The 125,230-nt window shown below is 38.9% G+C and overlaps 3 protein-coding genes across 44 annotated transcripts; 2 read left to right on the top strand and 1 right to left on the bottom strand.

Moving 5' to 3' along the window:
• Positions 1-3,703: 3,703 nt before the first annotated feature.
• On the top strand, positions 3,704-88,967 carry RUFY2 (RUN and FYVE domain containing 2). Of its 22 annotated transcripts, none has more exons than XR_011523902.1 (19): positions 3,727-3,888; positions 5,841-6,014; positions 10,201-10,318; positions 12,490-12,591; positions 14,163-14,286; positions 14,478-14,539; positions 15,310-15,375; positions 19,411-19,480; positions 21,212-21,313; positions 21,450-21,566; positions 22,427-22,594; positions 24,082-24,179; positions 26,604-26,723; positions 34,399-34,528; positions 34,837-34,931; positions 38,113-38,291; positions 39,815-39,863; positions 44,951-45,028; positions 45,120-47,682. XR_011523902.1 is itself a non-coding variant. In XM_070564010.1 (18 exons), the coding sequence occupies exons 1-18, from the start codon at positions 3,885-3,887 to the stop codon at positions 45,261-45,263; spliced, it is 1,821 nt and encodes a 606-aa protein (XP_070420111.1). In that variant the 5' UTR covers positions 3,704-3,884; the 3' UTR covers positions 45,264-47,682. The 22 variants fall into 22 exon arrangements, 9 of the variants coding, with proteins under 9 accessions (XP_070420111.1, XP_070420088.1, XP_008505144.1 ...); XR_011523915.1 differs by having other exon boundaries at positions 24,941-26,723; XR_011523904.1 differs by lacking the exon at positions 3,727-3,888 and adding an exon at positions 3,953-4,324 and having other exon boundaries at positions 24,941-26,723.
• HNRNPH3 (heterogeneous nuclear ribonucleoprotein H3) lies at positions 48,031-60,400 on the bottom strand. Of its 20 annotated transcripts, none has more exons than XM_070564075.1 (11): positions 59,686-60,295; positions 59,262-59,435; positions 54,213-54,347; positions 53,546-53,684; positions 52,893-53,032; positions 52,303-52,389; positions 51,895-52,010; positions 50,651-50,786; positions 49,594-49,689; positions 49,417-49,509; positions 48,031-49,285 (listed from the first exon to the last, which is right to left on the bottom strand). In XM_070564075.1, the coding sequence occupies exons 3-11, from the start codon at positions 54,322-54,324 to the stop codon at positions 49,209-49,211; spliced, it is 996 nt and encodes a 331-aa protein (XP_070420176.1). In that variant the 5' UTR covers positions 54,325-54,347; positions 59,262-59,435; positions 59,686-60,295; the 3' UTR covers positions 48,031-49,208. The 20 variants fall into 20 exon arrangements, with proteins under 20 accessions (XP_070420176.1, XP_070420142.1, XP_008505150.1 ...); XM_070564041.1 differs by having other exon boundaries at positions 52,848-53,032; positions 59,281-59,435; XM_008506928.2 differs by having other exon boundaries at positions 52,848-53,032; positions 59,686-60,272.
• Positions 58,600-107,997, top strand: PBLD (phenazine biosynthesis like protein domain containing). 2 transcript variants are annotated; one of them, XM_070564216.1, is made up of 9 exons: positions 58,600-58,734; positions 97,815-97,914; positions 98,271-98,369; positions 100,870-100,979; positions 101,067-101,096; positions 103,368-103,456; positions 103,721-103,899; positions 105,799-105,861; positions 106,954-107,997. In XM_070564216.1, the coding sequence occupies exons 2-9, from the start codon at positions 97,830-97,832 to the stop codon at positions 107,064-107,066; spliced, it is 768 nt and encodes a 255-aa protein (XP_070420317.1). In that variant the 5' UTR covers positions 58,600-58,734; positions 97,815-97,829; the 3' UTR covers positions 107,067-107,997. The 2 variants fall into 2 exon arrangements, with proteins under 2 accessions (XP_070420317.1, XP_008535403.1); XM_008537181.2 differs by lacking the exon at positions 58,600-58,734 and adding an exon at positions 88,846-88,986.
• Positions 107,998-125,230: the final 17,233 nt, after the last annotated feature.

Genomic DNA, 125,230 nt, shown 5'->3' with positions numbered 1-125,230 from the left:
CAAGTCCTGTGGATGAAGAACGTGAGGAGGAGTTCTCTGTTTCTTGTCATTTGGGAATCTGTCTTGATTACAAGATTCTAGTCACTTAATCATTTGAGAGTTAGGACTCATATGTCTAAGGTGCTGTAAGTTGGAGGCTTGGGGTGAGCTGTAAGTTAAACCAAGACTGGGCGCTCAAAGAGCTAACGGTGCGGGATAAGTAAGATATCGATGCCAAGGACTAAGACAGCAATAGTTTCCAATCACTGATGTTACTGGGCACTCACATTGTGCAGTTCCACATCAAAAGTACCATTAGCCTAGACAAGGTTTTCCTTATGCTGTAAAGCCAGGATGTGATGACACTAGCCATTCCAGTGGCCCCATTCCTGAATCAGTTCAGAGTTGCTGCCTCCTGACCTTTGCCTCTTGCTGCTTCTCCTGATTCCTTTCTTTTCCTCCTCACCTCTCATTCTCTAAAGGCAGGTCTTCCCCAAAGCTTTATGTTTGGTCTGGCCCTCTTTCTCCTTGGACAGTCACTGGCTTTAACCATCACCTGTGTGGCTGTTTACCAAATCTATACCCCATCCCATATGTCTGCTAGGTTCCAGTTCTAACTGTGTTCTACCTCATACCTTTAGAATCTTCTATGACGGACCCGGGGGATGAAGTCTTGTCTTTCCTGTCTGTCAGCTCTTGTATGGATATTAATTTGGCACATAATGAAAGATTTTTACATTGATTTTTTTTTGAACGTTAGTTTACTTTTATGATGAGCTTTAAAAAAATTATAAAAATTTTCAAATATACACAAAAGTAGAATAGTACAATGAACTCCTATATACCCATCACCATATTCAATAGAAGATTTTGCTGCAATTGTTTTCAACATCCTTTCTTTTTTTGCTTTGCTGAGATGTTTTAAAGCAAATTCTAGACATCATTTAATTTCACCCATACTTCAGTATGTGGTGAGCTTTTAAAAAATAGTATTTTGTTACATAATGATATTTGTAAAGTTAAAAACCTAGATTGTTAGCATTAGTAGATCAGAGTCAAAACAGATTAATCGTCTACTTTATTAATTGTAGTTTAAATATACATACTAAATTCCAATTCTGTTCAACACAAGGGGGCTAGAGTATTCAGCAAATATATACTTTGGAGCTTAAGAATATCTGCCTTGGGGCTGGCCCCGTGGCCAAGTAGTTAAGTTTGTGCGCTCCACTTTGGCGGCCCAGGGTTTCGCCACTTCTGACCCTGGGTGTGGACATGCCACCACTCATCAGGCCATGCTGAGGCAGCATCCCACGTAGTACAACCAGAAGGACCTACAACTACATATACACCTATCTGCTGGGGGCCTTCAGGGAGAAGAAGAAGAAGGAAAAAAAGGAAGATTGGCAACAGATGTTGGTTCAGGTGCCAATCTTTAAAAAAAAAAAAACAAAACTCCCTCAAAGGGAGAAATGTTTTTTGCTTTAGATAAAGTTGGTCTGTTGCTGAATTAAATTTCTTTCCTACTTGTTCCCCATAAAGCCCCTGGGGGAAAAGCTATCTAGGAAATAAAAACTCTTTTCCTTTGTTCTTATGGTTCTATAAAATAATTAAATATATACTTAATTTTATTTGCTTTTCTAAATGCACTTACACTACAAACTCTTCCTTTTTCACCCATCATATGCAGAGAAGAAAAATGAACAAGTCAGTTGTATTTCAACTGATTTGTCATGAGTTTTAGACTCCTTGAAACACTGTAAAAACTTCAGATATATTTGGAGATTATGAAAATGGAGGCTACTTTTGTACTGGTTCAAATTCTGCCTCTGTCACTTATTAGTTCTGTGACTTTGGGCAAGTTATTTAACCTTTCTGAGGTTATTTTCATCTGAAAAATGAAGATAATTCCTTCCTCATGGGGTGGTTTTGAAAATCAAATGAGACCTTGGCCCAGGAACTGACCTGCACATACATGCTCATGGATACAAGAGGGGTCATGGAAGATCAATGGTGAAAGGATAATGGGATAGTTGGCTATACATATGGGAAAAATGAAATTTGACCCCACCTCAAGCCAGTCACTAAAATCAATTCTGGGCGCAATAATAGGCCTAAATATGAAAGGCAAACCTATGTAACTCTCAAGAGAGTGTTTTCGTGACCTTGGGGTAGAGAGGAATTCTTAAGACACTAAAACATAAACCATAAATTCAACTACAAGAAAATTAAGAACTTATATTTAAAGTTCTCCATAAAGAGAAAATATTAGCCAGAAGATATTGGCAACACATAACCAACACGAAACTAGTATGCAGGATACTAAGTAAATTGTGCAAGCCAATAAGAGAAAGATAAGTCAACAGGAAAATAGGCTAAAAACTTGAACAGTTTCTTTGCAAAAGAAATTCCAAATAGTAAACATGGGGAAAGTGCTCAATGTCATTAGCAATGAGATAAATGCAAAATAAACCCACCATACAATCGCCTACTGACAAGATTGGCAAAAAAGGGAGAAATTCTCACAATTCCAAGGATCAGAATGGACATGGAGCAACAGGAAAACTATGCTGTTGACAGGAGTGTAAATTTTAAGAAGAGTTTTGAAAACAGCGTGGCATTATCTAATAAATTTAAAGAAAGGCACACTTGATTTCCAGTAATTCTAGTCTTAGTTATATGCCCTCCGGACTCTTCCATGTAGGCACCAGGATATATGTACAACTTGGAAACACCTCAACCTGGAAACTCCTCGTGGACATGGATGATGTTGAGCGAAGGAAACAAGGAACAAAATTGATAGTGTTATTTCATTTGTGAAAAGTTTATAAACAGGCAAGAATAAACTACACTGTTGAGGGGCACACACTTGTGTGGTAACAACACACAGAGAAGCAAGGAAATAATTCTTATTAAAGTCGGCACAGTATTTACCCGAGAGGACTGTGAGCGGTGGATGGGGCACGTCCTGGGGAGGATGGCTGTCCTGTGCCCTCCTGATCTGGTGCTAGTTACCCAGCTGTTCATTATGATTCTTTAAACTGTATATATTTTACACATTTTTATCCATATATGATTATCTCACAATTAGGAAAATTAAAAACCAAGAGACAAAACGTTATACTGGCCAAAGTGATGAAGTGAAAAACATCGCCCCATTTTCACGAAGTATCTTGGTCTATTTCCAGCCCCGTCACCGTCTTAACAATTGCTGATCTAATTAGGTAATAGCTCACTTTCCCAAACTGATTTAACTGAAAAACCTAGTATCATCTGACCATGAGGGGCTTTTTCCTCCCTGAAATGAGAAAACGCTAGCTTTACTGGTTAGTGAGACCGTTCCTCATTGCTTTTTATAAACCCAGTGTATTTATTTACCGGTTTAAAGGTCGTGATTTGGGCTGTCTAAATAGTTTCAGCAGATGTCTGCCCACTGTTAACTGTTTCAGATTTTCTAAACTCCTCGGTCCCCTACGAGTTGTGAAGACGAAAGGAAAGCGGTCAGGCGTGTGGGATCACATCCAGCCGGGTGTGTGGACGCAGACGTTCGCCCGGGCTCGCGTCCGCCTGGAAAGGCAGCTTTGGCGCTCAGGCGAAGCCCCCGGGGTCGCGCAGGGTCCGGCCGTCCGGCTCCTCACCCCCGAGGTCTCCTTCACGAGCCTGTCCTCCTTCCGGGCCGGCCGGACGCGGAGGGCTTGGGCAGGGCGGCTTTTTCTCCGGCCAGCAGAAGGCGCCGCGGCCCCCGCCCCACCCGCGGCGCCGCGGGACCGCCGGGCGCCCTCCCGCCGCCGGGAGCGCTGTGGGCCGCAGCGGGCCTCGTCGCTGACGCCGTGGCGGCCGCCGCGCGCCTGAAGGGAGCTGCTGGCGGGACCCAGGGCGTCCCCACCCGAGACCGCGCCGCCGCCGCCATGGGTAAGGGGAGCGGGCCGAGAGCGGACGCTGGGCCCCCGTCCTGGGCCGGAGGCCGCGGCCGGCCGAGGAGGACCGGTGGTGGTGGGCGCCGAGGCCGCCGGCTCGGAACTAGGGCCTGGGGCTGGGCCTGGGGCTGGGCGGGGGCAGTCCGGGACGCCAGGGCGCAGGGGGTCGCCATGGTAACGCGCGGCCGCCCCTCGTTCCCTCCCCCCGGCTCGGGTTCTGGGCCTGATGGCCGAGGGCTCGGGGTCCGACGGCTTCCAGGGAGCGAGGACAGGGCCGGCCGGGGTGCCGGCCCCGGGTCGGGGGAGCAGTCGGGGACGGGCGATGACTTTTCAGGTTTGGGGATGGCGGAGGGAAGACGCGCCTCAGGGTTTGGCCTGGGTGCCCGACGCCCAGGGCGGGAGAGGGGCCGCGATGTCGCGCAGGACCCCGGGTGAGCCCTTCGCGAGGGTCCTGGGGGCCCCCCGAGCCCTTTGGGCAGGCTTGCTGCGGGGAGGAAGGGAGGCCGGGAAGGGGTTCTGGGCCCCGGGAAGATGCGGGGCCTGGCCCTTGGCGTGGTGTGGGGGCCGCGATCCGGCAGAACACAGGCGCGAGCCGGGCGGGGCGCGGCCGGGGTGGAAAGGCCCCTGTGGGGGGCGGCTGCGGGTGCCCGGCGCTGCCCGGCCTCGGAGCGGCTGCAGACGCGCCCTTTGTCTCGTTGTCGCATCGCACGTTACGGATTGTGATGGGCACTGTTAAGAAAAATGAGAATTGCCGCAGGCTAAGAAATATCAAGTGGTTTCACCCCCCGAAAAAAGAGGGAGTCACTCCACGATGCAGATTTGAAGGAATGATGTGTGTGATTTTTCCCCCGGCCGGCTTGGTCATGGCAGCTGCGGTTGTTTGCGTTGTAAGTTGCTTAGGATTCAGTGTCAGGCTTCACGCCTAGCTGTCTGAGATCACAGCCGGAATACTAGATCATTGGGAACCCTGGACTTTTGTTCAGTGAAAGAAAAACAGACTCTGGGCTTACTTGGGCTAGTAAATTTGTCAGAGATTATGAAACGTTATACTAAGCGCTTCATTTTTCTGCACTTCATGTTGTCATCTGTGTTTGCTGAAAATATTCCTGCCAGTCACAATGACGAGAGTATGGGGAAGCATCTGAATTTTTAAGTAAACAGAGTAAAATTTGTGGGAAAGAAGAAAATATTTTTGTGAATTGAAAATGTAATTAAAAATCAGCTTTAAAAAAGGCATCTATTAACTTGGTATTCAGCTGAGTCAGGTGTGTGGAAGGACAGGGAACTTTAACATCAAACTGGATCTTGCTTTTATTTCCTCTGAGAAAATAAAGGCGTCATGCAATACAGAAGCACAGTTGGGATGAAAAAACAAGATAGGAAGAGGGTTAAAATGAATGAAAGAATTGAATGGCTTCTCCCGTTTCCCCCTATTTGTCAGTGTGTTTTTATTTACCTGTCATGTTTGTTATGGGTGATACTAGAATCTTAGAATTTTAACTACCTTTTATTTTATTGCCAGTTTATTCTGAACATTTTTTGCCTCGAAATTCCTCTCTGGACCGTCCCTGCTATCCATCTTTTGCATGAGACCCTTAAACATGTTGTCTGTTACTGCAAACTTATCTCCACAGAAGGTCATTAAAAAAAACTAAGCCTCCCTGAAGAGGTACCACGAAAGTAAAGCAAATACCAGAGAATAGCAGATTTGAGGGGTCTTGAGAATAACTCCAGAACTTTGGCTGGAGTGGGCATTCTCACGTTCTGTGGTGTGTGTGAGAGAGGCATAGAGAGAAGTTAGCTAGGGGCGTAGGTTAGTTAGGAAGTCCAGTTTGTCCACAAAGGAAAAACAAACCACTGTTGGCTTTCTAGGGGAGGGAAAGGGTTTGTATATTTTTCAGTGTCATGTCTTGCAAATGATGTCGGACTCCTTTCTTGTGCTTTCAGCTACAAAAGACCCCACAGCGGTAGAGAGAGCAAACTTGTTAAACATGGCGAAGCTGAGCATCAAAGGGCTCATTGAGTCTGCCCTCAGCTTTGGCCGCACTTTGGACTCTGACTACCCGCCCTTGCAGCAGTTCTTCGTTGTTATGGAGCATTGTCTGAAACACGGGCTTAAAGGTATCAGGAGACTGTTAACCCTTAACTTTAGAATTCTTCCCCTTCTGTCTGAAACAGCCTTAAAAATGTATTTTTTGAGGCCATAATTACTTTACATTTAAAAATACTGAGTAGCTTGGTTTTGGGAGAAAATATCCTACTTTATGTTTTCTAATGGATCATCTTCAGAAAATGCGAAGTTGTTAGTGTTTTGTGTAAAAAGCATATTTGACTTTAAAATTTTTTCAACATACTCTGAACAATTACAGAGTTATTTTAAAAATTTTAAGTTTTGTAATTCTGATATGAACTCTTGTTACTAGTTTGAGCCCTTTTAAACAAATACATTAAAATGGTTGATTGTTGAAATATAAACCTCCTTAGCACACAGGAATGGATCTAGAAAAATTGTCTTCTGGATTGAGTTGTAGAAATGTGAGCACTCCCTGAAAATGATGATAATGGTGGATATTGTATTCTATATAGTTCATATTGAATTATTATGTGCACATGTTCGTATCATATTTAGTTATTCAGTATACATTGTGTAACAACTGTTGTTTTACATATAATAACTACTTATAATAATAGTTGTTGGCAGTTTTCTTTCTAGTTCCTATGATCAGCAGCTGTGTAGAGGGCTGTGTGAGTAAGAGGTGTATACTAAGGTGACTATTATGAAGCAAAAGAAGCTTGGTTTCTTGTTGGTATACTAGGAGCCCACGTAAATTGGGAAGGCCTAGAGGTTCTGATTATGTTGTATGAAAGTGTGGGGGTAAATGCAAAAAGCAAAAGAAGAGATTTACCTAAACATGGTTTTCACAAAATGTACTTCAAACTGACAAGGAGCATCAAAATTTCAGAAACCCTATGTGATGTTCTTAATATACTCCTTTCTTTTTCTTTTTCTTTCTTTCTTTTTTTTTTTTGAGGAAGATCAGCCCTGAGCTAACTACTGCCAATCCTCCTCTTTTTGCTGAGGAAGACTGGCCCTGAGATAACATCCGTGCCCATCTTCCTCTACTTTATACGTGAGACGCCTACCACAGCATGGCTTTTTGCCAAGTGGTGCCATGTCCGCACCCGGGATCCAAACCAGCGAACCCTGGGCTGCCGAGAAGCAGAACGTGCACACTTAACCGCTGCGCCACCAGGCCGGCCCCTTCATTTAAAACGTTTCATTTATTTATTTTTATTGAGAAATAATTGACATACAACATTATATTAGTTTCAAGTGTACAACATAATGATGCGATATTTTTATATATTGCAAAATGATCACCACCAGTTTAGTTAACATCTATCACTTATATATTTACATTTTTTTTCTAATGATGAGAACTTTTAAGATCTCTCTTAGCAACTTTCAAATATACAATACAATATTAACTATAGTCATCATGCTGTACATTATATCCACCATGACTTATTTATGACTAGAAGTTTGTACAAAACTTTTGACCACCTTCACCCGTTTCATCCACCTCCACCCTCCACCTCTGGCAACCACCAATCTGTTCTCTGTATCTATGAATTCGGTTTTGTTTTGGTTTTTAGATTCCACTTTTTCTTTAATGACAAAATAATTTTTTCAAGTTATATAAATAGTAGTGAAATATACTCTTTTGGTATATGAATCAAACAACATGGAATCACATAGAGCAAAATATAAAGAGTTTCCCTTCATTCTCTTCCATTCATCTCCCTCAAGGAAATCCTTGTCATTCTTCTAGCTCTTTCCTGTTTCTTTTTTTCCTGTTACTCTAAATAGAATTTTGCCGTACGTATTATTCTGTGACTTTATTTTTTTTTTCAAAAAAACTTGATGGTATGGTTTGGAGATCTTTCCAGTTACATACTTTTTTTTTAACTTTTTATTAAGATTACGATAGTTTACAACCTTGTGAAATTTCAGTTGTACGTTATTGTTAGTCATGTTGTAGGTGCACCACTTCACCCTTTGTGCCCTCCCCCCACCCCCCTTTCCCCTGGCAACCACCAATCAATTCTCTTTGTCTCTAGGTTTAACTTCCACCTATGAGTGGAGTCATACAGAGTTCATCTTTCTCTGTCTGGCTTATTTCACTTAACATAATATCTTCAAGGTCCGTCAATGTTGTTGTGAATGGGACAATTTTGTCTTTTTTTACAGCTGAGTAGTATGCCATTGTATATATATATATATATACCATATCTTCTTTAGCCAATCATCAGTTGATGGGCATTTAGGTTGCTTCCACCTCTTGGCTATTGTAAATAATGCTGCAATGAACATAGGGGTACATAGGACTATTGGAATTGCTGATTTCAAGTTCTTTGGATAGATACCCAGTAGTGGGATGGTTGGGTCATAAGGTATTTCTATTTTTAATTTTTTGAGAAATCTCCATACTGTTTTCCATAATGGCTGCACCAGTTTGCATTCCCACCAACAGTGTATGAGGGTTCCTTTTTCTCCACAACTTCTCCAACATTTGTCACTTTTTGTTTTGGTTATTTTTGCCATTCTAACAGGTGTAAGGTGGTATCTTAGTGTAGTTTTGATTTGCATTTCCCTGATGATTAGTGATGATGAGCATCTTTTCATGTGCCTATTGGCCATCCATATATCTTCTTTGGAGAAATGTCTCTTCATGTCCCCTGCCCATTTTTCGATCGGGTTGTTTGATTTTTTGTTGTTGAGCTGTGTGAGTTCTTTATATATTATGGAGATTAACCCTTTGTCGGATAAATAACTTGTAAATATTTTTTCCCAATTAGTGGGTTGTTTTTTTGTTTCAATCCTGTTTTCCCTTGCCTTGAAGAAGCTCCTTAGTCTGATGAAGTCCCATTTGTTTATTCTTTCTATCATTTACATACTTTTTTTTTTAAAGATTTTATTTTTTTCCTTTTTTCTCCCCAAAGCCCCGTGGTACATAGTTGTATATTCTTCGTTGTGAGTCCTTCTAGTTGTGGTATGTGGGACGCTGCCTCAGCATGGTTCAATGAGCAGTGCCATGTCCCCACCCAGGATTCGAACCAACGAAACACTGGGCCGCCTGCAGCGGAGCGTGCGAACTTAACCACTTGGCCACAGGGCCAGCCCCTCATTTACATACATTTTTAATGGCTATATAATATTTCATGGTATATGTATACCATAACTATTCTCTTAATGTACTCTTAGGTTGTTTCTAACTTTTCACTATTTAATTGTCCTGTAAGAACATCTTTGGGTATATATATTTCTGGACACATGCTAGAAGTTCTTTAGGACTTTTAGGAGTAGAATTCCTGGGTCAAAGGATATAGGCAACTGGCTTCTATGAAGGCTTCACTGATTTATCAAACAACAGCGAATGTGAGTGTTTCCCAGATTTTTGCCTACTCTTGATGTTATCAGTGTATAAATACTTCTTTTAATACATCAGGAAGTCACCACTCTGAGCTCAGGCCTTGAGTTTTAATTTGATTTTTGAAAAACTTCCTTTTTATTTTTTAAAAATAGCAGTGACATAGATCTTTATTTTCCCCCACCCTGCTGAAATGGAATTTGTCAAATGATGGCCAAAATAGTTAAATTTTAAATTCTTTTCTGAATTTATTTTCCTTTACTTCACAGAATATCATGAAGCATGTCCTAATAGTCGTTGCTTATCTTGATGAATCATTATAAAGCTGCTTTTTGCTGACTGATTTTCTCCCCCAAGGAAAAATTGCCAATCTTGCTGGTTGTCCTTGGGTGGTGCATATGATAGGCACGCTGGATCTGCAGGAGATCTGGTCGGTATTAAAAAAGAATTATATAGTGATTTCATGGTTTTATATTACCCAAATCTCAGAATAAAGTAAAAGGAAAAGTAAAGATACAATTTTTCAGGTTTAAAAGTAAAATAACTTTTTATTTGTCCTTGGTTTATGTAATAAACTGATAAAGACCAACATGCTATGGCTGCCAGCCTTTTTATTTTGGTACTGGTAAAGAATGAGCTCAGTTGCTTTTTATTTTAATTACCTGCTGCATATTTCTGATATGGAAGAATGGCCAAGATGCATATTTCCGATGGGAACAATATCACAATCCTGATGAGCAGGGCTGTGTTGTGATAAGACAGCAAAGGTCTCTGAAGAATTGTATATTGTTAGAAATGGTGAAACTAAATATTTAAAAAGAAGTTGCTTCAATTTTATATGTTGAAGTTGTATGCATTACATTTTCTTTTTTCAGTAAGAAAATCATTTTTGAGTTATAACAAAACTATCTGGGGCCCTTTGGAACTGGTGGAGAAGCTGTACCCAGAAGCAGAGGAAATAGGAGCCAGTGTCCGGGATTTACCTGGTCTTAAGTAAGTAACCTTATTACTTGTTCACCCCTAACCACAGAAGTGTGTTTACTTTGTTATCGTGTTTCAGCCTTAAGTAGCCTTCTTCCTTTCTCTCCTGATAAAATTCTGTTTGTTCTTTATGGCTCAGCTCAAATTTCATCTTCTTTGTGAAGTTTTTCTTAGCCTCTTGTAAGAATTAACCGCTCTTTCTTTTATATTCTTTGTGATATATTCACTCCTTTATTATATCACTTACTTCAATTCTGCATTGTATTGTAAGAAATTGCAAGTCCCTTTAAGATAGGATGTATCAATTACGCATTTCCGTTTTCTGAGTGTTAAGCTCCTTTCCAGTAGTAGACACTAGGAGTCAGGAACTATTTATTAATGACTGATGTATGCTAAATCCAGGACAAGGGCTGAAGAGATTTGAGTTCTCAGATAAGCCATTTATATATCATAGGACTTGTGCAGATTACTTTTCTTCCTCTGAAAATTGGGACTTACAGTGTCACCTGCCTGTTTCAATACAAAAATTTACATGAAATGTCCTAAAAGCTGAATATTCTAGCTAATAACTCTTGAAAATTTTTGCAGGTATAAGTGTTGTTAAGGCTAAGTTCTTATGCTCTTCAGGGTACGATTAAGATGTAAGAACTCCCTTTAGTTTATCTTAATTCTTGTGAATGAGATAACTTTTTTGAAATTTTTAATGTTTTTTTCTTTCCTTTTTCTCCCCAAAGCCCCCCGGTACATAGTTGTATATTCTTTGTTGTGGGTCCTTCTAGTTGTGGCATGTGGGACGCTGCCTCTGCGTGGTGTGATGAGCAGTGCCATGTCCCCGCCCAGGATTCGAACCAACGAAACACTGGGCCGCCTGCAGCGGAGCGCGCGAACTTAACCACTCGGCCACGGGGCCAGCCCCGAGATAACTTTTTTTATGCTTTTTTTCTGTTAGATTATCAGTTTGCTTTCTCTTAGATAGCTTTACAATTTAGGATCTTATATGTTGTAGGGAATATGGTAGTGTTTTCCGGCTGTTATCACAACATCCAAATGTTTGCAAGTTGTACTTTATTGAGTGATAAGTAAATGGCTACTATTTGTTGAGCACTGTATCAGGGTAATAATTCTTTTACATGAATTATCTCATTTTGTGCTTAAATCAATCTTATAGGGTAGAGATTATTATAATAATTGTATAGATTTGAAAAATAAAGATCAGAGAAGTTATGGTTAATAAGTGGCAGAGCCAGGATTCAAATCCAGTTTTTAAAGTTAAATAGCAAGTGATATTCACACTTGATGTTTCTTATAATGGTATATGAGGTGTAGTGATTTTTAGGAAATACAGAGAAAAAAGGGAATTTCAATACTTAAAAAGAGAAATATAAGATTTAGTTTCATTTTAATATGAAAATACATGCTCCTAATGTTTTTAAAAAGCCAAACTCTACAAAAGTAAAAAATGTTTTCTGAAGAATGGTATCCATTAAAAAGCTAAGCCATGAGAAATTCATTAGCTGTTAGAAGTGAAGATTAAGTTTCCTCGCATACCACCTGCGAAAATGTTCTCTGCATAAGAAAATGTAAAAGTCTGAATGATATCTTTCTCTTTAAAAAATCACACATATTCTTTAAAACTGCTTTTATTTTTATGAAATGAGAGGACTTGGATGAGAACGGTATGAGATTTAATTTTTTAAGGACAACTGGATAAAAGAAACATTTGAAAAATAGCAAGCAGCCCTGTGGTTTCTCTCTAATTAATCATCAGCTTGGTACCTTCTTAGCTTTGTTATGATTTTTAAAATTCAGATATAATGTCAGTTACCTTTTGAAGGCGTTATACTACCTTATTGATGCGCTTTGCATATTCATTTTTAGAGGGCTAAGCCCATTCTGACAAAATGTTTCTGTAGAAATATCCTCACTATTCAGAGAGTCGTTTCTTCAAGGCCTGAAATGATATCTGGATGTCCTACAGGTGCAGATTTACCTTAGAGACTCAAATAGCTCCCAGGGATTAGTTTTGCATGCTCAAAGAGCTGGCCTAACACTGTGGAAACGAAGACAAAACCATGATTAATGGCCTTTTTTCTTTATTAATATGTACCTCAACAGAGATAGAACATGTAGTCTATAATCTTTGGGCTGGAGCTGTTTTCTCACCAATTTATTTTGCTTTTTAGGACCCCCCTGGGTCGTGCAAGAGCATGGCTTCGATTAGCCCTCATGCAAAAAAAAATGGCTGATTACCTGCGTTGCTTAATTATTCAAAGAGATCTCTTGAGGTTTGTACCACTAAATCATGTTCCTTTTCACTTTTTATTTCTTTTACATCCTGTCTTCCAAAAAGGATTGAAGATGTGGTACAAAAGCATGCATGAAATACAATAAGATGGCAAAAATACAAGGAGGAGCAAAATTAGAGAGAAAAGCATGATGGGGACAACATGGATCAGGAACTAGCCTACAAATGAATACCATAAGCTTTTTGTTGGCCGATAAGGGAGAAATTTGTATGTTGTATTTCTAAGTTAGTTTCTTCTTTTTCTAAATTAAAGTTAATTCTGTGAATAAAAATTTGTTTTGGAATTTGGGGTTTTAATTCAAGAGGTTTCTTTTTAGATCTTGAATGCCCAAACTACTACTTCGAATGTATTGTGGGCACTTTTTAATCTGTCAGTTTAAATTGAAGGACGAATGTTTTAAGACAGACTTTCAAAGCAAGGTGATCAGTCCTCAAAGGGAGTGGACCTATGGCAGCCCCTCCATCTGCCCTTGTTCTCTTAGCGGGCCTCTCTGATGGTCTGCAGAATTTAGTCATTTTTGTTTTACTTGTGACTCTGGTTGTACATCTTGGTTTTTCTGTCTTTCAATGAGAATGACCATAATTTAAGCACCTGCAATTTCTCAATATTCTGAAGATAATTAAAGTGATTAAATAATATACATGGGACTTCTTGAGGAAGGCATGAGACAGTGATAACTAGGTCTCTGAATGTATCTCTGACAATATAAATTGTCAAGTTTTAGTTTTTAGACCATCCTGTTTCTTTCACAAGTCTTGTTTGAACATTTTTTAGAATATAGATATCCACATGTATCTTTAATTGATGGTTATCTATTAAGAACACTTGCAATACACATATCAAATACATTGAATTGAACATGGGTTTTGAAATCTTTAATATGTTCATTTCCCCACCTTAGTCTTTATTTCAAGGGTCTTAAAGCCTGGGATTAAAAATTCAACTCTAATAAAAATATTGTAATCAGAACAGCGACAGGACAGTCACTACGTCTTCTGAAAGTCACAAACATTCCAGGCCTCAGTAATCGTCTTTTTCTTTTGATCTCTCTTTGCCTCTCTTTTCTGTCTCTCAAAATTCCTTTTTCTCTTTTATCTCCTTCAGTCCCTTTCTTTTTACATTTTCTGTATAGACATCTAAATTTCAAAAAAAATTTTTTTTTTGAGGAAGATTAGCCCTGAGCTAACATCTGCTGTCAATCCTCCTCTTTTTGCTGAGGAAGACTGGCCCTGAGCTAACACCCGTGCCCATCTTCCTCTACTTTATATGTGGGACGCCTGCCACAGCATGGCTTGCCAAGCGGTGCCTTGTCCGCACCCAGGATCCGAACCAGTGAACCCTGGGCTGCCGAAGCGGAACGTGTGCACTTAACCACTGCGCCACTGGGCCAGCCCCTAAATTTCAAAGTTTTTAAGGTATTCACATATAGAAGGCTAGTTTGAAGATAGCTAATTTATATTGGTTCCATGTTTATTATAAGGTGCTGAGATTTTAAAATTTAGATTTTGAAGTAAATTTGTAATTTAAGGTTTTTATTTTCATTTTCACAGTGAATTCTATGAGTATCATGCACTAATGATGGAAGAAGAAGGAGCAGTAATTGTTGGGCTGCTGGTTGGCCTGAATGTGATAGATGCTAATCTGTGTGTAAAGGGAGAGGATTTAGACTCACAAGTAAGTGGAAGTGACTAGTACCAACTGCGGAGTATTTTCAGTTTGCACTGTTCCTCCTTGATCCAGGTATTGCTCTAAGTTGTAAACAGTGCGGTTACACAGTAAAGAAAAGTTAAGAATGAAATTCAGTTGCACGTTAAAGCTACTTCTAATATTTCTCCCCTTTAAATAAAAGTAACTGTTTCTTTCAGGTTGGAGTGATTGATTTTTCCATGTATTTAAAGAATGAAGAAGATATTGGAAATAAAGAAAGGTGTGATTTCATAAGTTATTTCATATGTTGTATTTTTTATGTAGCTCTTTACAAATCAGTATGAGGTCCATCTATTTACATGGTTTTATTTCCTTTTCTTGTGTGTAGTTCCTACTTTGTTTTATTGTCACCTCCATTTACAAGCTTTTCAAAGCAAACATCAATTAGAAGAAGAAAGCTTAAGTGTGAATATTACTTTTGGTCATACCTTTAGTTCCTGAGACCTGTTTTAATATAGTCAGCTGTGTTTTGTGATAAAAGGAATGAAAGCTTATTATTCACAAGCTTAGAAATGCTGATTTATTTCTAGATCTCCTTGTGTTTAAATTTAAAATATATTTATTCCAACTACTAAAAAGAAAGGATAAGTATGTGACATGATAGAGGTGCTATTTATTGCTACAATGGCAATCATATCACATTATATAAATGTATCCAGTTAACATGTACACCTTAAATTTACACAATGTTATATGTCAAGTATATTTCAATAAAAATAATCATAGATACAAAAAAAATTTTTAAATATACAAATGATATTGTTAAGTCTAGTATTAGCTAGTAATTTACTTAACAAAGGTTATAGTTATTTAGTACAGAGCTTACTGCTACATGATTATAAAGATTCTTGAATTTTATTTTAAAGGCAAGATAATGTTATTTTACCATTATGATTTTAAAACAATTTTAGATGATTTAGAAGTTTTTTTTATTTTGGCACCCAATAAATGCCTTTCCAACTAACACAAAGCTACTTTCCCCCTCTCTAGGAATGTTCAAATTGCTGCCATATTAGACCAGAAGAATTATGTTGAAGAATTAAATAGACAACTGAAGTAAGTATTATGGACACTTGGATACTTAGTACATTTATGACTGTTGTCTTAGGGTTTTTTTTTTTTCTATTCAGGTCAGCTTAACCTTTTCCTTTTTTCTAAGCATCTTTGAGAAGGGGTTGAGGGGACAGAGAGAGAATAGAAATTAAGAATACAGAGAATTATTGGAGATAATTTATTTTCAGCAGAAAATGAGAGTCAAATTTTTTTTTCTAACTGTTTATTGAACAACTGCTAGGCTCTTAGAACAGAAAGGTGCACAAACCATGATCTTTGCCCTGAATTAGCTCCTAGTCTAGTGAAAAGATAGGTATGTAAAAAATAACTACAGTAGAATTCATAAATGCCATGATTGGGGTTAAGGTGCCACGGGATCACACAGAAGAAAGCATTTTAGAGAGTCAGATTTTTAAATTGAATCTTCAGAGAATTTAAAAATAGTATTTCACACTTATCCTTGTACTCTTGAGAGAAAAGGTTAGATAGGGTGGAAGTTTATATCATTTTGATGATGCAAGAATTCATTTTTCCTACTTCAGAGAGCTTCATGGGTAAATGTGGCTGTCTTCTATGGTGGAAGTTTTCTCCTTACAGTGTCACCCAGTCATTGAAACTGTCAGTGAATACTCTCTCTGGGAAGAATTTCTGAGATCTGTATGTAAAATAGTGTAGTGCAGTTTTGTCTAATAGAAATATGTGATTCACATACGTAATTAAAAATTTCTAGTAACCACATTAAAAAGATAAAAAAGAAACAGATTAAATTAATTAAAAAATATACTTCCTTTAACCCAATATACCCAAAATATTATCAGTTCAACATGTAATCAATGTAAAAATTATGTTTTTCTTTCTTTTCTTTTTTGCTGAGGAAGATTCACCCTGAGCTAACATCCACTGCCAATCTTTTTTTGTTTTTCACTTGAGGAAGATGAGCCCTGAGCTAACATCTGTGCCAATATGCTTCTACTTTGCATGTGGCTTGCCACCACAGCATGGCTGACAAATGCAGTAGGTCTGTGTGTGGGATCTGAACCCTCGAACCCGGGCCACTGAAGCAGAGTGTGTGAAACTTTAACCATTAGGCCATGGGGCCAGACCCTAAATATTAATGAGATATTTTATATTCTTTTTTTTGTACTGTCTTCAAAATTCAATGTGTATTTTACATTTAACAGCACATTTCAGTTTGGACTAGACACATTGTAAGCACTTATTAGTGGCCACATGTGACTTGTGACTACCATACTAGATAGCATAGGTATAATGAGTAATATTTGCTACATAGGTAAGAAATGGACTGTTCTCATTAATTAAAATGAATAGTTAGCAAAAATGGCTATCTCTGGGTGATGGGATAATGAATAATTTTCACTTTCTTTATACTTTTCTGTATTTTCTGAGTTCCACTCAAACACGTATTACAATCAGAAAATACAATTAAACATTTTCCCATTTTAGTAAAAGAAATTAATAAGTCATAACTCCTGCTTTCCCTCTGAAATTGGAGAGATAAGAGAGATCTTGTATCAGTGTCTTTTTTTTTTTTAATGATGGAGTGTTAATAATAGATTTCAGGGCCCAGCCTGGTGATATAGTAGTTAAATTTGCGCACTCTGCTTCGGTGGTCTGGGGTTCGCAGGTGCTGTCGTGGCATCCCATGTACAAAATAGAGGAAGATTGCCACGGATGTTAGCTCAGTGACAGTCTTCCTCAAGCAAAAAGAGGAAGATTGGCAACAGATGTTAGCTATGGGCCAGTCTTCCTCACCAAAAAAAAAAAAAAAACAAAAACTTAGGAAATATGTGTATATATGTATATTTTGTAATTTGTATTCCGAGATTGTATTTCTAAATGCAACCTTATGTTGCTTATTTATTTACTTTTAAACTTTTATTCACTTTTGGGGAACAGATAATATATTCACATGGTTTAAACTTCAAAAGAAACATAAAATAAAAAATCTCCCTCCCAGATCTCCCACCATCTGATTTCCTTCTTCGGGAGTAGTTAATATACTAGGTTCCTGTGTGCCTCCAGAGATACTTTATGCAAATAAACAAGAAGATGCATCATATTCTTATATTTCTCAGCTTCTCCTCAGTCTTGTGCACATAAAGTTTCATACTTCTTTCACTATTCTGAACTTTACTGTTTTTACTGAACAGTTTATCTTAGAGTCTATCCCATTTGGTTCAAAAGAGGTTTTTTATTCTCTTTTGAATTATGTATATTAATCAGTTACAGCAATACTGTGTCTTACTTTTGTATATTTTATGTATTAAAATGTTTCCTTGCTTTTCCTAATTAGAAAGTAGTTCTTGTACATTTAGAATATTTCAAAAGTGGAAAACAGAATTAGAAAAAATAGAACTCCCTTATTGTCTTTTACTCAAAGAAAATCACTGTTGAGGGATTATTGTTTTCAAAAGTGCTTTTTTGATGATTATTTTATTGATTCTTACATGAAGGTAGGGCAAATATTATTGTCTCATTTTATAGATAAGGAAACTGAAGCTCTGAAAGGTTTTACAACTTTCAAGGTGACACAGTTAGGAAGTAGAAAAGCAGGAACTATAACCTTGGTCTTCCATCTCCTAGTCCTGTACTTGTTATGATCTCACCATCAAGGTACCCTGGTGCTGTTTGAAAAACTCAAGTTGTCTACCTAAGAATGATTATATTTAAAAAATGATTTAATATGAATGGAAAACATTTTTCTTGTTTCACCAGTTAAACTAAAATACTAATCCTGTTCCTGAGGCTGGTATAAAATTTGTTGAATCTGTTATAGGTTTTACTATAATGTATACAACATATTACATTTTATTAGATAAAATTTGAAATGGTAGAATCAAGCAGGCCTTGAAAAACAGACTCAGTAAAATGTACAATAATGTCCAGTCTTGATCAATTTAAGCAAAAATGCAAAAAGCAAGTGTGTTTATGTGGTGTAAGCTAACTGTCTTTTTTGGGGGGTGGGGGGTGAGGAAGATTGGCCCTGAGCTAACATCTGTTGCCAATCTTCCTCTTTTTGCTTGAGGAAGATTGTCGCTGAGCTAACATCTATGCCAGTCTTCCTCTATTTTGTATGTGGGACATTGCCACAGTGTGGCTTGATGAGTAATGTGTAGGTCCGCACCCGGGATTGGAACACACGAATCCTGGGCCACTGAAGCAGAGTGTGCAAACTTAACCACTACACCACCAGGCCAGTCCCCTAACTTTTGACTGTATCTTTCAAAGACAGGGTGTTTGTTTAGTTGCAGGCTGACTTGGTACCTGATGTTGGGTATCTCCTATTCACATTTCTCAAACCATGGGTGACTCTGGAGGTTTTTAAGTTTTTTTGAAAGTGGAGGGGGAAACAGGAATGAGGTTGTGTTGAAGACTACTGTTTATAAGCTTCATTAAGCCACTTAATTATAAAGTGGACATTTAAAGTTTATTCTCTAAAAAATAATTTTAAATTTAGTTTTAACAATATTTACTAATCTTTATGTGGAATTTCCATTCCTAAAAGTTAAGTGTAAGAAGGACCGTTAAGAACACAACAAAAAGTAATGAGCAGCATCAAATGGAATTTCAATAGAAATATTCATTCTCTTGCTATGGTCTTTATTTCTCTCCTAGCCAAATCAAGTTATCCAACTAAATAAAATTTCCCACACTCAAAAATTCAGATAGGGGCCAGCCCAGTGGCACAGCGATTAAGTTCACATGTTCCACTTTTCAGCAGCCCGGGGTTTGCTGGTTCAGATCCCGGGTGCGGACATGGCACCACTTGGCAAGCCATGCTGTGGTAGGCGTCCCACATACAAAGTGGAGGAAGATGGGCACGGGTGTTAGCTCAGGGCCAGTCTTCCTCAGCAAAAACAGGTGGATTGGCAGCAGATGTTAGCTCAGGGCTAATCTTCCTTAAAAAAAAAAAAAATTCAGATAGTACAGTCAACATAATGAGTCCAGGATAACATACTTTTTCTTGCCTTTGTGAGTTTGCATGATTTTGAATGAGTTTTTCTTTATTACTTTCAGCAGCACAGTCAGCAGTCTCCATTCAAGAGTTGACTCATTAGAAAAGTCAAATACTAAGCTGATTGAAGAGGTATTGTCACCCAGCCGTGGATAATTGTCTGTTACTTACCTAGTATTTATGATCTTTTTCCATTTTAAGTATGAATGCGTTAAACACACACACATTTTCATCATTATCACGGACACTTGTAATATAGTTGTAAATGATGATTTTAAGTTCTAGAGAAACCATATATCCTCAGGCAAATTCTTAGGTGAGTCTCTGGATCGTTTGAGATAGTCAACTTCTAAATGAGCCCCAAAGATGAAACTCATACAAACTCTTCTATTTATAAGCTGTGATTCTCATTTTTAAATCTGGATGACTTGTATTTAGATAGTGGAATCACCTGTAGTTAGAAATTCCTGTTAAAATGATACTGTCCTTCTTTTTCCACTGTTCAGATTACTTTTCTTTACAGGCATCACTGCATGATTTTGTCTATCCTTTCTCCACATTTCCATGTGTATAACTCATTCCATGTGCTCTGGTTTCCTGCATTGTCAAAGTGGCTATCTGGTGGTCCCAGAACCAGAAATTTATCTCAGCTCTTTTTTTAATAGTATTTGTAAAGTTACTTTTAAGATGAATTTTTCAAAAAATCTGTCAAACCACAGAATCATTGCTTTCTATTTTAAGAATTATTTAGACTAGAAGAAGAAATCTGTTACTAGTGCTATGACCCGTATTTTCCATGTTAGTTAAAATTCTTATTTCTTTTTCTTTCTTTCTTTCTTTTTTTTTTTTGGTGAGGAACTTTGGCCCTGAGCTAACATCTGTTGCCAGTCTTCCTCTACTTTGTTTACGGGATGCTGCCACAGCATGGCTTGACGAGTGGTGTGTAGGTCGGTGCCCAGGACCCAAACCTGCAAACCCTGGGCCACCAAAGCAGAGCACGCAAACTTAACCCCTATGCCACCAGGCTGGCCCTTAAAATTCTTATTTCTTTTAGAATAATTTTGGCCTAATTTTTCCAAACCAGGGAGCACATGATTGTTTACATGATTGCAGTTAAGAATGCATCTTCATTTTGTTAGCTTGGGACCATTTGATAGTTTGATAGATTGGGACCATTTAGAGAGAGCTGCTCACTAGTTTGTGACTCTTCTTTGCCTTAGTTGCCCTGTGAAGTTCAAGTTGTATTCCTGACGAAGTGTTCAGAAATTTATTTGCAAGCCAGCATTGGGGAGCGGTCCCTGCTTTCCTTTCCTAGGATCCTTCTTTTCATTCTGGGCCTCAGAGCCAAGCCACTTAGTCATTTTATATTTAACTCTGATGATGAGAGCTGTTTCATATTGGTGATGGTCTCTCACTGTTCCCAGATTTGACAGGGTATTCTATTTGGTTATCATGGATGTCTGTGTTACATTTTCAATGATAGCACAACCTTCTTTCCTTATAGATGATTTTATCTTTGCATGATTCTTTAGTCTTCTTCTTTAATGCATAATTCTTTGTACATTACTCAGGCATTTAGCATTCAAGACATACTGTAAATCAGATAAGCATCATATGTTTTGACTAACATAATGTGTTGCAACTTACGAAGGGAAATAGTGGAAATAGTATAATTTCTTTAATTGGTATCTTGGGATAATAGAAGCACATTTTTCTTCTGAAAATTTCTGTAGATATGAAAGGCATTTTGCTAGTTTTTGGATTTTATTTTGTATTGTTTGTAGCCGTGAACATAACCGGTAAACCAAGTATAAATAAAAAAGTTTAAAATCTTTTTTCTTGCCCCTCTTTCATAATTTTTAGTTAGCAATAGCAAAGAATAATATCATTAAACTCCAAGAAGAAAATCATCAATTACGAAGTGAAAATAAATTGATTTTAATGAAAACACAGCAGCACCTAGAGGTAGGTATAGACTGGTTGCAAACAGACTGTCTTGTCTCAGAAATTGCCACTTTTGGGGACTTTTGTGTAAACTGGCTATTTCTTTGCTGTATTAAGTAGTGATTATAGAATAAAAAGTTTTATGTTTTCTTCCTAGGTTACCAAAGTGGATGTGGAAGCTGAGCTTCAAACATACAAGCATTCTCGGCAGGGCCTGGATGACATGTACAATGAGGCGAGAAGGCAGCTGCGAGATGAATCTCAGTTACGACAGGTAGATCATATTAAAGTTACATTAGCAAAAATAATAATGATAATTTACCTTTACGCAAGCACCACTTAAAATCTCTTTCGGCCTTATCTTCCTTGGTGGGATAGCAATCCCATCCCCTAATACCCTCAAATTCTTTAAGCTCCCACCATATCAGTGTTTTTTAAACAGTATTCTTGAACAGTGTTAAAATCTATGTTTGTGAAATGAATTGATTGTTACCAGCATTACAAAAGATGAAGTAGCATAGAATGATGTATTCAAATATTAATAAAATCATATTTAAAATTAACATTTTTTTAACCTATTAAATTGTGAAGTATAATACCTTCAGAAGAGTACACACGTGTAGCTTAATGGATTATAACATAAATACCTGTGTAACCACCACCCAGGTCAAGAAGCAAGTACTGCCAGCCTTTCCACCCCTTGTGCTGTTTGTCTTTAATGTTGGGAAACCTTTTTCCCTTCTGATGTAAAAGTCTTTAAGGGAAGAAATTAAAATTGTTTCTGAAATGGGATTTTTGAGTTATCTGTCGCCTTCGCTTGTATGGACTGTTTTTTGTTTAAGGGAAATTAATACTGAGTTTTTGAGGAATAAAAATATTAATTCTTGTACCAAGAGAATAGTGATATTTAGCAGAATCTAGAAAATGCTTTCATTTTAGCAAAATATGCATTTGAAAATATTTAGAATGTTATGTTGTTATAGGACCTGGTTTATTCCCTTTTGTGGGGCCTATAACTCAAAAGGTGTAGTCTACATGTTGAATAGAAACTCTTTCTTGATCTCATTAACTGTTTTGTATCTGATTTTGACATTCTGAAGTGGCGTATGAATTGAGGATGTGTTGAAATTGCAGGATGTGGAGAATGAGCTAGCAGTACAAGTTAGTATGAAACATGAGATTGAACTTGCCATGAAGTTGTTGGAGAAAGACATCCATGAGAAACAAGATACTCTGATAGGCCTTCGACAACAACTAGAGGAAGTTAAAGCAATTAACATAGAGATGTATCAAAAGTTGCAGGTAAGGAATGTTCTTAAACTCTTGGAATTTCTTGTTATATAATTTGTATAAAGAATTTAGTTTTTAAGAGATGAGCCATTTTAACTGTGCCATATTGGTAATAAAAACCAGTGACTTAGGGGGCCGGTCCCCTGACTGAGTGGTTGTTTGTGTGCTCCACTTCGGTGGCCCGGGGTTTTGCTGGTTTGGTTCCTGGGTGTGGTTGTGGACTGCTCATCAGGCCATGCTGAGGTGGCGTCCCACATAGCACAACCAGAAGGACCTACAACTAGAATATATACCTATGTGCTGGGGGGCTTTGGGGAGAAGAAGAAGAAAGAAAAAAAAAGAAGATTGCAACAGATGTTAGCTCAGGTGCCAATATTTGAAAAATAGATAAAGAAATAAAAATAAGTAAAAAACCAGTGACTTTTTTTCGAAATGGAAGCTTAAGAAATGTAGCAATGAAAAAGGTGTCAGGGCTAGCCCCAGTGGCCTAGTGGTTAAGTTTCGGGCACTCCACTTTAGCAACCTGGGTTTGGATCCCAGGTGCAGACCTACACCACTTTTCTGTTAGTGACCTTGTTGTGGCGGTGGCTCACATAAAAGAAAAAAGAGGAAGATTGGCAACAAATATTAGCTCAGAGCAAATCCTCCTCAGCAAAAAAAGAGAGAGAGAGAAGAAAAGAAAAAGGTATCAAAGAGCAAATAAAAAAATCACCAAATTAGTTTTTTTGTTTTTTGGAGGGTTTGTTGGTGAGAAAGATTCACCCTGAGCCAACATCCATTGCCATCTTCCTCTTTTTTTGGCTTGAGGAAGACCAGTGCTGAGCTAACATCTGTGCCAGTCTTCCTCTATTTTGTATGTTGGATGCCTCCACAGCATGGCTGATGAGTTGAGTAGGTCTGCACCTGGGATCCAGATACACGAACCTGGGCCACCAAAGCAGAGCACAAGGACCTCCAAATGCTGGGCCATGGGGCCAGCCCCCAAGTTAGTTTCTTAATGTTTCTTAACATTATTATTATTCTTAATGTTTCTTAATGTATCTTAATATGAAGATAAAATCTTTTGGGAAAAGTCAATCTAAATATGCAAGACATTTTTTGTGAACTTCTTTATACAGTATAATCCTGCGAAAGATTTAATTTCGACTGAAATGCTTTACTGTAATAATTGTTATGAATTTTCTAATAAAGTGACATTGCTGTTAAATAGACTTGTTGCCAAAAGCCCTTTACAGTTTAATTTGAGAAACAGCATATTTTAACAGAGTTTATTCTGTTGTCTTCCAAAAACATTGAGGGCCGAGTGGTTTGTTTTCTTTATTACATTTTAAATGAAGGCTAGTAGTGCTACTGCCTTTATGTCGTATAAGTATTTTAATCTACCCATTAACTCTGCTCACTTTCAAAGTAACAACCCCATAGAAAAATGGTGTAAAAAACTTATAAATATTCAGGCTTGAAAATCAAAACCTCTACAGTTTTTATGTTTTTCTAAATAGGGTTCTGAGGATGGTTTGAAAGAAAAAAATGAAATAATTGCCCGACTAGAGGAAAAAACCAATAAAATTACGGCAGCCATGAGGCAGCTGGAGCAAAGGTACAGCATTTCCAGTCTTAGTTTCTTCTTTTCCTTTCTTTTCTCCTTTTATTTATTCAGCTTTGACACCTGCCACAAAAACCATCAGGAAAATTTAGATTAGGTCATGGTTTGTTTTTTTTAAGCCCAGCAGAATTTTGCCTTTTTTGTTTTGGTTGTTGCATGGAATCAAGTTGCTTTATATTAGGCTGATTCATTTGAACTTACCATTTTGTAGATTTTTGTAAAAGGCCTAATATCAGCAATTTCATGTGGTTCAATATATTACATAAAACAAATACACAAACAAAAACCTCGAGAAAATGAAAAATGAACAAAATCATGGTGGAATTATCCCTGATTGATCTCCATGCATATTGATTGTCATATCCTTTGTCATTCACCATCTCTTTATTTGAAATCAAGCTTTCTGAAGTTGGCAGTTTAGTTGTGTTTCTTTGAGCTAGGATCCTCAACTCAACCCAAGAAATAATTTTGTTTAAATTGAATTGTTTTATATTGGCATTTTTCACTTTTATTGTTGGAAAATGTAATGTATTTCCATTGACCTGTCATGTTGGTGTCAACATATGTCTTATCATTGCTTTCTTTGAATCTACTTATGAAAAACATAACTATTAATGCTTTATTGACATGAATATTCTTTTATTGACATCCTCTTTCTTCTTTTTTCTTTTTTGTTTTCTTTATCCCCATTTTTACATTTTGGACATCTTTATTACCTTTTTCTGTCTTTGATTTCTGTCCATTCCATTATGAAGTGACAACGATTTGTTAACTCAAACCAGGACAATTGCACTGTCATTGGTGAAATGTGCCAGCAGTGACACTCAGGACCAGTACAAGCTGGTCAAAGATATATCTTTCTGAAAACCACTCGTATTTAAACAGACTAAAAGAGAAGCAACAATTTTATAATATATTAAATAGAAAAGAATTTATGCTATTAAGTATTCTAAAAGGGTATTAGGAACCCTATACACTTCTTGATCAACTGCTATGGTGATACACTGCCATAAAGCAGAGTGGGTGCGCTTGGATTTCCAAAAACACATTCCTCCAACCTTGTGCCCAAGGGCTGATTTGAGTATTGACCCTTTGGAGGTCAGGATTTTCAGATGCAGTTTTATCTTTTTAGCTACTTTTTGATGGAAAATATAAAAATTGCTTTAAAATAAGTTCACCTTTGGTTTCACAATGTGTTGGCACAGATGTTTTTTCCTCATTGGCCCACTCTTTGCCTAATGGCTCCTTTACTGATTTTTTAATATGTTAAAATAGTTTACAACCCAGATTGGCCATCGTCTGTGCTTTAGCACCTCAATTTTCCAGTTCCCCGTAGCCTTCTTCTATGATAGCACAACTTCAAGGCCTACCTCACTCTGACTTTTATTTTAGTTTCTGTAACGTTAGAGATAAGCTTGGGGCCCTCGCCACCCCCACCGTAATATTTTTAATTTAAATTTAGAGATAACTTGAATGTTACTCTCTTTTCCTTGGAAGTGGCATTTATACTTCAGAAATGTGTGAGGGTTGCCCCATTTGTATGATTTCAAGGAAGAGAAGAAGAGGCAATTTTTTTGGTTAGTTTAATAGAAATTTCTCTTACGATTCCCTACAAGGAGTTAATGTCCCTTAAATACTTGGGAGATGTTTTCTTATAAATATATTGAAGTTAAATCTAGGAAATCCTAGGTGGCCATAGGAGGTAGGGAGTGGAGCTAAGCACAGGGAGAAGCAAGGACTTACAAATAAAAACAGAAAAAATGAAAGTCACTTTTTTAGCTAATTTTTAAAATTCAATGATGAGGAACAAAAGTGATCTCTAGAAAATGTTGCCAACTAGTACTAAATTCTTTTTAATCTTAAAACACACACACCACACACATTCATACAGCCACATAGCTTTGGCATAATGCATAAAGATCCTATAGGGAGGACTTGGCTGTTATTTGAAGTAATTACAGGTCTTTGCTCCTGGCCTTGTAGCACACTTGATTCCTGGCATACACATCCTAGCATAATATATAACAATGCGGCTTCTTCACCTAGTGTAGACATAAGTACTATGCTTTCATGGTTTTGTAAAAAGGCAGTAACGCACCTAATATACTTTGAAAGTTGATCCATTATGCTCTACATAAGTGGTAAAGGCTGTATTGCTTTGCATTGTTAATTACTAACAAGAAATAAAACAAATTTGAAGATAGTATTCTGGGCATATTATATGTTATATTGAAAAAATCACAAAATTTCTAGACATTGTGTGGCTCTTTCACGTTTGAGTTTGTGAGTTTTCCCCCAAACTTTGTTTTCATTTAGAAATGTTTCTATTTCCCCATTTTTCTTTTATTTGTCTTCTTCACCCTTTTACACCCTAGTTCTAGCCTCAGTTTTACCCAAAGTTGATTTGAATTACACCAGATTGCAGCAAGCTGAGAAGGCGCAAATGGAAGCTGAAGATGAGGACAAGAAATATCTCCAGGAATGTCAGAGTAAATCCGACAGTCTGCAGAAACAGATCTCCCAAAAGGAGAAACAGCTGTGAGTATTCCACTCCCGGAAACAAACACTTGTATTAACATGTTTCCCATCCACCTCCCTGCTTTTGCACATAATGTATTATACCAGTATTTTCATTTATTTAATGATGCCAGCTATATTGTAGAGTTCTACTTAAAAAATAAAAAAATTCGGGGCCGGCCCTGTGGCTGAGTGGTTAAGTTTGCATGCTCTGCTGCAGTGGTCCAGGGTTTTACCAGTTTGGATCCTGGGTGCAGACATGGCATTGCTCATCAAGCCATGCTGAGGCAGCGTCCCACATGCCACAACTGGAAGGACTCACAACTAAAAATATACCACTATGTATGAGGGGGTTTTGGGGAAAAAAAAGGAAAAATAAAATCTTAAAAAAAATTAAAAACTTAAAAAGCATAATTATGATGAAACTTACATTTTTACTCCCTTTGTTGTTTATAGAGCACTTTCAACTGTCTTGCTATCTTCTTGCTCAAGGACAAGGAGACTTTTATTCTTTCTACTGTTTTTTAACATTAATCTCATGGCCATTATGTTTCTAGATACTGAGTATAATAGACTTTTGTAACTCTAAGGGATTTATGTTATCAAAGAACACGATGTTTTCTGAGAACATTTTTATTAGTACTTCATATGATAGATCTATATATAACCAACTAGGAAGGATGTCGCTGTATGTTATTGAGTTGAAAAAAGCAAGTTGCAGACAGTATGCAGGTATGATCCCATTTTTTAGAAAATTGAAACTGTGCATATGTGTATATTTACATATACATAGAGGAGAGTTTAAAGAATACAGATTCTGGGGATGATTATCTCAGGGAGTGATGGCAGATTGCTGGGGTATTTTTTTTTTTTTTAATTTTTTTTTTTTTAATCGAGAGCTTCCTTTTGCCAGGCAGTGTTTGTTTGGTTATTTGTTTTCCTTCTTCTCCCCAAAGCCCCCCAGTACATAGTTGCGTACTCTAGTTGTGAGTGCCTCTGGTTGTGGCATGTGGGAGGCCACCTCAGCCCGGCCTGACGAGCAGTGCCATGTCCAGGATCCGAACTGGTGAAAGCTTGGGCCGCTGAAGCAGAGCATGCAAACTTAACCAATTGGCCACGGGACCGGCCCCTGATAGGGCTATTTTAGTTTTTACTTTTTAATCGTCAGTAATTTTTTCCCCAGTAAATATGTACCACTTTTTTTATTAAAAGGAAACAATAGGGGCTGGTCCTATGGCCTAGTGGTTAAGTTTGGCACACTGCTTTGGCAGCCTGGGTTTGTAGGTCCAGATGCCAGGTGCAGACCTAGGCCACTTGTCAGCGATGCTGTGGTGGCGACCCACATATAAAATAGAGGAAGATCAGCACAGATTTTAGTTCCAGGCTAATCTTCCTCAGCAAAAAAAAAAGAAAGAAAACAATAATAGGAAATAGAGTTATGTATTCTGTTTAACAGATCATTAAACCAGACCACATGCCATGTATGATGTATAACTTGCTAAGCTGCCTGTAGATCCAATGGTTGAGGTGTTAAGTTCCTCTCTATCCTTAGTGATTTTCTGTCTATTAGTTCTTTCAATCATTGAGAGAGGATTTGTTGAAATATTCCAACTGTAATTGTGGATTTGAGTATTTCTACTTTCAGTTCTATCAGTTTTTGCTTTTTATATCTGAAGTTCTGTTGTTTACTGTCTACCCATTTAGGATTGCTATGTGTTCTTGGTAAATTGACCTTTTTATCACTATATAATGTACCTTTTTGATAAGTTTCTTTGTTCTGAAGTCTACTTCATCTGATATTAATATGGCCACTCCTATTTTCTTTTAATGTTTTCATGTACTAAACAAAAGATTAATGTTTCCATTTTTCTAAATTTTTACTTCCAGCCTAATCTTTATCATTATATTTGAAGTGAGTTTCTTATAATTTATGTTTTTTTATCCATTCTGCCAGTCTCTCTTTTAATGATGTATTTAGCCTATTTATGTTTAGTGTAATTATTAATATTAGAGCTTAAGTCTGCTGTTTTATTTTTTCTCTGTTTTTCATTCCTTTATTTCATTTTTCCTCCCTTACCATGGGTTACTTGAACATTATTTAGAATTCCTTTTTTGATTTATCTGAAGTGTTTTGTTTTTTTTTAAGGATTGGCACCTGAACTAACAACTGTTGCCAGTCTTCTTTTTTTTTTTTCTTCTTCTTCTCCCCAAAGCCCCCCAGTACGTAGTTGTATATTCTAGTTGTAAGTGCCTCAGGTTGTGCTATGTGGGACACCACCTCAACATGGCCTGATGAGTGGTGCCATGTCCGCACCCTGGATCCAAACTGGCAAAAATCTGGGCCGCTGAAGCAGAGTGTGCGAACTTAACCACTTGGTCATCAGGCAAGCCCCTAAAGTGTTTTTGAATGTATTTCTTTGTATAGAATTTTTAGTGGTTGCTCTAGATGTTGTATTACATATCTAAAAATTTTCAGTCTCCTAGTTTCAACATTTTATTTCTTTGAGTGAAGTGTGGAAGCCTTACTTCTACTTAGGTCTTTTTACCCCTCTCCATTTTATTATATAACTTGCTTAAATATTTCCTCTACATGACACAGTAGAGGTTGCCACATCAGACAATGTTATAGTTGGTGCTTCAATCATTAACCATAATTTAGAAAAGTCTTTATTGTTCTTTCTTCATTCCTGATGTTCCAAGTTTCCTTCTTTGTGTCTGAAGAACTTCCTTTAGCCATTCTTGAGGGTAGGTCTGTTGCCAACAAGTTCTCTTGGTTTTCTTTTGTCTAAGAAGGTCTTGATTTCACCTTTATTTCTGAAGGATATTTTCAGAATAGCCTTAGAATTCTGAGTTGACAGTTCTTTCAGCACTTGGAAAGTGCCACTTTCTTTTGGTTTTCAGAGTTTCTAATGAAAAATAGACTGTCATTTGAATGATTGATCCTCTAATTACTCACAAGAGTCTTTCTTTGGATTTATCCTCTTTGGGCTTTGGTCAGCTTCTTGAATCTTTAGGTTTATCTTTGCCAAATTTGGAAATTTTTCCACTGTTATTTCTTCAGATATCTTTTCAGTTCCACCTGCTTTCTCCTCTCCTTCTGGGACTCTGATAACATGAATGTTCTTTTTTTAGTACTCCCACAGGTCCCTGACACTCAATTCATTTTTTTTTTCTTTGAGTCTGTTTTCTCTCTGTTGTTCAGACTGGATAACTTCTCTTGTTTTGTTTTGAGGTTCATTCATTCTTTTCTCATCATTTTCATCCTCTTATTGAGCACATCCAGTGAGAGTATTGTATTTTTCAGTTCTGAGATTTGCATTTGACTCTTTATTTCTTATTTATGGACTTTTTTTTGCTGAAGAAGATTCCCCTTGAGCTAACATCTATTGCCAATCTTCCTCTTTTTGCTTGAGGAAGACTTGCCCTGAGCTAACATCTGTGTCACTCTTCCTCTATTTTATGTGTGGGTCACCACCACAGCATGGAGGCTGACAAGTGGTGTAGGTCTACACCTGGGAATTGAACCTGGGCTGCCAAAGTGGAGTGTGCCGAACTTAACCGCTAGGCCACAGGGCTGGCCTCTCCATTTGTCTCTTTATGTTTCCTTCCTTCTTTCCTTTCTCTCTCTCTCTGTTTCTTGCTTGCTTGCTTGCTAGAACTTTCTCTTCTTTTATTTGCTTCTAACATGTTCTTAACTGGTCATGAGAGCATTTTTGTTATAGCTGCTTTAAAATTCTTCTCAGATAATTTGGAATTATCTGACATGTTGGCATCTGTTGATTGTTTTTTCTCATCCAAGTTGAGATTTTTCCTGGGTTTTAGTATGATGAGTGTTTTTCGATTGTATTCTGGAAATTTTGGGAATTATGAGACTGCATTTATTTAAGTCTTATATTTTAGCTGTCCTCCACTGAAACCACACAGGAGAATGTACACACTGGCTGTTTTTACCAAATTGGAGTAGAAGCCCAGGACCATCCTGGATGGGATGGAGAAGGGTGCCTAACTACTGGGCAGGGATTGAAATCTATGCTTTCCACTCAGTCTCTACTGACATTGTGGAGCAGGGGAGTGCTGCCTTGCTCCCATCAAGTGGGAGTGCAAGTCCAGGCTTCCCCCTTGGTCTCTGCTGACACTATCCTGGAGGGGAGAGGGAGAGATACCTCGTTACTACCAGGCGGGGGAAGAAATCTAGGCTCCCTCCTTGCCCTTTGCTGACACTGTGGGGAAGGTGAGAAATGCCTTATTACTGATGCATGGTGATAAAATGGTAGGCTCCCCATGTAGCCTCCACTAATACCAAAGGGGTGGAAGGGGAGAGACACCTCTTTACTGCTGGGTGGTGGTGAAAGTTCAGGCTTCCCATTTGGCCTCGGATACTACCGCGATGGGAATTGAGAAGGACACCTCATTTATTGCCAGGTGAGGGTGGAAACCTGGGCTCCCCACTTAGCCTTTGCTGATAGTGGTTGGAGGCCCTTTGGTTTTTTCCTCTGGTGTTTTGCTGGAATAGGGCATTTATTGTCAGAAGGGTTTCTGTCATAATTACTTTAAATTAAAACAAATGATTTCAACTTAGTAAACTGTGATTTATTTCATAATTACCAAATGTCCCTGCTAGGCTGCCTCTTCCTAGCTGTTGGGTAAGAGAGAGCAGGCTTTTCTTGGGGCTTTTTTCTTCTGTGCCCATTGCCGTTTGTGCGTTATGGGCTTCTCTGCCACCCAGTCTGAGCTGTATAGGAGGCAGAGAAGCCTGAGGGAACCCATCACCATGTTATCCCTTGGAGTTCTGGGGTTCCTAGCTGGTCTGCCTTCTTCTCTCCCCCTTTTAGAATCTTCTTATGTTTGTATTTAATGTCTGGGGTTTTGAACTGTACTTAGGTGGAGGGATAGGTAGAAATGTGTTTACTCCATCTTGTCCAGAACCAGAATTCTAAGTTCCTTTTAAATCTACCACAAAAATAACATTTTGAGAAATTGGTGTGTAGAATAAGGCTTTAGGCCAGGGAATATTACCTTGGTTGATAACATGCATCGTTTGTACATTGTGAAACTAAAACCCACCCCCCAAAACAAAAACACTCAGCAAACACACATTTTCTCTTGATTTTAAGACTTTTACAAAAGGACAGCCAACACTTTCAGGTCTCCCGTGGCAACAAAAATCACAGTGAGCATTTAAGTCATCAAGTTTATTAATGGTGCCAAGAGCTTTGTTGTTTAGGTTCCTGCACCCTGCCAAATGAAAAACGTGAAAAGCAAGACTGGAACACTTTCCCAGGCTCTAGAATACAATCTTGAAACCCTGGTATTCTGTTGTTGAATCACTTTCCTAGAATTTGACTAAAGTTAGGTAAGACATATCTGATATTTTTTGTGCAATGATGCAGCTATTTGATCTCTGCCCAAAGCATGACCCAAATAATGCTTCAGGGACCTGGCTCTTCCCTGCGGGGCTAAGCTACTCAGGAAGATTGGGCACAGCGGCAGAGAGATGTTTGCCCCTGCTGAAAGCATGATAGTAATTTTGTCTCTCAGTTGCCATTTTGGTAGCGCATGAAGATGTTAACAATTTGGAGATCAGGGGAATTCCCAATGGCTCAGAAAAATTGGAACTGTTTCTGTAGAAATGGGCAGATTGGGTCTTTGTCCAAGAAAAACAAATTCCATTTTCCCCCTAAAATGGAAATAACTTTATTGGTTTCTGATTATGAAAATCTTATATACTGTTGGCCAAACATAAGAAAATATGGAACCATGTGAAGAAAATAAAAATTAGAGATCACTTTGTTTTTAATATTTTGATGAATATCCTTTTTTTTGGTATGCATATTTTTTGTATTTTTTAGAAAGAAGATCATGCTACATGCTCTTTAGTATTTTGTTTATTGCGTTTACTACATCTTGGACATTGTAACATATCAATTAATGTAGGTCTACACCATCATATCATAGTTAACCTAAAGGAATCCTTTAGCCTGAAAAATTGTGCTTTGTTGAGTTTGCGTGTCTTTGATTACTAGTGACAGCCTTTTGTTGTATTTCTTTATTTTGTGAATTGCCAGTTCATATCATCTATTTTTTCCTCTGGGGTGTTTAGCTTGTTAATATTTATTTGTAAGAGCTCTTTATGTATTTACTCTGGGTCTTTCACATATAGTGAAAATGTTTTCTAAGTTTATTGTTTATTTCTAAACTTTATTTATAGTGTTTTTTTTCATTTAGACATTTAAAATGTTTATATAGTTATATTTTTCCTTTATAGTCTCTGCCTTTGGTGGTCAACATGTGTTTTGACAATATATTTACAATAACTTAAAAACAAAATTTCTCCTTTGCTTTTTCACTCACTTTTTTCTGATTCTGGATGATGAGGCCACTTGACAAGGCACTCTGTACTTTGGTTACTTGTGTTAGTAGCATAGACTTGTCGCTCTGTATTCCTTTCAAAAATGTAGTGAGATAGTATTTATCAACAATTTGTAAATTCCATTTTGAGGTGTCTCTTCTCTTCAACCTGAATTATAAAATCTAAAATTTAGGTGGGCAGGCCTGTTGGCACAGCTAAGGTTAAATTCACACGTTCCTCTTCTGTGTGGGGTTTGCCAGTTTGGATCCTGGATGCAGCCATGGCACCGCTTGTCAAGCCATGCTGTGGCAGGTGTCCCACATATAAAGTAGAGGAAGATGAGCACGGATGTTCGCTCAGGGCCAGTCTTCCTCAGCAAAAAGAGGAGGATTGGCAGCAGATGTTAGCTCAGGGCTAATCTTCTCAAAAAAAAAATCTAAAATTTACGTGACTGAAAAATATTGTAGCTGTAAATGGCAATGTTAACTTTATAAGGAAACAATTAAAAGTAATCAAAAGATTAACACAAATATTAAAATAATATTGTGATATGTTCAATATTATGATATAATATTGCAATTAAAATATAAAGTAATAGAAACTGTAGCATTATTAGTGTATGCCTCACCTGTTATACCGACTTATGAGCAATAATTATTGAAATGATTATTTTTGGTCATCCTAAAATGTAGGAATTTGACTACTTTTGTTTTGCCAGCTAGCACTTAATGTTAGAATGATGAAATAGTGGTTTCAAATGTGAACTGGCAATTCCAGGCAGTGTGGATTTTCTCCCAGTATCTCCTTGGTCTTAGATTTGTCCTGTAATTGGTCAGCTTCCAACAGTCATCTGGAAAGTAGCACTTTGTGCCGGGGCTGAGTTTTCTGTTACTAACGTTTAATTGATTTAGTGGCTACTGTAATTCTTAAATCAGAATGGTACTTTTCATTAGTTTGTTGTAAAATTTTTCATATGGCACAGAAATATAAATAATTAAAACCCCACATTTCTCTCCTTGGTTCCATTTCCAAGAAGTAACCAGTTTTATTGGCATGGTGTGCCCTTCCAGGCATTTTCTATGCTTACACAGCCTTTATGTATGCAGAATTAATAAATGCCGTAAATTATTCTTTAGCAAGGAGTTTTTGTGGTTGGTAAATAAACTGATACTTTTGGATCACAAAACCCTGTGCTGCTGAACTTGTTTACCAAAAAATATTTATGAAAGAAAATAACTGAAGGAAATGCATTACAAAGATGAAAGTAACTAAAAAGATGCTCTTAAATACTTACAACTGTCCTTTGAGAAATAGCACTGAGCTTCTGTGTATTGTTTGTCATTCAAGGTTGCAATTGGAAACTGATTTGAAGATTGAGAAGGAATGGAGGCAGACTTTGCAGGAAGATCTTCAAAAGGAGAAAGATGCCTTATCTCATCTTAGAAATGAGACCCAACAAATCATTACTCTTAAAAAAGTAAATGGTGGTAAAACTTTAAAAATTACATCTTGATGAAAGTTGTTATTTAAAAAGAGAATTAAACCATAGTTTACATTTATACCAAGGAAAAAGAATATACGAATCATCTTTAAAACTATCAGTAAGGAGATTAAATGAATGGAAAATAGTTGATATTGCTAGAGCGGCTATAAAAGAGCTTTGGACATATAGTTTTGTTTTTTATAGAATGCTAAAGGATATGTGTTCTTAATTAATGGTGTGTATATGATGTGGAGTTTCTTGTTTCTTTCTTTTAAATTGCATTTTCTTTTATTGTTTTGAAGGAGTTCCTTAACCTTCAGGATGAAAATCAGCAGTTGAAAAAAATATATCATGAACAGGAGCAAGCTCTTCAAGAACTTGGGAACAAACTTAGCGAGTAATTTCTCTTTTTTCCTTCGACTAAGTAGTTGTGTTCTGTAAAGGTCTGAGTGTGCCAAACCAAATAGGGAGACAAGTTTAAATGTAGAAAAGAAAGGTATGAACTATTAAAGAAAAACAAAAGCAAACAAAAACTAAAGATTAACAAATAAGACTGTAGATTGGAGAGATTTTGTTTACAGTTATGTTCATTTTAGTAGATCTTGGCTCTAAATGTTTTCCAGGAGATAAAAGCTAAGACTCTTGTTTAATTTCTTCAAATCAGAGAATTCGGAAGCTCATGTAATGTATTTTCCTCAGAACAACAGAAGTCAAATTTTCCAAGTATCTGAAGAGATCTTTTTCATACTGTTTCAGAAGGAGCCACCAATATTGGGAGAAGGGGAGGGTGTTCTATGCCATCTGGAGTTAGGGCTTAACTTCATGCAGTGTGGTCGGTTCTATTGCAATGAAGTGTTGTTGGGTTCCTGTAAAACAAGGAGGAGAAGTGGTGTTCTGTCTTTCTTACATTTTCCTCCTTGTTCTGTGTGGTCTGTGTTTTGGGTTAGCAGCTTCATTTTTGTGCCCTGATTGAACATATTGCTAAGTATCTGGGGTAAGCTCTGGAAGGTTTAATTTAGTGGTGAATGTACTACATCCACATTTAGAAAAAAAACAGTGGCGCTTTTTTTTTTTAAAGATTGGCACCTGAGCTAACAACTGTTGCCAATCTGTTTTTCTTCTTCTTTTTCTCCCCAAACCCCCAAGTACATAGTTGTATATTCTAGCTGTAGGTCCTTCTGGTTGTGCTATGTGGGACACTGCCTCAGCATGGCTTGATGAGTGGTGCTAGGTCCATGCCCAGGATCTGAACCAGTGAAACCCTGGGCTGCCAAAGTGGCACGTGCAAACTTAACCACTCAGTCATGGGACCAGCCCCTAGTGTCCCTTTTTTTTTTTTTTGAGGAAGATTAGCCCTGAGCTAACATCTGCTGCCAATCCTCCTCTTTTTGCTGAGGAAGACTGGCCCTGAGCTAACATCCGTGCCCATCTTCCTCTACTTTATATATGGGATGCCTACCACAGCATGGCTTTGCCAAGCAGTGCCATGTCCACACCTGGGATCCGAATCAGTGAACTCCGGGCTGCTGAAGCGGAACGTGCGAACGTAACCACTGTGCCACCGGGCCGGCCCTAGTGTCACTTTTTTTAATACAGAAGAGTAAAAGCAAGAATGCTACATGTAATGACTATACTCCTATCACCTATATAAATCCCTTTGATATTTTATATGGTTAGCACAAAAAGGTATAAAATTAAAAAAAATTTGCCTCCTTCCTCCCAAGTATCAATCCCTAAGTTAGCTAACCTCAGAACAAATCTATATGTGAGCATCTCATCATAAATATAGATATGATTAGTTATATATATGTGCATATATATCTTTTATAAAAATTAAACTCAGTAGAAATCATACTAGAATGGAGACTTAATTGCTAAAGATGACATTCCATTAAGAAGTCTTGAGACCAATTTCCAAGGGCATAGGAAAGAACAGTTCACTAAAATCACAAAGGGAAATATCAGCTCTCAAAAAGATAAAACTGGGGCTGGCCCAGTGGTATAGTGGTTAAGGTCGTGTGCTCCACTTTGGTGGCCTGGGGTTCGCAGGTTTGGATCCTGGGCATGGACCTACACACCACTCATCATGCCATGCTGTGGTGGTGTCCCATATACAAAATAGAGGAAGACTGGCACAGACGTTAGCTCAGCGACAATCTTCTTCAAGCAAAAAGTGAAAGATTGGCAGCAGATGTTAGCTCAGGGTCAGTCTTCCTCATACACACACACACACACAAAAGATAAAACTGTTTTTGTTTCTACAAATTCAAAGAACAATTTGTATTGTGATTCTGATAAGCAAGATTTCAATTTTCATCTGGCATCCATTTATTGAGTGCTTTGAGCTAGACCCTATGCTAAGTACTTATTACCTTATTTCCTGTTTATTAATTTGACAAATGCCTTTTGAGTCTCTACTATGTGCCAGGCACTAGCCTAAGTGCTAGGGACTCAACAGTGAACAGTCTCACAACAAAAAGTAATATATTTATTAAGATCATAAAGGTTAAATATTAAAACAGATTAGAATAGTAGAACAAGGAATGTGTATTACTTTTCACTCATCTCCCACTCAGTACTAGAGACTTTATAGTTGTATTAAAGGCATGATCATTTGAATGTCCAGAGAGCCGAATTCAGACTTGTTTTTTCCTTTAGTCTGGTTCACTGTGTCTCAGATTTTAGTTTGCGTGAAAATTACTAGTGAAGATTGGATGTACTCCACAGTCCTATACTGAACTCTATGGGCTGTTTAAAGGAATTTTCAGGAGTTATTTTGACTACTAAATTTTCCACTTGTATGCCAACTGCATACCTAAGGAGTATGCATGTGTAGCTCCACTTGTATGCATGTTCTTCTGAAGTTTATGGGGTTTTTTTACTTAAAAATATGTTAGAGGTTTTTCCATATCAGTACATAAAGATATTCCATAGGATGGATGTGCTATAATTTAAACTATTTCTAATTTTTTTCTTTATATTATAAATACTACTGCTGTGAACATCCTTGTATTTGCATCTTGATATATCTTGGTATACTTTAATGAGTATATATCTGAAGAGTAAGTTCCTAGAGGTGATTGCTGGGCCAAAAGGAATGTGCTTTAAAAGTTGTGATAGTGCCAAATTACCCTCCACCTCAATGTTAGACCCCTCCAGTGGTAGGAGAGAGTGCCTGTATTTGCCAGTCTGATGGTTGAAATCTTATTTTGATTTGTTTCTTTAAACATGAGCAGGGCTGAGCATACATATTTATTTGTGTTCCATTTGTTTTAGCAGTTTATTTTCTGTAAACTGCCTGTTCATATCCTTTGCACATTTTTTGGATGGGTTGCTCATCTTTTTCTTACGGGATCTTTGTAAATTAATTATTGTACACAGTGTACACCTTTTTCCCCCAGTTTGTCACTTGTCTTTTTACTTCATTTATGATATGTATGTTTTTTTCATTGCTAATGTTTGAATTTTTGTGGTGCAGACTTACTAGTTTTCCTTTACTGCTTCTGAGACCATAGTCCCTAAGACATGAGTAGTGCCAATTTTGAGACACAACCTATTTTATCCTTTCTCCACTCTAGTTCTCTACTGCAGTGACAAGAATTACCACTTTATCTGCTGAAACACTTTTACTCCTCCTCTTCATCCTCCTACTCCCATGATGATGTTATCAGATGGAAATTAAGTAAAAAGAAATTCCTCCCTAATTCACAGGATGATGAATATCTCTTTAAAAATTTGTTGATGATGAGAGACTGAGGTTGGACCAATACTTCTTAACCTTTGCTCTTAATTTACCAGAACTGGCTTTAAAAGGCTTTAATGTAGACCATTTAGGTGTTATTTAAAATGGGGGGTGGGGGGTGGAGAGGTCATGTAGAATAATATGAAACATTTAATTTTGTTAAAAAGAATAGTATTTAAATTTACCTTTTGAGATCTGCATTTTCAAGTTACAACTAAATTAAAAAATTAGTATTAATATCACTCACGGGAATAAGAGGAATCTGCCATTTACCAGTTGTGTGACTTAGGGTCATTTATTTAACTCCTTTAAGCCCATGTCTCCATTTGTCAATTGGAGAGTTATAAAATCCCCAAAGAGTTCTTTTCCTAATTAACTGAGAATAAATATGGGAGCCTAGCACAGTGCCTTTCCTCACTGCAATCGGAATATCAGTTTTCTTGTCTGTAAGATGAGCAGGTTGGATCTGAAAATTACTCTCCATTCTGAACCTGCGATTTTAAATGTAAATGATTAATTTTAATTAGAAAAATACTTTTAAAAATGAAATATTTTTGCTCTTATTGGTGTCTTATTGAAGGATTCTTATAAAGAGAATTTTTGATAGATTTTGAAGGCCTTTACATGTTGTTTATTTTTCTGAACAAATTCTAATTGTAGATAGAGTATCTAATTTGAGGATTAAAGAACTGAAACTTAAATTACTCATATTTGAAGAAAACATGGAACATATGAAATATTAGGATGGAATATTCAAGAAAGAGAATCTAGACTAATTAATATATATCTGTACTATAATGGCTAACAGTTTAAAATACGTGGAGGATGATACCAGTTTTTCCCTTATCCTCCTTGAGACTTTAATTCCAACAAGAATTTTTAGTTTAGAAAAAGAAATCACCAGGACTCTTCTAAATACAGTATTCTGTAAATGCGATTCTTTCCATATAAAGAAACTTATACATTTTTTTCCCTCAAAAGCAGGGGTTTCATGATTATCAGAGGCTTATATAATTTATGGCTGTTTTCCTATAGTGTCATTGTATCACAGTTATTATATTCTTTTATTTTTATCCTTCTCTGTGCCGTTTTCATGCCATACACAGTCATATATTTCCATACACTTTATTTACAAGTGACTAAACCTCATCAGGCCTCACTTTCTTCATCTTTAAAATAGATTTTTTTGAAGATTAAATGAGATTATGCATGCAAAGCTTTATTATAACATAGTGTCTGGCACACGATAAGCCTCCAATAAATGACAGTGTTGTTAATATTGCCATAACCACATGGAAAGGCCAATATTCTTTCCTTAAAAAAGCAATTTTTAAATTTGAAAAGTTCATTTTTGCTTTAGGACATTTAGAAAATATAGGAAAATATAAAATATAATCCAACTAACCAAAGGTCATTAGAATCATTTAGTAAATACAACTTTTTATTCTGTGAAAAACCAGTACCTTTCTAATGAATTACTAAATGTTCTGTATTTAAATATGTGTACTGAAATTTGGACCTATTTGTAATCTTTTTAGATCAAAACTTAAAATAGAAGATATAAAAGAAGCCAATAAAGCATTGCAGGTGAGTAGAAAGTGTTCTCTTCAAATAGGAAGGTATAGACAGATGTGAAAGTATCCAATAAAGTAAAGCCCTGTATAAATCTAAGGTATTACTGAATCCCAGGGATGTACATTGGCAGAAGCACTGAATGGGGAGCTGGGATGATGGGGCTTCACCTCTTCCTTAGACCTTTAGAGTCACATTATTAATAATTTTCATACTGGAAATAACCTTGGAAATAATTTTGTCCACTTTCCTACAAAGTGTGGCATGATAGAGTGAAATTGCCTTTGAATTAGAATCCTTGAGTTCCTATGCCAGTCTAGTATTAGTTTTTGACCTTTAGCAAGTCACATATCCTCATGGAGTCTGTTTCCTCTTCTGACATAGGTGTATAGTTTTACATAGGGCTGCTTTGAGTATCGAGTAAGTTAATATATGTGAAAGTGATTGGTACAATTTATCAGTATATGGTTCTGAATGTGTCTAGATGCGAGAATGCCTTCTACAACACAGGAGAAAAGTCTCTTTGTGAGTACTTCCGTGACAGAAGGCATTTTGTTTCTTGTCAGAGTGTTACATGAAAATAATTTAAAAAGTCAAATAGTGCTAAGACTTAAAAAAAAAATAACGGTCTCTTGTTCTTCACCCCCTTCTCCCTTATCAACTCCAGCTCCTGCCACTCGAAGGGAGCTACTTTCAGTTCTTTTAGTTGTTTCTTTTGGGATTTATCCCCCTATTTCTAAAGATTTTATTTTTCCTTTTTCTCCCCAAGGCCCCCTGGTACATAGTTGTGTATTTTCAGTTGTGGGTCCTTCTAGTTGTGATACGTGGGATGCCGCCTCAGCATGGCCTGATGAGCAGTGCCATGTCCGAGCCCAGGACCCAAATCGGTGAAACCCTGGGCCACCGAAGTGGAGCGTGCGAACTTAACCACTTAGCCACCGGGCCGGCCCCTATCCCCCTATTTCTAAATAATATGCAGTACATATATACGCTTCGCTCTTGATTCAAGACCTCTCTGGTTTAGACCTGTCTGTTGCCTGCTCAGCACGGCAGATGAGTTGTGTTCTCTCAGCTTGGTCGGTCTTCTCGTCACTGTCCTCCCAGTATAATTAAGTAAAAGTTTCTGTGGAATTCATTTACTGTATGTTCTTTATTATGACTATTTAAATATTGTTCTTTGCTGGGCCAGGTAGTTTACAGTGATTATATTTTCTTTCTTGAACTACTTTTTATTTCCTCTGGAATTAATATGTAACCTTTTTTTTTAAATTTTAGTTGTATTTGACCATCTGAGTTTTCTTATACCTTCAAACACCTCTATAAAATACTTATTGATAGTTTTTCACGTGGTAAAATGAATCAGGTAATTGGTTAGTTCTTTCTTTTTTCCATGGCGTCATCCCTCCTGGAGTTCTCTGCTCTCCTGCTCCTGTCTGTTCTGACCTCTGTCCTGACATTTCTTTCTGCTGCATTCTTAGAATCCCCTATATCTTTCTCCTATGTTAGAGTCCTGTTACCTGAACCACATAACTTCTTTCTTGGTTTACTCTCTTGTTTAGGGCAATGCATCCTTCAGTAGCTTCCTGGAAAATGGTGAATGAAGATAAAGATTTTAAGAATTGGCACATCTGCATATGCCTTTATTCTGCTTTTCCACTTTTTAAGGAGATGGCTAGGGATGTCTGCCCAACTCTCATTATTCAAACTCTGTAAAATATTTTTGTTAAATATATCATGTATACAAGAGTACACATACAGTGCATCTTAAAAACGCTGGCATATTCTCTACTATTGCATATAATAGAACATATGTGCTCCCTGATTGCATTCTTCTCCCTATAGTAACAATCCTCTATTTTGTGTTAATCATTATGTTGTTTTTCTTCATAGTTTTATCATTCATGTCTATTTTTAACAAAATATTATCTATATTTCTTTGTTTTTAAATGTATGAAAATGGATTTATATGTGACTTGAGTTTTTCTTTTCTTTGGTGAGGAAGATTGGTCCTGAGCTAACATCTGTGCCAATCTTCCTCTATTTTTTGTATGTGGGATGCTGCCACTGCATGGCTTGATGAGCGGTGTATAGGTCTGCACCCAGGATCCAAGCCTGCAAACCCTGGGCTGCTGAAGCAGAGTGTGCGGACATTACCACTACACGACTGGGCCAGTCCCATGATTTTCTCTTTTTTTGTCCTTACTGTTGACCAGTTTTGATGGGTCTGGGACAGCTACAGAGTTTCTCACATTCTGGATTTTGATTGCTTGTTCGTAGTATTCTTAAACTTGTTCCTCTATCCCCTTATTGACTGTAAACTGGAAGTTAAATCTAAAGGCTTGGCTAGATTCAGGTGCAACTTTCTGCGAGACTTTTTATTTCTACTCTCATGTTTTTAATATTTAGCAGGCTCTTATTTGCTCACTTTTCCTTTTTAAAATAGTATCCTGTTATTTTATCTCTGAGGATATTCATTATAGTTCCTTTAAAGTTTTCTTTTGCTCCTATGATTCTGTGTTTCTTCTTAATTCCATTCTCAGGGTGTTTCTTAGGCTGAGGTACCTCATACTCAAGTCGTTCCTCAAATGTTGGATAATCCTCCAATTTCAGTAAAAGGCACAAAAATTCTTGGTGGAAGCCATGTGTGTGTTGGTTGGGTCAATGGGGGTGGGTTGTTACAGACTGATAGGCTTTACCATATAGAACAATCTATTAACTAGCAGACTTTTGGGTACCCTCTTCAAATGTTACTATCTACAGCAATTTGCTTTGGGGCAGCTGAGTTTCTCCAGAGGATCCTCTAACATCCTTTCTGGGGGTTATAAGTTGCGTGGCTGATATTCTGGAACTGGGCACAGAGAACAGCCATTTGCAGAGCAATAGCTTGCTCCCTTCTAGTCTTTTTTTTGTTTGTTTTAAAGCTTGGTACCTGAGCTAACATCTGTTGCCAATCTTTTTTTTTTTCCCTCCCAAAGCCCGCCAGTATATAGTTGTATATTCCAGTTGCAAGTCCCTCCAATTCTGCCATGTGGGACGCCACCCCAGGATGGCCCGACGAGTGGTGCTAGGTCCATGACCAGGGTCTGAACCTGCAAAACCCTGGGCTGCCGAAGCGGAGCACGTGAACCCAAGCCCTCGGCCCTGGGGCTGCCCCTCCCTTCTAATCTTGGCCCTGCTCGTAAAACACCTGTTTACTTGAGGAAGCAACTTCAACTCTCTGGACCCCAAGTTTTCTTTTTCTTTTTTTTTTTCAATTGAGTTAATGATAGGTTACAATCTTGTGAAATTTCAGTTGTACATTAATGTTTGTCATTCGTGTTGTAGGTGCACCACTTCACCCTTTGTGCCCACCCCCCCCCCCCCCCACCTTTCCTCTGGTAGCCACTAATCTGTTCTCTTTGTCTCTGGACCCCAAGTTTTCTTATCTGTAAGATGAAACCTGTGGATGCTGATCTCTGAGGTCTCCTCCAGCTGACACACTACACTTACCCTACAGTGTACAGCTTTTCTCTTTGGGAGAGGAGCAGAATAAGTTCAGTCAAATTAAAATAAGTCTGGAAGGCCCAGCACTGATGTCAGAAAGCTTACTTCTGAACCTAATGATGCTGCTTGGAAATCTGCGTCACAGCAGGCTCTCGATGCTTTACAGATAAACCTGGGCAGGAAACAAAGCTGCTTCCACTCGGTGGTTTTGGGACATTTGCCGAATCACTTTACTTTTTTATGGTGTTCATCAAGTTGGATTACTTTTAAGGATCCATCTTGCTTTAAAAAAATTTTCACAGTTCAAGCCATCTGATTCTTTGCTGGTGTCAGTCTAATATGAGCTATCTACTTTTTAAAAAAAATTTGTTAAAGCCTTACTTCTTACAATCCTGTGTTCTAAGGAGGCTTAGACTGCCTCAAGTGCAGTAATCCAACACTATTTGTCTGACCTCTGCTACGTGAGATAATATCTGCTAGTTGTCAAGACTGTGAAACAAAAATACTGAAATGAACCTTATGATCTTGATCTGTGAATGCTTAGTCCTTTTTTCTTCTTTTTTCTTCAAAGAATTCTGCTGTCAGATAGTTTTAAGAAAACTCAGGTTTTTGGGAATGTATCTGTGGGCTTTTTTGCTTGGAGAATTTTTCTTTCATTAGGTGATAAAGGTCCCTATGCCCCAGAGATACTTTATAGGTGGCACTTTCTCCATTACCCAAGTTACATTCAGTTATACTTGGGTCTCTGGAAGGAGCGACAATGTGACTTACTCTTGGCTGTTTTAAAAAGGAACGTATGATGAGATTAATCAGAAATACTGAGGACTCGTCCTTCGCCTGGGTCTTTGCATTATAAAACTGGCAGCATTTAACAAAGTTGCTTTTGTAGGGAAAAAATGTTCTTTCTAGCAAAGATCTTGGTTGGTTAAGAATGGGTCAAATTAGAAACTTTAGGTATCAAGTTAACTCCTGCCTGCGTAAGACTACTTATTCTACTATATTTTACACAGTAGCTATTAAATTTTTGAGTTACATAAACTTGAGGGAAATTAATAGCCGTGTAAAACTAACTTTAAGGTGAAGTCTTCCTTAAAATAATGAACTCAAACATCTGATTTTCAAATTCTCTTAAAATTTTAGGGACTTGCTGCATATAAGGTATAAATAATGCCAAACTCATATGCCTTTCACATCATGAAAATTTATCCCTAAACGTTGCACCAGATAATCTTTAAGGTTCTTTTCTTAAAGAGAATCCCCATCAGTAATAGATTTTTTTATATTTTTAGAAACATTTTATCATGGAAAGTTCAAACATAGACAATTGTACAGAGAAGAGTAAAATGTACTACTACCAGTTTCAATATTTATCAATATATGGTGATCTTGTTTTATTTAAGATTCAACTCATATCCCTTTCTCCATTACAGATTATTTTGAAGCAAATTCTACACTTACTTCCTTTGCAAGTATTTTAGAACACCTCTGTGAGAAAGGGACTCATTTTTATTTCTTCAACTATATATATATTCCTATAAAATGTTCTTGGTCAAAAATGTTTTCACACATAATCTTTAGTGTTATCAATTTATTAATATTCACACTTTTCCTCCTACTAGGGACTGGTTTGGTTGAAAGACAAAGAAGCAACACATTGTAAACTTTGTGAAAAGGAATTCTCACTGTCTAAGAGAAAGGTAAGTGAGGTAGGAAGTGAGTCCAAAAGTTTTGGTACATCTATGGCTTCTAATTTTATTCATAAAGTTTTTTGATTTTTCTATTTAATAGCACCACTGTAGAAACTGTGGGGAAATTTTCTGTAATGCTTGCTCTGACAACGAACTGCCTTTGCCTTCTTCACCAAAGCCAGTACGGGTTTGTGATTCCTGTCATGCATTGCTGATTCAGAGCTGCTCATCTAATTTGCCCTAAGGCTCCAGAATGAAATCCTTATGTATGAAAGCATATGCCTACAGTGAATGTTATGAATGTGTGTATACAACATATCCAGACAGCCCTTCTTAAGCAGCTTTCAGACAGTATTGGTACCAGTTTTATCTTCCACATATTCAACTCATGGGAATTATAAGTTGTATAATTTGATATTTCCTTCCCCATTGTTACTCAAAAAGAATTTTAAATGGGACATGCTTTAAATTAACTTTAGCCTAACTCCTAATTGATGTAATCATCATCTTAAAATGCCATTCAAAGGCCAGAGAGCATAGCTAACACATTTGCCTTATTTTGTAAAGGCCTTCTGAAAAATAGGGCTTCAGATTGTTTTATTCTCCAGATGGTCATGTTGTTATTTGATGGTGCCTGTAACTTTCTTAACGCACTTTAAAGCTTCTCAGTTCTCAGAGAAAGATGAGAAATGCACAGAACTTTTTACAAGTTTTAATATTCCAATTCAACAGATTTTTCATTAGCTTGATAAGATTTCAACAACCTGACTATATTTATTTGCCCTTTCTCCTCCGCTTCCTTTGCCGATTTTTGCATTAGAAAAGGCCAATATTTTATCCTAGAAAATTCCCTTTTGGTCTTCTTCCTCTAAAATCAATGTTGTACTTGCTGATGCAGTCACGCATCACTTAGCAATGGGGCTATATTCTGAGAAATGCGTCACTAGGCAATTTCACTGTCAAGTGAACATCAGGTATACTTACGGCAACCTAGATGGTACAGCCTACTATACACCTAGGCTATCCGGTATTAATCTTATGTGCCAACAAAAGATATGCAGTCTGTCATTGACAGGATGCGAGTCCAAAAGTATTGGTGCATCTGTGGCTTCTAATTTTATTTATGTGCTTTTATGTGGCACATGACTATACCTTTTATATACAGAGGGTTAAAGAGAGATTATTTTGCCTCAACTTTTTCCTTATTATTTTGAAAGGAAGTTAAACCATCATCCTTTTACCTCAAGTTACTTGCGGATCTTTCCATATGCCACGTGATAAATTGCTAAATTTTTTTAGGGAGGGCTCACACCCCTTTTGAAAGCTGAAGACATAAATCCTTCCCCAGAAAAATAGTAGTAACGGGATCACAGGCTCACTGATTCTCCTCTAAGCATTAAAAGAGAAATCTAAAATGCAGTTAAACTTTGCCTTTGATATGACAGACTTAATTTAGGAAATTTTGTATTATATTTCTATTCCAGTAACTTTCAGGAAATATTACATTGTAGTGGTCTACCACTGCAGTGTAAGTAGAGAGTAAAAAACTCACCATATACTGAGCACCTCTAAACCAGGGTCTTGAACAGATGAAGATGGTGGTCTCAGCCCTGCCATGAAAAACATACTTGAACTCTTTCAAGCATGACTCAATATTTAACACTAATCCCGTTAATATTGTTTATAGCATACCAAGAATTTAACCTGTAAAAAGTAAGTTACGTTTGTATAATTAATCATTTGAATAGCATCACTACTTGGGATCCTACAATTGTTTTTGTAATTGTCTAATTTCAGCCATGCACTTTAAAGTCTGTGGAGCTTTCAAACACATCATTATAGGAATTGTACATTTCTCCTAAGAGCATTATATTTAGTGAATTAATCATGGCTATGCCCTTCCCCCTAAAATGGCACTTCTTCTGCAGGATCCTTTCCTCCATTAATGTTTAAAATTATTTAGTTTCCAATTGCCAAAGTATGAAACCAATACTTTACTTGAAGATTTTCTTCATAATCCAGTCAGCTTTTGAGATCTTCAGTTAGAAGTGACATACAGATTTAGATGGTCTTTCTTGAATGCTCTGATAGAAATGTTCTCAAGAGATATGAATTATATTCTTGAACTGTTTTGTATTGTTGGTATGGATTAACATTTTTATGATTGCTGAAAATAATCAAAAATGACAAATTTCGAATACTAGGTGTTTTTTATTACTGTGCTTAGAACAAATTTTAAAATGTGGTTTTGCTTAAATTCCAAGGCTGGTTTCATTCAACAAATCATGATTTCTAGTCATTTAAATTCTTTTCTGTTCAAAACTGATGTATTGCCATTGAGTTGGGCTTTCTGGAGGCAAGCTTTTATGACAGCAATACAACTTCTTCCGTTTAGTTTGGGCTCTTATTTAAAAACTATTTATACTAATTTAGGATTTTATGTTACAAAACTTTCAATTTTCTACCTTGAGATTGCGAACCTATACTCTTACTTTTCAAGGTTTGCCCCCTCACAGAAAGTATTTATCTTAATAAACTTCACATACCATTCCCTCATCTAGCCAGTACTACCACAATAATGCTATCACGGTGCCAAGGAATTGTGATTGTAATTCTTCTACCCTGCAATGTTTTATAAACCAAATAAAAGATTTGAAAAACTAGCCTGCTTTAGAAGGGCTACTTTCATTGATAACATTTTATACTTTTATGGCTTAAAGAATAGGGTTATCCTGGGAAAATAAAAACATGTGTGACCTTTAAAAAAGGTAAGTGTTAGAAGCTCAATATTTAAATGGTAACTAAGGGAGTGGGTACAGGCATTAAGATGAATCACTGAGTTTAAAGGCTCATTTTAGGCTATCACAGCTACCTTCTATAACAGCAGAAATCACTCCTTAGGAGTCTGTTTGTCTAATCTTCAGTTAGACATCATATTTAGTACGTTCTACCAATGTGATAATTATATAATCAGTAACCGACACAAAGCATTCTAGGACAGACGCGTACTATTATCTCCCACATTGATATTTATTACATTAACATTTCTAGCAAAAACAAGTAACAGGTTCAATAACTGAATTCACATTGACAGGTTTCATTTTGATCCATTAGCCAATTTTGGAAAAAGCCATATTGATCAAAGGGATTAAAAGTAAAAAGCACCTTTTCCTTGCTACATATAGTATTTTTTTGTTTTAACACAATGGCTTTAAAACTCCAAACAGATACCAGATGCAAAATCCAACTGCAGGACTCTCATTTTAATTAAGACTATGACATGGACTTCTTACATTTTTTTTAAAGTAGTCATTTATACAGTTATAAAAAACCATATGCTTTAACTATTGGGCAGGAAACTGAAAAACACCTGTGAGAATATACTCCACAGTAAATACCTCTGTACTTGTATTGAATTCTCATGTCACTGAGAACCTTAACCTAGTCTAAGACATTTTGAGATAACTTACAACTATCACTTTTTGGAATAATTTTTTTGGTACTTCAGTCAAGTGCTGAGGGGATTTTATTCTAAAATCTAGGACTAGAATTTCAATCTCCAACACTCCCATCCCCAGGTAACACAATTAGGAATATTCAGAAATTCAGATACTTCTTAGGATCATCATTTCAGAGCTATGCCTGATAAATGACATTTGAAAAAGGAGGACTAATATAGAATTAGCTGAATTTATACTCCTGAAGCCACCTAAACTCATCTTTACGTTTTATATTTACAGTATCGTCCAGCAGAAATTAAAGAAAAAAGTTACACTAATATTTTCCAAGTTCTATTCCAGATGTCTGCTTATTAAGACTTGTAGTTTTTGCAGAAGTGAATCACTGTCCTCTAAAATTACACTATACTACTTCTTGTAGAGCTAATAGTAAAATACATCAACCCAAATCTTATGAAAGCAGCACATCCTTAGGAGTAACTAGTATATATAAAAAGTATCAACATCAGTGGTTTGAATATAAAAATTTATTTTTAAGTCAAAGTATGCAACAAATAAAACCTACAGAAAACAGATTTTCCCATCACAATCTGTTGCTTTACCAAATAATATTTTGAAAACACATTCCTTCAGTCATTATAAAGTTCTTAAAATACAAAAGAAATTAAATCTGTAAGAAAGTCTAGTAGACCAGATGCTGTTGTCAGGACTTTTATGTTGGTGGTTATGCTTTAGTACATCCCACGCCATCCACCTCCACTCATGCCACCTTGCCCATAGTAACCTCCACTGCCACCACCACCGCGGCCTTAGAAAAAAAGACATTAAGAACTGTTTAGTAGGAAGTCTCAGTGTTTAAGATATTAAAAATCATAAACTTAATTGCACCATATATGGGGACTAACACAAACAGAAATAGAGTAACTTAAGGACACTTACCATAACCACCCAAACCGTCAGGAGTACCATAGCCTCCACTGTAATTGTTTCCCATTCCCATTCTTCCAACAGAGCCATAACCTCCTTGATTATCTTTAAAAAAAAAAAAAAAAAAAAAAAAATTTGAGATTGTTTGCTCAAGTGTCTAACTCTGCTTATTTGAAAAACTTTACATACCCATTCCATCTCTGCCGTAGCCTCCCATTCCAGAACCTCCCATTCCAGAGCCACCTCCAGGAGTAGAATTCAAGAAGAGTTCAATGTATCGATGTTCTTTAGGGAAAAAAGGTAAGAATAACAGGAGAGAAAAGAACAATGGATCATATTTATTAATAAAAACATTAAAAAGGTTAACTGGCTAATATTAACCTGAAAGTATTCTTACAAATTCCTCATGGAGTGATAAAATGAATGCCAGATAGAGGTAAAATCTAGGTTTTGTCCAAACTGTATAACTTTCAACAAGTAACAAGTATTTCAGCCCCTAGTTTCCTTATCTATAAAAGGGCTGATTCATTATTTCAGAACCAGCTGGTGTATTTCTTAAAAATATATTCCAGAGGCCGGCCCTGGGTTGAGTGGTTAAGTTCACACACACTGCTTCAGTGGCCCAGGGTTTCACCAGTTCAAATCCTGGGCGCGGACATGGCACTGCTCATCAAACCATGCTGAGGCGGCTTCCCACATGACACAACTAGAAGGACCCACAACTAAAAAATACATAACTATGTACTGGGGGAGCTTTGGGAGAAAAAGGAAAAAAATAGAATCTTAAAAAAAAAAAAAAAATTCCAGGCACAATCATCGAACTGAATTAGAATCCAGGAAAACTTATTAAATACCAAGTGACTGATGTGCAGCCAGATTTAGGAATCACTAGTCAAGGTGAAATTTAACTTAACTGATTTGATGACAGAATTAATCAACATACAGGTGAACAAGTGGTACTAATTTTGCAAAAGGCAAGTGCAAATAACATACCTATTTTCCCTCTTTAATAACTTGAGCTCCAATAATCTGTCAAGTATTAAGAGTCTGAATAAACTCTTCAATAAAAAGCCCCCTAGAAACCCATTAAAATCTAAACTTATTAGAGGCCATATGGTTTCATGTCCTTATGACTACCAGGAGTTACCTAGAATCTCTTACATTTGAGGAATTACAAATGAGAAGGTTCTTATATAAGTAAGCTCACACCTGGGAAACAAAATAGCATGCCAATGATACCACTTACGCATGTTATTCTTATCTTTAGACATGGCAGCTACTGCATCTTCATGTGTCACAAATTCTACATCTGCTTCTCCTGTTGCTCTGCCATCAGCTCCAATATCAATATGCACTCGTATTGGATTTAGTGGTGAGAAGAACTAAATAAAAGAAAATACCTGTTATTTACTTTTCTATTTAGATTATCAAAAGTAAATTACCGCATGCATTGGTTTTCCTTTGTCCATTAAAACCAACCCTTCTACTGCCCTCTGTTGCCAGGCTAACAATCCCATCAACTACAGAGGTTCTGGGAATATAAGACTATACACTTAGGGAAAAATGCAAAGCAATTACTCTTTAAAGTACGCTAGATGATATTAAAAAGAAAATATTTCTAACCTAGACAATAGTTTACCCTAAAGAGATGAAAAAGTGTCATACCCTAGTACTGAGGGAGAAGAGTAAGTCTCCTGCCCCCACTCCCAGGAAAGGTATTTCAGAACTGTTGTTTGAAATACAAATAGGTCACCTGAGACTTAAAAGTATGTGCACAGAAATTGAGTGTTATGAGTTCAGAACAATGGATAGCTCCCCAAATATCATTTAGTTCTAATCACAAGTTAACTAGGTTTAAGCAATTCTCTAAAAGGCACCTCCAACTTAGACCACTTGGTTTCTAAAATCTAGAGCAAAATTTTTCTTTAAGAGCTAGGCAGTAAATACTCTTGGCTCTGTAGGCCACTGGGTCTCTATTGCAACTACTCAATAGGTAAATGAGTATGACTAGAATTGGCCACCAGCTGAAGTTTGCTGATTCTCTAACCAATTTGAAACCAACCAGTTTCAAATCAACAGCAGCATCTACTTCCATTGTTTTCAGCCCCTCAGTTTCTACCCACCATATAGCCAAGGAAGCCAAACCAAACCACCAAAACTTACTGCCTTGTTATATACTTATACTTTCAAAACTTGACACAAGGGAAATAATCTTCTTTCTAGTCATCACCACTCTATGCTGATCAGTCTTTCACTAAATTCTTAATTGGACTTTACGAACTCAACTTTTACTTGCTTGAATCCTATGTAGGTCAGCACACAATAGACACAAAAATATTCATCAACTACTGAAGGATACAGAAATATATCTATTCATGTTGAAGGGACTGATATTAGAATTATAAAGAAAAAGATAAGAACATTAAGAATGCTTCAAAATTCATATACCTGAAGTATAAAACCACTAACAAACTGACTAAAATTACTCACATTAGCAATGTCATTTTCAGTTGCACGAAAAGGCAATCCTCTCATATGTACAAAATGACCACCATGGAAACCTGAACTTGCATCACCGGCTCCACCATAGCCATGTCCTCCCATACCTACAGAATAAAATTTGCAAAGATTATAAACTAACAATACATGTAGAAAAGAAAGCATTGCAACAAAATATTTCTTCCACCCACCTTTTTGACAACCAAGAAATCTCAATACAGTTGTTCTAAACATCAAATGGAGAATTAACCTCAAGTACACATCTGTATAAAACACTATCTAGGCATGCAGTGAAATATGCCTGAGTTGACTTTTTTATACAAGTCAACTATATTATTACTAAGTGGTTGTAAAGCAAATACCAAAAGTCCCCTAAAAATGAATGTCTTTTTATTTTACCTCTTCCATCTCTCATTCTGTCATCAAAGCCATCATTTCCATAGCCATAATTATTATAGCCACCATAGTCATCAAAACCTCCATAACCTGTGTAATTTAAGGGAGAAACACATGAATACACTTTCAAGACATAAATCTTATCATCTAGTTTACACACGCATACTTTGTGGTAAGCAGTCTGGTTAACTTATTATTACAACTTTGCAACTCCCAACTTAATGGATATTAAAAAAAGTTAACACTTGGTGCAAATTAAAAGTCTTTCACAAGGATACATTTAGACATCAAAATTAATTTTCATCCTGATACTAAACAGAAAATGTCAAAATATGCCAGTATCTTCATTTTAATTTCTACATAAGTTATCTAGGTGCCAATATGTGCATCAATCCAATCCCACAGCTGGTCATGGGAACCCGTATTTTCATGAACAGGTTTTAAAACCTAATAGGTACTGAAATTACTGCCATTTCTATATTTCTTGACAAAGTGTCAGGAACATTAAGAAAATGACAACAGAACCTTTGTTCATTAGATACACATACCACCATCATATCCATCACCTCCTCGTCGCATTCTGTCATACATACTTCCACGCCCAGCTCCATAATAACCCCCTCTTCCTCCTATTGGTCTATCATATGGTCCCGGTCGCTGGCCCAGCAATCTTCTTGGTGGATCATAAAATCCTTTGATTTCACTCCTGCTACTTCTGAAGATCTCAATATACCTATTTAAAAATGGTTTAAGGTACAAGTTTCAGCAAAAATGTATTAGAGTAAATAAGATATTGGGCAAAATGCAGTAAGTTTTTCTACATCTAGATACGTAACCCACTTTAAACAGCCTAAATATACCATAAGTTAACTTTTACACCTACAAACTTAAATAATTAATATTTAAGTTTTACATAGACAAATTAGTCATTTGAAAACAATTCATAAAATTAAATATAATTTTAGCTTTTTTTTAGTACATGATAGGTGTTTAGAGAAAATAGCTGATTATACAAAGGCATTATTCAACAATATCCTACAGAGAAATGGAAACAATCTAATTTTAATTTAAGCAAACTATTAGCATCATTCCCCACCCAAATCTGTAGTTTCCAAGTTAAATTTAGATAATTATCAAGTCTTTAAAACTACCCCAGAAAAATGTTGTTACCCCCCCATTTAAGCAATAGTGACCCACAACCCCCAAAAATAAAAATTTAACACCATCCCAAACTCTCCATCCCCACCTGTGCCCTATTCTTTCCTTGTGTTTCCCCAGAGCATTTTCTGCTATCTCCTTTGAAGCAAACTGCACGAAGGCCTCCCCTGTGCTTCTCCCCTGGTAGTCCATCGTCAATGTTATCCCATTTGGCACGATTTCCAACCCTTTAACCCAAGGACAAATAACCCCATCAAGGGGAACAGTGTTAAAGGCTGAAACATTCCCATCTGAATCAAATATTTAAAACAAGTCTAAACAAAACAAAACAAAACAAAAAAGCTTAGTTTCCCATCACCCCAAAATACAAACGGAAGACTTTTTCAAATATTATTGGATTACACAAATTTTTCTTTTGACTAGTCTTTTAAAATTACATACACTCTAAAAAGCCCACCTATATTACATGGAAAAAAAAAAAGCTCAAACCAAATTTAACTATGCTCCATATGCTAATTCATGGTTCATCACACATAATTACTCTCAATTAAGTTTATTGCACATTAGTTAGGTTTTACATATTACACATCCTGTATTGAACATTAACTGGAGCACATTTCATAACTTAATACATTAAACCAAGATATCATATGCAAATCAAAATCCTCAAAACAAATGGATTTTACAAATTAAAAACTGAGTAATATAAATAGAAAATTAAAATACTACTAAACTTTGACTAATACTAGAGGTACCTTGAAAGAACTGAACTATTTCCTCTTTGCTGCAACCAAATGGCAGTCCACGAAGTCGTACTGTCCCATCACTAGCGTCATTTGGACCATTATGTTTCATAACCCAATCCATCTCAATACCGTTTGATTTAAATGCTATAAAAAATAAACAAGCACATAAAGCAGTCAATCAAAATATACTCTTGCCAGAGGTACTGAAGAAACACCTCAGTGGTACACAATAGGAAATGTCACATATGGCTCACACAATGCCACATACAATGGTCCAACACTTTTCTATTTGGAGGGAGGCAAAAAGACTGGGAAAAGGCAGTGAAAGCTGAGCTCTCCCACCAAAAAGCATTCAATTTCCAAGGATCAAACATTACACATTGCCTGATTTTAAGGAAATTTACATAATTCTACTATCAGTCTTCAAACTCTCCCAATTTCTCGATCCTGTCATCTTAATGTCAACTCTAGCCTCTTCATCTCCCAAATTTTCATTCACATTTCTCAGGTTTTATTATTCACTTGAATAGTCATGCAAATTCTTTAAAACTTAATTACTCAAAAGTTGCACACAGTACCACCACCCACTCACAGTAAGAGCCTAAAAGTACAATGAGTACTTTTTTGATGTTGGAAAAATAGTCTAATGTACAAAGTCTAATCTTACTAGATGCACTATAATTCTGAATGCAACAAATTGTTTCTGAAGGGGGAAAAATTCCCACCTCTATTTTAACTCATCTGGTTTAAACACTCCTCAAGAGCAAGTTTTAAAATGACTGAGTTAACTGAGTTTTAAAATTGAGGTAAAAGGCCACTTAAAAGTGAATGCCTGCCAGTAGTTATCAGTGTTTTTTGAAGCCACCTGTTTGGAAGTTAGCGGACATAGCACACTACTCACTGCTTCACTTTTAAACACAAATTTTTTAAAAAAGGTAATACATTCACATTCAAAATATTAAAAAGGGTACAGTGAGAAGCCCTCCTTCCCCTCCAAGAGAACCCATCCAACCAATTCCCTTCCCAAGAGACAATCATCCTTTCTTTTAAAATTCCAGAACATTTTGAAAAGGCTAACGCAGAAGTCCTTCAGCTGCAGAAACTTACCAGACCTTACAAATCTCACTATGCAGCTGTAGGAATCCTACTCACCTGAGTATTTCAAACCTTTCCCTCACCACCTCCTCCCCTGTAAACAAAACAATGCGTTCACTTGATTCCTTTATGCTTGATTATATTTCATATCAACAGCATTCACTAATATTTAATTTCACATGATCTAATTATCAGTGCAGCTGTTAGGGATAGCATCTGCGAAGAGTAAAATTTATTTTTCCTAGAATCCATGAGTTTAAAATAAGCTAATATAGAAATTTTTCAAATGTGGTTATTACAAATACTTCTGCATATGAATCACCTTCAGTATTTGTCTTGTCATTTTTTTAAAAGCAAGAACCCTACTGCCACTCTAGACAGAGATCCAAAATGAGAATACAAATTTTTATTTGACAGTACAACTAATTCTTAGGCACACAAATACCTGGTATGAACTTTTAAGAGGAAAATTCTGAGTCTGAATCCCTAGTCTGCCACTCACTAGCTACTTAATTTAAGCAAACTACTTAATCTCTGTGTTCAACTGTAAAATATAGCAGATGCCAATACCTCATAGGACTGTTTTAAGAATCAGTCACAGTACTTGGTCTACAGCATGGTAATCATTTAATGATGGCCTCTGTTACTGGATTTTAAGGGATCCTGTAAAAACTAATGAAATATACCACAAACAAAATAGCTGAACCTTAAAGGATGGAAAACTATTCTGAGTCTTGAAAGGAAATAAGGACTGTTTAAACAAGTCTTTCCCAAAGTCAACAAATGCTTTCCAGTTTCCTTAGGAATTATAAAGCAGACAGAAGAGTTTTTTGAAATGTTTATTATAATACATGCTAGTTAGACAATTTAAAAAATACTGTTCTAGAGAAGCCCTGAAAGAAGCAGGCCCCAAATCAGTTAGAGAAAAGTCAACATTTTGAAGATCTTTACCATTTTCTTAAAAAAAATTTTTTTAAATGACACCAACCTAAGAAATAACTGTTTCCTATAAACGGTGATTTAAGACCAGAAGAGGGAAAAGAGTGGAGTGGATCTAACATCAAATGTTACTTCCTCATGAAAAAATTTATAGTGCAAAGTCAATCTAATCTGATGTGAAAAGATCTTATAGTGTGGTGCTTTTTATCATTTTAGCACATTTATTTTTTCAATATAAAGATACTGTTTCAGAAACAAATTACAAAAAAGATGGAAATTTATAAACCTCAGCACTTTCTAAGAAATTCCTCACAAGCAAACTAGTTTTGATTCTTGGATCACCCTATACCAATGAGACCTATATAAAAACAACAAATTAAGTCTATAGAAAAACACACTGTTAATTTTAAATTGGGGGAAAAATTAACCAGATTTGGAAGACAAACTATTTTACAGGGTGACTCTCCATCCCATGTGTATGGAGAGTACACAGTAAAAAAAAAAAAAAAGCAACACTCTATCATCTCTTCAAAACTCAAAATTTGAGTCTAGAATTCTACTTACAAAACAAAACCAAGAAGAACTCCAAACGGATACAAATAGACAATCTGCTCTAAAACCTTAATAAAGCTGTCTCAGAAGCTATCACTAATTATTCAGGATAATCCATCTCAACCTTTCTTTGCAACAGTATCATGGCTAACCACAATTCTGCTTTTTAAGAATTCCACGTGTTAGCACCAATTAAAAATAACAGCAGTTGAAGTATTAGGATAGCTTCAGTCAGTTTTATATGAGATTTTAAATATAACTTCCTAAGCATTATGCTAAGTGAAAGAAGCCAGTCACAAAAGACCACACATTGTATGATTTTAAATGAGTGAAGTTTATGGTATGTGAATTATATCTCAAAGCTGTTATGAAAAAGCATCTAAGAGAGGCCCAATGAAATATAAAATTCCCTTATAACAGAAGCACATACTACCTTCCGAAGTATAAATACATAAACTAAGGGTCTGATGCATCAATAAATTTCTAAGTGGTTGCCCACTGGTCCTAAAAAACGAGAATGAACTCCAAATTTTGGCACAAAAGTGATGATATTAATTAAAATGGAAATTTTACATCATTCCCCCTTTCCAATGTGCTTATTCCTTAATTCAAAAAAGTAAAAAAATCACACAGATACACCACTAGTATCTAAAGGAAGTGTGGTCTCCAAAATGATTACGAATGAGTTCTCTTCTACAACAAAGTTACCACCTACTTCAGTTCAGCCACTTGTTTACCAAAATAAGGACACCAAAAAGGAATATGGTTATTAAAAATACAATGGCAATTAGATGGACTTCCAGATTATGATACAGATGAAAAAGAGGGCAAAAAAAAGGGTTTCTAGGGTATTCCAACTAGGAAAGCTGTTATATCATATACTATAGGAAACTCTGGGCTTTTTAAAGTCCACTGAAATCACAGAACGCCTTCAACAACAGGAAGGGTTTTGTTTTCAAAGCTGAAAAAGTAGATAATAGACTCCCTGTAAAGATTCATATGCGTTTTTGGAAACTCTTCTTCTCAGGCCTTGTGTGTCTCTTTTGTACCACCTTCTGTGAAGATTACCGACCCAGTTCTCCAAGGACTAAAATCACAGCACATGACTGGCCTTTCAGTTTGTCTTTCTGTTGAGCAGGCTTATTTTCTTGGTCAAAATATTATCACAGTGCTACACTAAATTAAAAAAATGCCTAGCTACCAAAATAAAATAAATAGTATTTCGAAGTACTTTACTTCTACAGCCTTAATGCCAAAAGAACCTTAACTCAAAATGGAATTCTTGGAGCTTCAATGCTCCAAGTCAATCACAATTCCTACACACACTTTTGCCATCTCTGGTTGTGTTCTAATATCTGTTCTCCTACAGCAAAACTACTTAAATTCTAACCCAGTACGTACCAAACCACACCAAACTATTGCTAAACCACCCCGTCCCCACCCCAAGTTCAAAAAGACGTATCAGAGCTCACTGGGCCCCGAAGACCTGTTTGTAATATGCCCATTTCACATTCCTATTTGATAAGTCACCCGCTTTTCTGCTTACAAAACAATTACCCACAAAGGCTTTAAATACGGTTAAGATAAGCGTGGAAAAAAACCCTTTGGAAAATGAGTACGTACTCTTTTCGAAGTTCCAAATCTGGACTATAAGGGCCGGCTAAGCGTCCTTTATTCCTCCCCGCAGACTTTTCGTTTATCTAGCTGCCCTAGAGACCAGAGAGCTAGGGAGAGGACGCCCCTGCCCCCCTCCGGGTCCGGCAGCCAAGCCTGGCTTAAAAACCTTCGCCACCGGGCGGCGGAATTACAAAGGAGACCGTCCGCCTCCTTTGTCCTGGATTTGGGAGTTGAGCGCCTTCGTCGCCATTGGCCTTCCTCCCCCAGCTCCAGCCTCTCTCATCTTGGGAATCTGCGTCAGAAGTCACTCGCAGTCCCGCCAGCCCAGGTAGCCCAGCCGAGACTGCGGAGGAAGGGAGGCCGCGGGGGGAGGCCAGGCGCATCCGGCGCCATTTCCATCGGGAGCGCGCCCGCCAGCCCAGCACCTCCCCCACCCGCGGGCCCAGCCTCTCCCTGCTCGCTTCCTTCCCACCCTCACCCCGTCCAGGGCGCTCTCACCACCCCCCGGGCCTTCTAACCAGTTCTCGGAGGCTGAGGGGTAAACAGTAGAAAGAGAGGAAGGGCGCGAAGCCGAGGTGGCCACGCCACCGTACCCAAAATGGCGGAGGCCAAACCAGCAGGCAAAGAGGGGAAATGCTGGGTGACTCCCACTTCGGGTCTCGCCTTCGTCCACCGAATTCTGCCCGAGCAAGTCCTCCCGCCGGCAGGCCGCCCTCCTTGAAGTGGGAGATCGGGGGGAGGCGCAGCCTGGCCGCCTCCGAGCGGCGACCTCCACACTTCCCTCCCACCCCACCCCCTCCCCGTCGCTCTCGTCCTTCTCCCGAGTCCGCTCTCGAAACCACCAGCCCAACCTACCCCCTTTTACTTCAGATACCCTGTCGGGCGACAGTAGCGCCGACGCCGGTGCTCACGGGGTCCGGTCGGGAGGAGGGAGAAGTCGCTTGTCTCGTGTAGCGCTCCCCACAACGGTTCTTCCAACCGTCTCCGCCGGCGGCAACCACTAAGGGTGCTGCGCAGCACAGCGACTGGCTGGGGGGGATGGGAGAAAGCGAGCGAGAAGGAGGGGGTGGGGCGAGAGCAACGAAGACCGGCCGGCCCTGCTCTCGCGAGACAAGAGAGTCGGTCCCGCCTTGGCACGGGGGTCAGGAAGTGCGCCTGCGCGCGGGTGGGTTGCCCACTTGGGAGAGGCGGAGAACCCGCGGCCGGCCCGGTTAGAGAAAGAGGTGGCGGACTCAGCCTCTCTTGCTTACCGTAAAACCATCAAATTCTCAGGGCTCACCTTTCTGCCCTCTCGGGGAGAAAGTAAAGTGGCAGCGGTTGTCCTGCCAGCGTGTGTCGAAGGAACCGTGGTGTCGCGGTTTGGGAAAGTTCTCCGGTCCTCTTCCCCCACCAAAAGCAAATTCCGCAAAGGCCCTGCCCTTGCCCCGGCGTCACCTGCGTGGAGAGGGCACCACGTGCTTCGGCCGCCAAACGCGAGGAGGGCTGTTCTGATCCACCATGTTTGTATTATGCAGTGAAAGTAGGCGTGTTTCTGAGCTGCGAAGATAGAGAAGTGTCCGCCAGGCCTGGATTTCAACCTTGGGGCTGGGGCTCTTCCTTCTTCCGTGGCGCTGCCGCCCCCGCCGCCCCCCAGCGAGTCTGATCCGTGGAGCTTCTTGCTTGACCTCTCTACCACGTTTCACTACAGATTGCTCCTCGCTTTCTCGTTTCACTTTAGCGTTCTTTCTTGCCTTTCATCTCCCGCTTTGTAACCGTAGTGACAGATCGGCAGCTCACGGCAGCCGACTTCCGGCTGTTTTCTGAATAGAGCTTTGCATCTTCGAAAACTGCGCGTACAAGTCACACCTAATAGTTTTTGGTTGTGCTGTCATACCACCAAGGTTCCTAGTGACACCTTGTGGCCCTTTTTTTAATTATTAAAAAAAGACGCAAGCCGAATTTCTCTAGAAAGGGTGGAGGGCCGTCTTGGTAAAAAAAAAAAAGCAGTGTAAGTTAAAGTGCAAACGTAGGAACGTACGTGAAGTACGAGGGATAGGAGGAAATGAGTGTGAGCACAGGGATGTTTCTGTAGATTGGAAATGTGGACGAAACTAGGTTGTGGACCTTCAATACCCACCCAAAGACTTTGGACTTTGGACTAGATGTTGGGAGGCCCGGCCCGTCTAGGGTGGCATGAGAGGGCTCATGGTATATTAGAGGTGGAGAAGCTTGAATAATTTTTTCTCCAAAAACTGACAGGGGCCCAGTTACCTTCTTATAAAGGAAACTTCCATTTCATGGCTTTAATTCATCCTAACGTGCTGAAGAAAAGTGTGGGACAGTAAGAATTGGTTAGGTCATAGTGCCCTATTGCCTTTCTTGAGCCTACTCCCTCAAAATACCCCTCAGAGAAAGGGAGAAGGGAACAGTGTCATCATTACAACAGAGGGAAAAACAAAGCCGGGATAATGTAATAAAATAGGTCACATTTATTGAGGGCTTGTTTGAGCTAGGTGCTATGCGCAATTCACTAACTCTCTACAACCCTGAAGGATAGTCGTTATTATTACCCCCATTTTATAGATGAGGTGTTTGAGTTCTAAAGAAGTGAAAAAGTCGCCCAAGGTCACACCTAGTGGTAGAAGCTAGGATTTGAACCCAAGTGGTTTTACTCCAGGGGCCAGGGTTTTAAAGCACTATGGATCTTCCTAGGGTTTCAAATAATTTAACCATGCGCTAAGGGAATGGAAATAATTTTTGGCAAGTTGAAGTTACTTCCCCTACAAACACTGGCGTTACGATGTCAGGAGACCTGAGTTAACCGTTTATTGACCGGAGACTTTTGAACAGGCCTTAAACTTGACGTCTTGGTGTCACTCACCCTGTGAGCCCCCTGCACTCATTTCTTTTAATAATTTCTGTGTTAGTAAGACTCCAAGCTCCCACACTTCAAATGGAATTCTTCCCTGGTTTCAAGTCACATCACTACTTTATGCCTTTAGTCTTCCAATCTGATTTGGTAGATGGAATTCTGTAATCCCTTTCACCCCTTGCCTGAGTTCAAACAATCTATTTACTGCCTGATTGAATTTGGCATTCTTTCCGCATAGTTTGTAAGGTTATGGGCCACACTCATAAAATCATCCTAATGATTTTTCACTACCAAATTGCAATGTTTTCTTTGTGTTTTTTTGGCCACCATTTCTTTGTATTGGGCACTCTGCTGTTTGCCGGTGTTAATGCTTAGGAAGGACTTGAAATTAGTACCTACATTCATTTTGCTTTTTTATTATTACAGTAAGTAAGACGTTTTGAGTTGGAAAAAAGTGAACTATATAGCGGTAAACCTAATTTTTATTTGGATTCCTATTTTACTACTTTTCTAAAAAAACGTCTATCAACTATTCCCATTTGCAAGTTGAATCCTGAAGTAAGGTTTTGGTGAGATTGGCTCACCACTACTCCAGTGATCCCTACAGAATTGTTTCCAGATTGATCTCTGTGGAATTGTTACCATAGAGATGGTTAGAACTAAGGGCTCCCAGCTGTTTTGGGGATTTTTTTTTTCTCTTTGTATTCTTTTGTGTCATTTCAGTGCTTTCCTATTAGCATAGAGATCAGAGGGACCCTGGAAAGGATCTTGTTAGAGGCCATAATGAGAAAAAAGAGGAAAAAGGAGAAGGAAATAGAAATACACATACCACCCGGAGGAAAACAAGACAATGAACATGTGATCATCTATTAACACCATCAGGATGAAGAGGACAGGAAAATTCCATGCAGGGCCAGAGGAGAAAGAGAAAGAGAAATTGAGAGAGATTGCACTCTTCTGAGGGAGGGAAGCACGTTAACTGAAACAGATTAAGAGAGTTGTTCACATCCCACCAGTGGGATTCCAAAATAACATAAAACACTTGAGTATCATAATCTTTTGCCTATTTGAAAGGCAAATAAGCTAAAAATGTAACAAAACCCACAAATAAATTTCTAGGAGCGTGTCTAATGAAGGTAGTTAATGCCTTTTGAAGACTAAATCTGTCTTATTAAGGTTTTGTGAAAGGCTTGTTCTTTGAATTATATCATATGTGCCTACTGTCTTTAGAAGGTAGTGATCTTCCTTGTCATGATTCAAAATTATTTCTCAAGACAAGGCTTAATTACACAGTTTACATTCTTGTTACTTTTGTTTCTTTAAGTCATGTAAGTGTTCTCCTGGGACTAGGGAAACCAAAAGGTCTCATCAAATTTTAATAATTATACACTAAGTTATCCAATGGAAACTTAAAAGGAAGAAAGCACCTAACGCACTCATTCTGAAATGTTTGCAAGTAATTAAAAATATTGAACATTTTTTTCTCTTCCAGTGGATTGCTGGGAAGACAGCTACTTAAGGAATTCAAGTTAAATTATTGTACTGCTTTTAATGTGTCATAAGCACGTTAATAACTTAGAAAACATAGCACAGATGATAGAGTAACAGACTGTTTCCCCCTGCACATGATTTTAAGCTTCTGAGTGGTAGATAAAAGTATAGGTTTCATTATATATGTCCCTATGCCTCTCAGTATACAAACAATGAGTCATTTTGGGGGTGGAGGCACTTTAAATAACTAATTTTCACTACAGTCTAGCAAAGTTACTATGTTATGGACCAAGAAATAGAAGAATCAGGAGATAAAGTAATGCTCCAGAGTTTACAAAAAAAAAATCAATGGCAAAACTTAGAATTGTCTTTCATAGGAAATCAGACAGACCTAGGTTGCAACCCCAGTTTTGATACTTACCTACCAGCTGTTTGATTCTGAGGCAATTAACTTTTCTTTCTTGTTTTTTTTTTTAAGATTGGCACCTGAGCTAACATCTGTTCCCAATCTTTTTTCTTTTTCTTCTCCCAAAAGCCCCCCAGTACACAGTTGTATATGCTAGTTGTAGGTCCTTCTAGTTGTGCTGTGTGGGACACCACCTCAGCATGGCTTGATAAGTGGTGCTAGGTCTGTGTCCAGGATCTGAACTGGCGGAACCCTGGGCCGCCAGAGCTGGAGCACACGAACTTAACCACTTGGCCATGGGGCTGGCCCTGCAATTAGCTTTTCTGAACCTCAGTTTCTTAATCTCTAAACTGGGTTGTTACATTGTTATATAGCATAGAGATTAGTAGTTAAAATAATAATAATTCTAGCCCCATCCTGTTTCATGTGTGTTTGTCATGTCATTGTTAATAAACGTGGTTCATTCCTGTTAAACTCATTTCAACAGTGAATTTAATAGAATTTCTTTGGTGAGTACAGTGTCCGAGCACTGTGTCAGGAGGCAGAAAATTATTCCAGGGAAATCTGTGAATTCATATGAATACCAAGTACTGTCTGTGGACAGAATAAGTAATATTTCACATGTAATATATTGCTGTTTTTCTAATTTGGCTGATGCAGTTGTTATTAATAAAATGGAAATTGAGTTGGGAGCATTCCTGAATTCCTAGTAGGTTAGTATATATGTTTCAGTCCACAAAAAATAAAGGACATAAAGTGAAGCTGTCCCTGACTTTCAGGAGCATATAGATACATTCCATTAAATAGATAAAGTATATTAAACTATAGCAGTGACCAGATAGGGTAAGCACAGGGTGTTTGGGGAGCACAGAATAGGACCATTAGCACAACCTGGGGCTTCAAGGAATGCTTTCTGAAGGAGATAACTCCTGAGCTTGAAGGTAGAGGATAAGTAAAATTTAGCTGGACTGTGAAAGATAGAAAAGGCATTAAAGGCCGAGGACACAGTAAGATCCAAGGCATGGAGGTAGGAAATAACTTGGTAGAAGTGGGAGCTCTAAGCATTTGGAACATTGTAAAATAAATGAAGGGAGGGGCCAGCCTAGTGGCGTACTGGTTAAGTTTGTGTGCTCTGCTTTGATGGCCCAGGGTTCGTGGGTTCAGATCCCTGGCACAGACTTAGCATGGTTCGTCAGGCCACACTGTGGTGGCATCCCACATAAAATAGGGTAAGATTAGCACAGGTGTTAGCTCAGTGACAATCTTCCTCACACACAAAAAACAAATAAATGGAGTGGGTTGTAATCAGATCTTGAAGGAGTTTGTACCTACTCTGTAAAGCTTGGCTTTTGTTTTTCGGTTGATGATCCACCTCAAATTAGATAATTCTGGTTGGAGTATGGAGGGTGGACATTGAAAGGAGAAGAGAGGAGACAAGGAGAAGGTGCAGGAGAGACGATGATCATTTAATCTAGAACAATAATATTAGGGATAGATATCAGAGTAATCTAGAACAATAATATTAGGGATAGATATCAGAGGATGTCTTTGAGAAATACTTAGGAGCTATTAGCAAACTGATTCTGACATAAGTAAAAGTAGAAAGGAAGGAAGGAAGGAAGGGGGTAGGTTGGGAGGAGGGAAGGAAGGAAAAAAAGAAAGAAGGAAGAAAAATCTCTCATATAGAATCATTCAAATTAATTCATCTAGCTACTCTCCCTTCCAGAAAGTGGAGCTGTGATTTATTTAGTGATTGATTAGAAGGGCTGTGGGTGAATGAGTGAAAAGAAGTCAAGGATGAATTATTTTTGGTTCAGGGTTGGATGGTGGGGACAGTAACTGACATAGGAAATAGGAATGTTGGGTATGTTGACTTTGAGATGCCATGTATAATCTAAGTGGATGTGTCTAGTAGAAAATTAATATGTGCTAGGGATATAGATTTGGCATTCGTCAACATATATTTTTCTTCTATATTCTGGAAGTTCTTGGGGATAGGCTCAGGCTAAGTAAATTTGCTGTAGAATCTGTTGTAAAAAACAGAATGAGAATTTATTAACTTATTTTTATTTTTTGCTGAGGAAAATTAGCCCTGAGCTAACGTCTGTGCCAGTCTTCCTCCATTTTTTATATGTGGGACACTGCCACAGCCTGGGTGATGAGTGGCGTAGGTCCGTGCTCAGGATCCCAACCCATGAACATGGGCTGCCCAAGTGGAGCACACTGAACTCAACCACTAGGCCACAGGGCCAACCCCAGAATTTATTAACTTCTAATGAGGATTATAACTATCAAACAGACAGAATACAACTTGTCCCTGAGTTTTGTAGGGGGTGCTTCCAAGTATTATACATAAAAGAAATTGTACTGTGTTAGTCATTATTGCTGTTAAATTACCCTAAAACTTAGCAGCTTAAAACAGAAAACTCTTATTATTTCATAGTTTCTGTGGGTCGGAAGTCTGGGGGCAGCTTAGCTGGGTGCCTCTGGTTCACCGTCACTTATAAAGCTGCAAAGGGTCAGCTGGAGCTGTGGTTATCTCAAGGCTCAACTGACAGAGGATCTGCCTCCAAGCCCTCTTACGTGGTTATTGGCAGGCCTTGGATCCTTTTTTTCTTTTCTTTTCTTTTCTTTTTTTAAAAGTAATTCTTAGATTTTAGGAGCTGGCCCAGTGGCACAGCAGTTAAGTGCACACGTTCCACTTCGGCAGCCCAGGGTTTGCCGGTTCTGTCCCAGGTGCAGACATGGCACTGCTTGGTAAGCCATGCTGTGGCAGGCGTCCCACCTATAAAGTAGAAGAAGATGGGCACGGATGTTAGTTCAGGGCCAGTCTTCCTCAGCAAAAAGAGGAGGATTGGCAGCAGATGTTAGCTGAGGGCTAGTCTTTCTCAAAAACAAACACAAAAACAAAAAAATAATAATTCTTAGATTTTAAAATAGTTGTAGAATTGCAGAAAAGTTGTAAAGATAGTACAGAGAGTTCCTGTATACCCCTCTACTCCATGACAGTAGTCGCCAGGTCTCCTTAGCATCCTCTGGTCAGGTGTTTTGTAGAATATCCTTCAACTGGGATTTTTATGATGTTTTCTTCATGATTAGACAGGGGTCAGCGGTTCTTGGGAAGAAGAGGTAAAGTGCCATTCTCATCATATCATGTCAAGGGTACATGCTACCAATCTGAGTTATCACTGATGATGTTACCCTTGATCACCTGGCTGAGGTAGTGTTTGCCAGATTTTTCCACTGTAGGGTTACTTTTTATCCTCTTCCTATGCACCACTCTTTGGAAACAAATCAGTGAGTTCAGCCCATGCTCAAGGGTGCAGGGGCATTTAAGCTCCCTTTCCTGGGAGGAAGAATAGCTAGATAAATTATTTTGAATTATTCTATAGGGGAGATTTTTCTTCCTTCCTTCCTTTTTTAATTTATGTCAGTAGAGACTCATGGATATTCATTGTATACTCTGGGTTCTAAGCCACTACCACGTTACTTATTTTGTTGTTCAAATTGTTCTTGCTTAAGCCACTGGGAGCCTTTCAGATTGGCTCCTGTGTCCCTTTGACATGCCCCTATCCTTTTTATTTTTTGAGTACTGCCTTACTTTCTGGTACTAGAAGATGCTTTAGGCTCATCTCGTATTTTTTCTGCCCTGGCCCTGGAATTGGCCATTTCTCCAAGGAACCCTAGTTCCTTTTATTATTGGGGAATGTTGTTTAATTTCCACATTTTCCAAATTTCCTTTTCTTTTTGTTATCGATATGTACTTTCATTCCCTTGTGGTCAAAGGACATACTTTGTATGATTCCAAGCTTTTAAATTTATTGAGACTTGTTTTATGGCCTAACATATGGTCTATCCTGGAGAAAGTTCCATGTGTACTTGAGAAGAATGTGGTGTTTACTGTTGTTGTGGAGTGTTCTATAGATGTCTGTTAGGTCTAGTTGGTTTACAGTGTTGTTAAAGTCTTCTGTTTCTTTGTTGATCTTCTGTCCAGTTCTATAATTGGAAGTCTCCAACTATAATTATTGAATTATATATTTCCTCCAATTCTGTCAGTTTTTGCTTCATTTATTTTGGGGTTCTGTTGTTAGGTGCGTATATGTTTATAATTGTCATATCTTCCTAATGGATTGATCCTTTTATCGTTATAAAATGTTCTTCCTTAAAGTCTATTTTGTCTGATATTAGTATAGCGCTCCAGCTCTCTTTTGGTTACTCTTTGCATGCCGTATCTTTTTCCCTTTTTTTTTTTTTTTACTTTCAACCTATTTGTGTCTTTGAATTTAAAGTTTGTCTCTTATAGAAAGCATATAGTTACAACTTAAAAAAAAAAAAATCCATTCTGCTGATCTCTGCCATTTGATTAGAGAGTTTAGTCTACTTACATTTAATGTAATTACTGATAAGGTAGGGTTTAAGTCTACCATTTTGCTATTTGTTTTCTATATGTCTTATGTCTTTATTGCTCCTCTATTTCTCCATTACTGCTTTCTTTTGTGTTAACTAGATATTATATATATATGCATATATATGAATATATATAAAGAATACATATACATCTTGTAAGCATGTATTTGTAAGTGTACTTGAAAAGAACAGAAAGATACATATAAGTAGAGAGGACTAGAAGGTTTTAAAAGTTATTATTTTGTTTACTTATTTATGAGATTGTAATAATTATGGAATTTTCAAAAAACATTATTTCCCACCATTGCTAAAGTTAAATCCAAATAGTATGTATGTAGAGAGATAGGTAGTATTTTTCTCTAAAGACTCTGTAGACCCAGTTTTCCCCATTAATTTCAAGATAGGGCAAGACTCCATCAGTCCTTTACAAAAAGATTAATGTCTCTAACTGTGAGACTGTCCAAAAGTTCAAAATTCAAAATATAAACATGCAGTACAGTTGGATAGTCAAATACGGCTTCTTTGTAGAGCAGTAGAAAGAACTTAGGCAATTTTTGCCATATGCTAAGGGTTTTACCACTGCAAAGTACTGAATCATGTTTTTCTTGCTTACAAAGGATAATCACATCAGTTTATAACCTATTTTCTGGAATTTGCTTCAACCCCTTGAACTTCTAGGGGGCAAGAATATGGGTCTTGTTTTCAAATAGGCAAAATATTTTCTAAAAATTTGGTTGATAAATGGTAAGTCATGATGATAAGATGAGAACTGTAAACTTTAACAGGAAAGTGAAAAATTTCCAAAACAGTGGGTGTTTGAACATAAATGTAGTTGAGGAATTCAGAACTAGCTTATAAATATTTTAAAAAAGGCAGTCTTCCAGAACCTCTATTAAGTCTAGGAAATATGCATAAAAGTAAACACAAAGGAATTGAGTGCTGTATATCTAAAATCTTAGTAACTAGATGAAACTAATTTAAAAATAAATTTTCTTCCAAATTTTGATTTAAAACTTGTTTTACTTATAATTTCTAATTCTTTTTTATACTCCTTTTCTTTTCACCAGCTAGTAAAGTAGACAGTGTTGATGTACACCTTGAATGCCAGTACTCTATTATTAAGTATTTACATTTTTAAAGAACTAAACTGGCATTTATTACTGAGTAGCCTAGTTTTGAGGCAGGAGTCATAAACAAAAGCTAAGTGGGTTCTTTTATGCTAACAGCAACAGAATAACAGGAATCCACTTTCTGTTGTGTGTAGCTACAGGAGAGTGTAAACAAACTAAGACTATTGCAGAGGGGCAAATAAGCATTGGTGTTCCCAGGCACACCCATGGGTAGGTTTAATGACTAAGCTATTTGAACAAGAGAGGTTTATGATTTCCCTACATGTACATTGTAAATGGAACCAAGATTAGAACTCAAGGAAGTGTCTGTTGTGTTCTCAAAAATAAACCTGATAGACCTCTGGGAAAGTTAGTTGGACAGGGAATTATCAAGTGGGATTTTAGTTTTTTCTGTACTATCTTATTGTTTATAAGGAAATTATATCTGTATACTAAATTGGTGATTAAAAACCAACTTAAAAAAAGAGTTAAAAATATGACTAGTTGAGAAATTATATGAATTTAAATTTATGAGCTTGTACCCTCTGGGGGTAATTGATTTCTATTTAAACAGCATATTTGTTTGGCATTATTGAGGGGTATAGAAAGCCACTCTAGGGGTCCAAATGGAATGTGAATGAAACTAGTGAAGGATAATTTAAATTATTTGGGTCATTTAAAAAACACTCTCCCGAGGGGCTGGCCTGGTGGCACAGTGGTTAAGTTCACATGTTCCACTTCAGTGGCCTAGGGTTCGCTGGTTTGGATCCTTGGTGTGGACCTCTGCACTGCTTGTCAAGCCATGCTGTGGTAGACATCCCACATATAAAGTAGAGGAAGATGGGCACAGATGTTAACTCAGGGCCAGTCTTCCTCAGCAAAAAGAGGAGGATTGGCGGCAGATGTTAGCTCAGGGCTAATCTTCCTCTAAATAAATAAATAAAATACTCTGCCTCATAGCTGCACAGAGACCTGCCTGATAGCTGCACCTCAGGACCAGCCATCAGGTTGACCAGGATGTCAGAATTTGTGCAAGCCCACTTGATACTGAACCTCTTAATCATAAGTTCCTGCTGATGTGCACTAAGCCAATCACTGAGACGAGTGCTTAGAGATGGAGAAAGGTTTATTCCAATCAGCCAAAATGACAAGGTAGGAGGATGGGTTCTCTCAAATCTGGCTTCACAGAAGAAGAAAGCAGGGGGTTTTATGGAGCTAAGGGGCTTGACAAAAGTAGTTTTGGAGAAACAAGGGTAATCCGTGTTTCTTTCACTCCAGATAAGCCCTTGGGCAATCTGACTTCTGGGTGTCAAGGGCAGCTGGGGGCTGGTTATCTGGTGATTGTAACTTCCTTGAAGGCATTCTTTTTCTTCTGCAAAACAAGCTCATAAATCCTTGTCACCCTTGAGTTACCCCTCAGGTTAAACAAGAAAACAACAAATTAACAAGAGTAACTTCTTTTCATCTATGTGTGTGTTGGGAACAAAGTTGAAAGGTAATCATTTTCTTAATGAATATTTACAGTAACCCTCAGGTACCCGGCTTCACACTTACTGGGTAAAGAAAGGCAAGTTGCTTAAACTTTACCTGCCTCAAATTTTCTCTCAGCAATTCAGAGGTGGTTAAAGCTGGTTTTTCCTCACAGAAATGAAATAAAAATTAATTTTAAGGAGAGAGAGAAAAAAAGAGAGACATCCTCAGAAATAAATTCTAGATTAGATCCTCAGGGAGAGAGTTATGGCTCATGAGCCTCTCTCCTCTCCCTGGGCACTTAGCATTGGAGCCCAGCACACAGTAGCTGTTGAACTGAACTTTGGATTTCTGAACCCACAAAGATGAAGACCAAATCATGAACATTGGCTCCAGCAGGTCTTTATAGCCTCGTCTTCACCTTCTCGTATCTCCTCCCTGTATTTCCACATCCATTTGCTTGCCTTGTGATCCACCCATGCACTTTGTCAAAGATGCCTGTTCCCATCTACTGGAACTGCCGAACACTTTTTTGTGTTTTTGGACCCACTCCAATGTCACCTCATCTCTGGATTTCCCTCTGACTGTCTCATGGGCAGGAGACAGTCTCTTGCTCTTTCATTGTGTTCCTAAGCATTTTATCTATATCTTTTTCTTTCATATTATAATTTTTACATTGGTGTCCCCACTGGCTGAGAATTCCTTGAGAGAGAGTTAGTGACTTGTTCATCTTTTATCCCCAAAGTATAGTATATGCATGGAATTTAGGAAATACACAGTAATTTTTGAAATTTAGATTGTTAATGTGAGGCCTACCTTAAGCATAATCTGCCAGCATGGAATATAAATAGGGATGTTAACTGATTAAATTAGATGAATTTAAAAATTCCCTTTTCTACCTTTTGACCCAGAATAAAAATTAAAATAAAATCATATAACACATTTTAGAAAAATATTTTTTATACATTTATGGTATTATAAATTTCATGCTGTTTCTATAGTGATTGTCCAAGTGCAGCATCAGCATCACCTGGGAACTTGTTAGAAATGTAAATTCTTGGGCCCCACCTTACACTTACAAAGTCAGAAATTCTGGGCATGGAGTCCAGCAATCTGTTTTAACAAGTCCCGCAGATGATTCTGTTGCATGCTAAAACCTGAGAACTACTGTTCTAGAACAAATAAAATGCTTCATAAACTTATACTTGGCCAACTCTTGTTATTTATTCAGAAATAAATCTTTAGTTTTCATACATAAAATAATACAGCTTTCTAGGGTTTCTTGTTCCAAGGTCCTTTGTATTCTTGAGTGTCTGCAAATTCTAAGAGAATTTTTAAACTCTGAGTTTTTGTTTTAATGATGGTCTAAAAAAATTATTTTAATACTTAAGACAAAATTTCTCTTATGCAGTGATAGTTTACAGTTTCATGGAACTAAGATTTTAGTTCCTTAAGTGGAGGTCTCTCAAATTCTCATCCTTGGATACATTCTAAGGCATAATGGTTAAGAACATGGACTCTGGAGTTAGACTATTTGGGTTCAAATTTAGGCATTGCCTAAATGTATGATCTGGGGCAAGTTACTTAAGTTCTCTAAGCTTCCATTTATTTATCTGTAAAATGGAGATGGAGATTATAATAATATCTATTTCATGGGGGTTCTCTGAGGATTAGATGTTCTTAGAATCATGTCTAACACATAATAAGTGCTCAATAAGTATTAACTATTATTGTTCTTGGAAATTTTTGAAGAAGTTAAGATTGTGTTGGGCTACAAGTAACAGAATATTGGACTATATTAGTTTACTATTGCTGCTCTAACAAATCACCGCAAACTTAGTGGCTGACAACAACACAAATTTATTGTTTTATACTTCTGGAGATCAAAAGTCCAAAATGGGTCTCACTGGACTAAAATCAAGGTGTTGGCAGGGCTGCTGCTATGGACTGAATTGTGTCCCCTCCCCACCAGATTCACATCTTAGAGCTGTAACCCCCAATGTGATCGTATTTGGAGATGGGGCCTTTGGGAGATAATTAGATTTAGAGGAGGTCATGAATGTGGGGCCCTCATGATGGGATTAATGTTCTTATAAGAAGAGGTACAAGACAGTGATGTCAGCATCATGGCAGAGTGAACTTGCCCAGGACTCTTTCCCCTCCAACATACATCAAAGAGGGACATTGATACTCCAACAGAAGACATTCCTACAACACAAAAACCTTGGAGAGACATGCAGTCACATGACGGAGGGCAGAGAGGCTGAAGCCCCCATCGGAGGAGCTGAAATGGGGTAAGAGAGAACTTCGTTGCCTCCCCTAAAGACTGCGATCCATGACCCCAGGAGGATCCATGAGAGAAGGAGCGGGGGAGGGGTCGTTTGTTTGTGGGATCACCAAAAGCCCTCTAATGGGGCAAAAGCTTTCAGGGGGGACCTCATCAGCCAAGACCCCAGGAGACCAGATAGTGAGAGCTGATCGAGAAATCCTGGAGCTCACGCAGGAGAAAGCTCCACTCTCCCAACCTGCCCCAGGCTGCTCCAATGCCTGGGATCTCTGCTGAAGGTGGAGGGCTCAGAATACATGGCTCTCAACCCCCACCCAGTGGCGATAGGCTGTAACTGCAACCGAATAATATCAAAATGAGAAAGACCTGACTTTCCAGCATCAGACACTACATCAAATCTCCAGATCAGAAAGAAAATGACAAACACCCAGAACTCAGTCCTGAGGACACAGAAATATGTAAGCTAAATGACAATGAATTCAAAACAGCTATCATCAAAAAACTCAACGAGGTAAAAGAGAATGTAGAGAAACAATTCAATGAGGTCAGGAGCTACTTCACAAAAGAGATTGAAGCTACAAAGAAGAATCAGTTAGAAATATTAGAGATGAAAGACACACTGGAAGAGATAGAACAAAATACGGGGGCCAGCCCCATGTCCGAGTGGTTAAGTTTGTGTGCTTTGCTTCGGTGGCCCAGGGTTTCGCTGGTTTGCATCCCGGGCACAGACATGGAACCGCTCATCAAGCCATGCTGAGGCAGCATCCCACATGCCACAACTAGAAGGACCCACAACTAAAAATATACAACTATGTACTGGGGGGCTTTGGGGAGAAAAAGGAAAAATAAAATCTTAAAAAACAAAAACAAACAAAAAGCAAAATATGGATTCCCTGAATGCTCGAGTGGACATCGTAGAAGAGTCTATCAGCATAATCAAAGATAGATGTGTTGAAATGCTCCAGACAGAGGAGGAGAGAGAACTAAAGAACTAAGCTAAAAGAACTAAGACTAAAAAGAAATGAAGAAAGTCTCTGAGAAATATCTGACTCAATGAGGAAATGCAACATAAGAATTATAGGTATTCAAGAAGGTAAGGAGAAGGAGAATGGAGCAGAAAGTGTGTTCAAAGAAATAATAGCAGAGAAATTCCAAAATCTAGGGAAAGAGAAGGAAATATGTGTGGAAGAAGCTTCCAGATCTCCTAGATTTGTCAATGTAAAAAGACTTGCTGCAAGGCATATAGTAGTAAAACTGGCAAAAATGAATGACAAAGAAAGAATACTAAGGGCAGCAAGGCAGAAGAAAATAACCTACAAAGGAACCCTTATCAGGCTTTCACTGGATTTCTCTGCAGACACCTTACAAGCTAGGAGAGAATGGAATGACATATTCAAAACTTTAAAAGACAAGAATCTTCAGCCAAGAATACTCTATCCAGCAAAAATATCCTTCAGATATGAGGGAGAAATGAAATCTTTCCCAGACGAACAAAAGCTAAGGGACTTTGTAGCCATGAGACTCCCCCCCCCCACCCCTTTACAGGAAATCCTCAAGAAGGCCCTCATACCTGAAAAAAGAAAAAAAGGTAGAAAGAGGTCACAAAACACAGAATAAGGAGACAAATAGGTAGGCAGAATCAGAATAGGATAGGAGACATTCAACTATAGCATTAGCCTATAGGGAAGGAAAACACCAAAAACAATTCAATCCTGTCACTTTAGCCACAAACTCACAACACAAATTGGAATAAGATATGAGAAAAACATCTTAGGAGGGAAGGAGGAAAGGGACTGAATCAGTTTGGACTAAGAAAATAAGAGGCCATCAGAAAATGGACTATCTTATACATGAGATTCTGAATACAAACCTCAGGGTAACCACTAAACAAAAAAGCACAAAGAATAAATAAGGAAACAACAAAGAAACACATTATAAAAAACTACATAATTCAATGGGTAGACCAAAACACACAGGAGGAGAAACAAAGGACTTGCAGGAAAACCAAAACGAGTGATATAATGACAGCATTAAGCCCTCATACATCAATAATCACCCTAAATGTAAATGGATTGAATTCTCCAATAAAAAGTCACAGAGTGGCAAGATGGATTAAAGAACAAGACCCAATGATTTGCTGCCCCCAGGAAACACATCTCAGCTCCAAGGACAAACACAGGCTCAGAGTGAAGCAGTGGAAGACAATACTCCAAGCTAATGGCAAACAAAAGAAAGCAGGTGTTGCAGCAGTTGTACCAAACAAAGTAGACTTCAAGATAGGACAGGTAAAGAGAGACAAAGAGGGGCAGTATATAATGATGAAAGGGACACTCCATCAAGAAGAAATAATGCTTATAAATATCTATGCACCCAACACAAGAGCACCAGATTTCATAAAGCAACTATTAACAAGCCTAAAAGAAGATATTAATAATAACACAATAATAGTAGGGGACCTCAACAATCCACTCACATCAATGGATAGATCATCCAGACAGAAAATCAATAAGGAAACAGTGGAATTAACTGGAAAGCTAAACTGATTGGACTTAATAGACATATATAGAACACTTCATCAAAAAAACAGCAGAATACACATTATTCTCAAGTGCGCACAGAACATTCTCAAGGATAGACCATATGTTGGGCAACAAGGCAAGCCTCAATAAATTTAAGATTGAAATAATAACAAGCACCTTCTCTGATCATAATGCTATAAAGCTAGAAATTAATTACAAGAAAAAAGCTGAGAAAGGGACAAAGATCTGGAGACTAAACAATATGCTATTGAACAACCAATGAATCATTGAAGAAATTAAAGGAGAAATCAAAAAATATCTGGAGACAAATGAAAATGATAACAAACCATACCAACTCATATGGGATGCAGCAAAAGCCATATTAAGAGGGAAATTCATCACAATACAGGCTCACCTTAAAAAACAAGAAAAATCCCAAATAAGCAATCTCAAATTACACCTAACTGAATTAGAAGAAGAAGAACAAACAAAGCCCAAAGTCAGCAGAAGGAGAGAAATAATAAAAATCAGAGCAGAAATGAATGCTATTGAAACAAAAAAGGCGATAGAAAGGATCAATGAAACAAAGAGCTGGTTCTTTGAGAAGATAAATAAAATTGACAAACCCCTAGCCAGACTTACAAAGAAAAAGAGAGAGAAAGCTCAGATAAACAAAATCAGAAATGAAAGAGGAGAAATAACAACAGACTCCACAGAAATCCAACGGATTATAAGAGAATACTACAAAAAACTATATGCCAACAAAATGGATGACCTAGAGGAAATGGATAAATTCTTAGACTCTTACAATCTCTCAAAGCTGAGTCAAAAAGAAATAGTCTGAATAGACCAATCGCAAGGAAAGAGATTGAAACAGTAATCAAAAGCATCCCAAAGAATAAAACCCCAGGACCAGACAACTTTACTGGGGAATTTTACCAAATTTTCAGAGAGGATTTAATACCTATCCTTCTCAAGTCATTCCAAAAAATTAGGGAAGATGGAACACTTCCTAACACATTCTACAAGGCCAACATCACTCTGATACCAAAGTCTCACAAGGACAGCACAAAAAAGGAAAATTACAGGCCAACACTACTGATGAACATAGATGCAAAAATCCTCAACAAAATTTTGGCAACCTGAATTCAGCAATTCATCAAAAGGATCAGACATCATGATCAAGTGGGATTCATACTAGGGATACAGGGATGGTTCAACATCCACAAATCCATCAACATGATACACCACATCAATAAATTGAGGAATAAAAAGCACGTGATCATCTTAATAGATGTAGAGAAAGCATTTAACAAGATCCAGCAGCCATTTATGATAAAAACTCTTAACAAATTTGGGATAGAAGGCAATTACCTCAACATAATAAAGGCCATATGTGACAAACCCACAAACAACATCATACTCAATGGGCAAAAACTGAACGCCATCCCCCTGAGAACAGGAACAAGACAAGGATGCCGACTATCACCACTCTTATTTAACATAGTACTGGAGGTTTTGGCCAGAGCAATTAGGCAACGAAAAGGAATAAAAGGAATCCAAATAGGGAATGAAGAAGTAAAACTCTTGCTGTTTGCAGACGACATGATCTTATATATAGAAAACCCCAAAAAATCCATCAGAAAACTAGTAGAAATAATTAACAACTACAGTAAAGTTGCAGGGTACAGAGTCAATTTACAAAAATAAGTTGCTTTTCTATACTCCAATAACGAACTAACAGAAAGAGAGCTCAAGAATACAATTCCAATTGCAATCACAACTAAAAAAATAAAGTACCTAGGAATAAATTTAACCAAGGAGGTGAAGGACTTATACAATGAAAACTATAAGACATTACTGAAAGAAATTGATAATGACATAAAGAGATGGAAAGAGATTCCTTGCTCATGGATTGGAAGAATAAACATAGTTAAAATGTCCATACTACCCAAAGCAATCTATAGATTCAATGCAATCCCCAATCAGAATCCCAGTGACATTCTTCATGGAAATAGAGCAAAGCATCCTAAAATTCATATGGGGCAACCAAAGACCTCAACTTGCTAAGGCAATCCTGAGAAAAGAGAACAAAGCTGGAGGTATCACAATCCCTGACTTCAAAATGTACTACAAAGCCGTAGAGATCAAAACGGCATGGTACTGGTACAAAAACAGGCACCCAGATCAATGGAACAGAACTGAAAGCCCAGAAATAAAACCACACATCTACAGACAGCTAATCTTCAACAAAGGTGCCAAGAACATACAATGGAGAAAAGATAGTCTCTTCAATAAATGGTGCTGGGAAAACTGGAAAGCCCACACAAAAGAATGAAGGTAGACCACAATCTCACGCCATACACAAAAATAAACTCGAAATGGATCAGAGACTTGAAGATACATCCTGAAACTATAAAACTCCTGGAAGATAATATTGGCAGTACATTCTTTGACATTGAACTAATAAGGATCTTTTCAAATACCATGTCTTCTCAGACAAGGGAAACAAAAGAGAAAATAAACAAGTGGGAGTTCATGAGACCAAAGAGCTTCTGCAAAGCAAAGGAAACTAGAATCAAAACAAAGAGACAAGCCACCACTTGGGAGAAAACATTTGCAAATCATATATCTGACGAGGGTTAATCTCCATAATGTGTAAGGAACTCACACAACTGAACAATAAAAAAACAAACAGCCTGATCAAAAAATGGGCAGAAGAGATGAACAGACATTTTTTCAAAGAAGATATACAGATGGCCAATAAACACATGAAAAGATGTTCAACATCACTAATCAGCAGGAGAATGCAAATCAAAACTACACTAAGATACCACCTCACACCTGTTAAAATGGCTATAATAACTAAGACTAAAAATAACAAATGTTGGAGAGGGTGTGGAGAGAAGGGAACCCTCATACACTGCTGGTAGGAATGCAAACTGGTGCAGCCACTATGGAAAACAGTATGGAGATGCCTCAAAAAACTAAAAATAGAACTACCGTACGACACAGCTATCCCACTACTGGCTATCTACCCAAACAATTTGAAATCAACAATTCAAAGTAGCATATGCACCCCCATGTTCATTGTAGCACTATTCACAACAGCCAAGACATGGAAACAATCCCAGTGCCCATCGGCTGATGACTGGATAAAGAAGATGTGGTACATATATACAATGGAATACTACTTGGCCATAAAAAAAAGACAAATTCATCCCATTTGCAATAACATGGAAGGACCTGGAGGGAATTATGCTAAGTGAAATCAGCCAGACTGAGAAAGACAAACACCATATGATTTCACTCATATGTGGAATATAAACAAACACATGGACAAAGAGAACAGTTCAGTGGTTACCAGGGGAAGGGGGGTGAGGGGTGGGCACAGGAGGTGAAGGGGAGCACTTATGTGGTGACAGTCAAGAAAAAATGTACAACTGAAATCTCACATTGATGTAAACCATTATGAACTCAATAAAAAAAAAAAGAAGAAGAGGTACAAGAGAGCTTGCTCCCTTCCTCCCTCTGCCATGTGAGGGCATAGCAAAAAGGTGGCTGTCTATAAGCCAGGAGGAGAGTCCTCACCAGGAACCAAATTTGTCAGCATGTTGATCTTAGACTTCTCAAATTGTGAGAAAATAAATTTCTGTGGTTTAAGCTACTCAGTCTATGGTATTTGTTATGGCATCCTGAACTGGCTAATCCACATTTGCTCCTTCTGGAGGCTCTAGGGGAGAATTTGTTTCCTTGCCTTTTCTGATTTCTAAAGGCCACCTACAGTCCTTGGCTTGTGGCTCCTTCCTCCATCCTCAAGCCAGCCTCATAGCATGTTCAAATCTCTCTCTGACTTGGACTTTTTTTGCCACCCTCTTCCCTTTTTAAAGACCCCTATGACATTGGGCCCACTGGATAACCCAGAGTAATTTTATTTTAAGGTCAGTTGATTAGCAGCCTTAATCCCATCTGCAACCTTCATTCCCCCTTGCCACGTAACATAACGTATTCACAGGCTCTTGGAATTTGGATGTGGACATCTTTGGGGAGCCATTATTTTGCTACGACATGGACTAACAATGATTTGAATGATTATTTTTGCTACGACATGGACTAACAATGATTTGTTGTTTACTTAAGAAGTTTGGAAGTAGGAGCTTCTCATGTTTATTTAGCAGGTTAACTATATCATCAAGAACCTATACTCTTTATTTCTTACCTAGTTTGTTAGCTTTTCATCTTCATATTTGTCACCTCACGGTCAAAAGATTATTGTTGCATTTCCAGGCATCAGCAACATGTTCAAGACAGGAAAAAGAGGGGGGGCAGTGGCAGTCCACTCTCCTGTCAGATCTGCCCTTTTATCAGAAAGCAAAAGATTTTCCCCAGAATCCCTCCAGCAATCTTACCCCAATTGGGTCATATAGACATCTCTAGCTACAAGAGAATGTGGAATAGTGAGCATCTGGCAAAGGAGAATGAGATCATCCTGATTGGCTTAGACCATTTATGATTCATTGATGGGGCTGGGCACATTGCCTCCCCAAACAAAATCAGATTTCTTTTAGGAAAAGAGAAGTACCAGTGTGTGTGTCGGGCAGGGGGGTGGGGGGGTGTGCGGTGGAGGGGTGGAGGGCGGTGGCTGTTAAACAGGCTAATGACGTTGGCTGTTAGAGTCTTTGAGAATTTTTTCCCTTTAAATAAATGTTTTCATTTGAGAAGCAATGTAGTTTTTCTGGGAGCCTGATAAAGTACTTAGTTGTAAAATTTTATTCTTCTGTAGTGAGTTAGGTTATGAAAACTTCAGAAGACCATTTAAACAAACATTTATTTATTTATTTTTGTGAGGAAGACTGGCCCTGAGCTAACATCTATTGCCAATCTTCTTCTTTTTGCTTGAGAAAGATTGTTGCTGAGCTAACATCTGTGCCAGTCTTCCTCTACTTTATGTGGGGTGCTTCCACAGTGTGGCTTGACGAGTGGTGTTAGGTCTACACCCGGGATCCGAACCTGCCAACCCTGGGCTGCCAATGTGGAGAGTGCAAACTTAACCACTACGCCACTGGGCCAGCCCCCAAACATTTTATTTTTAAAACTTGCACATATAATTCATGATCACTGTAGAAAAATTAGACAATCTTTTCAATATATATTTTCTCATCCAGTTGAACATGTAGCTGATGGCTAGGACCAATGAGGCTGAAGTTCAATGAGTTCAATGAAGTTCAACATTGTTCCTTTTGGCACACCTATGATTTCCATAACAATGTCAATTCTGTTAAATTTATGAAAACTATGCTTCAGTATCAGGACCTTAATTTGTTTCTGTTCTTCATTCAAATTTTCTAAAATCAGAGCAACCTATAATAAAACTTCCAAATAATTGCATAAACAAACTGCAATGTACTGCCAATAATGGTGATGCTACTAAAACTGAAATGTTGGCTGGCAGATGATACCATGTTGAGAAACTCTGTCAGTCAATGTATGAAAGTCCAGTTTTGATGTATGCTCAGTGTATTCACTTAATTAATTCAATAAATACTTATTGTGTGCCAGGCACTGTTCTAGGAACTGAAATTATAGCAGTGAAGGAAAACAAGAACAAGTTCTGACTTTATGCTCTTTATAGTCTAGTTAGAATAATTCAAGAAACACAAATGAAAACTCAAGATTTTTTATCTATCAGATTAGCAATGGGTAGGACACTTTCATATGCTATCTAAATGGGTACACTCTTTATTATTTTTTTTGTTGTTTCTTCTTCTCCTCAAAGCCCCCCAGCACACAGTTGTATATTCTACCTGTAGGTCCTTCTGGTTGTGCTATGTGGGATGCCGCCTCAGCATGGCCTGACAAGTGGTGCCATGTCCACGCCCAGGAACCAAACCAACAAAACCCCAGGCCGCTGAAGCAGAGCATGTGAACTTAACCACTCAGCCATGGGGCCAGCCCCAGTACACTCTTTCTGAAAATAAATTTAACTGTATGTGTAAGTTAAGATATCTATACACTTTGACCTAGGGATTTCACTTTTAGGAATCTAGTATAATTAAAGAATCAGAAATGCAGACCAAGATTTACATTCAACCATTTGATCCCTACATTATCTTTATGAGTGAAAAATTAGAAATAACTTAAGGGCCTGGCCTGGTGGTGTAGTGGTTAAGTTCACATGCTCTGCTTTGGTGGCCTGGGGTTTGCAGGTTCGGATCCCAGGCGTGGACCTAGCACCACTCATCAAGCCACACTGTGGTGGCATCTCACATAAAATAGAGGAAAATTGGTAGAGATGTTAGCTCAGTGATAATCTTCCTTAAGGAAAAAAGAGGAAGGTTGGCAACAGATGTTAGCTTAGGGCTAATCTTCACACAAAAAACAAAAACAAAAAAACTTATTCACCAAATTATTCTATTAAATAATTTATAGAATATCTATAAGTCTATTGTATATCTATTAAAACAACATTTTTGAAGCATTTAGTGCCCTTGGAAAATACTCATGCTATACTGTTAAGAGGGTAAAGATTCCGATTAAGCACTATATATCTAAAATGATAATGTTATTGCTTGGGGGTCAAAGGTACAAACTTAGTGAAATTATTGAAGGGTACAAACTTCCAGTTATAAAATAATTAAGTCATGGGGATGTAATGTACACCATACTGACTATACTTAATAATACTGTATTGCATATTTGAAAGTTACTAAGAGAGTAGATCTTAAAAGTTCTCGTCACAAGAAAAAAAATCTTTTTGTAACTGCGTATGGTGATGGATGTTAACTACACTAATTGTGGTGATCATTTCGCAACGTAGACAAATTTTGAATCCTGTTGTACACCTGAAACTAATATAATGTTATATGTCAATTATACTTCAATTGCAAAAAAGAAAAAAAGCAGGCATTTGGCAAGAAAATTAAGCAAAACACTTGTATAATAAATTAAAGGAAAAAAAAAACGAGAGGAAAAAGAAAGGCGTAGGTCTGGGAGCTGCCTGGAGGTGTGGGCAGCCAGCAGGGCCTCCCAGGTTGTTTATCTTAACCTCCTTGAGAACAAGAAATACATGTTAGGATGGGTTATTTTCTTTTAGATTTAAAGAAAGCACCCCTAATTTGCTGAATTTTTAAAAAGTTCTATAATTTTGGGAGGGAGGATTCCCTCCATTACTATAACAAATCCATGCTTTCTAGTAAAGCAAAGGAAACACCCAGAATGTTAACAGAACTTATCTCCAGGGAGTAGAAGTATAGGAGATTCTTCTTTTTTTCTGCTTTTCTGTATTTTGTAGATTTTCAGTAAAGAGAAAGTATTATTCTTGTAACAAAAAGCTTTATTTTAACAAATCTGTATCAGTCTCCATTTGCAGATTTATAAAATAACACAAAAGTTAATTAATGTATGAGGCTCCTTTGACTATGTTAAATCGAAAGAAATTATTGCTCATTTGTGTGGTTATGGGTCACTTTTTAATTTTCTGAGTTTTTAAAAAAATTTTTTATTGAGTTAATGATAGGTTACAATCTTGTGAAATTTCAGCTGTACATTAATGTTTGTCAGTCATGTTGTAGGTGCACCACTTCACCCTTTGTGCCCACCTCCCACCCCACCGTTCCCCTGGGAGCCACTAAACTGTTCTCTTAGTCCACATTTTTAAATTCCTCATATGAGTGGAGTCATACGCAGATTATCCTTCTCTAGCTGGCTTATTTCACTTAACATAATTCCCTCAAGGTCCATCCATGTTATTGCAAATGGAATGATTTTGTTCTGTTTTGCAGCTGAGTAGTATTCCATTGTATATATATATATACCACATCTTCTTTATCCAATCATCTGTTCATGGGCACTTAGGTTGCTTCCACGTCTTGGCTATTGTAAATAATGCTGCAATGAACATTGGGGTACATAGGACTCTACGGATTGCTGACTTCAAGCTCTTTGGATAGATACCCAGTAGTGGAATGGCTGGATCGTATGGTAGTTCTATTTTTAATTTTTTGAGGAATCTCCAAACTGTTTTCCATAGTGGCTGCACCAGTTTGCATTCCCACCGGCAGTGTATGAAGGTTCCTTTTTCTCCACAACGTCTCCAACATTTGTTACTATTAGTTTTAGATATATTTGTCATTCTAATTGGTGTAAGGTGATATCTTAGTGTAGTTTTGATTTGCATTTCCCTGATGATCAGCGATGATGAGCATCTTTTCATGTGCCTATTGGCCATCCGTATATCTTCTTTGGAGAAATGTCTCTTCATGTCTCCAGCCCATTTTTTGATTGGGTTGTTTGATTTTTTTGTTGTTGAATTGTGAGAGTTCTTTATATATTATGGATATTAAGCCTTTGTCAGATATATGACTTGCAAATATTTTTTCCCAGTTAGTGGGTTGTTTTTTTGTTTCAATCCTGTTTTCATTTGCCTTGAAGAAGCTCTTTAGTCTGATGAAGTCCCATTTGTTTATTCTTTCTATTGTTTCCCTTCTCTCAGAAGACATGGTGTCCAAAAAGATCCTTTTAATACTGATGTCAAAGAGTGTACGGCGTACGTTTTCTTCTAGAAGCCTTATGGTTTCAGGTCTCACCTTTAGGTCTTTGATCCATTTTGAGTTTATTTTGGTGAATGGTGAAAAAGAATGGTCAATTTTCATTCTTTTACGTATGGCTTTCCAGTTTTCCCAGCACCATTTGTTGAAAAGACTTTCCTTTCTCCATCGTATGCCCTCAGCTCCTTTGTCGAAGATAAGCTGTCCATAGATGTGTGGTTTTATTTCTGGGCTTTCAATTCTGTTCCATTGATCTGTGCACCTGTTTTTGTACCAGTACCATGCTGTTTTGATTACTGTAGCTTTGTAGTATGTTTTGAACTCAGGGATTGTGATGCCTCCAGCTTTGTTCTTCTTTCTCAGGATTGCTTCAGCAGTTTGGGGTCTTTTGTTGCCCCATATGAATTTTAGGATTCTTTGTTCTATTTCTGTAAAGAATGTCACTGGGATTCTGATTAGGATAGCATTGAATCTGTAGATTGTTTTAGGTAGAATGGACATTTTAACTATGTTTATTCTTCCCATCCATGTACATGGAATGTCTTTCCATCTCTTTATGTTGTCATCCATTTCTTTCAGAAAAGCCTTGTAGTTTTCATTGTATAGGTCTTTCACTTCCTTAGTTAAATTCACCCTGAGGTATTTTATTCTTTTTGTTGTGATTGTGAATGGTATTGTGTTCTTGAGTTCTTTTTCTGTTAGTTTGTTATTAGAGTATAGAAATGCTACTAATTTATGCAAATTGATTTTATACCCTGCAACTTTGCTGTAGTTGTTGATTACTTCTAAAAGTTTTCCAATGGATTCTTTGGGGTTTTCTATATATAAGATCATGTCGTCTGCAAACAGTGAGAGTTTCACTTCCTCCCTCCCTGTTTGGATTCCTTTTATTCCTTTTTCTTGCCTAATTGCTCTGGCCAGGATCTGCAGTACTATGTTAAATAAGAGTGGTGATAGAGGGCATCCTTGTCTTGTTCCTGTTCTCAGGGGGATGGCGTTCAGTTTTTGCCCATTGAGTATGATGTTGTCTGTGGGTTTGTCATATATGGCCTTTATTATGTTGAGGTAGTTCCCTTCTATCCCCATTTTGTTCAGAATTTTTATCATAAGTGGCTGTTGGATCTTGTCAAATGCTTTCTCTGCATCTATTAAGATGATCACGTGCTTTTTATTCCTCAATTTATTGATGTGGTGTATCATGTTGATGGATTTGCAGCTGTTGAACCATCCCTGTGTCCCTGGTATGAATCCCACTTGATCATGATGTCTGATCCTTTTGATGAATTGCTGAATTCAGGTTGCCAAAATTTTGTTGATAATTTTTGCATCTATGTTCATCAGTAGTGTTGGCCTGTAATTTTCCTTTTTTGTGCTGTCTTTGTCAGGCTTTGGTATCAGCATGATGTTGGCCTCTTAGAATGTGTTAGGAAATGTTCCATCCTCCCTAATTTTTTGGAATAGCTTGAAAACGATAGGTATTAAATCCTCTCTGAAAGTTTGGTAGAATTCCCCAGGAAAGCCATCTGGTCCTGGGGTTTTATTCTTTGGGATACTTTTGATTGCTGTTTCAATCTCTTTCCTTGTGATAGGTCTGTTCAAATTGTCTGCTTCTTCTTGACTAAGCTTTGGGAGATTGTAGGAGTCCAAGAATTTATCCATTTCCTCTAGGTCATCCATTTTGTTGGCATATAGTTTTTTGTAGTATTCTCTTATAATCTGTTGTATTTCTGCAGAGTCTGTTGTTATTTCTCCTCTTTCATTTCCGATTTTGTTTATTTGAGCTTTCTCCCTTTTTTTCTTTGTAAGCCTGGCTAGGGTTTGTCAATTTTATTTATCTTCTCAAAGAACCAGCTCTTTGTTTCATTGATCCTTTCTACTGCCTTTTTTGTTTCAATAGCATTTATTTCTGCTCTGATTTTTATTATTTCTCTCTGTTGACTTTGGGCTTTGTTTGTTCTTCTTCTTCTAATTCAGTTAGGTGTAGTTTAAGATTGCTTATTTGGGATTTTTCTTGTTTGTTAAGAAGTGCCTGTATTGTGATGAATTTCCCTCTTAATATAGCTGTTGCTGTATCCCATATGAGTTGGTATGGTTTGTTATCATTTTCATTTGTCTACAGGTATTTTTTGATTTCTTCTTTAATTTCTTCAATGATCCATTGCTTGTTCAATAGCATATTGTTTAGTCTCCACATCTTTGTCCCTTTCTCAGCTTTTTTTCTTGTAATTAATTTCTAGCTTTATAGCATTATGATTGGAGAAGGTGCTTGTTATTATTTCAATTTTTTAAAATTTGTAGAGGCTTGCCTTGTTTCCCAACATATGGTCTATCCTTGAGAATGTTCCATGCACGCTTGAGAAGAATGTGTATTCTGCTGTTTTTTGGTGAAGTGTTCTATATATGTCTATTAAGTCCAATTGTTTTAGCTTTTCGTTTAGCTCCACTGTTTCTTTGTTGATTTTCTGTCTGGATGATCTATCCATTGATGTGAGTGGGGTGTTGAGGTCCCCTACTATTATTGTGTTGTTTTTGATATCTTCCTTTAAGTTTCTTAGTAGTTCCTTTATGAACTTTGGTGCTCCTGTGTTGGGTGCATAGATATTTATAAGCATTATTTCTTCTTGATGCAGTGTTCCTTTGATCATTATGTATTGGCCCTCTATGTCTCTCTTTACCTGCCTTATCTTGAAATCTGTTTTGTCTGATATACATATTGCGACATCTGCTTTCTTTTGTTTGCTATTAGCTTGGAGTATTTTCTTCCACCCTTTCACTCTGAGCCTGTGTTTGTCCTTGGAGCTGAGGTATGTTTCCTGGAGGCAGCAAATTGTTGGATCTTGTTCTTTAACCCATCTTGCCACTCTGTGTCTTTTTATTGGAGAGTTCTATCCGTTTACACTGAGGGTGATTATTGATGTATGAGGGCTTAATGCTGTCATTCTGTCACTCATTTTCCAGTTTTCCTGTGTTTCCTTTTTTTCTCGTCCTGTGTGTTTTAGCCTACCCATTGACTACTGCAATTTCTTGTGCTGGGTTTCTTAGCTTTTTCCTTATTTATGCTTTGTGTCTCTGTTCTGCTTTTTAGTTTAGTGGCTACCCTGCAGTTTGCATTCAGAATCTTGTGCAAAACATAGTCCATTTTCTGGTGGTCTCTTACTTACTTAGCCTAGACTGTTTCAGTCCCTTTCCTCCTCCTCTCCTAGATTATTATTTTCATCTCTTATTCCAACTTGTGTTGTGAGTTTGTGGTTAGAGTGATAATATTGTCTTTGCTTTGGTGATTTCCTTCCCTTTATCCTAATGCTATAGTTGAATATTTGCTATCCTATTCTGGTTCTATCTATTTGTCTCCCCACTCTGTGTTTTGTGATCCCTTTCTCCCTTTTTTTCTTTTTCCAGGTATGAGGGCCTTCTTGAGGATTTCTTGTAGTGGAGGTCTTGTGACTACAAAGTCCCTTAGCTTTTGTTTGTCTGGAAAAGATTTAATTTCTCCCTCATATCTGAAGGATATTTTTGCTGGATAGAGTATTCTTGGCTGAAGATTCTTATCCTTTAAATTTTGAATATGTCATTCCAATCTCTCCTAGCTTGTAAATTTTCTGTAGAGAAATCCACTGGAAGTCTGATAGGGGTTCCTTTGTAGGTTATTTTCTTCTGCCTTGCTGCCCTGAGTATTCTTTCTTTGTCATTCATTTTTGCCAGATTTACTACTATATGCCTTGCAGTAGGTCTTTTTACATTGACAAATCTAGGAGATCTGCAAGCTTCCTCCACACACGTTTCTCTCTCAATCCCTAGATTTGGGAAATTCTCTGCTATTATGTCGTTGAGCACACTTTGTGCTCCATTTTCCTTTTCATGCCCTCAGGAATACCGATGATTCTTAAGTTGCATTTTCTCATTGAGTCGGCTATTTCTCTGAGATTTTCTTCAGTTTTTTAAATTTTTAGATCTCTTTCTTCCTCTGTCTGGAGCCATTCAACCTGCCTATCTTCAATTATGCTAATTTGCTCTCTATGGTGTCTACACGGGCATTCAGGGAGTCCATATTCTGTTTTATCTGATCCATTGTATTTTTCATCTCTAGTATTTCTGATTGATTCTTCTTTATAGTTTCAATCTCTTTTGTGAAGTACCTCCAGAACTCGTTGATTTGTTTCTTTATATTTCCCTTCACCTCATTGAGTTTTTTGATGATAACTATTTTGAATTCATTGTCACTTAATTTACCTATTTCCAAGTCCTCAGGGCATACTTCTGTGTTTTTATTGTTTTCCTTCTGGTCTGGAGGTTTTATAAATTGCTGGATGGTAGAGGAGCGGTTTTTGCGCATAATGCTATTATTTGGTTGCAGTTATAGCCTGTTGCCGCTAGATGGGGGTTGAGAACCACGTGTTCTAAGCCCTCCACCTTCAGCTGTGATGGCCGGGGTGCAGCGCGGGTTGGGGAGGAGGGGCACTTTCTCTCCAGCGCAGACCTGGAGTCCGTTCAGTGCTCCCTCTCTGGTCTCCTGGGGCCCTGGCTTGCTGGGGTCCCCCCACGGAAAGCTTTCCCCCATTAGAGGGTTTCCACTGCACGGGCGGTTGGAGTCCTGGATGATCCATTGGACAGGTGAACCCTCCCCCGCTCCTTCCCTCACCCGCAGCAATCCCAGTCTCTAGGGGAGGGAGTGAAGTTCTCTCTTACCTGGTTCCAGCTCCTCCAAGGGCGGCTCCAGCCTCTTTGCCCTCTGTCATTTGGCTGCTTTGGGTCTCTGACGATCTCTGTGTTACTAGGATTTTTTTGGCTGGAATGAAGTTGCTCCTTTTGGTTGTAATTTGTAGGGGAGTGAGTTCTGGGTGAGCTCACTCCACCATGTCGCTGATGTCACTCTTCTTAATTTTCTGAGTTTTTTATAATGAACATATTTTTTATAATTAGAAAAAATGCATTCTTTTAAAAGAGTAGTATGCACCTGAAACTAACATAATATTGTATGTCAACTATACTTCAATTTAACATAAATAAATAAAGGATAGTCATATTTATTGGGAGACTGTAAGCAACATATGTGCCCCTTGGATATTTCATGCACTTCATTAAAAAACGTAGCCTGAGCTAGTTTTGGCTACTCTAAGAAAGAACGTACTTATGTTAAGTATATGTAGGGTATTAAAGGTCAATAGAAAACTTGAAAATATTCTATTCAACCAGTATTTTAAAACAAATTCTATTTAGAGGCTTAAAAAAAAATTAGGGGATCACATATCTTTGAACGTAGGTGTGTTAGAATAATTGCTTGACTTTGTATCTGGGAACTGCTAGTTGCTTCTGTACACCAAGTAAAACATTAACTTTTTAGTTTTTTCAACAAGAAGCAAAGCAGACTGCCAGCAGTTTTGAGAGCTTGTGAAAACAGCTTGCAAGGAAAATGAAGCTCCCTATTTTCATAGCAGATGCATTCACAGCAAGAGCATTTCGTGGGAATCCTGCTGCTGTTTGCCTCCTAGAAAATGTAAGTATTTGGTTTGGAAGTGCAGGGCCTGAAATTCTAGATTACTCTAGAACCAAGTATTTCTTTACACAAAAAACATCAGACCCACCTGTTTGTTAACCTCTTTGTGTACTTTGTTAACTGATACCAGCAATGTTCATGTCTGCAAGTTGATTTTGACCAAATTATACGACAAGAATGCTTAAGTCCAGAGAGATGAAGATTCATGTAAAGAAGAACTAGAACCAATAAAAAAAGAACTAGAGCTCCCTTTTAGCCATCTTGTTTTCATGTAGTTAGCACCAAATGTGGAGGAGAATGAAATTAGATGAGTTTTATGTGACTGGTCATGGCTGATATTACATTTAGCATAAAAGATTCTAGCTGGATATCTTGAACTTTTCCTATTGTTCAGACAATTAGAAATTATTTTCAGGGCAAAGAAATGAGATATTTTGCAACGAATTAAGTAATTCAGTAGAAAGATAGAAGGAATTAAGCTCTAATATAGGAAGAACTTAGTTTACTGAAAGTCTCATTTTAAAAATGGCTTTTTGATTAGGATTAGTATTAACAGAATAATCAAATATTCCTTGACCTTAGGTGCTTTATGTTAGCACCTGGATTTTAGGAAACAAGACTTCCACTCAGAGCAGTTAGTGCAAGAGTTGATTATCTGAGAATCACTTCAGGAACACAGTAAGCAATTGATGATCTTAAATCAGTCTTATTAAGTTGGGCAAAGTATGTGTTGGGGCCTTTGAGTGCAGTGAATGTCAGGCTGGTCTGCACATTAAAATCCCCTGAGGTGGGGCCAGCCCTGGCTGAGTGGTTGAGTTTGCATGCTCTGCTTCGGAGGCCCAGGGTTTCGCAGGTTTGCATCCTGGGCGCGGACATGGCACCACTTGTCAGGCCATGCTGAGGTGATGTCCCACAAGGCAGAGCCAGAAGGACCTACAACTAGAATATACAACTATGTCCTGGGGGGCTTTGAGGAGAAGAAGAAGAAGAAAAAAAAGAAGATTGGCCACCGATGTTAGCTCAGGCGCCAATCTTAAAAAAAAAAAAAAAAAAAGATTTTAATAATAAAATAAAATCACCTGAGGAGCTTAAAAAATTCCTACACCCAGGCTACATCCCAGAGCAATTACAGGAATCTCTAGGGGCGGGACCCAGGCAGCACTGGCCTTCTAAGCTCCACAAGTGATTCTAGTGTGCGGTCAAGATGGAGAACAGCTGAGGCTTTACTGAGGTAGGTGAATATCGTTAATTGACCCTCGGTGCTCATATTTTCTCCCTCAAGTGCAGCAGCAAAATGGTGATCAAGAGACCTCGCCTCACCTTAAGGATGCATTCATTACGCAACCTTGCAGCTGCCATTTTCCAACTACAAAATGCAGAAAGTAATAAAGTTAATAGACTTTATCAGGTAACACGAGAGCTTGGGAGGATTAGTGAGAGAACAAGTAACAACCAGATTCTAAATCTTGAAGTTTCTTTAGAAACAATCTGGCAAACATAACTTCACGTCAAAAAATTGTGGAACTGACTAAAACTGCTGTCAAGTCTTAGTATATTTGCCCCATGTCCCCGTATAATATCCTTGAAAAGTTTTGAAAACAGTTTCAAGTGATTTATGTACTCAATTTTCACCAGGTGACAAGAATTAATTATTCCTAAACTTACTCCTTTTACCTCCAGTATACTCACTAAACACCAGACTTAAGAATATCTATCTATCTGTCTATCTCTATCTCTCCATTAAAATATATTTTGCATGTTATTTATATTTGGAAAAACTAGGAAATAAAAATTTAAGCAGAGAACTTAGCATTGTTCAAAGCAATATACTTCAGTATGAATAGAAGAAACAAAAAGAAGATGAGAAAGTCCGTGATTTGGGGACACTCTCTAAAGAGTCTCCCAGTTCAGTTCTTCCAGGCTTTGAGATCAGGCTAATTTGTGAGAGCAGGCTAATTTGATGGCCTGTCAGGGACAACTGAATAGATATCTACAGACTAGTTTGCTAGTTTTCTATTCTGTGGACATGTGAATCCTGTTCCCCTGGAGGCTAATTTAGCACTTCCCCCAATTTATAATCAATAAAAATTATAATGGAAGTATAAACTGTGGTTTCTACCCTTGGATTCTTTTACCCATGGCTGGAGACAGTGGGCGCCTGAAACAGCTAGAGAGAACACAAGTGAACTCAGGAAAATATTAAGAGACAAATAAGTGCTGAACCTCAATGCTGACCACAGTTCAGTAGGTGTTTATACCCTGTCATTAACATATTCTACAAATATTTATCAACACTACCATGAACCAGGCTCTGGGGTAGGGATGGGAGGTGCAAAGATTAGCAAGTTTGCCCACCCCGAGGTCCTCAAAGTCTAGCACAGGAAACAGACATGTAAACCTGATCATTATTCCATAGTCAAACCACAGAGTCTAAAAGACCTACAGGTGCCAGGTACAATGGGGACTCAGAGAATGGAACAATGTTGGACTTTATGGAGAAAATACTTCAGATTTTAAGTGCAGGGCTTCAAAGGAATAGTCTTGTTTGTTTTGTTTCATTTAAAATTATTTAGGGGGCTGGCCCAGTGGCGCAGTGGTTAAGTGCACATGTTCTGCTTCGAGGGCCCAGGGTCTGCTGGTTCAGATCCCGGGTGTGGACCTACACACCACTTGTCAAGCCATGCTGTGGCAGGCATCCCACATAAAAAGTAGAGGAAGATGGGCTTGGATGTTAGCTCAGGGCCAGTCTTCCTCAGCAAAAAAGAGGAGGATTGGCAGCAGATGTTAGCTCAGGGTTAATCTTTCTCAAAAAAATAAATAAATAAATAAAATTGTTTAAACTTTGACCAAGATGAGACTAACCACAGAAAAACTTGGAGGACAGACTAAAGACTAGGTAGTTGCACTTTGACCTTTTGAATACTTAATGAAAGACTGCTGGAAGGAAAGGAAAAAATTCTGGGTAACAACCTTCTAAGAGCTTCTATAATATTCTAAAGTTTTGCTTTGTCTTCTTTCTAGACAAGTCCATTTTAAAAATTTTTGCATGAGGAAATTATGACACCGTACATTAGGTACAAACAAAACAGATTAAGGGCTAAAGGAAATATGGAACAGATATTTGAAAAACATATTTAAAACCTTAAAAAATTGATAATGTCCTCAAATGCCTGACAATCAATTTGACAATAAAGATCATATAGAGACATGGAAAATGTATAGAAACAGTATAAAAAAAACAAAATTGATACATTGCAATGACAGCTGTGTAAAAACCTACAGGAACTCCTGACCAACTACTAGAATAGGTTGGAGGTCTGTGGTAGTGATAAGGGGTGGTACTTCACTTATTTTTCTATAAACCAGCTTTAATGTTTAGTGAAAATAACATATCAACAGGGGTAGAGAGCTCATATTTATCCTCCTTCATATTCTAACAAAGCCTCAAGTGTTTTTGACTTGTTGTTGCTGTTGTATGTGTGTGTGTATGTGTGTGTGTGTTTAGGGCTGGGTTTCTCAGCAGCGGCACTATTGACATTTTGGACCAGGTGGTTCTTTGTTGTGTGAGGCTGTCATGTGCTCTGTACAATGTTTGGCAGCATCCTTGGCCTATACCTACCAGATGACGGTAGTCCCCCTTTCTCTCCTGGTCATGACGATCAAAAATTGCCCCCAGTTGAGAACCATTGTTTCAGAGGATACCTTTTCTAAAAAGCAGTTTATTCTTGAGTTTTCCTGTTAAAATTATCCATAAAAAACAACTTTGTTATGTGTTCAGTGTATACATTTATCCCAATTCAACTGGCATTTACTGGCTGTCTACCATGTGCTGGATGGACACCGTGCTAGGATCAAATGTAATATTCATATATGTACAGTTTTATTCTTTTAAACACTAACAATCATTTCCAGTGACAGCAGGGAGGATTGGCTTCACAGTTTTAAAGAGGAATGCTTAGTTTTAGTTCCTAAACTGCTTTCTGTTCCAGTTTTCATGGTTAAATTTAGAGAATACCAAAAGCCCCTTTACAGCTTGGTGGGTTATGTATTTAAGGAAAGACGGGTGTATAGCAATACTGTAGTCAATCCATACTTTAACTCATGTGGGGAAGCTTGTGGTGCAGTGGCCATTTCCAGACTTGGTGCCTTCCCTTAGATAGAGGATCCCTGGCTAGAGGTGACCACATTGGGTCAGAGGCTCCTGGAGTTTCTAGGGAGTTTCAACCTCATATCTCCTTTTTATGTCCAGAAAAGGGATGAAGAGTGCAGAGAAGATTATTCTAGGGCTTTGAAGGGTTTTCCTTTGCCCAGTATTTGAAAGAAGAGCACAATGCAAAGGAAGAGGAAATGTTAATGTGGGCATTTCTACTTCCCAAGTATCCTCACTGGCTTCTGGAATGTAACCTCAGCTTTGGAAGCAATGACTTCAGGGAAGTTCATCCAGATACTGTGCTAGTTGCTTTTCATATGTTATCTCATTTCACCCTCACAACCACTGTATGAGTAGGTCTTATTATTATTATCCACATTTTTCAGATGAGAAAACAGAGGCAGAGGAAGGTTAAGTAATTTACCGAAGTGGCTGACTTCAGGATCCCACTCCAGTTCTGCCTGACAACAGGACCCATGCCTTTAACCCACCATGCTCACCACTAGATGAGATGTCCTCCTCTTTCATGTGCTCCCACAGCACTCCTTGCCTCCCAGTTGGCAGCATGCGTCACTCTTGTTGTAATTCATTCAATGCCCATCTTCCTCACTAAACTGCACATTCTATGAGATCTTGACCTGTTCTGACTTGTTCCAACACACATGGCTTAGCACATGGCAGGAACTAAATAGATATCTGTTAAGTGAAAGTGAAAATATTATAAGCAATTAAATTTTGGCAAAATCTCCTAAAAGTTCTGTTAATGAACAATTATTGATCTTTTGTTCTCGTTGGTGGGGTGTGGTGGGTGGGGTATGCAAAGTGAGTATGAACTTGGGGTTCTGTGATGGAGCTGGAGAGACGAGGCAACCAAAGGAACCATTGGGAACAACTGAAGATGACCTACTGCTTGAATGCTGCATTATGTGGACATAACATCACCAACAGGAAACCCAAATGCCTCAGAAGGAATCTTCCATTTCTTCTTGGATGATTTAGAACTTTCTATATCCAAGTGCTTTTCCTTTGCTGGAATCTATCTGTAGCAGGACTGTCGTGTTTAGGCTGTCATATTTCTAAACTGCCACAAGATGGGAGTATTTTAAAACTATACTGTCTGATTTTCTGATCATTAATTTTTTGTGGGTCATTTTGATGATGGAACCTTAGTGTCCCGATGCAGTACACTGGAACTCAGAAAAACAAACATGACTGATTTTGCTGTTGGAAATTTGACTCATGTGAGATTGCCAAAAGGAAATGGATATTAAAGCAAGAGAATAGCTATTGGTTTATAACTGTTATGTGCTGCATTTGAAAATAAGCTTGTAGTGTAAAAGGGAAAAATTATTGGAACCGAAATTGTATTTTGTCCCTCAGGCAAATAGCAGGTGCATTTTAAGTGTCCTGGGACAGAAATTACAGTTCCAGAAATTCAAATTGCAGTTGGTGCAATATAGCAAGGCAGAGAGGATTAAAGGGCTGATGGTCAGTGAAGTGTGTGTTTAGCTGATGTGCAAAAAAAGCCCATTTGCAAAGAAATCTATTTTTAGATAGATGGTGAGCTTGGCTACAATGTGAGATGCTTTAATACTTTTAGAGAGTCTTGTCGTAAGTGTCAAGGGAAGCAACAGACAAAGGAAGGAAGGAGAAGGATAGGGAGTTTGGATAGCTCAGACAGAGGAAGGACTGGCGGGCGCTGTGGGTTCCTGCAGCCAAGGAGGCAAATCCAGGAAGACCAGCACAGGCTTTTCTTTATCACCCCCTCAATCAGCATTGAGGCCTGTGATTGCAGACTCCGCACTAGAGAATTAAATGGCTCCCAGTTTCTCTCCGGTCTCGTATGCACGGGCATGTGGGCCAGTTTCCACAGAGAACATTCAACAGGCCATGGGAAGTGCTTGAGTTCAATTATTAACAACCTTGCTTTGTTGGCTGGGAGGCTGCCCTCCAACTCCTCCACTCAGGTGGGGCTTCTCACTGCCCAGGCCAACGGGGTGACAGGTGCTCATTCCCCTTCATTCCTACCATCTTAATTTTCCTTACCTTGGCTCACAGAAAACGAGTGTCAAAGATCTAACAGAAGAACAGTGTGAAGTCAAGTGACTTGCCCGAGAAGCTTCCCCAAGACAAAGCTCTTTGCCCACATTTTCCTGTTCAACTCACCAAAATCTGCCCTTTTCCAAGGCCACCTCAAGGGCTCATCTTGAAAGGCCTAGGCTATTTATTGTTAAAATCTGTGTATCTCAATGACGTACTCTCTAGTGTTGCTCACTGTTGCTTTCCGTGTCCGTCTTGACTCCCCACCAAGACGCTAAGCCCCTTTAACACAGGGCCATTTCTTATACACCAGAGCTTCTCAAACTTCAATGTGCAGAGGGATTGCCTGGTTAAAACAGAGATTCTGATTCAGAAGATCTGGGATGGGGCCTGAGACTCTGTATTTCTAACAAATTCTCTTGGTAGTGGTGCTGATGCTACTGGCCTAGGACAGCACTCAGTAATTGCTTGATTGCCGCTTTCCCTCAGAAACGTTGTAGGAGTCCATTTTATCTGATATCCTTGGTATTCCCGTCTCCAGCGTGTTAAAGGGACAATAACAGTTTGTCTTTGTTATGGGAAGGCAGCGTAGTATGGCAGGTTAAAGCGTGGGCTTTGAGCCACTCAAAATAAAAAGGTAACATTTATCAAGTACTTACTATGTGTTGGGCACTGAGATGAGCACTTTATGTGCATTATTGGATTTACTCTTCTGAAAGAAAAGCATCAAGCAAAAAACGAAACCATTGAGTTATGTTTAGGTTTTCAGAAAATAAGTATCAATTTCTTAAGTGCTTTCTCTTTCTATAGGACTACAGAGCTTCTATAGATTTTGAATACAGTGCGCCTTTAAGAAAAGCTTAGTAAGTCTCCTGCTAGGATTTTTATATCAGCTAATAGTTTAAAAATCATGGCTGATTTTTTACAATAACCACTGTTTTATGCCATATTATAAAAGTGTATTAAAAATGTTTCAAAAGAATTTGAATCAACAAAGACAAAGGGTGTTTAACTTACACAACTCAGGTAAGTGAACTATGAATTTATTAGTAGAAAGTTACAATTCTTATTTCTGGGTTTCAGGAGCTCAAGAATAGTAAGTTTGGCCAAAGCAAAAACGCATCTGTCTTCAGACTTCTTTAAAATTCAAAATCTAACTAGTGAGCATTTTGTTGAATAAAAAATTGATTTTCATTCTCAAAAGGAAAACTCATATTTCTGACCCATTTTTTTTCTTGAGTTAAGAGGAATGTGTGTATGTGCATATCTATGTACGTATGTGTCTTCACAATGACTCTTTGATTTAAGTACTATTATCCTGATTTTAAAGGTTGTGGAAACTGAGGCTCCATGAGATTAAATGACTTGCCCACTTTTGCATTGCTGCTAGGGGCTGACCCAGGATACAAACCCAAGTCTGTTTGTTTCCAAAGCCCACATTATTTTTTTAAAACATTTAATTTTTATTTATTTTTGTGAAGAAGATTGGCCCTGAGCTAACATCTGTTGCCAATCTTCCTCTTTTTGCTTGAGGAAGATTGTCGCTGAGCTAACATCTGTGCCAATCTTCCTCTATTTTATGTGGGATGCCACCACAGCATGGCTTGATGAGTGGTGCTAGGTCTGCACCTGGGATCAAAACTTCGAACCCTGGGCTGCCGAAGTTGAGCACACAAACTTAACCATTACACCATCAGGGGGGCCCTAAAACATTTTATTTTGAAAAATTAAAAACCTACAGGGAAGTTTCAGGAATGGTACAGGGAATATCCATGTACTTTCCTGTAGATTCACTGGTTGTTACTGTTTGCAAAGCCCACATTCTTAATCGCTCTACCACTTATTAGGCATATCGTGATCTTAGGATATTACACAACCTCTCTGTGTTTAATTTCTTCATCTGTAAGTGGATAAAAATATATTGAGGGTTTTTTAAATGAACATTAAGTGCACAATGTATTTATTCTTTCAGGAAATGTTTATTGAACTCCTACCATCCTGGGATGAATACAAGGCATTGTTCTAAGCCAGGACAAAGCAAGAGAGCACAGTTTGTGCCCTCATAGAGCTCAGAGTCAGAGGTGGGGGGGACAGACAGGAAAGGGACACATTAGGTAATTTCAGGTGGTCTAAGCACTAGGGAGGAGACAGCACTTTTGAACAGAACAGTCAGGAAGGCTTCCTGGAGGAAGTGACCTCTTGCTTGAGGCCTGACTCATGATAGGGAATGAACCATGCATAGACGGGGGCAGAGTGGTCACTACCCAGAGTGGTCACTACCCAAAGGTCTCTTTATCTAACAAGAAAGGGAGATTGTGGAGTTTAAACTTATAGAGATTGTTTTTAGAAGAGAGCATACGCTCTCTCATTATACTAGGTAGTGATCTGACAAAGGAAAGTCCAGGCCAGTAGGCTTTTCAGTCTGTTCTGTCTTTGTACATCTCTTCACAGGGTGCTGCAAACATGGATTTCCAAAAACAATCCTTATAAAAGTGCCTTCAGTTCCTTGGCAATTATTTCCTTTTACGCATGTAACTCTTAATGTAACTAAAATGTGTGATTAACTAACGGCAGCTGCTGTCTGAGGAAGTCTGATTTGCATTTCTGGGGTCTCAATAACCTTTTGTTTCTAATTTAGAAATTGGATGAAGACATGCATCAAAAAATTGCAACGGAAATGAACCTGTCTGAAACTGCTTTTATCCGAAAACTGCACCCAACTGACAACTTTACACAAAGTAAATATGCATTGTTTTAGCCGTTCTTGAATGGTAGCAGAAGCTGCTTTTCCAGAGAGGAAATGATATTTAAGGGAAATGCCCATTTCCTATTTGCGCGCAGATAAGAGAGAGATGGGGAGGTTCGGATTTGGTTTTCGGTTCGTCTGGGGGGTAGGTGTTGGTGAATTTGAACGTTCCGGCTCTCGATGTAGCGCCAAGGAGCCCTAGGATGCTTGTCTAGACGTCACTCCTTTCACAACGTGTTTCAGCCACTAGTCATGCGAGTGAAATATTCAGAAAAGAATAAGAAAAGTTTTTGCAGCCCCCTTGTCTGGGAATGATCTGGTTTCTGTTTGGTTTTTCCTCCTCTGAAGGTTCCCGCTTCGGATTAAGGTGGTTTACGCCGGCATGTGAGGTCCCTCTCTGTGGCCATGCTACCCTGGCTTCTGCAGCTGTGCTGTTTCACAAAATAAGTAATGTGATTTTCTTTTATGAACCTATCACTTAGCAAACATTGTTTTTTAATTCTCACACACTCTTTTGACTAGTATAAAGACATTGCAGATTTCATTTCACGCAATTCATTACGCAGAAACAAAAACAGCAACCTTCAATAACACTTTGGTCTTTCCGAGTTTGTGCCAAGCACGTTGGAAAGCCACGTTGTTGTTCCCTAGAATGATATTGTATTTAAATAGAAGCTCTCTAGTCTCTGTGACCAGCACAGGAGGGGAGCTCGCAAGGCACAATAGGCGTCTCACATGATGTGATTTTGGGGAACCAAAAGGCACACTTTGCCCCAAAATATGTCCCCATCCACAGTGAAATTTATTTCACAACTAGAGCTTTTTGACTCTGAATTTTAAAGATTCATGAGCCCTGACTATATTTACCTTGTGAAGAGAGGAGGCAGCACCTTACTCCTCCCGGTTTCCATCTTAGCTGCATTTAGTTTAATAAAGATCAGGCCTTTGTGGGAGTGAGGCAGAGGAGATGCCTGGAAATGCCCTAAAGTGGAGATGGAAGCAGCCATGAACAAGTGTAGGCAACAAACAGGAAATTAAACAAGGGAATGAACAGGATGATATGACAGAGGGTAGCTGTAGGGAGTGGGGAATTGGAAAAGGAAGTTTTTTGGGGAATTACTTAGATGGGGATAGTAAGGGAAGGTGTTATAGGGCAAGATCCTCCAGCAAGCAGACTCTGAGACACATTTGCATGCTGGAAGGACTGGGACAGTATTCTTGGGATCAATATTGGTAGAGGAGTAAAGAAAGCAGGATTGAACAGACAGAGAAATTGAACTGCAAAGTGGTAGCAACAAGGAAAGACCCTGGGCAAATCCACAGGGAGGTCTGAGGCTGCGAAGGTCCTTCAAGCAGTGTAGTTCCAAATAGAGGCAAAGGTTCAGGCCTTTGTGTGCTCCAAGGCCCATAAAAGCGGCCTGACTTTGGGTAAAGTAGCTCTGCTCAGCCAAGAGCAATTCCCAGAGCAGGACTCAGCTGAGAGCTGTCAATCACCAAGACTCCTGGCAGCTGGGTCAGGGCCGGGTGCAAGGTGAGACAATGAAGGCCTCAAGTTACACCTGGGAGCTGGTGCCTCCTCAAATTCTGTATCTCCCCGGTACTTCCTTGCCTCACATAGTCCTGGCCCTGAGACAGGATGGGATGAGATTCTGGCCAACAGCATCCATTAGAGAAGGGGACGTTTGGACTGAAGACTATGAAGCCTCTGTGCAAAGAGCCAGAGCGGGAGGCAGAGCATTCTGGGCAGAGGCAGCAGCACGTGCAAAGCATTTGCCAGAGATTCCTGGGCGAGGGGATGATTGGCAGGAGACAACACTTGAGAGTAAGGCCAAGGCCCCTCTACGATGTAGTCTATTATGTTTTCAAAAGATAATTTCGGTTTCTGTGGACAGGGGACAAGAACGAAAGCAAGCAAGCATCCTGAAATACTGTTTAGGAACTCAGTCTTGAAAAGTAGGTTTTACTGGTGTTGGATTGAGTGCCTTTTGAAAACCCCACATTGGCTGGTGTGAGGCTGAGGTTTGGAATGATAGCCCTCAGATCCCCCATCTTAAGGTTAGATGAGATAAAGTGTGAAAAAAGGCTTTGTAAATAATTATGTCTTACCGAATTATTAAAATTAAACTTTGGGTTTCAGAATGTAAATTTTATACTCAGTGAAAGCTAATAAGCAATACTGAATTTCCTCAACTTTGAAATATGGTTAAGTTTTACAGAAATATTAGCGAGGAGAAAAGAATTTGGTCACAAATCTCTGTTTCCATTAAAAATGTTACGAACACTGGAGTCAGATAAGTGGCCCAAGTTATATCAGTAACATGGAGGCATATTATATCAGCATTTGTGGTCCAATCTTTAAATCACAATTTTATGTATAGCTTGGCTTATTAAGAATAAATCTGATTTGTTCATATCAGACTTGTTCATAACTTGTATGTTCTATTTGTCATTCCCTTGGCATATCTTAGACTAATAGAGTTATTGTAAGTGGATGTTTTAAAATCTGCATTAGAAAACATTATAGCATCCCTAAGAGGTTTAATTACTACCCCCATTTTATTGGTAAAGTGAAATTAGTATAGGTTTCATTATTACCCCATTTTATTTGTGAGGAAATTGAGGCTTAAGGAGGTTAAATAGTTTGCACAAGGATACAGTTAGTGAGCAGTAAGGAGCTGGGATTTGAAGCCTTGCAGTATGATGTCAAATCTCATCAGTTAGGTTCTTGGTTCTCAAGTTAGAATCCAGTGAGTTTTCCCCACTCTGGACCCCAGCAACCCACACCTGGGCCCCATCCCAGGAAAGGACAGTGCTGCCAGAGTCTCAGGCAACACAACAGTGATTGAAACAGACGTGCGGATGTATAACGAAGTTTATTGTTCTATTTCTTGATTCCTTGTCAAAGAGTTTTCTAATTGACAAAACAAGACACTTTTATCTTGGCCAGAAAACGTGAATAGTACTCTAACCTTTGTCACTCTGAGTGGGGAACTAAGGGCCAAAAGAGAAGAGGATGGGATCGTCCTGGACTTTCCTCTTTATCCAGCCCACCCCCAGGTGAGCTCTTTCTAATTGTTGCCAGAAACTGTGCACAACTGACAGCTTGCGTGTTTTACAGTGGTTTTGTCTTTTTTCCCCATCCAGGACTTCCATGAAGTGGAGGACTTGATAAAGGTTAGTGAAAAGAATCAAACCTGAGATGGTGTGACATAGTCATTAGTTACTGTTTGAATACAAAGATTCGGTACCATTTGATCCCAAAAGATAGACTTTCTCCCAGTATAAATGTTCCAGTCTAAGCTTAGATGAATAGTTCGTGGTGGATTTGAGGTTTGAATTTTACTACAGAATCTATTTGGTGAGAAGGTTGACCAGTTTTCCCTAACTCTTCATTGTCAGCATTAGCCTCCACGGTAGGTTGGGAGGAGAGATGGCTGTGTGGCGGGCTGGATTGAAAGAAAAGAATGGAAACTGCCTAGCAGCTGCTGGTGTCCCCAGTTTCTGTGATGAAGGATGGGGCTGAGGTGAGGTGGGAGGGCTGTGCTTTGATGAAGGAGACCAGGAAATCATGAGGACCTGGACAGAGAAAGCAACATACATAGCCTGGCCTCCTCAAGGAGTCTGTGTGGGAGTGGGGCTTAATAGTAATAATAATAATAACTAATAATAGAGAATATTTTTGAGAATATGCCCTGTGCAATACCACATGCTAAGTGTTTCACATGTATTATCTCATTTAATTCTCACTGTCACCTAATGAAGTAGCACTACGATTGTCCCATGGAGATTCCAGAGGACCAGAGCAGCTCTGGACAACCAGGTGCTTAGTTTGTAGAAATGGAAGAGCCCCAGTCAGAACTAGGGCAAGGGTTTCTATGAGAAAAAACGATTCCAGGGGGCTGGCCCAGTGGGGTAGTGGTTAAGTTAATGCACTCTGCTTCAGTGGCCCAGGGTTTGCAGTCTTGGATCCCAGGCACAAACCTACTCATCGCTCATGAAGCCATGCTGTGGTGGCGTCCCACAAACAAAATAAAGGAAGATTGGCACAGATGTTAGCTCAGGGACAATCTTCCTCACCAAAAAACAAAAACAAAAACAAGACAAAAAACAAAAAATGATTCCATGAAATGGCCTATTGTGGGTGCCACTGGGGTGTTTCTCTCAGTAAATTTTCAACTATAGCATTTATACTCTCTTTAGTGTCTTGCTTTGTCTAAGTTTTCAAAGAGTATAAGCAAGCATCATGGATTCCGATTTAACCCTCAGCTCCACCTGTGGCTTGGGTTTTGGGAGGCCAGCCAAACTCATAAATGGTATGCTTTAAGCATGTTGCCAAGAAAATGGAAAATATTCATAGTGGTAGACTTTGTTCATGGTAGACAGGACTTAACCTATCTCTCTAAGCCTCAGGGTCAGCATTTGTACAGTGGGGATGATAAAGGGTTATTTATCATGAGAATTGTCATTTGGTGTTCCTAGAATCTGGCAGTAAGATTCCCAGCTGAGAATTAAACTTTCAGATCGACATAAAAATCCATGCAGAGAAGGGCTGCATGACCCTTCAGAGAGACTGAAAGGCCCCAGAGAGCAGAGGAGATCTGGCTGCAGGAGTTCCCATTTCTAGGGGGAGGGGCATTGGTCAGCCATGGTCACAGAGGCAGAGAGCCCAGGCACCACCCAAGGCAGAAGGAGTCTCAGCCTTGGGACCTGGAGCATCTCAGTCCCTAGGGAGGGCTAGAAATCCTGAAGCTGCCTAATGTCCAGACAACTACCATGCAACTGTCATCTGCTCTGGTGGCAGCTGGTGGTGGTGCCAAAGGATGACTTGAGGGGCTTTTGTCCCCTCATAATCTCCCTAAGTACCCCAGGCAAATAAACAGTGTTCTTGGATATGAACAAGATTATGTGCAGTCTTCGGTAAAGGGTGCATCAAGATATCTTTAGAAAATGTTGCTATGTTATTGACCTGTAGCATACAATCTCAGTGAAAACAGTGGGCTTACCAACAGAGCAGCATTAAGATGAGTCCTCTAGTCCCTACTTCCATTAAAACTGCTAGACCTGAGGACTTGCCATGTAGAATGTTCTAGTTACTGCTGCAGAAACTCCACCTATATTATTTCATTTAATCCTCACAACGACTCTAAGAGGTGGGCATGAGGCCGCCCATCTCTAAAGACAGAAGACAGTAGTGATCCAGAGCTTTGACTCCAGGGCCCCTCAGACCTGAGTAAGCTCAACTCCCTTAAAGACCTCTGGTCACCAAGAAACTGGCCTTCCTTGGGCAACACCTTGAGTCCCAAAACTGAACTAAAACTCTTGGGATTGGAGATGATGGATGCGCCTGGCACAAAGCAGATGCACATGAGAGGTCATTCCCCACACAGGGAATCAAGGACTTGACCCAGGGGGCACTCCTGAGGGGTGTTTGGTCTGTCTTCACAGACTGCAATAGGTGACACACTGATCCAGGACATCTGCTATTCTCCAGACACCCGAAAGCTCCTTGTCCGGCTCAGTGATACTTACAACAGGTAAACAAACACAAGTATACTTTGGGGAGAGCCGTGCACCCCGATTTACAGCTCTTGCTTGGTCTGGCTGTGCCACGTCTGGTCAAACCATGATTTATGCAGCCAGAGAGTTTTATTCCCAGGTAGGAAGATATTCCACTTGCTCTTTCCTCCCCCTCTGCTGAGCTGCTTGGGCAAGCTGCACCCTGGCCTGCTCCGCAGTCTGTGTGGTGGGAGGTCTGTGGAATGGGTTTGCAATAATAATTCATCCCATTTATGAACAAGGTCATTTCTGGAGAACCTGAAGGTGAACACACAGAATCTGCTGCAAGTGGAAAACACAGGGAAGGTGAAAGGACTCATTCTCACCCTTAAAGGAGACCCTGATGGGCAGGCCCAAGCGTTTGATTTTTACTCCAGATATTTTGCGCCGTGGCTTGGCGTGGCGGAAGACCCCGTAACAGGTACTTTTTGAGCTGGGTCCTGGGGAAGGTTAAACAATGGAGGAAGAAGGTAACAAACAGCTGTTTAGGTGCCCTTCACATGACCTTTTCAGGCTGCTTGGGTTTTGAGCTGCCTTTGTTTCCCTCTCTCCCCCTCCCCCTGCCTTCACTGAAGTCTCATATGGAAAGCATAGAATAAAGGAGGCAGTGTAGCAGGGTTAGACCCTCATGTCAGACAGCCTGGGTTTGCATCCTAGCTTCCGAGCTATTGACCTTGGGCAAACGACGTAACTTTTTAAAGTTTCAGTTCTCTCTTCTATAAAACATGGATAATACCTCTTAGGGTTATGTAAACACAATGCATGTTACATGCTTAGCACAGTGCCTGGCACATGGTAAGTGCCCAATAAGCATTAGCTATTTTAATAATAATGACAACACTGGCTCACTAGCCAACACTTCCAGATCTGCCATTTGCAAAATTCACGGGCTGATGTCCACTACATTTCCAAAGCCTATTGTTCTTTTCAGTGACCAGCCTGTGTGGTCATTGACATCTAGGCAAGATTTAGTTTTTGAAGGATAAACTCCTGGGCTGCAGGTGGGAAATAGGGGCAGGAATAGCGTTTATTTTCCTCCCCTCCTCCTTTCCCAGACCTGCCCCCAAAGTGGATGGGATGGGTTTGGAGTCACGGGTGTTTGAGATTTTCTACCAGTCAGAAGCAGAGGGATGAAATCAAAGATGGGCAAGAATGTGAAGCCTCCCACTGACATCCTCTTTGAGAAGAGTAGGCTGAGCAGCAAGAGCGGGGAATGCCTGTTGGAGGAGGCTGGTGGAGGGGATGGTAGCCAGGGCAGAAGCAGGCTGGGCAGAGACTTCGAGGCTCCCATTCTGGTCAGATGGCAAGGGCCAGGATGGTTTCAGGACCTTGACTTAGTTACTCTCTGAGGAACAAAACGTGAAATTCAAAACTCAGCAAGTAAGCACTTTTAAAGACTCAGGAAAATGCCCAACGACATCTAAACAGTCTGACTCAACCCTCCCCCATGGAAGAGAATTTCTGAGCAGATTTACACATGCACAGCTGCTAAATGAGGATTTTAATTGGCACAGAAGGCAAGTTGTTTTCCCTGTAAAAATGCTTTTCTGGAGTGGGAAGGTCTTTGGACAGTGATGACCAACCATCTCTGTTTGCTTGAGACTGAGGGATTTCTCAGCATACAGGACCTTCAGCGCTAAAACCAGGACAGTCTCCGGCAAACTGGGATGGCTGGTCACCCTACGGGGACCTCCCATGACATTTAGTAAGTTTTCCTGGAGGGGCCTTTTCCTCCGCGTCCTTTTCTCCCACAAAGATTTTTCTGTCAGCTGTTCCTTTACACTTTGTTTCTTCATTTTAATATCTATCCTTTGATCTAAAACTAGGGCACAATCAGGTGAAAAAATACTTCACTAAAAAGAAAGTTCTTTTGGCACCAAAAGCCTGGGAATGTTGGCTTGGTGGAAAATTTGGCCTTTTGTCAGAGTTCACACCTTTCCTTGCATGCGTATCCTCGGAGGAAGGAGATATTTTCCCTTGAAAGATGTACAAAGATTTACGTGAAGGCCTTAATTTTTCCTCCCGTGGGCTGATAATGAACTTGTAGACAGGACAAGGATTAAAAGCTGCAGTGTCATCCAGTCTTCAGAAAGTGTAGGACGTAGGGAATACGTCAATTGCAGGAGCTGATCCAGAAATTCGATGTCTTCCTTTCTATCTCCATTTGTAATTCCACACTTTGCTGTGACCATGGCCAACATAATGACTAAATCATCGAAGATTTAGTTAAACTGGATAGTTGATTGTAATTACTTATAAATTTACCGCAGTTGCCCCTGTTTTCTTCAGGATTGTATCATAACTTTTCACTTCTTTTAAGGGTCTGCACATACCGTTCTCAGCAGCTACTGGTCCCAGCAACTGGGGAAGAAAAACATGCATGGTAGGACAGCTCTTTTTCAATTTTTTTTTTTAATTTGCCAAACTTTAAGCTAGTATTCCTTCTCATACATGCCATCCACTTGAAGATGTAATAAATGTTATGTATCACCTGTGTGAAAATGAAAGGTTTTTAAATTCCTTCACCCTGAACCCTCTACTCAAAAACATTCTCCACCCCAAACATCTCCCACCTCCGTCCCTCCCAACACACAGACATCCTTCTAATGCAGTAAGTGCCCAATAAGTGTTTGTTGAATAAAATTAACCAACTGTATAACTTGGCCCAGAGTGGTTATTTATAATGTGACAAGTTGAGATTGGATGACCATCTGGGTTCCTTACTGCCATTGCTAGTCATGGCATTGAATCAAACAAGTTGCTTTTGAACTAAGTCCCCTAGTGATAAATGTATTGCTCAGGGGCAGAGAAAATAGATGGCACCCATGGAGACTACACAGCCCCAGTAACCGAAGTAGGAGTCCGGCCCTAAAGGATGGGGATCTTCCGTGGTGGGAGGGTTAGGCCTTTGTGACCCCGATTTGGGGAGAGCAGGGTGGCTGTTCTCTCCTTGTTGAGCTGAGTTACTCCCCCCAGCACTGAGCTCCAGGAAGGCTGAGGCTGTGCCTCGTTTGCCTGACACGTGTGGTTGCTCGATAACCACAATGAGTGAACTTTGTCCTAGTCAGACCTAGGAAGATGGGACCTTCTCAGTAGGGCCAAGACCACCCCTCTTTATCTTCTTAGACTTCTAGTTCATGCCTCTGTCTTTCCGCATGTCCTCGCTTACTCCTAGACAGAGCCGGGAGGAAGCTATGGGTGAGGTGTGGCTGGGGCATTACACAAAGTGATAGAGGAAATGGCTCAGGAAGGGAAGATGTGGAGCTGTGTGTTTTGTGGATCAAACTGCGTTTGTGGCTTCTCATCCTCAGGAGAAGAGGGTGGCCTGGGCGGGACCATGGACAGATGACAGCATTTATTCTTTAAACTGACCTGGGAGGAATCTAGAGCTTGTAATAAGAGGTCTCTCACTATGTTCTGTTAATTAAAAAGGGTGAAAACAATCTTAATTTGTGACTCGTTTTGCTTTCTTTAGCCTGTCAGTGCTCCTGCCGAGGAGGAGAACTGGAGATTTCTCTGCGTCCTGACGGAAGAGTTGACATTAGGGGAAGCGTTGCTATCGTGTTAGAGGGCACGCTGACAGCCTAAGGTGGTAGTGCTGCGGTGCTGCTATCTTGAATGACTAAGTATTTTCTGCATGAAAACAAATGTAAGGGGCTGCCTTTAGCAAATCTGCACAGTAGTCCACTTAATCCTCATGTTAGAAAAATGAAGACATATCAATGGAGATTTAATAATACTTCCTGATTAATTAACTAATGGAGTTTTGGGTCTACCTGTGAATGCATTTGAAATGTAAGTAACCAGGGGCCACCCCGTGGCCAAGTGGTTAGGTTTGCGTGCTCTGCATCGGCGGCCCAGTGTTTTGCCAGTTCGGATCCTGGGCGCAGACATGGCACCATTCATCAGGCCATGCTGAGGTGGCGTCCCACATGCCACAACTAGAAGGACCTGCAACTAAGATATACAACTATGTGCCGGGGGGATTTGGGGAGATAAAGCAGAAAAAAAAAAAGATTGGCAACAGTTTGTTAGCTCAGGTGCCAATCTTAAAAAAAAAAGAAAGAAAGAAAAGAAATGTAAGTAACTGGAAACAAGGAATAATGTTGTCACCTTTGATTATAACTACCAATCACAGAACAAGGAACAAATTCATGAGGGGTAAGATCAAACCATTTAAACTTAGGTGTAAAATAGAATATTTTGCAGCTATTAAAAAGACCCAATAACTATGCAGAAATATAGAAAAAGATTTCATGATATACTACTAAGAAGGAAAATGAGAGTAGACTGTAAATTGTTGGCAATGTTATGCTATGTCTATGGAGAATATGAATTTATATGGACAAGGATGGGTCATGAAGATAGAAAAGTAAAAGCTGTTCATATGTGGGGGGAAAGACTGGGAGTAATTTTAATGTGTCTAAAAAATTATTTCCTTTATCAGAACATACTCGTGTTCAATACTAAAAATCATGACATTTAACTAAGTAAATAAAACGCCAGAAATTTGAAAAAATGTGTGTGTATGAGTGTGGTAGTAAAATTAAACACTAAAAGTAAAGTAATGTCTTTATCTTGATAGATAGCTTTAGAGTGATAACTTAAAAGGGATTCTGCTCTTACCTCAATAAAATGGGTTTTAACATAACTTTAAATTCGGTTAAATCTACAATATTGAATACCTATAATGGACTTTGGGATGGGGACTTTTTCAAGTCGTTAAGAGTGTTTGTTTAAGGTGATCTCATTGCTGGCAGTTCTCAGCCATCTCAAAAACTGCAAACTCATCAGTTAGAAATTCCTTTGGTGGCCCCATTTTTTTCATCTTAATCCTATCATGTTTTCCATTTTTATTTATTTTTGCTGAGGCACGTGAGAGTGAGTTTATTATAGCAGTAATCTTGTGTTGCCCCTAATTTGCAATGAAATAAATAATTCATTAGCTTCAGTGCTTTAACTTAGTAAGTTACCCGTGACTTGCCACACACCTCACAGCACATCACAACTCATCAGTGAGTCATGACACTGCAGGGTTTTCACAAAGTGCAGGTTTTCCCAACATGGGACTAAATTGTATGAATAATTTTACATAAATGCATAGCTGAAAGGGTATGAATTTTATCTCTCAAATGTATGCTAGGGCCTAGTGGCATAGTGGTTAAGTTCGAGTGCTCTGCTTTGGTGGCCCAGGGTTCGCCACTTCAGATCCTGGGCATGGACCTACATACCGCTCATCAAGCCGTGCTGTGGTGGAATCCCACACAGAAGAACTAGAAGGACTTACAACTAGGATATACAGTTATGTACTGGGGCTTTAGGGAGATTAAAAAAAGAGGAAGATTGGCAACAGATGTTAGCTCAGGGCCAATCTTCCTCACCTAAAAAACAAAAACAAAAGTATGCTAAATTCCTGAGATGACCCTGAATTCTTTTTTGCAGGAAAGTTGCTATTTGAAGCATCTGAATTGACTTTTCATCCTACATTTTCAAACCCTACATTCACTTTTGTAAGTGATTTTTAAAAAATTGTCCATTTAGCTATGGACAGTTCAGTCAGAATAGTCAGGGAAACTGATTATATTTACCGTGTTTACTCGGTCAGCCTGCTGGAAATTGACTGAGTGGCCATACTGGCTGTAGTGTCCCAAAAGTGGCAGCCCGGGAAGCTGGGAGGTGGAAGAGGGTGGGAGGAGAAGCACACGGACTAGATAAACCAGAGGAAATGAAATGATGTCTTTGGGTCACAGGAGCAAAGAGCCTCTAAAATTAGTGTAGGGGAGGGAGAAGTATTCCTCTGCCCTCTAGGTCCTTCTGGATGTCTAAGAATTAAATTGACATGAGATAGAATAACAGGAGATAATCAAAGTTTAACAACATGTGTACATGGGAGAAACCCAGGAAGACTGAGTAACTTCCTAAAGCCACCACCTTAAATACCATCTTCAGCTAAAGACAAGGAGGATGTTGGAGGTTGTGGTTTGGGACTTCAAAGGGAAGAGAGGCAATTTACATGGAGATGGAAATGCAAATGTTTGGTAAACAAATGTTGACATGCTTTGTAAGGACAATGAGAGATGGAGAGGACTTTGCTCAAATGGCCCTTGCTAGGTTCCTCCCTGTCTACCACACGTAGTTCATATAATATTATAGTTATCTCTCGGTATTAGCTCCTTTCTGGAACAGGCCTTCTATCTTAAATTCTTTTAGGCTGTTGGGGGGAAGGTCAAAGTTTCTTTCTGAGTCTTTTGTTCTTAAAAATTATGAAGCCAAAGAGACGCATTTTGGGCTGGCAAATTCTGATCCCCCCGTTAGCACAGAGTGAGTTTTCTGTTGATGTGAGTAGGATCAGTTTGAGGGCACTTTAAAAACCTAGTTCCTGCTAGGTTTTCCCCTCCTCTTCTGCTTCTGCTCATCTCTTGCCTACCTGATCTTACTGAGAGTAGGTGCAGAGGAATGTGGAGGGAGACTGTTGGAGATGAATCCCAGGACTTAAGCGTAATCTTGCTGTTGACTGAAAAAGTGCTCCCAGGAAGTCAGCACTCCCTGGCATATTGAGTTAGACTGGGTTATGCTGATGTAGGAAATATCTACAAAAGCACAGCAGCTTATTATAGCAAACTTTTATTTGTGCTCATATTACCTGTCTAGTGAAGGTGAGGAGGGGCTCTGTTCCTTACGGTCTTACAGGGACCCAGGCTGATTTTGCATTCTGCCATCTCGACATGTGGCCTCCATGGTTGCTGCAGCAGGAGGAAAGAGTGTATGGAAACCTCACTCTGTTTTGGCCAGAAGTGATAGGTGTCAATTCTGCTCACAGCCTGTTGGCCAGAACTGGTCACATACCCCCATCTAATAGAAGGGGAGCTGACAAATGTGGGGAGCTCATGGATATATTCTGTGTACAGTAAATATAGCTGCCACACCTGGGGAAGATTTCAGGTCACTCAGATGGCTCTCCCTACGTTCTCCCTAGGGTGCATTACTTGGGTAAATTATCGCAGTCCAGGGGCTCAGGTGTGCAGGCTAGAAGCCTATTATGTAAATGCACCAACAATGAATCTATCAGATGCAGATTCACATCAACCTAGCATATAGAGACTGATATATAAGGCCAGAATACCAACTTTTTAATTTTACAATGAGAAATGTAACCATGGAATGGATAACATCAGAGCATTTTCTCCCCACTTGCATATCTGTTTTGGAAGCCAAAGTATAATCAGAAAGCTATTGGTGACTATGGAGCTGAAACAAGGAGAATCAGCAAAGTGGACCTAACTGGCAGATGTCATCAAGACATGATGAGCTTCCCTACTTTAACAATGCATTAGAATCCCATCATACTGTATTTAGTTTACTTGAATTTAACTACACATTCAGAGCAGAGCCAAATGTGATTTTAATGTTTAAATATATTTACTTTTGGAACAACCATAGTCTCTAATTCAAGCCAACAACTTCATCTAGCACTCAGCAAAACAGTGATGTTTTCCAGCACTGGAGAATAACTGGCAGTGTCAGGCTTATGAAATAGTATATCTGTCTACTAGGCTTTATAGGTTATATATGGGATTTTCAAAGGTAATTTTGACAACACTCAACTTTTGCCTTATGCCGTATGGTAACCTGCCTCCAAGATGGCTCTCAATGATTCTGCCTTCTGCTATTCACACTCTTGTCCTATCCCCTCCCACATTGCACCAGGGTTGGTCTGTGTGACCAACAGAATATTCAGAAGTGATGGTGTGACTTCTGAGATTAGATTATAAAAGACTGCATCTTCTGTTTTGGTCGGTTTCTCTCTCTCTCTCTGTCTCTCGTCACTTGCTGTCTGGGAAGCCAGCTACCCGGCGTGAGCAGCCTTAAGGAGAGGCCCATGGAGCAAGGAACTGAGGCCTCTGACGTTGGTGGCATCAAGGCACAGGAATGAGCTTGGAAGTGGATTCTCTAGTCCCAGTCAGGCCTCAGATGCCTGCTGGTCTGCTGACACCTTGACTGCAGCCTCGTGAGACCCTTACCCAGAGGTACCCAGCTAAGCTGTGCCAGATTCCTGACCCACAGAAACTGAGATAATACATGTGTGTTGTTTTAAGCCACTAAGCGGTGAGGTAATTAGTTTTGCAGCAATCGGTAACTAATACATATGCTGTTTATCTTTTTATTTTTAATTTTATTATGAAAATGTCAAACATATACAAATGGATATCATGAGATCCATGAACGTGTCACCCAGGTTTAACAATTTTTAACTCGTGACCACTTGTACCTCTGCCCACTTCCCTCTTCCCTGGATTATTTGGAAGCAAATCCCAGACAGACATAACTTACTTTCATTTCAGTATTTAGCTCTAAAATATAAGAGCTTTTAAAAAAAGTAACCTCAATACCAGCATCACATCCTTGGTAGACAGACTCCCAAGGTAGCCCCGGATTCCTGCCTCCTCATGTTCATGCCCTTGTGTAACTCGCTTCTAACCAATAAAATATGAGAAAGATGATGGGATGTATGTAGTTGTGTGTAAGTGGTTACATGATTATGTTACATATGCTTGTGGCACCAGTCTTCTGGAGTCTCTTTCTCCTTTGCTGGCTTTGAGGAAGCAAGGTACCACGTTGGGGAACTCTAAAAAGAGCTGTGGGTGGCCTTTACAAGTTGAGGGCAGCCTCTAGCTGACAGCCAGCATGAAAATGAGGCCCTCAGTCCTTCAACAGCAAGGAACTGAATTCTGTCCACAACCTGAGTGAAGCAGATCCTTCCGCAGTCAAGTGTTCATATGAGACAGAGGCCCAGCCCTGGCTAACACCCTGATTGCAGCCTTGCAGAGGACCCCGCAGAGCCGTGCCTGGATTCCTGACCCATGGAAATTGTGACAAAGGTGTGTTGTTTTAAACCACTAAGTTTGTGGTAATTTTTACACAGCAGTAGAAAACTAATACAACACCTAAAAAATTAGAAACAATTACTTAATATTATTGAATATCCAGTTAATGTTTCTATTTCCCTGGTTGTCTTACCAATTTTTTACAGCCTTTTTATAAGACATGCTGGCTTTAGCCTGCACTTGTGTGAGATGTGAGTCCTCTCTATGTAACCTGCCTCATGGCTCAGCCTGGATTCTCTTTTCCACGGCTCAGCCTCCCTCGCAGATCTGCCTGGGCTGGGCCCTGCTGATGCTTGTCTCCTGAACAACCCTTCCCAGGCCCACCATTGCTCACCAGCCCAGTCTTTCTGCCTGAACCAGACTATAGTCAAGCCATTCCTTTAATGTCATCAGACATTGCAAAATATCCCCGAAGTAGAGGCAGGGGGCAAGATTCATTACCCTGGTCGAGAGCCACTGCTTTAAGCTGACCTTGTTACTCTGCTCGGATTTGCTTCGTTCTGTGGTTTAACTCTTGGATGGTAGATTGTTCGCCTCTTTCCAAGTTCTTTTCAGGGTGAGAACCCCCTCTACTGTTGCTCCCATGTATCCTGCAAGTCAGGTGCCCAGCTGGGAGCTGAATTCACAGCTTGTGGGTCAGATCTCCTGTTCAGCAGTCTGGTGTGGTTGGTAAAAAGCAATTTGCCATCTCCTGTGTATGAGACACTGTGCTAGAAGCCAGCGGGGTGGAGAGCTGGGGGGCAGGCTGCAAAGGAGATTAGAGAGGGAGCTTACAGAGCTCTCAAGGGACTCTAACTGGGGAGACCAGGTTCATCCTTTCATGAAAAGATAATGAGCACTTGCGCTGGTCTGTGATTAGGGCATACATATGGCACAGCCACTGAGTGCTATGGCCTTGTCAGGGGGGTGCTGAAGGACAGGGTTTAGAAAGACTGGGGCACGGAGCCAAGATTCAGAGACGAATGTGCAAGCATGTCTGGGTTTTGTCTAGAGTTTCTATATCTAGAAAGCAGTTGTTAGGTTCTATGGAGACAGAGAGAAATAAAAGAAAGTAATTCTTAAACTAACAATCCAGTGGAAAGGAGAGCATGTAAATGCAAGGACAGATAAATAATCCTAGAAGATATTATTTTTTTTTAACTAATAAAAGGTATAGAAAGGACTTGGGAATCATGGCAATTGAGTCATCCCCAGTGTATGAGAAAGGGTAGATCTGTGGCTCTCCAAGTGTGGTCCCCAGACAAGCAGCAGCCACACCACCTGGCAGCTGGTTAGAAAAGCAAATTCTCAGGCCCCATCCCGACCTACTGAATCAGAAGCTCTGGAGGTGGAGACCAGAAATCTGGTTTTTAACAAGCCCTCCAGGTGACTCTGGTGTACGCTTAAGTTTGAGAACCACTAATGTGATTCAGCCTTCCCGATTTAGCCACTGTTTTCTTCCCTCCCACGTGACGACTGCCTGAGCGGCTCAAAAACTTTTAAATGTGCATTGTCTCAAAATCTCCCTGACAATACCAATATACTTGCTGCTTAGTGCGGTTTTGGAGGAGCTCGGGGGTTTTTTGTTTTTTTTACCTTCCAGTTCTGTTCAGTATAGAAAAATTAGATGTGCTCAGGTGGAGCTGTTCAGTAATGTGTTGGTAATAAACAGATTAGTTAATCAGCCATGATTTATTAATGATGAATTAATTATACCTGATTGTGCAGTTCTGCTAGCTAAATGGAGCTTTAAAGGAGTTATTTTATTAATCATCGTGGTGCTAATTGCAGACACTTACAGAAGGATCACTAATTAAACATGCAACCATAAGCAGAACAATTTGGGCTGCTGAGACCTGCAAGAATAAGCAGCACTGATTTTTAGAGGAGTGGAAACAAACTTTATTTTATGCAATATTAGGGAGCTGGCTTGGCAATGTTAAACGTTCACTGCAAATTAATATTATAATCTTCTCCAGAAGAAATCGATCCTTAGATCAAAAAATGTATAGCACTCCAGTGAGATTCTGTTAAAGGGGAGGATTGTTCAATCCTATTTTCTGTTTTATACATATGCAAACTACTATACAGAATCTGTGCCAAACAGAGGCCATTGATCGATGGAACGGGACTTAGAGCAGAGTCAAAACTGCGAGTCAGTCCTCAGTACCAGAGAGCATCAGGCGAGTGGGAGATTGTGAACTCTTGGAGGCCAGGGACAACCCTCTGTGTTAAGTTACAATAAGAGGATTCACAACTTTATGCTGTTGGAGCAGAGAAAGAAATGAGACTATCCAGTCGAAGAGGCATCAGGTAAACTGAAGGATAGCTAATTAACAGGGAAAGTGTTTTCAATTGTTAGCTCAAGACAGATTAAAGGCCTCGCATGACTTTTTGTTGTTGTGAACATTTGTTTGGAGTTATGTAGCGTCTGAACATCAACCTCCTAGCACCTTGGGTTAGGAAATTCTCACTGTTAGGAGTCAAGGAGGTATTGCCCAACTTCTACCAAGGAAGCCAAAGTGGCCAGAGGCTACCTTCCCTGCAAATCTCGGGGTGGACATGCTATTCAGGTTTAGCCAAATCTAAAACGATCTTCTGGAAATTTGGATGCTGAACAAGGGAAGCAATACTGTGGAGGTGGCTGGAGGCCCTGGTCCCTGTAGTGGCTGCTTCTAGGATTCTGAGAGGTGCAGGAGCTACTCAGATTAGTAGCTGCAGGAATACTTAATTTTGGTCCAGTAGGTAATACAGTCAAATCTGTATGGTATAAGCACATGATAAATGTGTGTTGAGGTTACTAAGGATGAGGGTGATGACAGACTTCAAGGCTGTCCTGATTTCGGGTGCGTTCCCCGTTCTGCGAATTCCCTAGGCTGTCCATTGGATTAGGATTGAGCATATGGTACAACTCCAGCCAATGAGACATGATGAAAGGTTTTCAGTTCAGGGAGCCAAGTCAAGAAAAATAACTTCAAGTGGGATGAGGCAGCATTTGCCATGTATAGGTTTACTTAATCTGCCAATTTTCAGTATGCATCCCTCCCTCATCTGTGCTTGGTGCCCTGGGGTCTAGAGAGCTTCTGATTTATATCCTCCAAAGAAAAAACACCCAATTTTTCCCAGAGTGGGGAGAAGGAATTGGCCAATGTGCGAAATTGGGCACGTATGTATTATATGAATTTTAACATATGTCTACAATGTGTATCACCAATCCAGATCAAGATATAGAATATTTCCATCACCCCAGAAGTTCCCTCAGCAAAAAACCCAAAAACACAAACTCTCCATCCCTCACTCCCTAATAAAATATTTTTAAAAATACCTTTATTCTAATTTTAATGGATTTTGGAATTGAGCTAAATTAGATGCCTGTGTTTATTTGTTATTTTTCTCTCTCTGGTATTATCCCTTTTTTCTGTCAAAATAAACTTACAGAAAAGTTTGTGGTACTGTATAAAAATGTTCCCCGCTGAACTATTCAAGAATTAAGTTGCTAATTTGATGCCTCATTATCCCAAATACTTTAGTTTGTATTTCCTGTGAGCAAGGACGTTCTTCTAAATATACACAATAACACCATCAAAATCTGGACGCTAACTGGGATACATTACTACTCATTCATCCTCAGACCCCATTCACGTTTCACCAGTAGCCCTTTATAGCAAGAGGATCCAGTCCCAGATCACAGGTTCTCTTTAGTTTTTCATGTCTCTTCAGTCTGGAATGGTTGCTCAGTCTTTCCTTGATGTTCATGATATTGACACTTTTGAAGATTACAGGTCGGCTTTTGGGTGGGATGTCTCTCAACTCGGGTTTGCATGATGCCTCTTTGTGGTTAGATTCAGGTTAGGCATCTTTGGCAGGAATATCACAGAGCCGACACAGTGTCCTGTTGCATCCTATTAGGTGGCACATGATTTTGATCAGCCCCAGGACTGATGACCTTTACTCTGATGACTTGATTAAGGTAGCATCTGCTAGATTTCTTCATTGTAAAGTTACTCTTTTTCCCTTTGTAAGCATTTTCTGGGGAAGTACTATTTAAATATCCTCTTCCTCAACAAACTTTCAATTCATTCATTCATTTATTTATATTCTTTGGATTCATGGTTTTCTGTATTATGAAATAGATTATAACTTATTACTATTGGTATTTATTTTGATGCTCAAATTATCCCAAATTTGGCCAGAGAGAGCCCATTCAAGCTGGCTTTTGTCTACATCGTCCTTTGAGCACTTCCTTGCTTTTTGGCACAATAAGATATTCCAGCTCTTCTTGTATTTTTTACACCGCAGACCTGGAATCAGCCATTTCTCCAAGGAGCTCTGATTCCTTCTAGTGCAAAATGGCATTTAGAAGCCAGAGTCTAATTGTTAGGTCTATTGGCTGTTGCTGCTCCAGCCTCTCTCAGTGGACAGTTAGGGAATGTATGCTTTAGACACACACAATTGTATTTATTTTTATATTTACACATGTTGAAAACCATCAATTCAGATGAATACCTCTAATTCTAATCCAACATCAGCAGCCCTTTCTGTATTTGTAATTCCCTTCACCAATAGCGAGAAATGTCACTTCCATTATCCTTCATATATTTACTTATTTGTCTAAACCCTGTGTGTAGCCATCTCTCTCATCTCCCACCCATATCCTGCAGGGAAGTCCTGTTCTCCCTCTCTAGGCTCCCACCATCACAACATAGGTACCCTCCTCACCCTGCTTGGATTCTATGCCCTGGGTGCCTTCTGTGTCTGTGTGCCCTACATTAGCCTCTTCTACCCACTTGTCCTGATTGGCCTCCTAATATCTGTTGCCAATCTTCTTTTTTTTCCTTCTTCTTTTCCCCAAAGCCCCCCAGTACATAGTTGTATATTCCAGTAGCAGGTCTTTCTGGTTGTTCCATCTGGGATGCTGCCTCCGCATGGCCTGATGAGCAGTGCCACATCCACACCTTGGATCTGCACTGGCGAAACCCTGGGCCACCCAAGCAGAGCTCGTGAACTTAACCACTCGGCTGTGGGTCGGCCCTGCCCCTGGCCTCCTTCTTATCTCAGGACTTTTAGTGAGTGCTGAGTGCTTAGTTTTCCTACTCCTGCACTTGTTCAGCATTCCCTCTGTAAACGCCGAGTCTCTTTTTCACCCCAACTCCCCCCACTTCCTTCCCCAACTAGTACTCCTCCCTGCTCCTCCCCCACCCCAGGAAACTGTTTCCTGGTATATAGTATATATTCTTCCATACTTTTGTCCATGTTCACGTAGTATATTGGCTTACAGACACACATATACAATTTTCATTTTGTATATGTTCGTTTTAAAGTAATGGTGTCATGTTATTTACCCTCTCTGCAGCTCCCTTTTCTTTCATGGAACAGTCATCTGCTGAAGATCTTGTAGCTCATTCTCCAGCTTATTCTTTCCAATGGTTGAACATTATTCCAAAGTATAGCTGTTCCACAACTTAGTCAACGAATCCCATCCATCTCCTATTGAAGACCTTTGACTTTATTTCCAGGTTTTCACCATTATATGCTGTACTACAGAGAGCAACTTTATTTATTCTTTATGTCCTGGTACTTTTGTTTCTTCAGGATAGATTCAACAGAGAGGGATTTCTGGTTTGAAGAATGCATTTTTCATTTTAGTAGATCTTGTCAGATGGCTTTCCGAAAAAGGCTGGAGCTGTTCACATGGCCATTAACACTGTGTCCTTTTCACAACCTCACCAGCAGAATTTTGCCAGTTTGATAAGTGATAGCTCTTTGTTACTTAATTTGCATTTACCTGATTAGGGAAGTTAAACATCTTTTGATATATTTACTTGCCACTTGTATTTTTTCATCTCTGAACTCTCTATTCATATATTTTGCCTATTTTCAATTGCATTTTATCAGTTTGCAAAAACACTTTGTATATTATGACTTTTTATCTGTCACAGGTGTGGAAATATTTTCCTCAATGTTTTGTCTGTATGACTTTCATCAAACTAATTTTAAAGTATTTATGTAGTCAAATATGTCTATTACTTCTTTTATAGTTTCTGAGTTTCCACTTTTGGTTAGAAAAATCTGCCCTACACCACAGGCGGTATACGTTGTCTCCTAAATTTTCTTCCAAGATTTTTAACGTTTTAATTTTTACATTCAGTTTTTTAAATCCATCTGACATTTATTTTTGTACATAAAGCTATTTTATTTTCTTCTGGTAGATTGCCACTTATGTTAGTAACACTTACAAAATAACCTATCCTTTTCCCACTGAACTAAAATTCCTCTTCTGTCATGTATTAAAATTTTCTGTGGATTCTTTGCTCCATTTCTGGGCTTAAATTTTTTTTTACCTCTTTTATTGTGAAATATTGCATAAATATGGAAAACATATTTACAGTTTAATAATTTATAGCAAATATCCACGTAACTACCTCCAGATCAAGAAATAGAACATTGCCAGCACCTCAGAAGGTCCCCATGTTCTCTTCCCTGATTATCTCCTTTCTCTCAGAGGTAAGCGTTATCTTGATTTTTATGATAACCATTCCCTTGCTTTTCTTTATGATTTTAGTACTTGTGTATGTATTCCCCTCAAATAAAGTATAGTTTGTGTATTTTCAAATTTCACGCAAATGCAATCATTCTGTATGTGTTCTTCTGTATCTTGCTTCTTTACTACGTATTATGTTTGTGAGATTCATCTACAGTTTTGTGTGTAGCTGTAATGTGTTCATTTCTATTGCTGTATAGCATTCCATTGAAAGAACATATCACTATTTATTCAATCGTTTCCTGTTTTAGTTATTACCAAAAAATGCTCCTATGAACATTCTTCTTCATGTGTCATAATGTACACATGCAAAATTTTCTCAAGGGTATGTACCCAGTGGCGTGCTCACTAGGTCGTGGGCTGTGTGTATCTTCAGCTTTCGTGGAGAGTGCCTAACTGGTTTCAAAGCGGTTCTACCAATCTACACGCCTACCCCTCTAGTATGACAGTTCCCATTGTGCCATATCTCACTAGTGCTTGATCAGATTTTTAACAATTTTTGCCAATCTGGTAGGTGAGTTACAAACATCACATTGAAGTTTTACTTTGCATATCTTTATTAATGAGGTTGACCATATTTTATTATGTTTATGGACTATTTCTATTTCTTTTTTGTCAAGTATCTTTTCAAATCCATTTCCCATTTTTCTATTTGGTTTTCTCTTTTACTTACTGATTTGTAGGAGTTCTGAATAAGTCATTTGTCGGTCATAGGTGTTACAAATATCTTCCCCTACCCCAAAGCTTACCTTTCCATTCTCTCATGTCATTTGATAAACAAATAATGTAGCTGAATTTACCACTTTTTTCCTGTATTGTTTGTGCATTTTATGCTTTGCTTAAGAATTTTTTTCATACTCTGAGTTCCTGAAGATATTCTTCTATGTCATCGTTAAAAATTTTATAATTTTCCCTTTCACATTTAGGTCTTTAATTCATCTAGAAGTTATTTTTGTGTATGGTGTGAGAGAGGGGTATAACTTCCTTTTTTTCTGTATGGAGAGTGGGTTGGCTCAGAGCTATTTATTGAGAAGGCCATGCTTTCTTATGATCTGCAGTGCCACCTCCCTCATATGCAGAGTATCCATATGGGATTGGCTGTTTCTGAGCTCTCTGTTCTGTTATATTTACCATTTGTTTTTCCTATTCCAATACTGCACTGTCTTAATTATCTCTTCATTAAACATTTTAATCTTTAATATATAAATTTTGCCATATAACATCCCCACATTTATTTATTATAATTGTATCATTGTTTTAAAACTGTTAATACAAACACTTGGTAAAAGATTCAAGTAATGCAACAGTATACAGAGTCTCTATACTGAATCTCCCTCACACCTCTGATCCCTAATCTACCAGTTCCCTCCTCAGGGGCAATTGCTGTCACCGATTTGTATTCTTCCAGTCATTTTATGCATGCAGAAATATATCAATGTGGGTGTGTTTATGTGTCTAGATATGTCTTTGTATATATACGTATGTCTCACACCAGCAGTAGCTCACTAATCACACTGTTCTTCATCTTCTTAAAATTTGACGTATATTAAAGCAGCTATTATTATCCTTATTTTATAGTTGAGGAAAGCAATGCTCAAAAAGGAAATTGACTTGCTTAAGATGGCTCAGCTAGTAAGATGGTGAGATTTGGATTCAAAACCAGTCTACGTGATTACAAATCTAATGCCCTCTCTACACTTCAAGGAATATCCCTAGAGGGTCGTTCTGGTTACTTTCCTGTACAACAAATTACTCAAAATTTAGAGGTATGAAACAATCGTTTATTGTGCTCACAGATTCTGTGGGTTAGGAATTTGCACAGGACATAGTGTGGAAGGTTTGTTTCTACTCCATTGGTGTCAGTTGGGGTGGCTCAAAGGCAGGGCTGTGATCATCAAAGTCTTGCTCGCACACGTTTGGAGCCTGTGTTGGGAGCACTCAGCTGGGAGCTACACGAGTTAGGGCTCCTCGGACATCTTTCTGTATCTTTCTACAGTCTCTCCACATGATGTTTCCAGCATGATGGGTTTAGGATAGGTGGACTTCCTCCGTGTGGGCTTGGCTCTCAAGGCACATCCCCCAAGGGAGCTAAATGGAAGCTATATCACCTTTTACGACTATACTAGGAAGTCACATGGTTTTACTTCTGCCGCATTCTACTGGTGGAGGCATTTACAAAGGTCTGTCCAGGCTCAAGGGGCAAGAACACAAATCCCACCTCTAGATGGAGGACTGTTAATGTCACATTATAATAAGAGCGTATGAGATGGGATATATTTGACTGCAGCCATCTTTGGAAAAATATAATCTACCAAAGAAAAAAATTTGGGGGGGGGGGGAATTTCCCATATTTTGGGGAATTGGGGATGTAAATGGTTAGCAGGAACAAGGAATACCTTCTTTTAAAAGAAGAAAATGTTGTTAAGTCCTGAATCTCTCTTTTTCTTTTGGTGAGGAAGATTGGCCCTGAGCTAACATCTGTTGCCAATCTTCCTCTTTTTGCTTGAGGAAGATTGTTGCTGAGCTAACATCTGTGCTAATCTTCCTCTGTTTTGTACCTGGGATGCTGCCACAGTATGGCTTGACAAGCAATGCTAGGTGCATGCCCAGGGACTGGACCAGGAAAGCCCAGGCTGCTGAAGTGGAATGTGCAAACTTAACCACTATGCCACTGGGCCAGTCCCTTGAATCTTTTTTTTTTTTTTAATGGAGGAAAGGCAACTCCAGTTATTGAACCATCGTCAACAAACATAGAGATGTGCTTATAGACCATCACCAAAGACTTTTGAAAATGTTCTTAGCCTACTGACCCAGAGATACTTTCAAGGAACCAGAAACATTTAAGTGTCAGCTTTTAAGGACTTTATGGGCTCTCAAGCATATTCTGCCAAGTGGACGGACCAAACTGGATCTGTTCTACACTCAGAGTGTGAAACAGTGTTTCCTGGCTTAGCCCTTGTCTTCCTCTGTTCAGGCTACTATAACAAAAATGCCATAGACTAGGTGGCTTATAAACAACAAATATTTATTTCTCACAGTTCCGGAGACTGGAAGTCCAAGATCAAGCTGCTGGCAGATTTGAGGTGAGACTTCACTTCATGGGTTACAGATAGCCATCTTCTCGTTTTGTCCTCACATGGTGGAAGGGGCCTCAAATGGGGTCTCTTTTATAAGGGCACTAACCCCATTCATGAGGGCTCCACCCTCATGACCTAACCACTTCCCAAAGGCCCCACATCCAAAGGCCATTACATTCGGGATTAGGTTTCAACATATGAATTTTGCAGGGGGACACAAATATTCAGTCTATAGTCGCCCTTCTGGAGTAACGCCTCATAGTCACTGTTTCCTGATGCTTCCAAATGCTTATGGAGAGGCCAGAGTGGCCACTGTCAGGGATGAGCGGTCTATGACTTTGTGCAAGAGCTGGTTGAGGTTATCACAATACCTTTGGGCCAAGTTATTTTAAGTTACAATACACAGTTTGAATTTCCTCAACCAACTGGAAGGCTCTTTCTGGCTGAAATCATGATTTCAGCATAAAAGAAAAGAAGAGGTAAGTTAAAGTGAACACCTGTTCTTCTAAAATTGCTCTACTGCAGGTACCAGCCCTAGAGAGTTGGCAGATGGTTTTATGTTTCTAAGCCTGACCTTAGCAGCCCTTCATCAATCTTGAGCTGATTGATTCTCGGGAAAGAGGAGACTCTGGCTTCTCAGGTTACCCAAGACACCTTTGATTTAGTTACTACCTGAAGACCAATTAATTAGCTCACACTGGTTCTCTCAAGTTTTCCTAACAAAGCTGGGAAACACTAGGCACAGCCTGGCCGGGGCAGCTTTTTACTAGCTCATTAATTACTGTTACCCCAGACATGGATAATCCTAAAAGATGAAGATAAAAGCATCATTCTGCACTGGGGAAGATGGTGATCTCCTGCAGCTATCCTGCCCTGTGATTCCTGCAGCCAAGAGGCTCCCCATCTTTAAAAAGCCTCCACCTATAGGACTGAAACTACCAACTGCTTCTCCCATTGCATTTTAACTCATAGCTGCAAAGGGCAGCTTGTTAATCATGAGAGAATTTGCCCCTTGACTATTGGACACTTTTAATTTTTTTAAATTTGGAAAGCTTCTCTCAATTATTTTTCTTTTTAAGTCAAATAGACTTGTATTGGTTTTCTATGACATGGAGTTAATTCACAGTCAATGTTCCGGATGGATTATCTGGGGAACTCACTCTTTTCCTCCAATCAGTTGGTTTCCTCTCTTCTGTCTCTCACCTGGTCCCACTTCTCTCCTAGCCCCTCTGCTTAGTCTTTGCTCTTCATTCCAAGCGAGGGCAAACCTGGGAGGAGTCAGGGTCGGATGTGGGAATGTGTTGTTGATGTGATAAGAAGTAATAGAACAGCATACTCATGTTTAAGATTAGGTACTCTATGACTCTTCTCCTCTAAGAGGGCAACCATAAGTTGACTTTTGCTACTAAGAACTTCCTCCTCATGATAGATGTTATTTTTCGGTGGTGTTAAAAGATAAATTGAGGAATATTAAAATTTTTAACAGTTTATTTGAGCAAAAATTGATTTCAACTGGGCGGTGTCAATAAGTGGTTAGGAGCACTGCATCCTCAGGAGCTGGGGGCAAGACTTTTATAGAGAAGACTTGGAAGTAGAGCAAGGCAATTATTTGACTGGCTGTAGCTTAAGCAGTTGCCTTATTTGGAAAGCCTAAGTTGCCTGTTTGTGATTGGTTGTCCTTAGCTTTTGATTTCTTAACTTTGAAGCATTTATAGGCTTAGGTTTTGGTTTGCTCATGTAGATGGCTAAGGCAGCAGAACTACCTCAGTCTAATGGCCTCCTTGTTTAATTAATTTAACAGTAGTGTATGTGTAACTGCAGGCCCTCCAGGACCAGCTGAACCGACCCCATCTTATCAACAGAGTAATTAAGAGTGGTTTTTCAGGAACTGAGACCCTTTGTCCAGTTCAGGCCGGCTGAGACCACCAACCCATCAACTGGGCCTGTGCAAATGCTTGATAAGTGACTTTCTTGATGTCAAGGAGCTAACAACTCCACCCTCAGATCACGGTAATGCCGCCATTTCGTGAGCACGCATCTTATGAAGAGCCTTGACTACGCTCGCGCAGATCATCAGTGACCTCACTTCTCCTTCCTCCAATCATCCATCTCCATGCTTCAGACCGCCCTGCCCGACATCCCATAAACTGTGCCCCAAGCCCTGGATCGGGGAGACAGATCCGAGAGCACAGGCCCTTGACTCCTTGCAGATGGATCTCACAAAATAAAGCTGATTTCTCTTCCCAAAAGCTGATGCCATATAATTGACTTTTTAATGCACATTGAGCAAGAGAACCCCAATTTTGTGTGGTACCGTTTGCATTAAAATTTTTTATTATGGAAAATTTCAACATGGACAAAAGCAAAGCAAATACTACAGTTAATCCTTCTGCCTGCTCCCCATGTACCCATCATGCAACTTCAACAATTATCAACTCATGACTAATTTTGTGTCCTATATGCCCCCAAACCCAGGTGTTCTGTGCTCCATGTTTGGCTTCACCTGAAACCACGTTTCCTTGTCTGCACATGCCCAGAAGGAGGTGAGCCTGGGGGCTGCAGACTCCTCTCGGTCTGTGTCTTCCACTCCACCATGTGCACTGAGTCTTGAGAACACCTCGATTGTCACATTCTATTATACTTGATGGGGTAACTCGAGGCATCCTGGCGGCGGGCAGGACAAAAGGACAGCTGTGCTGCGCTGCCCACAAATTAGGGCATCTTTGGAGGCTGTCCTCCAATTTCCAATTAATTTTTAGGAGAGCTTTAATTATGCCATCAACAGTCCTCACTCAAACAATCACAGGCACTCTGGCTAGGGGGAAATGAGTGACTGACTAGATTTGCATAACCATTTACCCTAATTAGAATGTCAAAAGTTGGTGGCAAAGAGGCCAAGTTGTGCTGTGACTTAGTATCATTTTAATTTATCCCAATTTCCTATTATTACACCTGTCTTCCTCTTTGCCTCTCAGGTCTTCTTTCCTTTTAAATGATTTGTAGCAAAAACAGAATGGAAGACAGAACAACTAATAATTTACTTGTAGGCTGAACTCCGGAAAAACGCTATAGGTTTCTTTCCTTAATCCAAACCATGATTTTAGTTTCTATCTGAACTTATAATTGCATGGACATTTAGATCTAACCGTGGTAATTTAGGCAGACCCTTAGCTTTGAAGCCAGGAGCCTGCTCTTTACAGGTGCGTGTGCATGTGTGTGTGCGTGCATGCATGTAAGGTGGTGGAATCATCTTCAGGGTATCCCATGATA

This window comes from Equus przewalskii, chromosome 1, assembly GCF_037783145.1.
Source record: "Equus przewalskii isolate Varuska chromosome 1, EquPr2, whole genome shotgun sequence".
Taxonomy (NCBI): Eukaryota; Metazoa; Chordata; class Mammalia; order Perissodactyla; family Equidae; genus Equus; species Equus przewalskii.
Note: the sequence above shows the minus strand (reverse complement) of the source record. Positions and strands in the feature narration are given on the sequence as shown.

Bases quoted from the DNA above. Each gene is read 5' to 3' on its own strand.
- RUFY2 (XM_008506922.2), top strand. From the start codon at position 4,120: ATGGCCGAGGGCTCGGGGTCCGACGGCTTCCAGGGAGCGAGGACAGGG. The intron at 10,319-12,489 runs GTAAGTAACCTT...TTTGCTTTTTAG, and splicing joins CGGGATTTACCTGGTCTTAA to GACCCCCCTGGGTCGTGCAA. The intron at 12,592-14,162 runs GTTTGTACCACT...TCATTTTCACAG, and splicing joins ATTCAAAGAGATCTCTTGAG to TGAATTCTATGAGTATCATG.
- HNRNPH3 (XM_070564060.1), bottom strand. From the start codon at position 54,324: ATGGATTGGGTTATGAAACATAATGGTCCAAATGACGCTAGTGATGGG. The intron at 52,390-52,847 runs GTATGTGTATCT...TAAATTACACAG, and splicing joins AGGTGATGGATATGATGGTG to GTTATGGAGGTTTTGATGAC. The intron at 50,787-51,894 runs GTGAGTAATTTT...TCTTTTATTTAG, and splicing joins CTGAAAATGACATTGCTAAT to TTCTTCTCACCACTAAATCC.
- PBLD (XM_008537181.2), top strand. From the start codon at position 88,903: ATGAAGCTCCCTATTTTCATAGCAGATGCATTCACAGCAAGAGCATTT. The intron at 100,980-101,066 runs GTGAGCTCTTTC...TTCCCCATCCAG, and splicing joins TTTATCCAGCCCACCCCCAG to GACTTCCATGAAGTGGAGGA. The intron at 105,862-106,953 runs GTAGGACAGCTC...TGCTTTCTTTAG, and splicing joins GGGGAAGAAAAACATGCATG to CCTGTCAGTGCTCCTGCCGA.